Source organism: Camelus dromedarius, chromosome 6 (genome assembly GCF_036321535.1).
Source record: "Camelus dromedarius isolate mCamDro1 chromosome 6, mCamDro1.pat, whole genome shotgun sequence".
Lineage (NCBI taxonomy): Eukaryota > Metazoa > Chordata > Mammalia > Artiodactyla > Camelidae > Camelus > Camelus dromedarius.
In genome coordinates, this window is record NC_087441.1 from 28,211,512 (window position 1) to 28,355,690 (window position 144,179).

Here is a 144,179-nt window from a genome sequence, read left to right on the forward strand (position 1 = left end):
ATAATCTGTTATCCAAAGTGGCACTCTAAGAAACTGTTTTCTTAACATAGAGAATTAAACCCCAGTCTTGTACCAGCTTACGTTTAACAAAATCAATTCAGTCAATCCCGACCATACACAAAACTCTTTTCTCAGGATTTCTTCTCAACAAACCTTCTATCACTTTTTAGATCCATATGATTTTATCCCTTAATTCTCCCATCTAGAAACTACCAACCCTAAGTAACAAAATGTGTTTTTATCTTTTACACCTTCTTTTGCTGAAAACATACACTCTACTTTTCTACTGTATACCAAAAAATGTTATTATTATTATTTGTAGTAGCTTTAATTACATATTTAAATTAGAACACTTAACTTTTAAAATCCTTAATTTCCGATGAAAATTAGGAAATAAGCAATTATGAACTATTTTTTACATTAGCATTTTGCAGATTGACAAACATAAACACCAATAATAATTTCTAAAAGCATGTGCTTTCTTATAAAAAATCTCTTAGGATGGCACCAGACCTATTTATCAATAGTCCCAAATACCTTAGCTTCTCTGCAAAGGGAAGCCTAAGTTTAGTCATTAATGTTTTAATACCTTACTTTGTTTGGGAATGACCTAGTTATTTAATAAACTTCCATCATTAAACTTAATTTGGCACAACTCTAGAATTTTAAGATACCAAATATTTGCAGAGATTGTTTTAAGTATACATTTCTAAAATACACTTATTTTTAAAGAATTTACCCTAAAGCTCTTATCTCATTTGCATTTAATTTACTTATAAGAATTTTATCACACCAAATTACTATTACTATTGTCAACTGAAATAAAATCACACAACGTTAGAGTTGTGGGTTAAGTTTTATTTGGGGGCAAAATGAGGACTTAATAGCCTGGGAGACAGCATCCCAGAAAGCTCTGAGAAGCTGTTCCAAAGAGGCAGGGGAGAACTCAGTATTATATATGATTTCAGTGAAGGGGGTACCATGCAGTCAAGCACACATTTAGGCAGAAGTTGCTGCTAGTCACAAGGAGCAGATGTCACCACTAATGATTTTAGTGAATTTCTAGATATGAAGAGATACAAGAATCGGGGTCATAAAATCTTCTCCTGAAAATATATATCTGAAGGCCTGTTCAGCCAGTTTTCCCAGAGCACAGAGAGCCTCATTCCTGACCTCCATCCTGAACTCCTTTCATGGTGTGTTGGGGTCAGCGGCTACAGCGGCTCATGATTTAATCCAAGCAGAGGTAGATGGCAAGTGCCATTGTCATCCAATCCTTGTAGAGGCACATGGCAAGTGCCAATTTTTAGTTAGCAGGGCCCCCTCATAGTCACAAATTTGACCATAGTTTGGGAAGCATTTCATGACCATTTTGTCCCATAGTGCTGAGAATGCTCGTTCCTAGGTCAGGTGAGGGTTTCGTCGATAGGACACTCAATGTGCTATTAAGGGACTAGACCTTATTAACAGTAGCAAAAACTCTCTGGACCACCAGTCTTACTAGTCTCTTATGGTCCAGGAAAATATTCCCTCTTGTTTCTTCCCATATCTAGAGCTGCACCATTACAATTATTGGTCTTATACAGAAGTATGTACCTGGTCTACTGCTTCAAGTCACCTAGTCATTTTATCAGAAATTCAGTCACACATTAGGTAATGCAAGAAACAACAATTTTGTAAAACAGACAAAGTACAAATAATATAGTTAGTGGTATTAGTAAGGTCATAAGTAAGAATTTAAGCCAAGAACTTCCATTAGATGCAGCTCAGTATATCCCCAGGTCATCTGACTTAGTCTGTTTTGTTCTGATCCTTGCCTTTAAGGAAGATGTTATACAGGCGTTGTTCATAAGGCACCCAGACAAACTTCCTAGTCTTACTGGGTTAGTTATCCTTAGTATAGTTTAATTTTTCCCAACATAAACTTATACTTAAATGACCATAGCCTGGTGTTAACCACGTAAGTCCTTCCCATAATTGAGGGAGGTTTCATATATATGTGTGTGTGAAATTTTGTTTCTTGCCTTGATTGAGCTTAGTGGTCTTGTAAGAAAATTTATATTTTCAGCCAGGCTCCAAGCAGGTGTTACTAGTTGGTCAGGTGAGGGTATCCCACCTTGTAATATCAACAGTGGCCTAAACAGAACTATAATTTCTTTTTTCTAGAACAAATTTTCTAAGGGATTTCTAAGAGCCTTGGAGTGGGGAAACCTCCCAGGATAACCCAGAAGTACTGGGTGTAGGTAATTGATCATAAACCTAACAGTTGGATTAGCTTTACCTCTGCATAAACTTGTGAAATATATTTAGTTCATAAGCAAAGATGTGGGCAATTATCAAAGTAATTAGTGTATCGGCCTGGTCCCATGTCTTGGGCCAGCTGTCTACCTCAGATGTCATCTTCTTCTCATCCTGGTCTGGTAGCTTCTCCTTTGCTTGAGCATTGTTTTAAGGTGATTTTAATGTCAGCAATCCTCTCTATAGGCCAGTCCAGTGCAGATGCCCCTTGTAGGCAGGAATATTAATCCAAAAGTCAGCTCCCTTCAGTCCGTTGTGCATGAGCTACTTAAGAATAACTGACAAAGGTCCTTGCATCTCAGTTGGAGATAGCCCTTAAATTGTGGCCTTTCCAGTGCGCATCATCTCCTGGTTGCAGGTCGTGGGGCACTGGAGCTTCATCCAAAGATAGATTTCTGAGATAAGCTTCAGAAACAAACTTAAGAGTGTCCTTTTAATAATTCAATTAAACTTTGCAATAATATAACAAAATGACAAGGAACAATCTGGGAAGTGAGTCTTAGGTCATAAATACAGAACTCCATTAACAAAATTAGAATTTAATATTCACTGAAACATAATCTTTTTCTCTCTAAAGTTACCCTCATTTTTATCAAATATGGCCAAATCAAGGTTAATTTTGTCAACAAATTAAGTCTGATTATTTGATCATATAGGCTCTTTTAAATTCACTGTGCTGGAGATTTTTATAAGCAGTCTCAAGCTGAAATTTTAATAAGGTCTCCTAAGGCCAGGAAAGCCACGTCAAGGGCTTGTCACAGATTTTGCCTGACAGATTTAGGTAAATTCTTTTCTTTTTGAGGTCCCCAAAATACCTTGAGATTTCTATACCTATGTTAGGAGGAGGTCTTCCTAATTTATCTGCTAAAGCCACTGGGAACCTAAGAGTTTTCAGTCTCTGAAGGGATCAGATAGAGAGAAAAGGTAACTGTTCCAAGTCTGCTTACACAGGTATAATTTATGAAATTGATGTGAGTCATAATTAGCTTAAGGAGAAGGGTTTATTTATATCTAGAAAACACAGATTAAAAGCCAATAATACTTCAGACAGGGACCATAAAAATTATAACCATTACTCGCCAGTTCACTCAGTCCTACTTAACTAATCCTTTTTGTTAACAGTTTCATGGCATCAGAGTTTCCATCAGAATTTTAAAATTTCTTACCCAGTTCAGTTCAGTGCTATAACCTGAAACTTATCAGAAACCAGTAATTCTCCTTGAAGAGAAAGCATTTTGCAAAGGCATCAGAATAAAACAATAACTGTCTATGAATGACAACAAGCTTAAAAACATGGTTGAATACCTAGTTACACTGTAATTGGTAAAGAAATCTGGTTACAATAACCAGAATTATGACTGGTAACATTTCAGACATACCAGATTTTTAGGGATTCCATATAATTTCTAGAATATCTATATTAATAACATTTTCTCATATAATATAACCCAAGAAGATTTATTATTCATTTGACAATGCTTCCCATGTAATTTAACATGCCAAGTAAAACTTACTAGTTTAAAATCTCTCTTTGGGATGTTTCAAGGGCCCTCTGAAGCATCCCAAATTTTTAGCTGAAAGTCAAAAGAACTCTGATTAAAATTTGTATTTGGGAAGCTTGTTAAAAAGTTTCAGAACACTTGGTCAGGTAACAGTATAGGTCACTGTGAAATAATACTTATTCATTAACAATAAAATATTTCAAAGGTAAATACAGAACAGATGACTTAGGGGGTAAAAGAAACTTTACAATCTGTTACTAAAAGGCAGATTAACATTTTAAGAAAACTTTGTCCTCTTAACAGAGAGAGAGAACTACATCTAGTCTTGTACCAGCTTACTTCTAAGATTCATTTACTCAACTAAATTTATTCTGAACTTATCCAATCCTGACCATATACAAAACTCTCTTCTCAGGGTTCCTCTTCCACAAACCTCCCACAACTTTCTGTATCCATATTATTTTGTCCCTTATTTTCTTTTCCATTCAGAAGCAACCAGCTTTAGGACAAAGGCACTCTTTTCCATTAACAAATTATAATACTATTCTTCATACTTTCTTTTACTGAAAACACACATCCTACTTTCATACTGTATACTGAAATGCTTCCTTTATTTTTTCCTAGTAGCTTTAATTAAATCTTTAAAATAGAATCCTCAACTCTTAAAAATCTCAATTTCTAATGAAAACTAAGAAGTAAGCAATTATGAATTGTCTTTTACATTAGTATTCTGTAAATTGGCAAACAAATATCAACAATAATTTCTAAAAACCATGTGCTTTCTTATAGAAAATATCACATTTTGGCACTAAAGATGTTGATCAATAGTCTTAGACACCTTTAGTTTCTCTGCAAAGGGAAGCCAATATTCAGTAACTAATGTTTCAGTATCTTACTGTATTTGGGAGTGACCTAGATATTCAATAAACTTCCACCATTTAACTTATTTTTGCACAACTCTAAAATTTTAAGTTACTGAATATCTGGAGAAATTATTTTAAAGTAGGTATCTCCAAAGTATATCACTCCTCAAGAATTCATCCAAAGATTCCCATCTCATTTTCATTTACTTTACTTTTAAAAATTTCACCAAACCATTTTATTTTTCTTGTTGACAAATCTGCAGCAGATATAATAGGATTTTATTTGACTTCTATTAAACCTAGGTATAGCAAAGGTATTATACTTAATGTTGATGACTATAAAGACGTGTCTATATTGATTAAATCTGTAAACTAACTTTAATATCAGGTATTAATTTAATACTGAATATTTCCCAGTTCACGTGAAACTGAAATTCATTCTAGCCAGTTTCCTTTTGTATTTCTGAGAATTTATATAAGCGCCTAATTTCCTCTAGGCCAATTAAGTAGAGCTCATTTACAAATTAATTTTAATAATACCATCCAAAAATAAAGACACGTATAATACACACATCGACATACAGATAGACACAATCAGAGATCTCATAGTTTCATTTTCTAAACTTGGTCATGAATCAGTTATTACAATATAAAACTCACTAGTTTTAACTGTTGGAACAAGCTAAATTTAAAAAATTTCTACCCCCCCTCTTTTTTTTCCTGCAGTCTCAGGAATTAGAAATGTTCTAGATAAGATAAATGTTCTTGAGAGCCTGGCCTCAAGGCACAGGGAGAGAAAAGCAAGTTCTCCTAGAAGAACTTGTTCCTTCAGCGTCAGAATTCTGAAAAGATTTTCTAGGTCTGCTTTAGTATCTGGGAGAAGTGAGTGGGACTTTCAGTATAGTCCTGAGGCATTACAGTCCACACATCTTGCCTCTCATTCCAAGTAAAGGCAAAAAGACAATGATAATCTGGAAGTACAGGAGTACTTTTTTTTTTTTTCCTAATGTGCTGCAGAGCTCTATCACAGAAAAGAAGTAGCTCTTTTTAGTAATATGGACAGTAAGGTATTGGGGTTTGGCACTACAGAATGACGAGGACTATTTTAATGGGTGACACAGAACGTAATCTTTCAATGTTGGTAGAATCAAGCTTGTTCAATGTCATCTTCATCATGAGTCACAAACATTATATGGCGAAGCCTGATTGGTCCTTCAGATGCGGAAACATTTCTCCCTTAAAAGTAAAGGAAATATGGACTTCATAAGTTTCTAACAGATCTCTGCCTATCAGGTGAATGGGAGTCCTTCCTACTAGAAAAAAAAAGAGTGCCTTCCTTTATGTTAAGTAGAATTCTAAAGGTAACGATTTAAAACCTTAATAAGTGCATTAGAAACCCCTACTATCTTTACTGAGGAATTACTCTGAGGGAGAGGTCCCTTAATTTTGGTAGTGTTCAAAACTGAAAAGGTGGCCCCTGTATCTACCAGGGCTTTGCTTCTCCTTGTATAATCATTTCCACTTCTCCAAAGGCGTTAGCCAAGGAAAGGGGAAAGCACCCCCACGTTTCCCTGGAGCAGCCCTCTTATTGTCTAACTCATAATTCTGGTCTAAAAATCCAGTTTTCCTTCTAGGCTTCTCTTTCTTAACTTACAGTTTATTTTCTGATGCTCTGTTTTTCTGCAGTGAAAGTAAATTTTGCTTTTCTCTATCTGGTTGTGGATTGAATGGGGATTGGTTAACCTTCAGCTGGCATTGGGCACTTAATTGGCACAATTAAAGGCTCATGATTTTTTTGCAGATATCCCCCCCCCCTTTTTTTTTAATAGTCTTAAAAGTTGCTCGGTCAGTGTAAAAAGGGCATTTGTAGGTTATGCAGCCCAACTTAGATTGTTTTTTGACTAGAGTAGTCACTTCCTCATCTAAGCCTTCTAAAAAGGCAGAGTTAACTAAAGCATCATTTTGGTGAATAGAGAATGATTCAGATGTCAAGCCAGAATATTCCTTAAAGGTTTTTTTTCTTTTTAAACCTTTCACCATAGCCCGGAATTTGTTCATCAGGTCTTTGTTTGCACTGCTGAATCTTTGTCCAGTCTACAGTTTTTGGGAAAAGCTCTGAGATAAATTCAAGTAATTTTTGAGCTAATTCCTTGCATTCAGAGTGAGCCTGTGGACTGTGTAATTCAAAGTCCATTAGAGGTTGTTTCCAACCTGCTTTCTCTGGGCATTCCTTTGGTTTGCTTTCAGAAACTAATTGATACAGATCTTAAAACCTGGGTTCATAGGTCCAGATGGTTAACTCAAACCCCTTAGCAAATCCCACTGGATCCTACTTTGGATTTGGGAAATTCCTTAGCCAAAGCTCTAAATTCTCCTGTCCAGGGTGTGTACATAAGCACTGAGGACCATTCACCTCTCCCTGTAATAGGCTTCTCCTTAAAGGAAGCTATAATCACCTCTGATTTTTAATCCTCCTTTACTGGAGAAGGGGGAACAGCAGGAGGTGGAAGAGAGAGAAGAGAAAAAGAGATAGCATCTGGACCAGACAATTCAGATAGAAGAGGATACGTGGGAGGAGCAGAGGGAGAGATCGTGTCAGTGCTAGTGGCTGTTTTTAGTCCTGATATAGTTTCAAGCAATTTGTTGTTGGTTTCCTGCAAAAATGTTATCATTTCCTCTTTTAGAAGCTTCTAAGTACCAATCAAGTAAGCATTCCATTCAGTTTATTTGACCTTACAGCTGGCTTTTTCTAACTGTGCATGCAAAAATATCAATTTGGGAATATCAAAAGAACCCCAATTTGGCCATTTTAGATTGAGGTCTCCTTTAGTATAACTTTCCCAATTAAGTAGGTACTTGCAAGTATGAGCTCCGTACATGAATCTGGTCAGGGTGTTAGTCAGAGGTTGGTTTCCTGACGCCCCTCATTTCTCTGTTTGAAAGACTCTTTCTCATTTTAAAGTTGAATTTATCAGGGATAAAATTTCACTTTTATCCCTGACAAATTATACTGAGGTAGCCAGATGGAGGAAAGGCATCAGCTCAGCCTCTTACCTAACCACTCAGTCCAGACCCTTGTATCTTTCAACCAGATCCCATCCAGCACCTCTCCACTGGGTGGGTATTTCCCCCCAGTATCTCTCAACTGGAGGGCCAGGTACCTGGATACACCACCAAATAAAACTCAGGATCATCAATCAATGATCCAAGTACCAGGAAAGACTGACCCAAATTCATCTGGACTCTCTGAGGAGGTAGATGGACACAAAGGGCTTCTGCTGGTACCAAGGCTCTGGTTCCTTGCAGAGTTCAGGTGAAGGAGAGAAGTCTGCTCTGGGTCCATTCGTAGTGGTCACCAAAACTGTCGATTGAAATAAATGCACAGCCTAAAGTTGAGAGTTATGTTTTATTTGGTAGAAGAAATCGAGCTGGGATGTCAGCCTCTCAGATTGCTCTGAGGGACTGCTCTGAAGAGGTAGGGGAGGGGCTAGGATATATAGGAGCTTTACAACAAAGACCATGTAGTTGGAACATTTAAAGATTACCTATTAACTGGAGAAAACCAGACATCTCAAGTTAAAGAATTTAGTGCTTTTCTATATATGGGAAGAAGCAAACATTTGGGGTCACTGAATTTATTCTTTTGACAAGCACCTAGCTATCCAGGGCCAGTATCCTGTCCTTTCTTATTCTGAGTCCCCTCAGGGTGCACCACTGTGAGTGGCTGCAGAGGCCAGGCTGCAGGCTTGTCTTCACTAGTTTTTTTTTTTTTTTTTTTTAAATTCTGAAGCGCAGGCTCCACATCAGTTGAATTGGAATCTTCTAGAGTTTTGCTGAGGCAGCAATATTTTTAAAGTATCCTTCAGAGTCATTTTTAATTTGGCCAAGTTCTGTCTGAACACTTTGCTTTGAGTCATGCATGCACTTTTGGATTTTCTCCTGTAAACATTCACTCTGGATTCTAATCAAGCTTGCAGATTTTTCAGAGGAGGTTGGAGGAACTAAGGGACTTGATAATTTGCCCAAGATCACCTTGGTGTGTGGTCTCTCAGAGGTGAGATTCCACCAGGTCCTCAGACTCCCACTGCAGGGTGCTGTGTCGTTATTGTGGTGCTATGCCATACTGATTGTACAAAAGAAAGACCAAGACTACATCACAATCTGCCTCAAAACTAGGAGATTCCTAGGACCTATGTTGCCAAAAGATCAGCCCCACCCTTGATGAGCCAAATTGAAACTCAGAGATAGGGTCTTAGAGAATAGAAGAAAAGAAAGGCTTTATTACTTTGCGGGCAAAGGGAACTCACAACAGGCTAGTGCCTTCAAAATTGTGAACCCTCCTTGGGGATGGGATAGGGCGATTATATAGCCATAGCTCAAATAATAAAACATTGGTAACAATCATTTTCTTGTCATAAGACTTAGAGTGGTGTCATGATGTCTCCAGGTGACCAGTTCTCTAAAGGCTAGCGGTTGTCACTTTTTCCATCTCTTTATCTCAAGGCATGGTCTTCTTGGTAATTCAGACTATTTCGTAAGGTTACAGTTCCACAATCTTCTCCCTGGAGAACAACTCAGAAACCAAGCATGATTATTACTTTCAATTACTGGAAGAAAGTAGAAACAGTAAAATTAATAGCTTTACTTTAACAATGGACCTGGAGCTGTGAATAGCAACTGGTCAATCAGGTTAGCTGATCGTTTTAAGGGCAAGCATAAGAATAAGAAATCTGTTAGCCTAAATGCGGCCATTTTATTAATTCTCCTTCACCTATGGCTTTTATATGCTCATTTGACATAAGCTTTCAGCTTTTCTGAGCTTCTGGGTTCTAATTGCCTGTTTGCACTTGTGACAACCTATCTAGTCTGCTTTGACTCTGGTTCACAGTGCTCCTACCTTTATCTTCCTCTCTGTGATGGTTAGTTCTGTTTGCCCACTGAGCTAAGCTGTAGTAACCAATTGTTTAATCTACCACACTGCCAGAACATCCTTCTTCTCTTTGTTCACCCTTGTTCCCCAGCTCCCTTCAACCCTGAGAATGAAACCAACCAAGTCCTGTTAAAACTGAGTTTCTCTGCTGATTAACCTCTCTATCCAAAACATTATCCCTTTGTTTGTCCAATACCTGTTCTCAAGATTGAGGAGTATCAAAGAAAAGGGGGATGCTGAAAGGGGCACCACCCCCCAACTCCTGCCTCTTGTTTATAGAAAAGCTGAAGTTTTCCAAGCCTCCCTGAGTCAAAGAGGAGCAGACTCAAGTAGTTGACTAGGACAAGCCTGCAGGCAACAGGGGATGATGTTTCAGGGCTGTTGCCCCTGGGATCATTCTCTTGCCCATCCCTCAAATAGAGATCAGTTACTCTTGTCTAAGTCCCAGGGGTCAGCTGCAGAAAAGAAATAAGAACAGGTTAGGACCCACCGAGTCCAAGATGGTGGAGGATTTGACTTCCAGGGGACCTTGAGCTTCATTATATATTCATTATATTATATTAACATGTTAAATGACACACCCACCACTTGACAATTGCCATGACAACAACCAGAAAAGCCCATACAAGGACTGAAAAACAAGGATTGATCAGGTCCATCACACCCAGAAGGAGAACATGGTGGCGGAAGCCTCCCAGAAAAGTCCACATGGCTCGACCTGGGCTGGAGCTGTCTCTACTGGCCATCTTGGCTGACAGTGCCACACCTGAGCACCTTTTCCTCACTTGAGTGCTTTTCTTCCATTCTCCCCGCTTGAACACTTTCCTTCCATTTCCCCTTCTGAGCATCAAAGTGGCTGTTCACTTCGTCCCTCTGCTTCTGATTTGGGAATTCTTTCACAATCGGCAGCAAAGACACTTTGGTGAGCTTTCTAATTTAGGGAACCCTCTATCTGCTAACAAGAACACAAGAAAACACTAGATAAGTAAGTCAAGGGGCCTCTGATAAAGTCTTATGTATGTTACAAGTTAATTGACTCTTGACATTGGATCCTGCATTCTCAAAGTTTTCTCAGATTATCTCTATGCTAATAAATGATGGATATTATAATGATGAAATATCTTAGTCCTTCAGGTCCCAAGGGTGGTAAACCTCGGAGAATCTACCCGGGACATGTACAGGTATGCACAGTAGAGATGTTGGTATTGCTCAGTTTCTAGTCATATTTTCTGCTATAGGAATTCCCCTAACTGAACCCTAAGCCCCAACCTCTTGAGTCTCTCAAGTCTTAGAAACTTATTCCTAACAGTTCTCCTAAGCATTGGACACCAGCCAAATCCACACCCTCTCTGTCATTCAGACTTTGGAATAGACTGCCTGTGTCATCTGAACCTGCACTTTCTAAGTTACTTGAACCTTGGGAGCCTCACTCTTCTTTTCCATTTAATTTAATTTAATTTAATTTAATTTAATTTAATTTAATTTAATTTATTGAAGTACCATCAGTTATAATGTGTCAATTTCTTATGTACAGCACAATGTCCCAGTCATGCATTTACATACATATATTGATTTTCATATTTTTTTCCCTTCAATTTTAGAATAGTCTGTACCTTCTGGGTTCTGAAAGATTCATTCTGCATATTCTAATGCTTAGAACACTTGTGCCCTGAAAGATGGCTACTATTATATCCCCTACTAATCATAAATATGTTTTTTACATTCTACAAAGTTCCTGTGTCCACAGACTTCTGGGAACTTTTCTAAAATCACAGAAAGCCCACTTGTTAATGTCTGGGAAAAGCCCCAGGGGTGCCAACTTCAGCTTCGTTAAGTCTTAGAAACCTGCCCTTCCTGGTTCTCACACTAGAGCTTGAGAGGTAGTTGGACAAGCCAGACTGGGAAAGTTCAGAGAAACTACATAGACTGAGGGTGGTGGAGGTGAGGTAGACGTTAGGCTCAGGTCCAGCAACAAAAAAGTCCATCAGGACAGGGAGACCTCACCAACACAGCCAGCTTTATTTGTGAAACGAGGAAATAAAGGCTCAGGTCCAGCAACAAAAAAGTCCATCAGGACAGGGAGACCTCACCAACACAGCCAGCTTTATTTGTGAAACGAGGAAATAAATAAATTCTCTTTAAAAAAAAAAAAAAAAAAAAGATAGGGAGAGCTCAAATAACAAAATAGCAGGGATAGGTAGGCAGGTGACTAACTTCAAGGGAGGGCTTATTATGAGAAAAAGGAAGGAAAAGCTACAGCAAGATTGGCGGGGCTGCTCGGCAAGCAGAAGGCTCACCAGACAGGCAGTTGGTGTGGGAAGTATGGATGCTAGTCCTCAGCACGTGGACATCCAATACTGGAGACAAGGCAGAATCTCGGCATGGACTGGAGGACCCAAGTTCTTGGAACTGAAATATTAGTCAAGTGCCTGGGTTACAAGACACCCAAACAATCACTGATAGAATCAATGTTCATGGATTGATATCCCTATTTTGCAGCACCTGTGTGTAAGAAAAATCATTTTTCCAAGGTGAAACACATCAAATCTCATCACCAATCAGCACAGATGAGCATTTATAATCAACTTGGAGATAGGTAACAATAATTTTGAACCTCAATTAAACAAAATGTTATTCCCCAACACTAAGGGGGAAGAAAAAAAACCTCTACTGTTATACTTTTTAATTTTATCAAAAAATTTGTGAAATGTGTTTCTTCTTTTAATATATAAGTACACACATTTTTTATTTCATACACGTACCTACATAATCTCTTTGGTTATGCCTCTTGGCCCACAAAGCTTAAAGTATTCACCAAGTGGCCCTCTGCAGTATTGCTGATTCCTAATTTACCCCTTGATTCATCCAAGTTTCAAAGGTTGGCACTGATGTACTTAACCAGAGAAATCTGCACCAGCTTATCACTTGAACCAAAGTTCAGAAATAATTTTATTTCCAAAAAATTTCCAAGCTTTACTAAGATCCTTTTGTCTTTAGTGTTTCCAAGTGTTTTAATGTTCTCTTTCTCATCCATGACTCAAAGTCCAGAGACATCTCCAGAAAAGACATCCTAAAACCAGAGTCCCACTGTGCTACTTGAGTTCACCAATGCTTGGGGAGGCAGCCCCACTAGTGTCAGTCCATTGGGCAAGGACTACCTTAGTTCAGGGTTACCATTTTGTTCCATTGTATCTAGCACAATGGCCAACACCTAGAAGACATTAAATGAACATTTGCTGAATAAAGTAATGGTTTCAAAAATAACCTTGGAGATTAATCTACCTTATAAATGTCTAGTGAAACGAATTTTATAGATTATAATAACCTTATAGGTATGTGATCCAACTCTTTATATCAAGCATTTCAGAAATAACTATTACCTCAAAGGAAGCCTCACACATGAAATAATGCCTCTTTGGGTGCTTTTATTCAATCCAGAGTAACAATAATAACTGAGTAACCCCAGTCCCAAATTTTATGTCAGATGTTAGGAGATGCAAGAATGTTCCATTTCTGTACCTATTCTAAAGAGCTTCAGTCGGACAGAAGAAACAGACATTTAACCATAAAATAGTGCTGTCTGTGCTATACTAGTGTTGCTAATGCAGTACCAGTGGAATAGAGGAGGAAATAGTCAACTCTTTCCAGAGGATTCAGAAAGTCATCTACATTCATTTTCTAGGGCTGCCATAACAAGGTTCCCCAGACTAGTTGGCATAAACAACAGAAATTTATTTTCTAAAAATTATGGATGTTAGAAGGTTAAGATCAAGTTGCCTGTAGAGCTGCCTTTTTCTAAAGCCTCTATCCTTGACTCGAAGATGGATGTAAATAATAGATCTAGAGTCAGAACAATATACAGCCTGTAACCTAACCAATAAATTCTGATAGGTGAGTAGGATGAAGAAGGAGTAAACATGAGGAACGTTCAGGAACACTAAATACTCATCTTCCATAGTAAGTTAGTACAGAATACCTAAAACTGAAAAAGCAAGAAATAGTGGGATAAAGCAAGTTATTTAGAAAAAGAATTGAAAGTGGTTACTTCTGAGGAGTAAGAGTTGAAGGTGGGGAGGAGTTTGGTCAGGAACTGTTGTTTGTTAAATATGAGCTTTGGAGAATATCGGCTTTTTTATTGGAGTATTGTTGATGTTCAATATTATATAAAGTTAGTCATCTTTTTAACATTTACATATGGTGCTTTGAAAAATTATAATAGCAAAAAGAAAGTAATAACTATATTAACAATATTAATCAATTGATTTCATGGTAAATAACTAAAAAGCTAAAGTTTAAATTCTAGAGAACACAAAGAGCACTACTGGTATGAGTAAAAGTACTATTTGAATCAAAACTTCTGTAAACAAAATGATACAGGACAATGACGTTTTTATACGGCACAACAGGTTATAAAAATCAGAATTCTTCCATCTGTAAAACCTATGGGGTATATTAAAAGAGTAATAAATTTGGAGTCAAAAGATATTCTGTGGCAGAAGAAAGAAGAAATGAAGAGGATTGAACTGAAGAAATTGAAATGTGAGTCTGCAGGAAATAAGATACTAAGGAAGGATTTAGAGTCAGAGGATAACATGATAAAAGATGTGCTTCAGGAATGTTTTCCTGATTCTAGAGAATGGGATGGACCAGTCTGGGGAGAGGTGAAGGCAGGGAGGCCAGGTGGGTGTGTAGCTGTCACAGCCCTAGCAAGAGGTCGCAAGTCAGGTGAAGGCAGTGGAAACAAAAGAATGTGTTGAGTTTGAGAAATATGAAATCAGTCTCTGAGCTTAGAGAATAATCCTAAACCCAGGTGACTAGGATGAGTGGGGCCATTAGCAGAGGGACGGGCACCAGGAGGGGAGGCTAGTTTCCTGGAAAGAGGACAAGTTAGGCTTTTGACCCAATGAGGCTGAGATATTTCTAGAACACACAAGTTGAAATCGTCAGCATCAAAAATAAAGATAATATTTTTTAAGAAAGAAGTGTAAAAAATGCCTCTACTGTATTTTTTAAAATATTACTTTATAATAAATACAGTGCAACATGTCACATAATTTCTCCCACCCCTCTCAGGTAGCCAATATTGGTATTTAGGCATTTATACTAGTTTTCTGTGGCTGCCGTAGCAAATTACCACAAACTTGGTAGCTTAAAATGACACAAATTTATTATTTTACAGTTCAGCTGATTTAAAGTTTGATACAGGTCTCACTGGGCTAAATTCAAGATGTCAAGTGAGCTGGCTTCCTTTCTGGGACATCTGGGGGAGAATCTACTTTATTGCCTCTTCCAGCTTCTAGAAGCCACCCACGTTCCTTGTAACTCACTTCCTCCATCTTCTAGGCCAGAAACCCTGCATCATCTTTCTGACCATTCTTCCTTAATCATATCTCCTTCTGACTCTCCTCTTTAGCCTCCCGATTCCACTGATAAGGGCCCTTCGGATTACACGACATTCCCACATAATCCAGGATAATCTCCCTATTTTGAGGTCAGTGGATTAGCAATCTTAATTCCACCTGCAAATTTAATTCCCTCTTGGCATGTAATCCAACGTATTTGCAGGTTCTGGGGATTAGGACATGGACATCTTTGGGGGGCAGGGGTATTCTGCCTACCATAGGCAAAAATACTCTCATACTTTCTCCATGCACACAATATGCCTCTACAAATAGACAGTGGTTCACATTTTCTTTCTTTTCTTCCTGCTTCCCTCTTGAGGAAATAAAATTTATATTTTAAGGCAAGACAAGAAAAAATTAAGCATAAAATTCTCCCTGTGTGTTTGTTTGGGGTCCTCCCTCTCTAATGTGCAGGGTGCATCTGCATTACACATTAACCAGAGCTCCTCAAAGATCGGAGTGCTTGCTCAGCTGCAAAGATCTTTTATTTTTTCCTTTTCTTTTCTTCCGATGCCAGCAATGTAACTTCTTAAAGAATAGCATTCTTTCCCAGCTCTGGTGACTTGCCCATTTCTTTGTACATGTTTACCTGGATTATGTATCCTTGGTGAAGTTTACAGAAGATATCAGTATGTCATTTTGACATACAATCCTTTGTTTTCAAAAGGTATGTGACTGTGCCTTTGACTTCTAACAGGCGGAACAGTTCTCAGGGCTTTCTGAGACTGTGCTTCCCAGGTTATAATCCTCAGTTTGGCTCAAATAAAATTCCCTTTTTTTCTTCTTACCTTGATAGTTAATTGAATTTTGATCAACATTTTCTTGGCGTAGTCAGCAGGATATCAGGGACACCCACCAGAGGGGACACCTAGAGTCTACCCCAAACCAGTGCTCAATCCCAGCACGGGCCCTTTGAGCCTCACCCACTTCTTGAAATTCCTCAGGTGCTTTGCTGAGTTATCCCGAAATCCAGACGTCATTGCTTTAAAAATGTCGTGAATTTTATTCAAGCTGTTTTTCCTGGGATTTGGAGTCCTAAGAGGATACTCATTACATTTCCTAGGCAGGGACTTAGGGGGTACTTTGGAGTGAACTGGGTTGGCTGTCCTTTTTAAAAATTTGTCTTAAGTTGGAAAGATATGTATATATGATCTGACCAAACTGTTTGCTAGAGAAATGAGAACCTGAGCCTGCTCAGCTCTGAAGAAAAATGGATATCTGCTCCTTCCACCACAAGGTGTTCTCAGGTGACTGAGAACCTAGCAGAAGTGTCTGAGGATCAGTCCTCCTGGTGTGTAGGGGTCCCACAGAGGACCCCACTACCATCATTAATTCTGCTCACTGGGTGGCATAATAAAGGCTGATCCCATAGTGTCCTGAGCACCTACAGCAGTTTTAGACTGTTGGAGGGAGAACCCAAGACATGTAAGAGGGTCAAACCCACCCAAGCTCCTTGGGGAGCTAGACTTGGAAATAGCGTACATTCGATCCATCACACTGCCCTCCAAGAGCTGTTCAGATCATATCTGAATTAGGCTACCAAATTAATAATTGGAAACTGTGCCTCAAAGGCTGAACAGCTCCTGGACAGGCAGGTGCTCACTGGAACTCTGGCTGGCTTTGTGTACAACTGGAAGGAAGCCAATGCTTGCAAGCATTTATCTTAACTCTTAAGTGGCCAGGGTGGAGTTTTTTTGATATTATTAATACTCATGTTCTAGAAAGCATATGATATAAATATATTAATATAATTGTTCATATGATTTCTAGAACATTTGGTATACACTTTTGATATTCTAGAGAATGTCAACTTAAGAAAACATCTTTTCAAAATTCTGACTCTGAGAGAATAAAAGTATTCCTAGGAGAAAACATGAAGTTATAATTCTTATGTCCTTGAAACGTAAACACAGCCCACATCACCTGAGACTACAGCTTTAGCTCAATTAGTGAAACTTAACATTGAAAGGATTGGGGGAGGGAAGGGAAAGAGGCTTTTTAAAACTCAAGCAGGAAAATTATGAGATCTCTGTCTGTCTTGACATACGTATGTCTGTGTATACGTTATAAATATGTCTTTACCTCCAGATGACGTTAGCACCAAAAGACTTAAAAAGTGTGGTTAAAGACCTGGTTACAATGTAATTATCAAGACAATTTGGCTACTTCTGTGACATACAACATTTTAAGATAATAACTATAATTATGACTGACATACCAGGGCATTTCAAGTTTTAGAAACTTCATATGATTTCTAGAACATTTATATTAGTTGCCTTAACTCCAGCTTGTCAACTAGCTAAAGATCAGGTAACAAATACTTATACTGACCATTGCTATACTTTTGGAGTGGCACACAACTTTGGAATGCTATGAAAATAATGAGGTTTTTAACCTCTTTAGGACAACCTATTAAAAAAAAACCCAACAGATTGCAGAGTTATAGTTACACAACTGCCAAAATAGTTAGCAATTATCAAAACAACAGGGCATTCCAAATCTGACACTATGGAAGCTAAAAGAAATCAGCTTGCTGGTGCTGCAACCAAACAGGCAGCTTTAAATATTTATCTTGTCCAACATTGAGAATGTCCATTGTTCTCCATTAACCCTGCTAACCTAGTGAAAGATTTCTTTCCACGGGCTCAAGAAATCACCACTCAAGAAGAGAAACAGATATGGCAATAAACAGGGGGAACTTTGACCCCATCACATAAATACAGTTTAGACCTGATAAAACAAAACAAAACAAAACAAAACAAAACAAAACAAAACAAAACTTATAGTGTCTATTGAAGCCCAATAGCTGTTACTTCAGCAGGAACATTTCTTAACCCATTGGACATTTGAGAAAATGATTTTATGGGGAAAACACTATTTTGGAAACTTTTATTCATGATAGTTCAGAGGAAATATATTACATTATTGACAGGGTCTTATTGAGACACTTAAAAAAAAATGGTAACTACTTTACAGCGAGCTCCCAGGAGATGAAAAAGATCATGAATTACAACCTAGAGATTTTGCTTGCTGGAAAGGATATCAAATAAAAGATTCTTTGCAGCCATGATGGAAAGAAACTTACTAGGTATTAACTAACTCATACACGACCAAACTGAAAAACATTAATTCATGGATTCACAATTCTCTTTTTTTGTTTCCAGGCAGGCCTGAGCAGTCTTCATTCTGCAGAGAGACAATGACCACAGGTCCACACAACATGTCAAGATCAGGTGAGCCAGGGGCCAGTGCCTTCAGGGGTGGGCAGGTCCGGGCATGGGCAGAGCCTCAGGTTGAGGAGGGACCGATGGGCAGACAGGAAGGGGCCTAAAAAAAGACAAACCACACCAAGCTGGGGTGCTGGGGCTGCTCTCCGTCCTAGTAAGCACCCAGAGGGGCAACTGTAACATGACTGGGCCAGGATCCACCCATGGGAAGAGGAAGGGCAGGTGGTGCTCCCTGGCTAGGAGGCGGCATCCCTGCCCAACGCACCCTGGGCAGAAGCAGCTCCGTTCAGGTGCCAGGAACTCCCTGGGCAGAGCCTGACAGGGACCCCCAACTTCCAAGCCAACCTCCCTTCCCCCTACTGCTGGCTCAGAAGCCAGGTTCCCTGGGAGGTGTAGATCATGTAGCGGAATCCGCTGTCATCGTTGTGCTCATAGATATCCGCGATGGGCGTGGACGCGCTCACCGTGCTGTGCTGCCTCGCCAGCAGGAGGAAGGCCTGCGTGGGGTTCAGCTGCAGGCGGCGCGCGACGATCTTGACCAGCTCGCTCATGTTGACATGGTCTGGGACCAGGAACTTGGTCTTGTCCAGGACTGGCAGCTGCTTCTCATCATTGTAGCGCTCCATGATCACCGGGATCCTGCTGGGGTGCTGGTCGTGGAGCTGCTGCACCTCCTTACAGCTGTCGGGGAAGCTTCACCGCTGCTTGAAAGGCAGGTCCTAGGGTATCGCACGGACCCGGCGGGGTTCCAGGGCGCACGACGCGGGATGCGGCTGCGGTTCGGGGGCTCCGGGGCTCCGCACCTCGCATTCAAGGGTGCTGGGGCTCTCGCTGACCCCTGAGGGAGCAGCTCCGAGAGGTAACTCACTTGGGGTGACCTCTCATTTTAAAAAGATCCCTCCATCTGAATGGACTTTGACCCCTGTTTCTAGACCCTGGCTTCACCTAAGACAAACATCACCAAACTAGGGTGAGGAGACATCAACAGTAGCAGGCAACTGGCGCATCTATTTCCATCCTCTATAGATTCTAAGCTGCTTCATTTCCATCCTCCGCATCTAGGGTTTCCAGCTTTCCATTAAAATTGCTCTATCTCGTTTTCTAGGGAGGTAGGTACATCCCCTGATCCTCAAAACTAGCCCACTATTTCTTCTAAACCAAGTGTTTATTTTATTTTTCTGTCTTTCTCATAGCTCATTTCAGTATTTACACTTCCAGTGATCATCTTATTAGCTGGCTTTCAGGGCTCTCCAATTCTGAGAAGCACTACCCTGGCCTCACTCTCCAGGCTGATCCTAAGACCAGTTTTAATAGCAATGCACATACACCAGCCTTTTTCACAAAGATGTCCTGAGTGCTTTCGCTTTGTCTGAGTCCTGCTGGTCACCTTTACCTCTATTTCTGCCTTTGCTTGTTTCCTGAAATTTTGATATATGTTTTGTTCTCAGCAACAGGCCTTCACTTTGAACCAATTTAATTGAACTGGTTTGAGCACTAGCACACTTCCTTAGGCATGATTTTATGTTCACCATTTTGTTCAATCTGCTTTGAGCTGCTCCACATAATTTTTCATCCTGCTAAAGCCTTGGCTATTCTTTTGGAAAGCTAGGACAGCTGATACTTCAGTCGTTCAAGCATATCTCCAACCAGCCCTTTTCTCATATGCTCCTTTTTCATTCTAGTGAACGGTGTAGTGTTTTGACATTTTATGCTGAGGAAATTATATATAATTTTATAGAAATTCCAAGCTAAAGATTTAGGGGAATATCTGAACTGAGCTGAACAGACTGGTCATTGGTTATGGCATTCAGAATTAACAGAACCACCTCTTGCTTGTTACTGAGGATTGGTTTGAAATGATCCACCTTTTTTACTCAGATATTTGAAGGGAACTGCTGAGTTGCTTTCTTTCTCTCTTTCTTTCTTGCAAACATGGTTTGTTTCTTTATTCTTATTTTATTTTTAGTAATCTTTAAAAATTAACATAATTGTAAACTATCAGAAAAGTTGGAGGTACCAACACAAAGAACAATTTTTTCCCCCAAACTATTTTAGAGTAAGTTGCTGACCTGGTGTTCCATCTTCTCAAAGTACTTCAGTGTGTACATACCCTCTAAATGAGGGCATTTTTCTACATAACCGTCAAAATCAGAGAATTAATGCTGATGCATTTCTACATCTAGTCCTCACAGTCCATTCAGGTTTTGTCAGTTGCCCTTTAAGAGTGAAAGGATTCCACTCAAAATTATGTTTTGCATCTAGTTGTCGTGAAACAGTTTCTTCTGGAAACTTCTGGAAATTTTCAGCTAGTCCTTGACTTTTTTGACCTTGACATTTTTGAATATCACAAGCAAGGTGCTTTATAGAATGCCCCTCAATGTGGTTTTGTCTTATATTTCCTCATGGTTAGATTCAGGTGATAAAACGTTGTCAGGAAAATAACTGAAGTGATGTCAGGCCCTCATATCCTATCAGGGTGGTGCATGATTTCAATGTCCCTTTACTGCGATGTTCACTTTGATCACTTCATTGAAGTGGTAGCTTCAGGCTTCTCTGCTGTGAAGTTACTCTTTGTCCTTTTGTGATGATCAGGTATTGTATGTGAGGTTACATTGAAACTATACAAATATACCATTTCTCACCAAAATTTTAATTTCTTCATCTGTTTATTTACCTTCTTGTGGACCATGGTCTTCAATTTTACTCAGTGAGTTATCTTCCACTATTATCATTATTTATGTTGATGCTCACATTGTCCCTGATTTGGCCAGTGGATATGCCTTCAAGTCCCCATCATTCTTTAAGAACATTCTTGCTTTCTGGTAACACCAGAAGCTTCATGTTCATCCTGTACTTTCCCTGCCTCAGCGTGCGATCAGGCATTATTCAGAAGGTCTCTGACTCCTTTAGGCGGAAAATGGCATTTACATCTGAGCTCTAGGTGTGCTCATTGGAGTGTTGCTGCTCCCAGGTCCTCTCTGCTACTGGAGCTAGGGAATAGATGTATGAGTGTGTGTATTTATGTATGTGTGTATAGACACTTACACCTATCATATGTATTTATTTCTAAAACTACCTATGTATGATATCCATGAGGTCGTATCAAAATATCCAGTTCCAGTCAAGCACCATAGGGTCCGTCCTACTATTCTCTCTTTCCACATTTGTATTTCCCTTCTCCCACCATGTGAAGCCAGACTTTCATTGCACTTACTATTTCTGCTAATTTGATAAACTCCCCTGCATAGAACCAGCCTCGCAACCTCACCATCACTGCCTCCCGTGCTTGGATGTTCACGTCATTCCACTCAGGTGCTTACAACCTCTACCGAGTCCTCGCCCCCATCCTGGAGGACAGAGCATCAAACCAAAGAGGATTAGTCTCAAGCCTCAAAGTCTAGTGGAAATTGCCCAGCTAGATTTCAGAGAGGCTTGAAATTTGTGACCCCTTTATTCTTTTCAATTTCTCCCTTTTGGAATGGAGATGTATATCCTAGGCCCATCCTATCATTGTGCTTTGTAAGAAGATAACCTGTTATCTGGTTTCACAGGTTCGTAGTTGGAGGGGAATTTTGCCTCAGAAAGACTCACACCTCAAGTCTTACCTATACCTGATTTAGATGATATTTAGACAAGACTTTGGACTTGGAGTTGATGATACCGGAATGGGTTAGGATTTGCAGGCTATTGTGATGGGATGAATATATTTTGCATGCCCTGGGCCTCAGTCTTTTTTTCTTTCCGGGGTGCAGAGGCGTTAACAGCAAGCTGGAAGCGATTCCCGCTTCATCTGGAAAGTGGCGGCCTGCCGCCAAAGACGCCTCAGGGTGACTTAGGCTCGAGGCTCCACTTGGGGGCGCTCTCGTATGGCTCGCGGGCGGCACTTTTCTCCACAGGCGGAACCGTCTGGCCGGGTCCTTAGTTTCTACGGGTTTCGTTTTCCGCGCGCACCCAGCGCTCCCCGACTTCCGGGCAGGCTCCGGTTGTTTGCTGGGCCCTGTAGGGAGCCGTCTCAGCTGGTTTTATGAAGAGGAAAGCCCCCCCCCCCCCCCCCGGGCGAGCTGAGGTTTCCTGCGGCCGTCTCCGGCCTTCTGCCCCTGTATTCCAGGAGCTCGAGTCTGACCGGGGCCGCGCGCCTGGCGTCCGAGAAAGTCGGGGGCGATGGTCCAGATGGAGACGCAACTGCAGAGCATTTTTGAGGAGGTGGTGGTGAGTGGAACGGCCAGAGATCCCAGGCGATGGCTGAGCGAGGGGGTGGTTCGGGGGCAATGGCACAAGGAACCTGGCCCGGGCAACCTCTCCCTAAACTCTTCTCTGTTGTGATACCGTGTATGTGTGCAAGAGTTGCGCGGTTCTCAAACTGCTGTCAAATTCAGAGCCTCCTTTGAAATCAACAGCATCCTTTGTTACAAGCCGGGCGGGCAGGTATTGTTTGTTTTTGCGCGTTGCTTATTAAGGTGACTTGCCCTGTGATGTTGCATTATATTATTTTGCTCGTAGAGGCCCTTTCCCCCCTTTTTGAAAAATTTACAATTGTTTGCTTTCTTTTTTAATAGAAAACGGAAATTATAGAAGAGGCTTTCCCTGGGTGAGTATATACGGCAGACTTTTGTGTTTTTATCTGAGTGTATCTTTGTTAAGGTTTTATTTAGGTCTCTCTTGGAGGTTTGAAAGATAAACTATAGTGGTGATGTTGAATTAACTTTTTAAAACTAGTGGCAAATAATGCGGTTATTGTTTTTTAGAATGTTTATGGACACTCCAGAAGATGAAAAAACAAAACTAATTAGCTGTTTGGGGGCCTTCAGACAGTTCTGGAGTGGTCTTTCTCAGGTGAGCACTGCACTTTTAATACATCCAGCTGACCCCTTGTTTTTTTTTTTTAAATTTACTTTGATGCTGCTGTTAAGGTCTTTGTGGAAAAGGAGGAATACAGTTGTTATCATCTTTTATTTGTTTATTCTGGTTTCCATTTGTTTCAATTTGTATTCTTCCAATGGAGAATCTATACTAAAAAATCAGATCGACTGCAACACAGTGCTTCCAAAAATCTCTTGCGTGTTAGATTATATAAAACCATTTTCATCCTCTTCTGATTTATTTGGTACACTTCAAAAGGGCTGGATTAGGGATTGTAATGGATAAAAATTTCATTCACTTACTCAACAAAGGAACTGGCCCAGCATTGATATAAAGATAATATAATGAATATACTATAGTAAAGGTACAAAGATGCTTTAATAAGTATACAAAGATACTATAATAAAATTGAGGAAAGGAAAAGTAAAACTTCATAACAAAGAACATTCACCAGAAAACATAGCCTTGAAAAAGACAAAATATGTGATCCTTAAGCTGCTTTTATTCCATTAGTACATTATCTTCACATGGTGCGTTATAGGTAGAAAAATGAGACCTTTTTGCAGTTGAGTGACTAGTGGTTAATTAACACTTGCTGCTCAGACGTGGGTCACATAGTGGCAATACGTTCATTTAAAAAATTTATTTTACTTTCAATTATTTTTTAATAGATAATATATTCGTATGATCCAAAATGCAAAGGATACCAAAAGTTGGACCCAATGAATAATCTGCCTTCCTTCTCCCTTAGCTTAGCCACATGTTCCTTTTCTGGTCTGCAACCAATATCCCGAGTTTACGTTTCCTTCTAGAAGTGTTTTATGCATAGGATCTTAATAGAATGTTCATATGCTGTGTACAGTTCATTAGCACCTTGCTTTTTTCCTTCTTAATAGTAAATTCTCAAAATAATTCTACATCAATCCATTAAGAATTACTTCTGTCTTCCTTTCTTACTTTCTTATAGCAGCATAATATTCTGTTATAGGGCTGCACCTTCCTTTATTTAACCAGTCTCCTACCAACTGACAGGTTGCTTCTTACCTTTTTCACTTTAAATAATACTATAATGAATAGTTTTACGCACAGGACACAGAATAAATTCCTGAAAGTAATATTGCTAGATTAGAGGATATGTTTATGTGTAACGTTTATGGAAATTGCCTAGTAGCTTTCCCTAAGGGTTTTACTAATTTACGCTCTCACTAGAAATGTATAAGAGTATCTATTCCCTAGAGCCGCACAGTACCATGTTAATGAACTTTTTGATCTTTGCCAATCTAAAATGTGAAAAAGTTTATCTCAGTATGGTTTATTTTTTTGTTTCTCTGAGTGATGTTAAACAGCTTTCCAATATTTTTTTACTAATGCGTTAAACAACAACAAGGACTTACTGTATAGCACAGGGAACTATATACAATATTTTATAATAACCTATAATGGAAAAGAATCTGAAAAAGTAGATAAAGGTATACATGTATAACTGAATCACTTTGCTGAACACCTGAAACATTGTAAATCCTACTTTAATTTTTAAAAATGAAAAAAAAATTTATTAAATAATTTATGAGTTAAGATATGGTTCTTGTCTTCAAGAATTTTATATTCTGGTGGGGGAGCCAGGACAAAATAAATTATTTCTCAATCAGCAGTATATGTTCAACAATAGAAATGTATAAGAGTGACACTGGTAGTGCAGAGGGGCAGGACATCTTGAGAATATTCTAGAAGACAAACTTATACGAGCATCACATTTTGGCATCAAATTTAAAGTTATGCAAGTCTAGAAATTGAATATGTCATTGGATTCATAACTGGGCTCTTAGGGGTTAGAGTCACACTAAATTCTCATGAGTCTGATGTACTAATTCACAATGGACTTTTTCCCCAGTGACAGGAATATTTATATCTGCCATTAAGAGCAGTGCATACAAAACCTTACACAATCTTTGCCAGAGTTTTCTATTAGGCATGAATATGTTAATAAAACTGTACTCATTTTGGAGGTTTTAAGCTTAATATAACTGAAGTACTAAATCTGAACTTTTTCAGTTTATTTTTTAGAGATTGTTCTCCACGAATGTTTACAGTGGAGTATCTCATTCATAGTCTTGATGTGCTCCCCATGTACTATTAGCTATTTGTTAGTTATGAAGTAGAAGTTTAGACCTAAAATATAATCATTTTCTCGTTTTCCAGGAATCTCATGAACAATGCATCCAGTGGATTGTTAAATTTATTCACGGCCAACATAGTCCTAAAAGAATTTCTTTTCTTTACGATTGCTTAGCAATGGCGGTCGAGACTGGTCTCCTTCCACCCAGGTATGTATAATGGTGGATATGAACAATCTAAAGAATTGTCTTTTTTATTAATGTTTAGAGATTGGTCTAACTAATATACATAAAATAGATAAACAACAAGTTTATACTGCATAGCACAGGAAGGTGCATTCAATATCTTGTAGTAACCTATGGTGAAAAAGAATAAGAAAATGAACATATGTATGTTCCTATAAGACTGAAGTATTGTGCTGTACACCAGAAATTGACACAACGTTGTAAACTGACTATACTTCAATAAAAAAAAAAAATAAAAAGAAATTGGTTGAGGTTGTTATAAAAGGATAAGTGAATGAAAAAGGGAATTAGACTCAACAAGAAATCCTTCATAATATTTCAGTTTTAATTTCTAGAATGCAGTAGTCTTAGAATTACTTACTTGAAATGCTTGAAACCAGGCAGGCTGTGCCTTTCAGCACAGGGGCTAAGATCATTTACTTTGACAAGCTTGTTCAATTAACCTTGTTGTTGTTATATTCACTAGTTTGTTTTATTTTCTGGATTCCACATATAAGTGATATCATACAATATTTGTCTTTCTCTGTTTGACTTGTTTCATTTAGCATAATACCCTTTAAGTCCATCCATGTTGTTGCAAATGACAAAATTTCATTCTTTATGACTGAGTAGTATTCGTGTGTGTGCGTGTGTGTGTGTGCGCGTGTGCGAGCGTGTATGTGTGTGAAACATATTCTTTATCCATTCATCTGCTGATGAACACTTGGGTTGCTTCCATATCTTGGCTGTTGTAAATAATGCTGCTGTGAATGTAGGGGTGCATGTATCTTTTCAAATTAGTGTGTTTGTTTTCTTCAGATATGTACCCAGGAGTGGAATTGCTGGGTCAGTTCCAGTTAACTTTTGCTGCATGATGAATTACCTTAACATTTTGTGGCTTAAAACAACAATAATCCTTTTATTATTAACATCCATGACTATGGTGCTTGACTGGGCAAATAGTAGGTAGTCTTTTTCTCAAGTCTCATGATCGCAGTCAGACAGTGGCTAGAACTGGAGTCATGACAAAGGTTTCCCCTTTCATACCTGGAGGACACCTGGCTGTCTGTGGGACGTCAGCTGGTGCTATTGGCCAGAACCTATATATGCCCTCTCCATGTGACTGACTTACTCACACCATGGTGGAGTCCAAGAGCAAGCATTTACAAGAGAGCTAGCAGAAGCTTCATCACCTTGTCTTGAAAAGTCATACAGCATCCCGTTTGCCTGTCTTGGGGCTGCCTGGATTTAGGGATAGAGAATGACATTGATACACTTCATGGGAGGGGTCTCAGTGTCACATTTTAGAGGATTGTGTGGGATCAGAAATCTTGTTGCAGCCATTTTGGAAAAATACACTTGGCCATGAAATGATAGAGGATAAACATTTAACCAATAGCTTTTGGTAGATTTCTTACTAGTAAAAATATAATGTCATTAATATTATTTAATCCTACTTTGTGTTTAGTCTTTCATACAAGTAAAAAATGTGAAATACTATACATAATTTTTTAAAAGTGTGCTTGAGTAATAATGTACCTTTATTACTTACTACGACAAATCGAATATACAAAGTATGCAGATCTTGCCTATTACAGAACTTGCAAAATCTGTCTTGTAACTAGAATGGGTATTACTTTTTTCTAGGATGATTTGTGAATCCCTCATAAACTCTGAAACTCTTGAATGGGAAAGAACACAGCTTTGGGCCTTAACATTTAAACTGGTTCGGAAAATAATTGGAGGAGTGGATTACAAGGTACTTCTTCCTAATTATACAAAGTAATTGCTTTCAGGCATAATTAACTTTTCAGGGTATATATCATAATTTCACATGGGAGAGATGAAGTGGAAGTCTTTACAAAATCTGTCTCCATTTTGTTGCATTTCCTAAAGGGATTTAAAATTGCTCAGTATTTCCCACAGCTTCTCTGCTCCCCTCCCAGCATTCTTAAAAAGGCAGGTGGCTAATAAATTTCTATGACAAGTAGGGAAGTCACCAAGCAGACCCTGGGTGCCTTCATGCCACAGATCTTATGATGTTGGGGCCACTCTCAAATGAAAGAACACAGAGCCGGGGTGTGTGTGGGACTGAGAAGGGATGTAGGCATCAGCTGACGAAGGGAGCAAGTCCTGCTTCACCTCCCCTTGACCACCCGTGGACACGTGTCCTTCCTAGCAAATATCTTCAGCCTGCCCTTGACCGCGAACAGCAGCGTGCCCTCCCTAACTGTGTCTCATCCCACAGCTCAGGAACGCTGTCACTGCACAGGCTTCTGCTTCATTCAAGCTACTTTTATTCTTTTCCTTTTTGAAAGACTTGCCAATACCTGACCCTGTGCTTCCCATCTGTATTTTCTCTAATCTAAAATGACTTAACTGATAATTATTGGCTTGAATCATGATTTAATACAAAATTAATTCTAGGAAGCTTTATCTGGTTATTTTTTCTTTACTAGTTTCTTTAGCAGGTTAATATGTAGTTTTTATCTTCTTATTTGTATGGTGCTTTATCATTGTTTCTGATTTCTCTCATGTATATGTTTTGTCTGCCTTTTTTTTAAACATTTTTTTATTGAGTTATAGTCATTTTACATTGTCTGCCTTCTTGATCACAGTTTATACTATGGAAGGAAAGTTCTTATCTGTATATCAGATTCTGCCCTGCAATAATGCAACTGGTAATAGATATGAGCAGATGACCAGGGAACAGAATAGCATTATTGGATAAGTTTGAAGTACTAAGGTGGGTGATTGCTGATGAGAAGGGAGAATAAAGTTAGACTGTGCCAGTGGGAAGGAGCAGAAAGGGTCATCTGCTAGAAAGTTGACTATTATTGCCCATGTTTTCAGAGTACTTTCAAGTTCTATTCAAATATCTTTCTGTCTGTTAAGCTCAAATTTTTTGACCCTCATAATAATAGAAACTCTTCTAATGTTACAAAGGTCAAAAAAGCTTAGCAGAGTGTGGAAAGTTTAACTTTTATTTATAAGTGACTTTCTTTGTCCATTCATATCACAAGCCATTCTTTAGAATTCTGCCTTGGAACATGACACTTCTCTTGGGTTGATGTTAGGGGCTTGAATGTCAGCTGTGGTTCAGAAAAATTAAGTATGACCTTGAAGGTAACTTTCCAAGTATCTAATCTTGAAACCTTTAGATGTTTTAACTAGCACAGGGGACATTACTTAATTTTAACCTATGACTTCCATTATATCAGGGTGTTCGAGATCTCTTGAAAGTGATTTTGGAGAAAATCTTGACAATTCCCAATACAGTCAGCTCAGCTGTTGTGCAGCAGCTTCTAGCAGCACGAGAGGTAATTTCAACATGTCTCCAGTTTGTTGATCATACCCTAAAAGACGTCCAGTTTTACATAGTTCTGTGCTTTTAAAACGTACAGTAGTTTGTAAAATGTTCCATTCATTTACTTCTAGAAAAATCACTTCTACTTTTAAGGTGCTGTTTTACTTTCATTATATTTCAAAAGGAAATTTTAAATTTTGATTAATTCATGGTTTTTAATTATGAAAATAATATAGATATTAAGGTATTTTCAACTATTACCAGCCATCACCCTATGGACCAATTAAAAGATCTTTGTGCTTCATAACTAACATTGCAAAAATTGTTACTTTGGTCCATTGCCTTCCTGTTGGAGTCTACTAATATTTAAAGCTTTTTCAATGTTATTTACTGTTAGCAATCTGTTCTATTGTTTATTATTCTTAGACATTCTTCACATATAAATGAATATTTTACGCTACAGTTTAAGCCCAATGAATCCATAAAATGATATCTGTACTTTTTAATACCGTTGTTGTTGTCGTTACATTTAAAAGGCTTGTCTGTGGGACTGGTAAAATAATAACAGTGCCCTTTTATTTTTCTTAGGTTATAGCGTATATCTTGGAAAGAAATGCCTGCTTATTGCCAGCATATTTTGCAGTCACTGAGATCAGGAAACTATATCCTGAGGGAAAACTTCCACACTGGGTAAATTTAATATTTTCTAAAATTTTTAATAGAAATTTTTTTAAAAAGTAGTTATATTAATCTTATTTTTTGTATGCTTCTTTTTTAAATGGTCACTTTATCCTTAGGTAATATGTATTTTTATTATGCTAATATATTTCTTTCATTTCTCTGCTGAGACAGTCTATATATCATGTGATAAAATATACACTAAGGGCACGGTGGTATGACTTGGCTTAATTCAGGGGTGGATGAACTGGTAAGGAATTCTTTCAAAGGAAGCAAAAGAGAACTAAACTTTGAGTAATTTTATGTGCAAGTATTGTAGTAAATCTTTACATGTTATCTCATTTTATGTAAACGATCCTTGTATTCCGAGGAATCTTGATTATTATATTTATACTTCTGTTTTGTTTTAGTTACTTGGAAACCTTGTATCAGATTTTGTGGATACCTTCAGGCCCACAGCAAGGATAAACTCCATTTGTGGTAGGGTTATGGTTTACAATATACCAAATATACTAGTACCTGATTTTTAGTGATCTGACTATTGAATAAAGATCTGACTATCTTATACATGTCTTGGTGGCTTGTCATTTTAATATAACACTAGGAGCTTAATAATGATCTTTTACCTGTTTGGGGGCACTTTGTGTGTTGAGTGCAGGGAGGGAGGAGCACCTGTCTGTACTGGGTCTAAGCTTTATGTAGAACTGTTCTAGAAGATGTATTTCCTTGTGATTAGGGGAACTTTTGATAGAGCTAGTGAAGCACCCAGGAGTCATCTGGAAGTGTCAGGAGATCTGCTTCTGTCTGGCCACAGCACACAAGACTCTCAGACTGACTCTCTCAGCCCATTCCAGTTCACACCTTTGCTCAGTTTTTCATTTATTTTGTTTCCTATTTTTTCATTTTTTTAGATTCTCAGAATTTTATTTTAAAGATAAGCACATGATTTGCAATTTTGCAGTGCTCATATATATTACTGGATTATTTCTAGAGAACATGGTGGCCTCAGAACAGTCTGGGAATGTAGACCATTATTTAGTCAGTGGTCAAATTTTGAGTACTTTCTATGAATCGGGTGCTATTCTAGACACTAGAAATACAAAAATAAACTAAACAGACACTAGACAGATTATTCTTAGGCTTCTAGCTTTTGTAACTGAGTGAATACTGACATTTAGTGAATTATAGAAGTACTACAGGCTTGAGAAGGATGATGATGAATTCAATTTATGTTGAACTTGAGGTGCCTGTGGGAAATCCAAGTGATAGTGTTCTTCAGGCAGTTGGATACGTGAACTTATTGATGGTCATATACTGTATCTAAGGCCTTTAGGAACGTTATGCTTACAGTTACTCAGGTTGACCATAGACTAAAGGTCTGTAAACTTTTTCTATAAGTGGTGATATAACAAATATTTTAGGCTTTGTGGGCTATACTGTCTGTTGCAACTACTCAGCTCTGCCATTACAGTACAAAGGCAACAGTATTCCAATAAAACTTTACAAAAACAGGTGGCTAGCTATTGGGATTTGGCCCATGGATTATATATAGCTTGCTGGCCTCTGTCCTAGATATTTGGACAAATGCAACATTTGTGAGTTTGGAAGGCCTGTACAAATTGGTCTTTAACCATCTGAATTAAAAATAATCAAAACAAAATTTCCAAACTTCTAATTAAACCATTTTTTTAAAACAGTCCCTGTTTCAGCATAGCTATTGATTAAATATTTGTAGAGTGAATGAAGGACCTGGCATTGCTATGTTCACATTTATTTAAAAACATTTTTTGTAACACATACAGGCCGCTGCAGCCTTCTGCCAGTTGTAAATAACTCGGGCGCCATTTGTAATTCATGGAAATTGGATCCTGCAACTCTCCGTTTTCCTTTGAAAGGCCTTTTGCCATATGATAAGGTATGTTGTTAAATATAATGAAACTTTTGGTCCATCTGAGAGAGACTTCATCCTGAATTATATTATGTGTAATGTTAAATTGACTCTTCATAGACTGAAGAAATAAATATTTAATGAAACATAGTTTATGGTTTATCGTGTAATTTCAGCCCCCAAGTCTAGCCTGTGGTTTTTGATACTGCAGGTGTGTATGTTCCAGTGATCCGCTTCTGACAAAGCACTTGGGGTTAGAAAGTTGAATTTTTAAACTGATTCCTTGTTTTCACTTTTCCTTTCCAAATCATGGACCAAAAATGAATTTGCAGTGTCCCCAAAACTTGAGTCAGCCTCTTATTTGTTAGATTTCTTTCAAAAGGGGAGGGGTAAGGGAAGACAAAAGTAGGGTCGAAAGTTCTCAAAGGAAAAAAATCCACAAACATCCATAAAAGGAAATAAAAGATATAGACATAAAGCTATAATGGAATTTGATAGAATGGAATTTGACTTGGTATATTAGTCAGCAAAACTTTGGAATGTGAAAAAGGGGTAAGCTAAATGGATTTACAATCATCATGATAGCAATAATAATGAAAACAGATAAATTTATTTTGTGCTTACTGTGTGCCAGGCACTGTTTTAAGAACTTTGCTTTGCAACAACCTTTATTCTTAACTATTATCGTAGTATTTCCATTATCCATATGATGAAACTGAGACACACAGTTGGGTAGTAACTTGACTAAGGCCCCACATTTAGGAAATAGTATAGTCAGGATTTGAACTCAGACAATATAATTCCAGAATCTACACTCTTACCCCTGTGCTATCAAGTCATTTGTCCCCTCCAAATTTGGAAATGGTGTTTATGTTTACACCTGTATGAGAATCTTTAGAAACTGTCTTCATTCTTTCTTGATTAGATTTCTGAGCAAAAAATCCTTTCCTTACAGTGATACGTAAGACTTCCATGTGACTGTAGCTGAAACCACTTCTAAGTTTTCCTCTAGGACCCTGGACGAGTCCCTTCACCTCAGTTACATCTTTTATCAAATGAGGGGTGGGAACAGATTCATTGTAAGCACTAAAATCGTATGATCTTTTCCCACTAGATACTGCCTACTGTGCGAAGGTAACAAGTGCCTTTAGAGGATTTTTTTTATCCCAACTTCAAATTATTTAAATTAACATTTTCTTTGATCTTGAAGCAGTAATTTTCTTTATTTTCTTTAAAGGATCTGTTTGAACCACAGACTGCTTTGTTGAGATATGTTTTGGAGCAGCCTTATTCCAGGGATATGGTCTGCAATATGCTAGGTTTAAATAAGCAGGTACTGTACTGTGCTGGAACCTAGTAAATTCTGCATAGAATCTGCACTGTTCTTCTCTCTTTCCTTTGCTATAGCTAACTGAGCAAAACAGTTAAGAACTATTTGGTGATTTTTTTTTTAATATATGGTTTATTAAACAATGTATTGTTTCTATCATTTATATATTGCTTTAAGAATGTTTAAATTAAAAAGGAGATATTTTAAAAGTTGGTTTATTTTGCATTGCTTTTTTTTCTATAAGGCCAGTTTCAAGTATACCTTTTGCCAGAGAAACCTACACATGACTTAACCATAATTTTTGACTTTTTTTGTTGTTTGGGTGTCTATTTTTAAAACCCTTGGTATCTTCAGCGTGGCCTCATTGCTGATCTGTTTTTTTTTTTTTTCTTTTTTCTTTTTGGTGTATGTTTGTTTTTGGTGGTTTAACATGTGGGAGGGTTTGTGCTGACTCTGGGTTCCTTGAGGCTGGCCTCATAGTCACTGTTTTGTCTTTTCTTTTTTTCTTCCTTTATTTTTGTTCTGTCCTGTCTTGTCCTGCCCATCCTCCAATGCTCTAGACCTTGAACATTGCTCAGGTATGTTCACAACCTTACTGTTGTATTGTGACTAACGATACGCTGGCCGCTTTGTAGCCACTGATTCCATTTAGAGAATACATGTATGGTCGGGGCTTGAAATTGGCAGGACCATGCTGAGACCAAGGCCACTAAAACGAATTTCTTCTTGGGATATGAGAGTTGTTTTTGGTGGATTGTTTTGGTTTTTGGTTTTTGGTGTTTGTTTTTTTTTTAATATTCTTTTTTTATTTTTATTTTTTAAACTAAAAGACAACACCTGGCACATGATAAAGCCTGTCACTTTTTGATGGGTTGTTTTTCCTTCCCACTCCATTTTTCTGTTTTTCATACTTTAGGGCTAAAGCTAGCCTGGTGGAATTTTCAGAGATGGAAAGATTTGTGGTGGCCTTTATCTTTCCAGACTATTAAAACATAAATAAATAACAACATCAATAAAAATACTTACGTTGCTTTGCCCAAAAAACAAAAACAAGTTAAGAACAAACCAAAAAAGAGAAAAAAAGCACTTTAACAGAGATGTGTTACTTTTAAAAGTTGGAGTGGTAAGCTTTACACAGGGAAGGCTTTTTTGGAAACATGGGGATTGACTAAGAAATGTCACACTCTTAGGTGGCCCCACACCTGCTTGACAAACACCCTTCTTTGTCAGTCTTTGCCAGAAGTGTCCTCCTCCTGGAGTGAGCGCCTCTCAGTCGAAGCCCACCTGTGGTGAGAGGAACACGCAATGGCCAAACTTTATAAACCAAACTCTTATGCAGTCCCAAGTCTGCCCCAGGACTTTTCACCTTTGAGATTTTAAGCAAAATAGTGGATCCAATTATTTTTGTTAAACATTTTTGAGACCAATGTATTAAAATAGACCAGCTTTTTGATTTTAAAAAGACGTTCTTGTCTAGGTTATATAAAATAGCGTTACTGTTTGCAATACTATAGTGAAGGTTGTGCCAGTGCTTCCATTTATAAAGCCCTATTTTTAAGGACATATAGCTTGGCCATAAAACTTGCTCAGTGTTGAAACTTTGCATGCCAAACCTCACCCTAGTAGCAGTATCTCTTTTATTATTTTAAGTTTTTTCTTCTGAAAAATTTACCAAGTCTCCTTGTTTGGACAAGCCTTTGTACATGTGAAACTGAAACTGCTTCACCCTACAGTATCTGACAGTTACCTCATATAACCTGTCAATGTAACATCTTAAATACCAAGTCATTAACTCTGATCAACTTTCACTTGAGTTAGAGGTAAGTATTCAGTTAACTTTGAAAAAATGCTTCATGCTATGTCTCAAAACTAATTTTTGCAATGAACTTTAAGTCATACTTGACTCATTTTTTTTTTGCAGTTTGGTGGATCAATGTACCCATGGTCATTTGAGCTGCAAGTACCTTCCCCCAGCTATCCTTAGCCATCCTTAGCTTTTGGCTTTTGGGGGGCAGCTCTTCTCAAACTAGAAATTGGCAATTTTTAGAGAAGAGTATTTCTGATCTGATCCTTTCAATAACTAACAAGTTTCAACCTAAAAAAAGTTTATGACTAAGACATACATCCATAAAAAATGAAGTTTATAATGGAAATGCTGACAGAACATTATTAAGATCCCACTGTAGTGTAAACATTGTCAGAAATTCACAATTCATCAGTAATTGTTTTGGCAGAAAACTGCAGTGAGTGGACTTGTAGATATAAGATATATGCTGAATTGACGTAATATATTATTTTTACCACCTGGAAAGTAGGGTAGAAAATGAGAACACACTGTATAAGAAGCATACAGTTAAAAATAAACAGGTTACCTTGTCACTTCCTTTATCGTTACAGAACTATATTCTGCACTATACTTTCTTGTCCTTTCTCTAGCAATGCAATAATTTACTTAAAGCTTTGAAACCTTTTACCAGCTGTCCATATTGCATTTTCCAGTAGGAATTGGGCTATGGTATTTCACCCTAAAATCGGTTGCATTCAGAAGGTCAAAAATAGCCCAGTTCTGTGACCAGCAAGGTAGAGTGTTCACAGGGGAAGAATCCTGTTTTGTGTGTTTAGGCAAGAGTTTGTGTTCCTTCTGCTGAATAAGAGCATCACAAAACAGATCCTCTCTTCAAGCTCTTATGTGGTGGTATGTGAACTCCGGCTGCCCTGAGACAGTGAAGTACTAGACCAATCATGCAGTCTATCTTTGAAAGGCACCATTGAAAGTGGTATAAACTGGCATAGGGCTCCAGTTCTGATTGGCAGAGAATATGATATATAACACACAAAGGGATTTTTCTTCCCAACTTGCCCTGCATAGGTATTGCTTTAAAATTGATTTCTGGCACTGAAATAATGATTTTAAATTAACTTAATCCCACCTAAGTGCAATATGTTCAAGCTGCACCACAGAAGCAGTACCAAAAGTATTATATGAAAATGTCAGGGGCCACTTAATACAGGATATGATTGCTGAGACTGAAAGTCATTATCATTTGCTATTTGAAATAATGGTGGGAAAGAATCAGGCATGGGTGGAGGTTAATGTTTCTATTAATGCCTTGTGCCTGATTTTCAGCTTTCACCAAAGCTGGAAATTTAAAATAAGTTTCCAATACAGTTTGAGCTATTTATGCAGAAATTGAATTATTAAAATATTGAAAATAGGGTTTAACTAAATGTGCATATATGTATGATGTAAACTGACTAATTCAACTTGTATGCCTATATCTTAAAGACTTAAATTTTAAAAATTTTTAGAAAGAAAGTTTGAATAGCCATAGACATTAGCATCCATTGGCTACCAGAATTATCACAGCCTGGTAATTGCTAATTAACCTTTATTCACAGATTATTAAGCTGCTTTAAAAAAAATTTAACTTGTTCCACTTTGTAAAATAATTTATGTGGTGGAGAGTCTTAATGTTTTATCTTTTAACAATTGAAAATGAAAGCAAAACTTGTTCTAAAGTATTTAGCAGCAGAGATCATTTTATATTCCAGACTTTTTTCTTGTCCCTTTTTCTGTGTGTGTGTATCTTTAAAATTGACAATTAAAAAAGGAACATGTTTGAGCTATCCCTAAACTTGGTTTGAGAAATATCCTTGGCTTTAACCAAAAACACCTGGGAAATATAATAGAGTTAATTCTGGTAGACATTCTGCTACCCTCAAACTAACCAGAGCATTTGGTGCCATAGAAATTCCTGACTGATTTAATTCTTAACAGAAAATTTGAGGGTAATCTAGAGTCATGATATGTATTGAAAGATCATCAGCTTTAACTGTTAATTTCCTATTTGTTCTTACTTTGCCAAAAATCTTTATATGTTTGGTTTTCCTCTTTAAATCACTAACTGTATGACCATCACTACACTGTGAAAAAAATGTAGGTAAAAATCCAGTTCTTTAAAACAAATAGCTAATACTAAAAAGGGAGACTCAAAAATGACTCAGGTGCTAAAAACCAATTTTATTTAGTTTATTCTTTTTTCCTGAAGCAGATTGATGGAAGACCATCATGGATGGAGAAATAGATGACAAATTGGTTAGTTTCCAAACTAGAAGCAAATTCCCGTCACTAATGAAAAATTCCTACTGGAAATCCTGGCTTTACTTCTTTTCACAAATTTTTCTGACTCTTGTATACTTTGAATGATCTCACTCTAAATTTGTGTTGTCTGACACATTCCTTAGGTTGTTGGTGGTTGGCAGAACTAGTGAATTTCAAGCCCTGTACACAGTAGTTTTGCATGCTGACTTAAGAAATAGTTTGTAGTGTTGTCTGTTGCACTTTGCTCTGCTTCATAATGATAACTACATTTGGAGGAAAAGTACCGTAGTCTCAACTGGTGGTGTTACTATTGCTCTTTTTGTAAACCTGTAATGTGGTTGAACTGTGATCATGGCATTGTGTTTTTTGGAAAAAATATGAAACAACCATTGATGCTTACTGTTCTGGATAGATGTTTGTTCTATTTGCATGCTTTAAGAAAGTGCAGCTATATTGGAGCTTTATAAGTTTGGAGCTGGCAAAAAGCATGCAAAAGAGGGGATGCTATTCATTATGTTTTGTTTTTTTCCAAATTCGTCCCCATTTTGCATTTTTTCCCTAAATTTAAAGAAATCATATCCCTTTTTCATGGCAAAAGACTGATAATCACATCTAAAGTTTAGAGGGAAAGCATCTATATTAGTATTTTCACTAGAAGGGCTTCCAACTGCCTGGCTATTAAGTCATATGACATATTTTATTAAAAATATGAAAATGGCTTAAAATATGGCTTAACATATTTCTTTTGGTAAAAGTGTATTTTTTTAAATCACTTTAAAAAGCATAAAAATCTTTTTGCCTCTAGAAAGGGAAGTTGCATTTTCATTTTTAGTGTTTAAACTCAATTATTTTCTTATTTTAGATTTCAAAATAGTCTAATTTAAAATTAAAGCTGCATTATGTTTGTCTTCAGAGGGAAGAGCAGAGATTTAACTTTGAGATCGATTTATTTTTTTTGGTAGAGGAAGTTTCCATTTCAGTGTCAGGTCAATACCACATATTGAAAAATAGACATTGAGTAATCTGGCATTTATTTAGATATACCTCTGTATATAAAGTTAGTGTAGACTTGTGGAGATTACTCTTAAATGAATAGATTCACGCACTGCTTTGTCTGCTCTCCTGTCACAATATTTGATTCCTGGAAATCCAGGATTTTTATATTTTTAATTAGATTGCAAAATCAATACTCTAAGCTCCATTTCATATGCTTTTTACATTATCTTTTTTCAAAAAAAAATAACAAAAGTTTCTACCATGTAGTTCCCTTTGTCAAATTGGAACAATGATGTCTATAGTATAAAGTCAAAAGTTAATGGGAAATCTGTTTTGTGTGAGACCTGAAAAATAATTTTTTATGAAACTCATCCTCTATGATAATGTAACATGATGCAGCTTTAATAGACTAAATCTAACCTTAACTTTCTAAGTTCAACTTCATTCCATGCTTCTCAGCCTCTTGTTACAATTAATGCCCATTAACTGGTAACTTCTGAAACTAACCGGGAGGCTTTTGGAATACTGTATTTAATCTCTGCCCTACAGCACAAACAGCGCTGCCCTGTGCTGGAGGACCAGTTGGTGGATCTGGTGGTTTACGCCATGGAGCGATCCGAGACCGAGGAGAAGTTTGATGATGGGGGAACAAGCCAACTGCTGTGGCAGCATCTCTCGAGTCAGCTCATTTTCTTTGTGCTTTTCCAGTTTGCAAGTTTTCCACATATGGTCCTTTCTCTTCATCAGAAGGTAAGTGCCAAACTCTTTGTCAGAGCCACCTTTCCTGTTGATTATGTTTTAGACTGGCATAGACATTGCCTAGTGAACAGAAGTTCCAAGCTCTGATTTCTGTTTTGTTCAGTGCTTTTATGGTTTCTTAACTTTTCACTTTCTTGTCACTGTGAAAACTGGTTTCAGTTATTCATTTTACATATTCACAGTGCAGGGACCAGGGGATACAAAATGAAAATGCCTTAGTATAGTACCCTCAAAGAGCTCCTTACTAGTGGGAAGATACAGATATAAATAATTTGATTATAATGTAATATTTCACGTAATGGAAGCATGTTTCCTTGCAATAGAAATGAAAGAGAATAGTGCCTATAAAGACATCAGGAGTGGCTTTATCAACAAGTCTTGAAACTAGTATTTGAAAGATAAGTAGAAATTTGCCAAGAGGAAAGGATAGAATGTATTTCCACAGAAGTAAGATCATCATTTGGAAAGGGACAGAAATGTGTGATAACTGGAAAGAAAAATATAAAGGGGAAAGTATTGGTGAGATGAGGAAAGCAGAAAGGCAGGACCAGGCGTGGAGAACTTTATATGGCCACGTGTTTGTTCTAAGGAGTTAAATTTACTTTGAGAGGCAAATGAGGAAGAGAATGACATCATCATATACGAGTTGGAAAAATTACTGTTAATGACGATATACAGGAAGACAGTGAAGTAGAGATGGATGGAGCCAAAATCAGAATCAAGGAAGCTAGTAAGGGAACTACTGCAGTGATCTGGGTGAGAGATGCTGCAGGCCTAAACCAGGACGGAGAGGAGGAGCCAGAAACCAGGTATGCTGAGGGATGAGTAGGACTTGGTGACAGTAGGTGACAGACCAGGAGTCTAGGATCACTCACTGCTTTCTACTTTGGCAGTGAATGAAAGAGTAGGACAATGAATCCAAAACAGGGAATCCAAGTGGAAGAGTAATTTCATGGGGAGGGTTGGTTTTAGGCATAGGACTTTAGACACACTGAAAGGCAGTAAAATAAGTGTTGTTTTGTCTATACCATCTCTGCAGCCTGGATTATTTGGGGAAAATTCTTTCAGAAGAGTTGTTAAAATCCTTTCAACCACCACTTACCACCAGCCCCATCACTATCACTAATTTATGTTATAATCTACAGGAAACCAGGAAAAGCATTTTTGATAACCAGTCCCTGAGAAGTAAAAATATAAAAAAAAAATTAATCCTTTCGGTATGTGTTTTGATGAGATATTTTTAATATTCCCATATTAAACTTGCACACATAATCAACTTAATTATGTTCTAAAACATTTAACTTTTGATATGCATAGTTGTTTTGGAGGTCAAGGAGAAAACATACATAATATTAAAATAATTTAAAAGGCTTTACTTGGTGTGCCTTGAGTAGAGGCTAAGTAATTAGTAAATGCCAAAATTTGATGCTAACTTTCTGAGAGCATGGTTTCTCTCTCTCTCTTTTTTTTCTTTAAACTTTAATATATCTGTTTCTTTAACTGGCTGTGTAGATGTGTATTTAAAGATCTTTTACAGTTAGCAGGGCGAGGACTGATTAAAGGCAGAGATCATCTGATGTGGGTTCTCTTGCAATTCATTTCTGGAAGTATTCAGAAAAATGCACTTGCTGATTTTCTTCCTGTCATGAAGCTCTTTGACCTTCTGTACCCAGAAAAAGAAGTAAGTTTGGTTAAATAGTTAACAGTGTGATTAGAATGTGATTAGAATATGATTAGAATTATGTCCAATTTATGTTTAAGGGTTTTACTGTGGTTTTGTGAAAAGAACCATGAACTTGGAAGCTGGAAGCCTGGTTCTTTCCCCAGTTTTGTGATCATGGGATGGACATTGTCTCTCTTGACATTAGTTTACTCATATGTAAAATGAAGAAATTGAACTAGATTATTTCTGAAGTTTATCTTAAAACACAATTGAGTATCTAATATGGCAAACTATTTCAATACATTCTAAGGAGGTTTATAATTTTAAAAAGCATGAAACTGTTTTTAATCTATACGTGTTGAATGATCAAATAACATCAGTATCTGTTAGTATCTTTTTTTGGTTGTTTGCTAGTTGAGTGTGTCCTCCTAATGTTTTATTATTCAAGGTGTTTGAATAAAATATGGTATATATTGATGATTGACATTTTTTAGAGACATTTTATTATGGAAATTTTAAAATGCACAAAAAATGTAGAGTAAATAGAAAATAAACTCCCATGTACCCATCACCAATAAATATTCTTACTTCATCTTTCTTCCTCGTTTTTTGTTAATGCTGGACAATTTTAAAGCAAATTCCAGATATCCATGTCATTTCACCCATCAATGTACAATATGTTTGGTGCTACTCATTTAGATTGCATATTTCTTAAATTTTATGTTTTTGAAAAGCATATATGTGACTTTTAGAAAATTCTGTATTCATATTTACCATATTCAATAAGATTTCATAATGCTGCATTTAATTTTTAAAGAATAAAAATTTAATGATTGTGAATGCTTTGTGGCAGTAGGAAAAGCTTGACTAAGCACCTGTGGATTTCTGTTATTTTCTTGGCAAGTGAGAACAATCTTGCAATAGTTTCAATATTTGATAGTTGTTAGACCTTCTGATTTATGTTGTTGAATAGTCAAAGAACAATTGGAGTTGAATATTTGAATACAGGATATTTTAAAAAAAGATATATCAGAAATGATTACTAAAATACATATAACTAGTTAATTCTTCTCTTTCTTATAACATGCAAATTGTTGTTTTTTAGTTTATCCCAGTTCCCGACATTAACAAACCCCAGTCAACTCATGCCTTTGCAATGACCTGCATTTGGATTCACCTCAATAGAAAAGCCCAAAATGACAACTCCAAGCTACAGATTCCAATACCTCATTCCCTAAAGCTTCATCATGAGTAAGTTACTTTAGCTTGACTGTTTTTTTAAATTTAATAAACAGTATGGTATAAACTAATATTGGTCTATTTATGTAAAGTATGTAAATCTTCCCACACCCACTAGAGGTAAGGGTAAATAGTTAATGTGTATGTCATAACCAAGAGAAACTGATCAATACCAGCATCAGAAAACAACTAGAAGATTAACCAATCCTGTTTATTAGTACGTGGAGATACATACGTACATATATATATACACACATATATATATGTGTGTATATATATATACTTTTTTTTAAAATTTTCAGGTCTAATCTTTGCTTTTACATGTTTTACTTCAGTTAAAATACTTAATTTCCAAAAGTGTGTGAAAATGTTTCAGAATTTCTTAAGTATTTGGGATTTGCGCATGATCTGACTGAGATGTCATTCACTCCCTGGGCTGCCAGGATTGATTGAGCTGATCTGGCTGGCTTGCTCCCTCACATCATTTCCAAAGCTGTGATTACTCAAAGAAGATTCCCTTTTTTGGATAGGACTGGGTTTCAGTCAGGAGTATTAGGAATAGGTGAACTTCCCACCTAGAACTTCTGAAGTGGACTGCCAGATCTCATCATAGAAGACTGTAGGGTAGTCAGACTTCACGCTTTATTTGGCTTTCGTTTTATGAGACACCTCTAAACTATCTCTTCTTAGCGATATCTGTAGTGAAGATTTAGTGTGTACTTAAGCAAATAGATAATAGAAGCCTAGTTCATGAATCTGTGAGTTATTTCTTCATCATCTGAATCTTAATGCTGTACATGTATGTAGTACATACTTAATGGTTAAATAGCCATTAATTGTTAACTTATACTTACTTAAGTTCTTTCTGAAATGCTTCTCAAACTTTTATATGTGTTAACACTCTATTTTGGGCAGAAACTATAATACCTATAGGAATAAAGATAGTATTAATATATAGTTTCATGAAATTAAACTGTCTTACAGTGCAGTTACCTTTCTGGAAATTATTTGCATTTTTTTCTGTTTATGGAACTTGAAATTTTAGGTTCCTACAGCAGAGTCTTAGAAATAAGAGTTTACAGATGAATGACTATAAGATCGCCCTGCTCTGTAATGCATACTCTACAAATTCAGAATGTTTTACATTACCCATGGGAGCTCTGGTGGAAACTATTTATGGAAATGGAATTATGAGGATACCTCTTCCTGGAACGAGCTGTTTGGCTTCAGGATCTATTACTCCCTTACCGATGAACCTCCTGGATTCACTGACGGTTCATGCCAAAATGAGGTATGTTCTTTCTCTTTATTTGGCCTGATGTCAGGGAATTGATATCAGTGTAGTATAGACTTGATTTGATGATTGTGTGTGTATTTTATGGTCAAGTACATTTTTTTTAATTTAGGTTTATCTTATTACAAAAATGATATCGTTTATTTATAGGTATTCTAGGATAGACAAATAAATCCAAAGAAAATAATTGATATAGTCCCTCCGTGAGAAGTAAGTGTTGTAAAATTGTGTATATATATACATACACACACACACACACACACACACACACACGTTCTGAAACTTTTTTCTATGTATAAATATATGAATTTATAGGGGCTTTTTGGTTTGGTTTTACAAAATGTGTCCTTAGCTACAATACTATTTTATAACCACCTTTTTTTCATGGTAATATATTAAACATCTTTTTATTTATATATTTATCTATGTTAACATCTTAGATTCAGTGCTCTTCAGAAACATCTATTTTAATTAGTACAAAGAAGTCTTTTGTGTGGCTATATATGATTATCTAGCCAGTTCCACATTGTTGAACACTGAGGTTATTTGCAACGTCTCAGTGTTATAAAGATGGCCATGAAGATTGTCTGGCTATCTTGCATCTATCCATGATTTCATTTTTATTAAATAATTCGCCAGAAGTAGAATTGCTGCGTCCCGCGATGCCAGAGCTGTAACACTGGTCCTATATTGCTTCTGGATAGGGGCGCTTTTAGAATTGACATTATGGTTTCTAAAAGACAGAAAAGGCTGTGTTGGGTGTGAGTCTAGAACCTCAAGTTCAAGCCAGGCCTGTAATATGAATGAGCGAGGCTGGTGCTATGCGAAGGCGAGTCAGATTACAGTGTGCATGGAATTTGTATGGTTAGCGGGGCCTGAGGCTGACTGAAGTGTGTGGGGCTCAACGCACGGTGCTGCCCTTTTGGCTAATTTCTGTAATGTGCGAATGCACAGTAGTGTAGCTAATTTGTCTGAGTTTTGGGGGACGGGCTAGAGATCCAGACTTTTATTTCTAGACTTTCAGCTGTTAAATATTGGCTAAAACGTTGAACACTGCATAGTCAAAAAGAATGCCTGTGTGAGCCTCCAGGTGGGGTATTGGTTCTAGAAAATCCATGCTATTTTTCAAATGGTAAACATTGTGATGGAGTTAAACATGCACTTTACTGGCATATGTGACGAAACTGAGGAAAGCCCTGTTAGAACCTAACATTTGGGTCTTAGCAGTGACTTACTAAGTAATTCTGTAGCAAAAGTTAAATAATCTCTTTAATGGTTTTATTTAACATATTTGAAAAAGAAAAAAAGACTAAAACCATTCAAGCACGTTCTTGTGAGTTGTCCCAAAATTTTGCTGTTCTGTGAGCAGAGGGGTCCTGATGCATGTTGAGAGCACCTGGAAACCAGCATCAGTCTCAAGCTGTACAGTGCGTCACTGCTGTGCGTCCTGCACAACCTAAATGGCTAAAACAGAGCTGATTCACTTCGTGTATTTAAGCTCAGATTTGTACCAAATTCTCTGTAAGTAGAGTAATCCTTGTATTTATGTCAAAAATACGGATTTTTATTTTCTTTCCTTTTTGTTTTTTCTTAGCCTTATCCACAGCATTGCTACCAGAGTGATAAAACTTGCTCATGCAAAGTCCAGTGTGGCCTTGGCTCCGGCCCTAGTGGAAACTTACAGCCGTTTATTGGTCTATATGGAAATAGAGTCTTTGGGCATCAAAGGATTTATCAGTAAGACAGGAGTTTCTGGTGTTTATAACCATTAACCCTTTCATTAGTTGGACATGCACTTTTCTAATTGCTAGGGATACAGCAGTGTTCAGAAGTTACTGCCATCGTAGAGATTACCTGCTAATGAGGAAGACAGACAAAAAGATAAATAGATGAAATATGGAATATGTCAGGCAATAAGTCTTAGAGAGGAAAGTAAAGCAAAAAGAAAAATTAAGCAAAAAGGACCCACAGAGGATTCAGGGAGTGGGTTGCATTTTTTTTAGGTAAAGTTATGGTAAAATGAAAAGAGGGAGGGGTGGGTATCAGGCTAGGTGCTTGGGATTCAGTGAACAGGACAGACATGGTCTCTGTACTCATGTAAAAACCCACAGTCCCATTTGCCTCCTTTGCTGAGTTGCCCCTGGGAAAGCAATGAGTACTAAGTCTGACTGGCGATAGCAAAGGAGTTTTTCTATATTGCAGACGATAGTTTATAATGTGTCTTCGTTGTTATGTAGTTCTAAATAATAGATGCTTCCTAATATGGAAGTGCTTTTCTGACTTATGGTAATTCTGACTTTTTACCGATACAGTATAACTTTAATTTTAAGTAACCATGGTTACTCTTCCCAGATAATTCAAAGTCAAATAAAACTTTCTTAGCAGGGGGAGGTAATAAAGCAGGTATGATGCAATTTGTATATTAAACAGTGATCCCCATGCTTCAAAAGGCTGGGAACATTAACTTTATAAAAATAATTTTCAAGATAACTAAATAAATAAGTAAAGAAGGTTAGAGTAATTTTTTTCCCATATCATGGCTCTTATTTTATTTTTCCAGATGAACTTGAGTATCATTTGTCAAATTCCAGAGAAAAAAGCAAATTTGGCACTCTAATTAGGATCCAGATTTTCTTCTTACAATTAAAATAGAAATTATGGAGAAAATTTGGAAAATCTGTCTATATATGTGTGCATATGTATCTGTGTGTGTGTATGTATGTATGTGTGTGTGTTCATGATCAAATTTTTGCCTGGACTTTAATCGATGTGACTTTTCTTCAAATATCTATTAATGTATAGCTCTTACTAATTGGTGCTTTAAACTGTCTTGTTCCTCCAGGTCAGCTTCTGCCAACTGTTTTCAAGTCTCATGCCTGGGGAATCTTGCACACCCTTCTTGAGATGTTCAGCTACCGAATGCACCACATTCAGCCTCATTACAGAGTTCAGCTCCTGAGTCACCTTCATACTTTGGCTGCAGTTGCACAAACAAACCAGAACCAGCTCCATCTCTGGTGAGCTCATTACAGACTGTCTTTCCTTGGATTTATTAGAAACTTTGTTAGAGATGGGGAACCTAATTCTCTGCCTTGTAATATTTGTATTCACTTGTCATAAAACTCCTCTGCTTCTGGAGTATTTTACTCCAAAATAGAAGTAGAGTCCAGCTTTTTAAGTAGAAACCTATTGTAATAGTTGAGTCCTTGCCTGGGGATCTCTGGACTGAGAACACATACTTCTGAGGCCTTTGACGTTATATTCTAACTTAGCCCCTTACTATACTAGATTTATATATTTCAGATTATGGTTAATTTATCATGTCATTTTGATTTTGCTCTAAGTGAAAATACATTTCAGATTTTTTTTAAATGTAATTTTTGAAATGCTGTATATCCAAGTGAAAATTTTCAGTCCTACACACTATAAGCTATCTTTTTTCAAATGTGTAAAATTGTCAGATGGTTTTTGCTGTATAATTTGACACCTCGGGTCCTTAAAACAAATTAAGCAAAACTCATTCTCACACAAAAGATGAGTTCTTTTTTTTTTTTAATCGAGGAAGGGAAATTTATAGTTTGCATATTTTCCCATTGTGATTAACCAAGGATTAGATTTAATTCTGTAATTCTGAGATATTATGTGCAACTTAACTTCTTCATGATTCTTTTTGTTCTCCCTCCTTTCAGTGTTGAGAGCACTGCACTCAGGCTTATAACAGCATTAGGTAGCTCGGAGGTGCAGCCGCAGTTTACACGCTTCCTTAGCGACCCCAAAACGGTGCTCTCAGCGGAATCAGAAGAACTCAACCGCGCCTTGATACTGACCTTAGCTAGAGCAACTCACGTAACAGGTACCGTGAACATACAGCTACCACCAACAAAAACACATGAGCTAGAGTGTGCTGTGCCACTGCTGACTGCTAAGGGGATAACACACTGAAAAGATACTTCTCACTTGTTCCCAGAAAACCAGCTCTTCTGATATCTTCGCTATTCTTCTTGGTAGCTTCACCATTTCAGTCATTAATTTGAGTTCTTCTGTGTGCAATCATTTTAAGTTGAACATCAGTTTTCAGTCATCTGACAACATTTTAAAGTCATGATTCTTGAGCTTTTTGGTCTCAGGACTTTACTTTTACTCTTAAAAAAATTATTGAAATTTCCAATGATTTTCTTTATATAGATTATATCTATGATATTTACTTTGTTACATATTAAAGTAAAAGTTTTTTAAATGTTTGATTCATTTAAAAATAACAGTAATAAACCTGTTACGTTAACATAAATGATGTGCTTTTTATGAAAAATAAACCCTGTTTTCCAAAACAAAACTTTAGTGAGAAGAGGTGCCATTGTTTTACATTTTTTGCATCTTTCCTTAATGTCTGATATAAAGGAACATTGCTGAATTCTCATATTTGCTTCTACATTTCTTCTATTGCAAATGTTATTTTAGCAGAAGTAGGTAAAGAAAGTATGGCCTCACACAGATATGAAGTTGGAAAGGGGAAGAGTATTTTAATAGCTTTTTTAGCCAATTTAAATATTCTTTGATGTTATACAAAACTGGAAAATTGATAGTTTCTGAAATGTTAATTGCAGTGTGGAATCTAAAGTCCTATCAGTGAAGTCTCTACTCCTACATTATAGTTTGTTGGTCTGTTTTGTACCTTTTATGGTTTTGTATTCATACATATTTTATAACTTCATGAAATTGTTTTTTGGAAAACATTGGTTTAATGAGTTATATAGATCTTGTAAATGTTGACATACTTCATCATACAGTATAGAAAATTACATTTTGTAATCTCACTACAAATTTCATTAGAAAAAGTCTTTAAGTATTAGAAAACGATTAGGCTTGTGGTAGAGGATTTAAGTTTCCAAATTTCTAATTTTCACTCAAAAGTTCAAATGGTAAAATGATGCAGTCATGTGTTCTTGAAGTGACAGGCTGTCTTTGCTAATTTTCAAGAAAATGTCTGCTTAATGCCCAGATCTGGATAACTGTAGTTTTCTGTCAGATGTTCTTTCAAGTGAAATTGGAATTTCATGAAAAAAAGAGCTGATTTGACACAATACTCAATCACACAAGTGTTTCTCCTCAAGATACCCATCATGCTTTGGTATTATAGCTAGAAAACCTTTTGCATACTTCCATTTTATTGCACAGAATATTAAAAATCGGTGTACTTAAGGGCTGAGAAAAATAATCCTTTTTCCTGTGTCTTATCAAGGATATTCTGAAGTGAAACTGGCGCTTTTTTTTTCATACTCCAAGTGTGTGATGGTGAGAATTGCAATAGCTATTAGTAGTTTGGTGCCACTGTTTGATTTGTTTTAATGGCCAGTAGTTTTACCCACCATTGCTTTTGCACCATCAGTGCACATACCAACATAGTAAAAAGGCCAGTGATATCTTAGTATTATTGTTTTAACAGCTTTGATCTCATTGAATCTACAAAAGGATGTTGGATACCCACAGAATCTGCAGACCACACTTTGAGATCTACTGTTTTAAAGAAATAGTTAATGTGTTTAGCAACCTCAAATTTATTAATGTAAACTGTCTCATTTTACATAAGTAAACCTCTTTGATTTAGAGAGTTATAGTAGCTGTTTCAACCACCAGAAAAGATATCTGTGGTTCTTTCTTAATTCTGTTTCCTTGGCTCAGTAAAGTGAGTGCTGTACCTCATTATCAGAGTGAATGAATGAACACTCTGGTGGCCTGTACCAGTATTGCATCATTGGTACTCTGTAATCTTATAAAAAAAAGAAAAAGAAAAAGATTCCAGATGTCTTTTGCAGTCTCTTCAGTAGTTATGTTCATATTTACTAATGTAAATCATTCATAAACTAAAGAATTTAGGTCCTAAGTTGACTATAACTAGTAAAGCAATGAATGCAGAGCCATGAAATTCTCTGAGTGTATATATTTGTGACCTTCTCTGTGATATCACTTATGAATTGTGGCCATGATCTCTCATACCTGGGTTACATCTGTTTGTTTATGTTTAGATTTTTTTACAGGCTCTGATTCAATTCAGGGAACTTGGTGTAAAGACATACTTCAGACCATCATGAGTTTTACTCCTCATAATTGGGCTTCGCACACTCTTAGTTGTTTTCCAGGCCCACTGCAGGTAATTTGGTCTTGAATTGCATATTGAATATACAGTATATAAAACCATTCTTCCCATTTACAGTGTAATTCTAGAGCGTTTTGGTGACATCCAAAGAAAATTAGCTTTTATTTCTTTTTTTAAAAAACTTTGCTATTGCTTCTAAAATCTCTTGAGTTATTCTTTGTCTTATTCTAGAACTGGGTATGTTTCTAAAATTTTAATTATTATGGCTTCATCTTATTAGTTAACAGTTTTAGAATCTTAAGAGAATTAACATGTTACCTGAAAAATTCTCTCTCTCATGAACTGGAGTGGGGAGAAATGCAGTTTAATGGAGCTTCACAGAATACACATATGTACATTGACTTTTTTTTTTTTTAAATCACACAGAGAGAAATCCTGTGAAGTTGGCTTTTATAATATGGAGAAAGGAAAACCTCATCTGTCTTCTAATTTTCAGAAAAAAATCTTAGGCATAATGAACAACTTTTTCATAACTTCTAATAGAGCTAGCACAGTAATTCTCAAACTTATCAAAATCACCCAGAGGGCTTGTTTAGCTACAGATTGCTGGGCCCCAGCTGCAGAAACTTCTGATTCAGTAGGTCTGGGATGGGGTCCAAGAATTTGCATTTCTTACAAGTGCCAGGTAATGCTGATAATTGATGGTCTGGGGACCACACTCTAAGAATCACTGGATTTGTATAATGGATTTTCCTCATAGAGACTAAAATATGTAACCAGAGGGTACATACATTTCTCCCCCTGCCCACCAAAGATGAGCAGAAGTATCAACAGATGATTGAAGAAAGTTTGAATTCAAGCTTGTTTGAATTTCTTTTTAGGAAACCTAGGAATGGAATCTTATAGATAATCTAGTATTTTCCCAGTATAGAAATTCTGGCCTTGATTACTGAGTTGCTTGAGGTCACCTAGAATATATTAGTGTCAGAGTCAAGCCCGGAACTGGCTTCCTGACTGAAAGCAGTGCCCTTTTTACTACAATCATTGAAATAAACTTCTGGTCTTCCTTTTAGGCATTCTTTAAACAAAACAATGTGCCTCAGGAAAGTCGTTTTAATCTGAAAAAAAACGTGGAGGAGGAGTATAGGAAGTGGAAGTCAATGACCAATGAAAATGACATCATTACCTACTTTTCTATGCAAAGCTCTCCGCCTCTCTTCCTTTGTCTTCTCTGGAAAATGCTCCTGGAAACAGATCATATTAATCAGATTGGCTACAGGTAAGCCAGAAACCTAAATCTGCATTCCATTTGGCAATCTATTATACCACACAGCAATATAATTTATTTTTGACTCTCTTCTCTTCAGAGTTTTGGAGAGAATTGGAGCCAGGGCCTTGGTAGTCCACGTGAGAACCTTTGCGGACTTCCTGGTATATGAGTTCTCTACATCAGCTGGGGGTCAGCAACTGAATAAATGCATTGAAATTCTTAATGACATGGTATGGAAGTACAACATTGTTACACTGGACAGATTAATTCTCTGCCTGGTAAGAATGCACTTGCTTAACAGATTTCTATGCAAACAGTCCCATTTTCTTTTGGCTCATTGTGCATGACTGCTGGATCTTGTGCTGATCTACTCTGTATTGTTTCTAAGGATTTAATTAATTTATACTATAAATCGAGCATTGCTGTCTGTTCCGTAAAGAACTAGAGATTCCTCAATTTCTTTATTCATTTATTCAGTAAGTTTGTATTAAATATCACTATGTTGTATACACAGAAGGTACAGAAGTAAATAAGACAGATGTGGTCCTGGCCTTGTGATGCTCTGAGCTGATTCTCAGAGGCTCCAGCCAGAAGCAGGAAATAGTAAAAAGTCACTGAATTTCTTTACAGAGTGCTGGTAACCATTTCTGTACACTTTGGTAGCCGTAGTCATAACTGAGTGTTTCTTATAGCCACCCAGTATCACCCTGTGTTTTTTATTCCTGACTTTGATATCTGTTTCTGTCCAAATTTTAAGCACTGAGCCAGGCTGGAAAATGCTACATTTTTTAAAATACTATATTGGTGATATTTGGGGGGCTTAATTGGTTAACATTAGTCTCTTACCTGTAAAGCATAGATATAAATGTCATAGTCTAGTAGGGGAACTAAGGTAAGTCTATAAATCAGTAAAATAAAAGGATAAGTTAGAGATGTAGGAAAAATATTGCCAGGCAGCAATGAGAGATCACATCCACCTAGGTGATGGATCTTGAATGATGGGTTAAATTTCAAAAAATAAAGATGGGTATCTCAGGTGAAAGCCAAAAATAGGCAAGAAAGGGTCAGATATGTTTGGGGAACATTTGAACAGTTGTTTTGGGGTTAGACTAGACACATAATGAAATTCCAATAATGAGATTTTACTGTATTCCAATTTAGAGTCTCAAATTTAGACTCCTTCGAGCCTTGCTTTTGTATGGGTTGAGCATTTTCATATAATGTTTCTGTTCTTCTCCAAAGGCCATGCGTAGTCATGAAGGGAATGAAGCCCAGGTTTGTTATTTCATAATCCAGTTGCTGTTGCTCAAACCAAATGATTTTAGAAATCGAGTAAGTGACTTTGTGAAGGAAAATTCCCCAGAGCACTGGCTACAGAATGACTGGCACACCAAGCACATGAACTACCACAAGGTACTGATGCAAATTAGTGCTTCGGTCAATCCTTTGTAAGGCCATACTTAGGTGTTTGGCTAATTGACTTGGCTGTTTTCTCTGTACCTCTGCTTTTTTCTCTCTGTCTATATAGAAACGAATTAGCTCTCTAAACTTCCTCGGGATTCTAGACTATCTCTAATGTCAAGAACAAATTGAAACTACAGTTTTAGTAGCCATGGATTTTACAATACAAAATAAAAAGTTATAAATTCTTTTGTATGTAAATCTCTTTTGGTGTATCTTTGGGATAATAGAGATTTTTGTCAAGTAAAGGATTCTAGATTTCATTGCATTGCTGGGGAAAACACAGTTTCATATTCTTTGAAAAATGGCATGTTTATGTAGCTCTTTTTTTAAGAAAATAAAAAAAAGATGCCCTAAACATTTACCACTTCCTCACTTCCACAGAAATATCCGGAGAAGCTCTATTTTGAGGGCCTGGCGGAGCAGGTCGATCCTCCTGTGCAGATCCAGTCCCCCTATCTGCCCATCTATTTTGGGAATGTGTGTCTCCGATTCCTTCCAGTGTTTGATATAGTAATCCACAGGTTTTTAGAGTTGCTCCCAGTATCCAAATCGTTGGAGACTCTACTAGATCACCTGGGAGGCTTATATAAATTTCATGGTGAGTTTTTTCAAATTTTAATTCCATATAATAGCTCTATAAACAAAAGTAGGCTGGACGTGACCATTTGGGTAACAGTGGTTCTAAAGGTTTTATTTTAGTAATTTTTAATAAACGTGTTTTGAAGGGAAGTGCTATGTGATGATGTCATGAAGTATGAAATAGATGACATAAAAATGTCAATAGGTAGATCATAGCAAAGAAAAAAGTAACATGCAAGAGATGCCTTATTTTATATATTGTGTGATTAATTACCAAATCTGTACAGAAGGAGAAACGTATGAATTTAGAACAGACTGATGGTCCTGTGGACTAAATGGATCATGGCAGCCTTCTTGAATGAAAAGGATTTGAACCATGATGTATTTGATTTGTATGAACGTAAAGGAAAAGAGAGAATACTAAGCAAAAGGAGTCCTTTGGGAGAATCATGGAGGTGTTAAAAACAAGGCATTTTGAAAACAAATGCCTCACTGGGCTAAATTGAGGATTCGTGTAGTGTACCTGATGGTAGATCACCTTAAATGCCAGGCTGAGAAGTTCTGATTATAACCTGCAGATAATCGAGAGTTAACTAGAAGTTATTGAGTAAAATCATGCCATGGAAGCATTTTTTAGAGAGATAAATCCAGTTGTAGTAGGCAGCATGTCTTGGAAGGAGGAAGCCATTTCAAAGACTTAGGTCAAAATGGTTGGGTATATGATTGACATCTAGACAAGTATGATGGCATGGAAAATGAGAAAGAAGGGACAGATAGTCAAGGAAGCAGGAATTGGGCTTGACTGACCAGTTATGGGGAGAATATGAAAAGAAAGAAATCAAAGACAGCTTTAAAGCGTTAAGCCTGGTTTGCATTTTAGCACTACAGAACAGGAATGAAGTTTGAGGGAACATTCCTTTAAAAACGTTTTTCTTTTGGATTGGGACAGAACAGAATGCAGTGAAAGTAGTTAGTCCCATCCCTGTCCTCCAGCGAGCCACTTTCTTTCTCTGTAGGCAATCACTGTTACTAGTTTCTTGTGTATCCTACCTTAGGTATTCTGGGGTTGGTATTTTTTTTTACAGATATTTATGTAATAGACATATTGTTCTGCACCTTACTTTTTTTTTACCTTTATAATGTATAAAGATTGATTATTTTGTATCAGTACAGCCAGAGCTGCTTCATACATGTCATAAGTGACTTGACCAGTTCCCTGTTTTTCACCATCTAGGCTGTTCTAATCTCTTGCTAGTATAAACAGGGCTGTAGCCACATTCCTTGCGCATATGTCATTTTTGCAGGATAACTTTCTAGAAGTGGAATTGCACTACCTTAGAATATTATGAATATTCCTCAGTATAAGCTGTGTATATTGGTAGAAGCTTTCTGCCTTGTCCTAGAATAAAAATATACATTGTATGCAGCTGTCCAATATGAGAAATAGTTTCATAATCTTCTGAACTGTGTTTTTTGGTAATCTTGGAAATAGAAGATTAGATTTTCACAGTTGTTACTAACCAGATAAACATTGTAATGATCTGTTTTCTTCTTGGCAGATCGTCCAGTGACTTATTTGTATAATACTCTGCACTATTATGAAATGCACCTGAGAAATCGTGAAAGTCTCAAACGAAAACTTGTCCATGCGATCATTGGGTCGCTCAAGGATAATCGACCACAGGGCTGGTGTCTAAGTGACACTTACCTGAAATGTGCTATGAATGCACGAGAAGACAATCCCTGGGTCCCAGATGACACCTACTATTGCAAATTGATTGGCAGACTTGTAGATAATATCCTTTTAATTGTGATTTTTTTCAGACTCTTCAAAAATAACTGTATAGTGATTTACGAGAACATATAGTAGCTTTTTATATATTCCAAAACTTCAGTTTTTTCAAGATTTTTTTTTTAATTTTACTTCTGTAAAAAGGTTTTGAAATCTTAAAATTAGCAGCATTATTCCAGATAGGCAGAAATTTACTTTATTAAAATTTATATTTTAATAAAGACCTTAGAGAAGAGATTCATTTCCAAGAAAAAATCCTATTCCTAAACAAATGCACTATTTTCTGCATCTCTTTGCCCCTGGAGAACATAGACTTTTGTTGCTTTAAATAAATCCTTGAATTTTTTAAAAAACATTAATAGAAATTTTCCTTTTTTTAGTGAAAAAGATTCTATATTGGTATTTTTATTTCTTTTATTTCATTTTAAGTTATTAGCACACTGTACTTAATAAGTCTACACACCATGCCACTATTTACTAGATAGAGCAATTTTACATGAATGGGCATGATTTATTTTCCTACACAAAGGAATTATTTCCTGAAGTAAAAGAACTACTCATTGTAAACTAATTTTCTTATTAACTATCCTTTAGTTATTAAATAGGTCGAGAGAGCCTGGGGATACTGTGGTTGCGTCCACAGCTGTCATGTCACAGTTGTAACACTTCAATAAGAGCAACCGTTTATACCTAGGGTTGATCACATGGTTACTATTGATACATTTCAGTCACGTCAAACTTATTTGTATTTGGTTTGTATTATTTGTCTCTTAAACTCTCTGATAAGTCACTTGGAGGCTCATTATCAGATAAACTGATAATCAGATGAGATGTTTACATGTGAAACATCTTGAAAACTGTAAAGCACTATACAAATGTGAGCCATAAATCTCAAGGTAATCAGATAGTTATTGCTTTAATCATCTGCACCGATGGCTGGCAAATCTCCTGGTCCATTTCCAAACTGTGACTGGAGATTCAATGAGTTTCCCAATCCTGCTGCCCACGCACTGCATGTTACTTGTGTGGAGCTCATGGCCTTGGCTGTTTCAGGCCAAGATGTTGGAAATGCTCTTCTCAATGTTGTCCTAAAAAGGTGTGTATCCTGTTTTATGTCATAAGATTCATTGTTTATTTGTAGAAGATGTTACTTTACTTGGAGCTGTTAGACAAACCTGTTGTCTCAAGGCCAACGCACACTGAATAGTAACTGTCTTTCGGTTCCAGATCTTGTCTTTGTGATAGAGGTGGAATGGAATGATCCCTGAACAGGGTCAGAAGACCTGGGTTTGTTCCCACTCTACTCTATTTGCTGTTTGATGTTAACTTAGGAATAATGTTAACTTCTCACTAAAGACCAACATAAAATAGGGGCTAATGATTGGAGAAGACGTATAAATAAGTGAAATCTTTCAGCCCAGCAACCATTGTTAAAGGAGACAACCAAAAAAAAAAAAAAAAAGCCTTGTTTTTGTGTATATTAAATTTTTACTCAACAAAAATCCATTGTAGTTTTATTTTTTATTGCGGTAAGTCAGTTATCAGCCCCCAAATTATGTGTGTTCTCAAAATAAGATCCATTGTCAACTATATCAAATGTTTTTATAATTTCACATTTTTATTCTTTTTTTCTCACCAACAGTCAGCCTTTAGTGCCAAGAGAGAACATTACATCATGGATGAATGCAATTGGATTGATCATCACTGCCCTACCAGTAAGTTAATCATTGTGATTTGTACATAGTAATAGGATGCACTGTTCTCTTTCAGCCAAAAGAATAAAATGCACATAAGATGCCCTTGTATACGGACATCATGCAGTTAATGAAGTGTTTCATATTTTTTTAAGTTTTCACATTATTATTGCTTCAAAAATCTACAGTGGCTATTTTGTTTGCCTTTTGCATCAGATCTAAATAAATCTACCTGACTTACAAGTTCCTGCATCCTTTGGTCTCACCTCGCTTATTCAACTTTAATTTTCACATTACAATCTGATCTGCCTTTGACTCCTTAACATATTATGTATCTACAGCCTTTGCTTCTGCAAATGATGCTTGTAGAGACATGTTTCAGGTACTTCTGCCATGTAAGAGAATATACCAGAACCTTGTTCCTTCTGTCACCTTCTTTAAAGCCTACTCATTTTTCGCTGGCCTGGGGCTTGCTTCTTCAGTGAAGCCTTCTGTGATTTCTCTGCTCATGTGAAGTCTCCCTTCTGTGACCCCCACAGTGTCTAGTCAGTACCACACAGTTGTCTGCTGCAACATCTTTGAATGTCAGTAATATTGTCTAAACCTGTACTTCCTGAACTTGTTTGATGATGAACCTTTATGAATCATCTTTTTCAAACACACCTCCTATATATATATTTATCAATTATGAATATGTACCAATGTTATCTGTGTAGTAAATATAGGTAAAGCAATTTATTGTATAGTGAATATTAGATACTAAATGAACAGACACGCATATGGAGCCCTCTAACAACGCTTCTCCCCAGGTTGTTACTAACTTAATTTGGACTCATTATGAAGCCACACAAAGACACAAGCTGGATAAGTAGAAAACATTAAAGAATGAGAAAGTGCTATTATTGGGGGCCTTGGAGTAGAATACTGAATATGGGATGGAATACTGGATAAATGATAATTTTCATCAGGGTTTCTTCTGGTTTTAAAGGAGCCATATTGGATTGTCCTTCACGATCGAATTGTGAGTGTTATCAGTAGTCCCAGCTTGACGTCTGAGACAGAGTGGGTCGGCTATCCGTTCCGCCTCTTTGATTTCACCGCTTGCCATCAGTCCTATTCGGAGATGAGCTGTAGCTACACGTTAGCTCTGGCGCACGCCGTATGGCACCATTCTAGCATCGGGCAGCTTTCTCTCATTCCCAAGTAGGTATTATGATTTCTTAAAGACATTTGACTTTTCATTTTGTTTTTGTTTTTTAATCTCATTTACATGTGAGGTATTCATCTCATTCAGCAGAACAACTTACAAAGTAAAAGTGTTAAGTAGTTTCTAGATCATTAGAACGTCTCCTTTATTTTAGAATTATTTGAATAAAATTAATTTGTGTGTATAAATAATAATCTGGTATCTAGTTTTCCATTACCATTTTCGGAGACTTAATCAAATGCTTTTTCCAGAATATATCCCAAAAGTTGCCTTTTGAACTGTATAATCATATTATCCTATTTCCTGATTATTTTTTTGACTGTATAATTGGTACTAATTAGATTCAGATTTCTTGAGAATGACCTTTATATTAGGTTGGTTATTCTCTTTTTATTTCAAATAATTCACGTTCTGTCATTTGGTAATTTTACTATTATGAATGACTCCTAAATCTGAAGTAATTTATTTCAGTAATTAAATAAAAATAAGAACCAGTGAGAGATGTGAGATTAATTAGAAATGTTACCAAAATTAAAAGAAACTTTAAAAAGTTATTACAAATTTTGCAAATACTCAAGTAGGCTGTATTAACAAAATTCAAACAATTCAACTGATTTCAAGTCATAAGAAATTTTTATTTTTATCTTTAAATTACAGGTTTCTTACTGAAGTACTTCTTCCTATAGTGAAAACTGAGTTCCAGTTGCTTTATGTGTACCATCTTGTGGGACCATTTTTACAAAGATTTCAGCAAGAGAGAACTCGATGCATGATAGAGGTAAATACAATCTGGGTTTTCTGTGATAAGATTAAGTTCTAAAATGTATATGTATATAGGTTTCTTCCCCAGTGTTTTTCAAATTCATGTCATTACCATTAGTAGGAACATCAGTTTAATAGGATCTGAGAGTAATTTTTGAGGACTAGTGTCCCCATGACTTAGTATGCCTGTAATGGTTTGGCGCAGGATATGTTAAACTGGAGACTCAGGGGGAAATGCTCATCATCTAGGTTGAGAAGAAAATTAAGGACGGAGAAGTGCATTTGAGAAAGCGCACTATAGTACAGAGGAATTAATTAAAACCATGAGAATGGGTGAAGTCGACCACCTATAACAACAGTGTAGAGAAAAGAGAAGGAGTCAGGAATAGAACCTTAAAGTTGAGCCACAAAGTGGAACTAAGAAGGTACAGTATACAGGATCCCTGAGACTGCAGGTGTCCCAGAAATTGAGAGGTGGTTTCTAGAAAAAGGACTGTCTATCTCTTAATTTTAATAGAAATTGCTAAATTAGGAAGAGAAATTGCATTTAAGCCCTAATAGGGGCACTTTCTAGCACTCTGGATTCTATCATAAATGCAAGCGATATCATATCTCATGTGCATAGAGGTCTGTATGATAGTGACAGTTACTCAGTAAACATGTTATTCTCTGTGCTGCTCTTGTGATGGAGTCCAGCTGCATCATGCTGAATTATTGGACCATTTTTGACCATTTAAATCATTTTGTATTGTTTGTTAAATAGATTGGTGTGGCATTTTATGACATGTTGCTGAATGTAGACCAGTGTAGCACCCACTTAAACTACATGGACCCCATCTGTGATTTCCTGTATCATATGAAGTATATGTTTACTGGTGACAGTGTAAAAGAGCAAGTAAGTTAACTCTATTTTTTAATGATGTTTAGTTTAGAAAACTTGAACATATGATAGACCTTTTTGTTTGGGTAAGTGGGGTTTTTTTTCTTTGTTAGTTATTTTCTTTTAAGGGGATATGGTTAATAGACCTTTCTAGGCAATAAGAATATTATTCTAGATACAGTATTAAAGTAAATGCCTGTTATAATGTCTCTCACTTTTCCCCCTTGGTATTTGCAGCAAAACATCTGAAAAAGACCTGGGGGTTTATTAATAGTAAACTCACGAGGAAGAAACCATACAGTATGGCTACTGAAAAGATCAGAGAGGCCCTGTGTTAGGAGTGCAGGGGGCATAGTTTTCCCACAGTGATTACGGTAGACTGTGGGGACGTCAGACAGATTGCAGCATGACTAGAAGACTAAAGCCGGAGGGTGAAGAGAATAACTAATGAAAGGTATCTGAAGGAACCAGGGATGCTTAACTTGAATGTTTAAAGTCCTAGGAAATTACTTGTGTCTTCACTATTTGGGGGTAGCCATTTGGAATGGGTATTAAATTTGTTCTCTGTTGCATACACAGTCTGGTGGAGTTAAAGGGAGGCACATTCTGACTCAACATATAAAGAGCCACTCCCTGGTATGACTGTCTCTGAGTGGAAAGGACCTCCTTAAATCATAACTGAGTTTCCTGTCTGTGGGAAGGAAACAGAATCTTGGCTGCTTTAGAAGGGTGGAGGGAAAGCGGATAGGTGAGGTTAAGTGATCTCCCCTCCAAACTTTAAAGTTATTGCTCTCTAAAATGAGAAAGGCAGGTAAACTGATATATATAAACATATGAATCCTAGTCTACAGGACCCATTCCTTGGAGCTGGGGCCCTGGGGTGGGGAGCGTCTTGACCTTTCTGCCTCAGCAGGACTGTCAAGGAGAGCTGAGTGGGAACCGATACAAAAATGTTTTATTTAGCATATTCCTTATATTTGGCCCTAAGAACTTTGGGAATACAGAAAGGAAGAATTATTAATGGACTAATCCTTCTTGGTAAGATCAGAGAACATTTGAGTAAAGCTGAGAAAGCAATGGAACTGCTTGATGCATTTATTTCTTTAAAGTATTGTAATTAAGAGTAGATCAAATATTAGATTTAGTTGAATTCTAAGTGTAAATCAAAACAAAAAGTTTTATAGATAAATGTTATGAACATAAGTTATTCAGAGAACTTCAAAATATAAATGTGTTTCATGCTTCTGTGAAGATGGCATTTTAAAAGGATGATCACCCTATTGGATGTGTAGAATTCCCAGTGTGAACTGTACTAGCTACTGGCAGCGGGGTGACTGGCCAGCTAGGTAAGTGGTATGTTGCTGTAAATAGCGCATACATGGAGATATATATATATGCATCGCACACAAATGCATAAAGATAAGGTGTGTGTGAGGGACAGCACTTTTTTTCCCACGTGTAAGAGAGAAATAATTTAATCTGCCTTTGCTAAAACAGGACATGTAGAGAAACTTCTCACCCACCCCATTCTACTCCGTAGCTTATTGTCTCAGGATATGTGTAAATCGCTTCTTTAAAGGTGAGAAACTGAGGTTCTCTGGTTAAAATATTTTTTACTGGGTTTTCTTTTTAGGTAGAAAAGATTATCTGTAATTTAAAACCAGCTTTAAAACTTCGTCTTCGATTCATCACTCACATTAGCAAGATGGAACCGGCTACAGTGCCTCCACAAGCCATAAATAGCGGGTCGCCAGCACCCCAGTCTAACCAGGTGCCAGTGTCTTTACCAGTAACTCAGTGATGTCAGGTGTGCTGGGGAGAAAATGGAAGTGCATCCGTCTTTGAAGGTGGACTCGAGTCTGTTAAACCTGAACATGGCTGTGCTACGTCATGATGCAGTAGAAGATGTTCAGATTGTTTTATTTTGATTCAAAGGGTGAATCTGTTGAGCTCCAATTCCCATCTCCCTGTCTGTGTTTTTGTCCTCCAGAGATCATCAGGCTACGTGTTGTCATATCCGTAACAATGTATTCAAGCTACCCGAGAATGTGGAAGTATCTGATCAAATGACTTTTACTAGACACTCAATCTTTCCCATTTTGGCCATTGTTTTTGTTTTAATTTTTTATTATTAATGACTTATTCAGTCTTCAAATACATTTTTTAAAGGCACCACACATGTAAAATAGTTATTACAAAGCCTTTTATATTTAAATCTGTATCTTTGGGATAACAGATATTTGTCAAGTAAAGGACTCTAGATTTCATTGCATTATAGGAGCAGACAGTTTCATATTCTTTTAAAAATGGCTTAAAATTTTTATCATAGATTTCCAAGTAAAATGGACTCATTTCTATTGAGGTAGATTGGCAAGTTTTTGCCTTTTCTATGGACTTAAACTTACTATATGAAATGAGTTGGAAGCCATGTATGAAAATAACATAGCTAGAAATGCATAAGCTTAATAAAATCATGCTTAAATGGTGATTCTTCAATCTCTGTTTTTAAAAATAAAGTAATTGCTTTTTCAGGGTGACATTCTCACCTGGTAGATTATATGATTCTTTGAATTTTTATAATCTTAAAAGTTTTAAATATTTATATTTTTAAATATCATGTACATTTTTGGTTCTTTAGGGGTTATTAGATTTTGAGAGACATACTGTTAATTGGCGGGGAGGGGCATTAAGATTGTAAAATAATTATTGAAATCTTTTGAATGAATAAACTGATTAATTACTCAATTTGAATGAGCGTTTGCTGTGTGCCAGGCAGTGTACTGGCTGGGTTAGAACAGAGGACTGGGCAACTTCCATGAGTTGTACCCTATAGTTGGTGACTGACATTGACCTAGGCATTAAGAGTTACTGATTTTTCCAGAAAAGAATTAGTGAAGTTTAACCAACTGTACCTCAAATTTTTATTTCCAGATACATTCCTCCTAGACCTTTATCTCTTCATCGCTCCTATTATTATAATCACTAAATCTTTATTTGCCATGCAAGGGCAGTTTAAATTTTATATAATAGTATAAGCAAAAAGCTAATAATATTTTTAAAATTCTCCAGAAATTTTATGCGAGAAATGATTTCAAGTATTACTCTTAACATGGTCTCAATATATTCTTGCTACCTTGAGGAATATATTGCTTTGAGATCCTAAAATGGGAATAATTATGACACTGGTATTATACAAATATAATAAAGGAAATGAAAATCAGTATCACTTTCTCAGGGACATACACATTCCAATTAATTTATTAAAAAATCAATTTTTTTCTCTCTAGCTTAAGGGAATATGGCTTTCCCCATTTAGACTTTAAAGAGATTATTTTAATCAGAGACATTAATAGAAGACAGAAGCTTTTATTTGTGTTTAGAATGCAGCTGAGGTAAAAAATATTTATTACATCCTAAAATTTTTCTTTTTGAAAACTAATCATAACTTTAAGTGGCTCTGTTCAATAGGACTTTCTGCAATGGTGGGAATAATCTGTATCTGTGCAATCCAGTACAGTGGTTAGTAGCTACCTGTGCCTCCTGAACAGCTGAAATGTGGAACTGAAGCTTTTATTTTATTAAGCTTTAATGAATTTAACCATCTGTGGCTACTCTATTGGACAGTGTACTTTAAAGTAAGATACATCATAATTGTTCTTGTCTAAAAGTAATTCAGTAAAATATTTATCCTCCAAAGTCCATAGTGTCAACAGGTTTAGTTCTGGGTTGTAGGTTAAAAAATCAGATGGTCGAGACTCTTTAACATATAAAGCTGTTATAATAAGAACAACAATAAAAATTCTTTTTTGGAGCTGGCTTCATTCACAGCGTCCACTTGAGTTCTGAAAGGTTGGAGGAAAGGGGAAGAGTTTGCTTCCCTTGTTTTTATTACAGCTTATTCTCATTTATTTTTCCACTTTCTTCACTATATGCCAGAGCCAAGATGAGCTTTTAGGATGTTTAAGGGTTCAACTAATAAGACACTGTGATTGCAGTGAGGAAAGGGTGGGGCATTTGGAAGCCACAGATAATTTTAGGTGAAATCCCTATCTGAATTAACAGAAATTGGAAAATTAAATAAGTAGTTTAATTTATTTCCTCTATTTCCCAATAGATTCTCTGAATATTAGATAGCAGCCATATTTAATATGTCAATCAATGTCATGTTTGAGGTTTAGAAAAGGTAGAACGTGATCATCTAACATTAATGAACTTGGAGATTGCCCAGGCCTTATGATTACACATTTTACACATGAAGGAACGAGAACCAGAGAGTTTAAATAGCTTCACCAAGGTCTTACAGTGTTTTGGGGATAATGATTTCACTGTGGCTTTTAAAATATGTATAGTAGTCTTAAGCAAGGTAATGTGTGTGTGTGTGTGTGTGTGTGTGTGTTTTTCATGTATTTAGAAACCTGTGTAGGGATGACAGAACCTTATAAAGAGATAAAGAAGACGTTTTAGGGATTACATCTTTGAACAGCATAGAAATATGGTTTATTTCTTTCAGGTTAGGTAGATTTATCTCCTGCTGTCAAGAGTCCCACTCTATGTGTGGGGGATGATATATATATGTTTGTGTTTATTTTTAATGCCAGCAAGTTTTTATTTGGAAATGAATGTATATTTCTATTTCTAAGGATAAGTTTTTTGCCAAAATGGGATTATAAACTTTTTAATTTCACAAAAGTTAGCTCTTCCATGTCTTGAAGGAGGGAATTGATACAGTTTATACTGATGATACAAATTTTTGCCAAGGCACTTTCCTGAAAGCCCAGATCTTTGGGAGGATAACTCTTAAGTTTAACCGAACAATTAGATTTGCTAATTATGTCATTGGGAGGTTTCCATGCTCCCACACTTACTTAGGGGGGTCAAGGTAGTCAATAGGCTTATGGTTACCCTCCCGAGCAACTCCAAAACAAGCCAAGGTTACTGCTATTGCTGTGTTCACTGTTCGAGTTACTTCTTCTGGTGTCTTTCCCAGAGATGGGTTCACTTCCATGATATCTAGTCCTGAGAGGAGCCCTACAACAAATGGAAATAATGTAATTTATTAAATAGTTGACATTTTTAATTTAGTACAGACTGACTTGAAATATTATCCAGGAATGCAAAGAAGTGGTAACAAATGAAAACACTTTAGTCATTGCATCGTGTGGTAGGCATTCTGGAAGTGCCAGTTGGGACTTGATTTTCAGATCGAAGAGGTTTAAATATTTATCAGCCAGGCGTATACTTTCTTCTTCATTAACTCAGATTGTTACCTACCTGTTTTGTAAATTTCTTCTGTGAGGTAGAGACCTTCTCTATAAGACAGACCCCCCTGGACTGGTGTGCCAGTAGCTGGTGTGAAAGACGGATCCAGTCCATCGACATCAAAGCTCAGATGAATTGGCCTTTTCTTTCTTTTACGAGACAGGAAAGGAATTCAATTTAAAGTTGGCGGTTTAATGTTTAGTAGAAAAATACAGTTCTTACCTTGCTTTATAAAAATAAAAAACCCAGTGAAGTACCGTGATTATACTTACAGACTTTATTAATAACTTAAATTGATTAGTGTCCATAGCAAGTCCTTTTAATAATACTTGTTATACACACACACACACAAAGCATCATACCTTCCTAGTAGATAGCTGAGTGCTTCTTCCATCACCTTGCCAATTCCTAATTTATCCACTTCAGTCATTGAAAAGTATTTAATTCCCAGAGTTTTCAAAATATAGCTATGAAAGAGAAGATAGTAAAATAATCTATAGTTTTTAAGGACGCTAACTATGCTTTCTAATTTTAAAGAAAAGATCAATGTAGCAAGATACAAAAAATAAGTCTGTGAACTTTACATATATATTAATATATTTTTAATAGCAAGTCAAGGTAAAAATCACCTGAATACATTCATATATATGTATGGACATGTATGTGTATAAATATATGTAGATATATATAGAAAGAGACTTAGTGTTAAAAATAATTTTTTCTCATTGACTTGACCAGCATGCCTAGCACAAGAAAGGACAAAAAGGAAGCTAAATCACATCAAGGAATAGACTTACTGTTCTGCAGGGTCCACGTCTCTCAGGCCAATATACACAATATCTTTGGCAGACACGCAGGGAGTCACCCAGGAGAATCCTGGGACATCGGGGATCTAAAATTGCAATGTTTCCATTTGGTTATATATACTTCCCTTGAGCAAATCTTACTTCGAAAGTTAAGGACATTTATTAGATTGTGCGTATCATATTTAGAACATAAATTTTAAGGAAATCATTAAAAAATAATACAAGATTAAGAACGAAGTGCCTGCCCCGCTGTGCTACCCTTGATCACTTTGGCTTTACCCAGCCTCAGTCAGTGGGCCAGACCTAACCAGAGTCGTTTGTCAGCATTTTCCTTTTCCATGCCCCATTTCAGTGGGGCCCCACTTTCCCAGAACTCTTCTATAAAGAAATCAGTATGTTTCCATTACTTTCATAGCTTCCTTTCCTTCTCTTTCTCAATGCTTAAATCAAGAAGATGGCTTAGTGGCTGAAGGGAATTTTTTATCAGAACTTCAGTTTGACCAAATCTTCGAATGTCCTGGAGGCAAGTTTGGCTGTTCCCATAAGCTAGCTACACATTTTGCAAGTGTATAAACCTACCTCTTTGGTCATCTGTTGAGAAAACAACACTTGTGACATTTAGCAGAAGCAGGTTTGGATCCCCAAGTCTCATCACAAAGGCCAACAGACTACAATTGTATCAATAAAAATCATTATGGACCACAATGTTAAATCTTATTCTGGAATTTCATCTTACATCTTTTAGAAAGGAAATTTCCAGGGAGCAAGGAGGTAATTCTTCCTCTTGTGATTTAGATGTATGCTTCTTACAGTAAAAATATTAAATAATAAACCATAATAATCCACATTTAAAAACTCCATTTTTAAAAAGGCCCTGTGATGTGAAGGGGTCACTTGGTAAGAATGAGCAGCAATGGGGCATGTAGGAGAAAGAGGAGGCACTGGGAGACCATTCCGGCCCTTGCCTTGCTACACATTTGGCAAGTTTGTTAACCTCTGAACCTCTGCTAACTTGCTTATAAATGATTACTCTCTGCCCCACCTACTAAAAAGGGTAATTTAAGACTCAAAAGGGAAGCTACAAATGAAGTCAGTTTGCAAACTATCAAGTAAGGTAGAGGTACAGAACTTCACCACCTTTATCCACCACCCATTGCTTACTGGCTGCTGGGAAGATGGTTTGAGAAATTAACCAAGAATAAGGTGGCAGAGGAGTTCTTACTTCCGCTGCAGCTCCTGAGCTTCTGTTAACAATAATTCTTTTGTAACCAAATATCAACCGGCTGTTTACCTTTCCCTTTAGTTCCTTCAGGAGGAAAGACACAGGTTGTCCATGCAGGTTCCCAGTGGTGGTTGTCAGGGGAGTGTTGACGTCAGTGTGGGCATCCACCCAAATGACACAGAGATCCGGGTGGACCCTGGCATGGCCAGAGATGCTGCCAATCGCCAAACTTTAGAGGAAAATTTTTGTGTGAACAGCGAGTTTGCAAATATCATTACATCCACCCTATGGTTAACACAATATTCTCCCCTAGTTTTCCTTTAAGTCAAAATAGTTAATATTTCTGAGAGGTTTTAAACTGGAGATGCCAATTAAACAATTATAATAATAAAGTATAGCTTACACTTAATATTTACTAACAAGTTATATTTATTCACTTCAGTGACATTATTTAAAAAATCGTAATTTTTTTCAAAACCACCTTCTAATAAAATTACAAATTACAGTTTAAATTAAAAATTAAAAATTAAATGTGTGCAAAGACACTAGCCACACAAGAAACTTTTTAGCATGTGACACTATCCACTTCATAGGGTTAAATCAGGCCTGTTTTCTGAACTCTCATCTCTTGATAAACACTTAATTCTCCCAAGTGAATTATGACAGAGTCTATTTTTCTTAAAATCAATTTATTTTACAGTCGGCGAGCACCTTTCAGAAGTCCTTACATCCGCTTTAGCCAGCGTATCCTGGGAGCTCACTCACTCTATTCAAAGCTCAGATTCTCCACCAGAACTTTCTACCCTCCTGCTACGCATTGAAAGACTCAGCCAGGTCCAGAACACTCAAAGTTCATCTCAGACACTCCAGGCTCCAGAAAACTTGTGGGAATGGAAAAGCTAAATAATATCTAACACGAAAGTTACGAGATCAGGATGTGCAATACGATGTTTGCATTCTCCCACTTGTGAATGTCCAAGTACCATCCAGAGAATCGTGCACTTTAAGATTCTCAGAGTGGAAGCAGTCATGCCTCGATGCTTGGCTATTGATGATTCAGCTTGATGTTTGTTTCCCCCTTCAGGTTTCTTTTCTTTTGGCCATCTGCTTCTCTTAAAATTTCCACTTACAAATTTGTACACTTAAAAAAGAAAGTGAGCCCCAGTTTCTCAGTGGCAGTTGTGTCACAAAAGCCCTGGTAAAATTTGGCTTTAGAGGAGAAGATGGAGGGGGCTGAAGTCATTGACTCTTGCAATGAGAGCCATTTGTAATGTTTGTACTTTTTCTTTTTTAACATTGACACATATTTATTGTGATATATAAGCAATAAAGAAAGAAACTAAAAGGAAATCAAGTTTGTCAACTGCACACTAGACATTTTTAAAACGAGTTCATGAAGGTATATATTCAATACCTAGATTAAATAAAACAGAACTGTGTCATATTTAAATAAAATCGTGGATCAATTAAGTTTTACCTACAGCTTCCAAAGTATGAAATATTAATATAAAAGATGGCATTTCTGGAATGGATTACTCAAGGTCCCGTGCATAGAGTGGTTAGGAGCATTGGCACTGGAACCATATAACCTGGCTTCAAATCCCAGCCATGGGCCTTTTTAGGCAGGTGACCTTGGGAAATTTATCTAACTTCTCGGTACCTCAATTTTTTATCATGAGAACAAAGATATTAACAGCAACTACCTTATAGAGTTGTTGTGAGGATTTAAGTTATGATGTTTGTACTTTTGATCTAATCACACTTCTTCTGATAACACATCCTAGGACCCTGAGAGTAAACATGGAAAGAGGCGTGGGCAAAAATCATCTTTGCTATGTTGTTTGTAATGGTGAAAATTTGAAAATGACCTGAATGTCGAACAATATGCATATATATATAGTGATATATCCTTGATGAAAAATTATGCAACAGTAAAAAATGCTTGTCTATATCATGAAGTAACATAAGGAAATTTGTAGTGTAGATTAAGAATAAAACATAGAATAACTTACACACACAATTGTTAAATACAGCCATATACAAGGAAAAAGTTACGAAGGAAGAAACATGCCAGATTTTCAAAATTCTGGTGGAAATGGTTGTTAGAGAACTGAAATTGCCACTTTTTTTCATTTATATATTTTTATTTCAAAATTTTTATAATGATTACTTTTATAGCAGGAAACACACACTTTAAATTTTGAACTAAATTGCTTCTATTATCAATAACCAAGTATAATATGCTGACTATGAATTTCCTCAGTGCTTATTTATTTAGATAGGGAAGCCTGAATATTTTGCTGAAATCCACTCATAGGTCATGTATTTTCTGCTGTAATAGACAAAGATAATGCAAGACTTTAAACAGAGCTAAATCTATGGTTCCAAAATAAAGTGGTAATCAATAAGATCAAAAGAAAAAAGGCAGAAAATTTGGTATAAAATGTTGATCAATGTTTTCCCTTCCTTATTTACTCTCTTCTCATGGTCTTGGTTATACTTCCTTTGTGGTATTTGTGCCAGAGCCCCAAGGAGATAATCAGGAAATCAGACCTGTGGTCTCCACCCAGTACCAGGCTTGTCCGTCCACTTTTCTTAACTTCTGCCACCACGTCAGCCAGCTGTTCATTTGCTCTTCCCACAGACCTTGGGTTCTTCACAATTTTAAAGGGACTGTCATTAGGGACTTCAGCAAAGGACAGGTCCCCATAATCTTTCACATTACATTCTATAATTAAAATTAAAAGTTTCAGGTTACTAAGTAAAAAAAAAAAGATTACAAAACCATCTGTAGGATGATTCCAATTTTATTAAAAAGTATATTTGCCAAAAAAAAAAAAGCTTACAGTCTTCACAGCTGTCAAAACTTGTTGAAGCTTGAATTTGAGTGACATTATCATTCCACCTTTGCTGCGAACAGGTGCCTGCTGTATACCTCATTCTCTGTAAATGCTTCTTGAAATGAGCCAGTTAGGCGAGACACGAAAGTCTAACAGTGGTAACCTTCTCATTTGGGCTTAATGGGTGGCATCACTGTCTTGGTCTCTGTCTCTCTGTTTATGTGCTTTCTACTCATCTACAATAAGCATGTTTTGTATATGTAATAAAAATAATATTTTAAAAGAATATATATGTATGTACATGTATATGACCAGAAGAAAATCCACCAGTATTTTCTAAATTTTCTGACACTATATAAACAGTCCTTGATTTCAGTCCAACCTGTCACCTGCTGAAGCAGAGCTCAGCTCGCTGCTCTGTCCATTGGACCTGCCTCATAGTGGCATTGTCTGAATTAAATAAGAACACATGGTTAGCAACGAGCCTAACACTTCCGGGAGGTCAGGAAATAAAGCCTCTAATATTATACTGTTTTAATAAGGAGAAATTGTAGGTCACCCAAAGTTTCTAAGGACCCAGGTACACTTCCTAAAAGGCCCTGCTTGGGCTTCAAGGTACAGAGCTTCATGTACAACTGTGGTATGGGCTCACTACAGTGTGCTCTAACCTAACTAGTCATCGTACACTATTTATTACATGTCACTATGTGTCTGTGTCTCAGTAACATCTTCGAATGGTTCAATCTGATGTAAAATGTGACCAAATTACGCTTCTTAACTGAGGGACCGGTCTAGGCCATTTACCCAAGGTTTCTGTTCCCTTTTGGGGTTTTTTTTTTTAGCTTTATGAGGTATTATTTTTGTTCACTAAAATTCACTTATTTTACTTATTTATTTTAATTGAAGTACAGTCAGTGACAATGTGTCAATTTCTGGTGTACAGCACAATGTCCCAGTCATGCATGTATACATATATATATATATACCTTTTCCTATTCAAAATTCACTCATTTTAAATGTACAGGTCAACCAGTCTTAGAAACATCTATAGTCTTGCAACCATCACCATAAACAAGAATATGAAAACGAATATATGTATGTATTGTATGACTGAAACATTCTGCTGTACACCAGAAACTGACACAACATTGTACACTGACTATACTTCAATAAAAAAAGAATGGAAATTTGAAAAAAAAATAAGGGCAACAAAAATTAAAAAAAAAAAAAGATTTAGAACATTTTCATTACCTTCCAAAATCCCCTCATGCCCTTTTATGGTCAATCCCGTCTTTTCTGGAATGTCATATGAATGGAATCATACAGTATGTAGGCTTCTGTGTCTGGCCTCTTTCACTCGGCCTGATGTCTTTGAGATTCTTGACGGTGTCTGTAGTCTGTTCCTTTTTATTGCTGGGCACTATCCCATAGTATGAATGTACCACTTTTTACTTCTCCACTCACTGGGTGATGGGCATTTTGTTGTTCCCATTTGTTGGCTTTTATAAATAATGCTGCTACAAACCTTCAAGTAGAAGCATTTTGTAGTGTATGTTTTCACTTCTCTTGGGTAAATATCTAGGAGGAGATTTGCTGGGTCATGCGGCAAATATTGATTTAAGAACCTGGCAAATTGCTTTCCAAAGTGGCTGTATCATTATGCATTCGCACCAGCAATATGTGAGGATTCCAGTTACTCCATATCCTAGCCAACACTTCATCAGGGTTTTATATATAAAGATGATGTTTGCTTTGGACTACACTTTAAAAATGTGTATCACTTTTCACTTGTGTGGTTGTGAATATGTGCCTATATGTATATACGTGTGTGTGTGCATTCACACATACACACTATGCAAACACTAGGCACTATTATTATATTATCATTTTATTTAATTTCCTTTTACAAATTAGGGTCCTCTTGCTGGTAATGCACTTCTTGCTGTCCCTGGCTTTTTGCTTTCAATTCCCCTGACTCCCCACCCACCCCTACCCCCAGTTCTTGCACATACAGATTCTCATACAATAGTCTGGCTGGAAAGACAAAACATCTGAGTGAGACTATTCATCCAACAGTATTTATTAAGCATTCTCCACATTGCAGCTTTTTTAATGGATGTACTTGTAAGGTGATAGGCAGAGCTGAAATTCTGTGCTATAAATGTCACTCCAGACAGACTCTCTTTTAGCAGAAGCCTGCTCCTTCCTTCAGCGTGGGAAGGAAATCAGGCTGATCATTTTTCAACTTAAAAATTACCTTGTTCAAACTAGTGGCTGCCAGTCGGGAGAGGGAGGAGGGGAAAGGTAATATAGGGGTAGGGATTAAGAGGTACAAACTATTATGTATAAAATAAGCTTATATTATACATAATACAGGATACAATATATCCTTATTGTATATAAGGATTATATACAATATATACAATATATTGTATATATATCCTTATATTGTATATAAGCACAGGGAACATAGCCAGCATTTTATAACTATAAGTGGAGTGTAACCTTTAAAAATTGGGCATCACTATATTGTACACCTACAACTTATATAATATTGTACATCAACTATACTTCAATAAAAAATTATTAATTTTTTAAAATTACCTTGCTCTTTAAGTTTCTCAAGCAGACCAGCCTTTCTCAATACTGTAGGGCCTTCTTCCACCCCTCCTCGTGGCTGAACAATTTAAAAATACAGTAATTCAGACAGGATCAGTACCATCAGATGCCCATTAGGAACCCTTTTCATTAACCTTATGAAGAGTAACAATCTTTTTTGAGTACCTACAGAGCCAGGAATTTACATTATCTCTTCTAATCATCACAGCAAGGTAGACTGAAATACTCCTATGTCAAATACGAGGATCGAGAATCAGAAAGGTTACAGCATTTTCCTCCAGGCACACAGCTAACAAGTGGCAGAGCCTTAGTTCACATCCAGGTCCTTTGGATTCTAAAACTTGCATCTCCTCTTCCCATCACACCCTGTCACCAACACAGTGAACACAGATTTTGCACAAATGCACTCTGATAGATAGAAATAATGATTAAAAGGAGAGGGTTTCTGCCTTGCAGTAACTAGCAAGCTAACAGGGGACCTGGGTTTTTAATCCCAGTTAGAGTACTTGGGAGATTTGCTTCAACACAGATACAAGATGTCACAGCCACAAAAACAGGGTGCTCCTAACTCTGCTGGGGCCGAGTGTGTCAGGGAAGACTGCATGGAGCAGACGACATTTCAGCTGAGTCCAGCAACAAGAGTAGGTATTCAGGAAGACAGGATGATGGAGAAACTTTACAAACCAGGAGAACAACCTCAGTAAAAACATCAGGCAAACGACAACAAAAAAAAGGTGTGGCACGAGAGAGACTTCCATGCAAGTCCTCATGGTATTAAGCTAGGGCTCTTGGGGAGAAAGCCGGCAGCAGGGAAAATCATCACCCAGGAGCTGAAATCAAGAAAACCAAGCCAGTATTTCAAGTTTTGACCTGCTTAAGTACAGGTGGCGTAATTCTACCCTTGCTCATTTTACATCAGGGAAGCTCACACACTTCGTTCCTGCAGTGAGTCTTCTCCAGCCTCCTGGCAGAATAGCCATCTAAAGAAGCAGTTCTTTTATGTGTCTCTCTGATTCTAATTTCCAACAGGGCTTTTCAATACAGAAAGTTACTTTTTTGTGTCTGTGTGTGAGATGGGAAGAAATGCCAAAAGGCTGGTGTGTCTATCCCTAGGATTGCACTGTAGCACCAAACTAAACAGATATTTCTTCCTAAATCAAATTGCCAGAGGACCTGCCCTGGCTGCCCAGCAAGTCCTCCATGGCAAATCCCTGTCCCTGGCAGCAGGGGACCGCGCACGCTCAGCCCGACACATTTTGCTCCTTCAGGGGCGCCACTCCCTTTTTAGACAAACTTTTTTTTAGACTCCCACCCCCTCATCAAGTAGATAAATTTCTCTTTAAACTCCACTAGAGTGATGCTTGTCTCAAATTTTGCCTTGGTCTTTTGTTTGTTTTTGTTTCTTCTCCATTGTTAAATTTCAGGCAGTGTCCGTCACCCTCCCAGCATGGTATTTTCTACTGCAGGTCTCACGCTTAGTAAATACTCAAAAGTTGTCAATTTGAGAAAATTCCCTGCCCTTTTTCCTTCTCCCATTCAAACTTTAGAATAAATCTTAGGCACCCCTCTAATTGATCCTAAAGTTGCCCCTCAATATCTGCAGGGAATTTGTTCCAGGATGTCTGCAGATGCTCAAGTCCCTTACATAAAATCACGTTAACGTGGACCCTCCATATGCACAGATGTAACCCGCAGATACAGAACCCACAGATATGGAGGGCCGACTATATAATTATGATAACAGTTGTTCAACTTCCCAGAGCGACACTTTGCAGCATTCTCTTTTGTCTGATTCAAATCGCCTCTCATGATTGGTCTTTTCTCATTGTTTGATTTATCTGCGCATTTTGGAAATCACTTGATTAACCCAACTGACTTTGAAGGTCCTCTCCAATCCCTAGCTGGCACAACTCTAAGATCCACTATAGATTTAATGATGCACCAATGCAGATCAGGAGCACAGGCACTGGTATCAGACAGTCTTGTATGGAATTATACAGTCAAAGCTGTGTGACCTTGAGAAAATTATCAAACCTCTCTGAGCCTTCATTAACAGTAAAATAAATATAATAAATACCTACCCCATTTTTTAATACCACCTCCTTCCTCCAACCATTGCCTTGCAAGGAAATGAGGCAGGGGATGGAGTCTTTTCTCAGACTCAACCTTCTCTCCTTTGCCTGTTTATTAAATTTTTACCTCTTTTATGTGTGGACAGAAGCTTATATACTGGCCATTTTTTCCCCTCTATGCTATGGCTTAGTGTAGTCCCTCTCTCTGAGTTCTTACTATTATGAGACAATAAGCTTCATTCTCATGGGGCCATGTTTTAATAAGGAAGAGCTGCAGGGGGCAGGGGGGAAGAATTATGGAGAACAGAGCATGCATCAGACTATTTTTCAAAATATTATCCCCTAGAGGGGCTGCTATTATCAGCCTAAGGCTTTCTGCTGAGATCCAGGGATCAGGACATGTTTCAGCCCTTTCTTCCGTCCTTCCCTCCATCTCTCTCTCTCTCCCTTCCTTCCTCCCTTCACTCCTTCAGTTATTTCAGTACGATCTTTTGTTAGAATCTGTTCCAAGAACAGGTGAACACATTGTAGATTTTGCAATTAACCCCAGCATTAAAAGTAACACTTCTGTGTCAGCAAAACGTCCCCGTGTTCCAGGAGAGAACTTTGAAAGATTCCAGGGGAAGAGAAGCAGTATTGACTGACGGCCCAAATGCAGTCTGTGTCTCTAACCTCCAACCTGTTCTAATCTGTTTTGCAATTTAAAAAAAAAAAAAAAAAAAAAAGCCAGAGTGCTGAGCAAGAGTTCAAAACTAAGAGAAGCAAAACGTTGCCCAGGTGGGCAAAGAGAAAGTTCTGAGAAACCTAAAAAAACACCATTTAAAGCAACCACAACCACAAAAATCAGCCTGAGGAGTTTCAATTCACACTTCATCTTGTTTGCTTTTGTTTTTGTTCTTTTCTTCCCCCTCTTTTAGTACAGACGCTTGCTGGAGTCAAAGGTGTCTACAGTCTCACTGGATTTGCCAGAATGAATGTGTCTGGGCATAAGAAAAAGATTGTATCTTTACATGTTGCTGGCATGTTTTGGAATCTGGGAGTTTGTTAAATCCATTTGTCCTTTTAACATGGCCAACCTGCAGGCAGGTTTCCTTTTTTTGTTTTTCTTTTTCCCTCGCTCAAAGAGAGGTACCCAAAGGATTCTACCTAGGCCATGAGCTAACACTTTTATAGAATTATTAAAGCCCTAAAACACTATGAATCACTCCCAAAATTGAAAAGGCGATAATATTTAGGTTATCTACATTTTAAAAGAATCTGAAGATTGCTGCCCACCTATAAAATTTTTCTAGGTGTTAGGTAACTAAACTAATGTGTTTTTTAGAAAATTCTCACTCCCCCTACACGTGTACGGCGACACCAAAAGCAATGAGAGCGTGGACATTTAAATAAGTGGCTACAATGCAGAAATAGTCTATTTCCATTCAAATCAGGATATTTTTCTCTGAAAACCTGTGAGAAAAAAATTCAGCAGATTCACGTAGGACTGACTGAGGCAGAGGAGTCACAAGAATAAGTGAGTTTGTAACATAATTTATAGAATGCTGCAAAATGGTGAGAAGCCTTGAAAACAGAGATTTCAGGCCAGGTTGTATCAGGCAGATATTAAGCTTAACACCTTACAAATATCAAAGTTCGAAAGTTTCTAGTAAGTTCTGGTTATTAAAAGCCAGGCTGTTTACTAAAAGCCAGGCTGTTTACTCACCTGGCCCTTTGAAAAAGGAGCTCCGATGATCCCTATGGGTTTTGACTTGGAACTCATGCTCCAGCAGTTCTCACGAGTCCTCCAGCTAGTTGTCACTCTCTACAGCCCTCAGTGGTGGAGGGCATATATTTTTTTTCTATTTATAATTGAGTTGAATCCGTTTACTTTATTCTAATGAGGAAGAGTGGCTCCACCTACTGAACCAATGAGACAGTCAGGTGGACGTCCAGCAAGTTCAGACTTGGAATAACGATGCATTTTCCGAGTCAAGATCTCTAATTGAGGTTATTCATGTGGCCAGCTCACACCCATTTGACAAAACCAGCTGGTGACAATTTTTCCTAAGCACAACCTTGATTTCCTGATCATAATCATCTTTTCTAGTCAAAATCAGTTAATCATAGCAACAGAAGCAGAGCTGTGTAAACTCAGGTCCAGGCACATACCTGCTCCAGGTCGTTGCATCCTCCTGTGTTGAAAGGGCTGGGACTGGCAGGATGCGTGTCTCACATCCCTTCCAGTCTGACAACTTTGCATTCAGTTTTCACACTAAGATTAATGGTTAATCCACAAGACACACCTCATGCACCACTAAAATACAGTCTCAGGGTAGGCGTCTAAATTCCTTTCCTGGTGATTACTCAAAGAAAATATTAATTGCCCAATTAATAACCCAGAGGTGTTACCATACTAATTTTGAAATCTGGTGTGCAAGAAAATAACAATTATTGGGCTCATAATATTATAATGAAGATATAGAAGTAAAAACAGCCCCAAGATTGAGTTTTTCTTGTGTGCCATAGGCTGTTCTGTCTTACATTGTCCCTTTTAATCCTTATACAGATTTTATGACCAGCCTCATTATGGGTGTTATTTTACTGATGAAGAAACTAACGCTCAGAGAGGTTGCCAAATGTCACGTAGAGGAAGAGCCATGATTCAGTCGTAGGCATTCTGGAACCACCTAATCACCGGGCTTCACATTCTAAACTCGGACGAAGTGTCAGCTGTCAGACCAGTGTGCCTCTGGGAAGTTGTTTTTCACAAACATATGGGTTTAGAAGAAATGAGCCTTAAAAAATCCTTCCAACTTTAAAGTAACCTGATTATGATTTAAAAGGAAAGTTTATTTAGTAGAAACTAATTTCTTTTTCCTATTGGTAGGTCAGAACATTGTGGACTGTTCAGATTTCATAAGGGCAGAGAATTTTGTCTGTTGTACCTCCAGTGCCTAGAACAGTGCTGACAGGTGATAGGCACCCGATACTTATTGAATATGTGAATGAGGAAACCAAGGTCCCTCAAGGTTAGGACCGTTTTCCATAGGCTTTCTATCTTTTACTTGTGGATTTCCTTGTAGATCCTAAATAATTACTTGTGGTATTCTGTATAGCTAAACATTAACCTCTTATGGTTTCACATTGCAGATAACTTTTCCTAGCCTGTCAGTAATCTGATAACTTTGTGTATGTCATCACTCAAAATTCTTAATTTTGAAATAGACAATTGAATAATATTTTCCTTACTCTTTGTGCTTTGGAAGTTTCATTAGCGTTCTTTCTACTATGTATGCATATGCATGACTGGGACATTGGGCTGTACACCAGAAACTGACACATTGTAATTGTACTTCAATTAAAAAAAAAAGTTCTTTCTATTCCAAAATCACAAATATATATTTCTATATTTTCACCTATTTGCTTTAGAGTTTATCTTTCACGTTTAGTTCTTTAATTTGTCTGCACCCATCTTTGGATATTGTGTAAGTTTTCCAACTATATTTTCCCCTGTAGAGTCCATCAGTTTCCTCAAGGACATTCACTGAGCAGTCCATCCATTTTGCCTCGTTGATTCGTGCGGTATTTCCTTCATATACCAAGTTCCCATAAACATATGGGTCTGTCACTGAGTTCTTTCTTCTGATCTGTTGGCTTACTTACCTATGGCTGCACCAGGTCCACACACACTATATTATTATCACAGCTTTATGATATAAGATATGATACCATTCTTTGGTCAAAAGTAATGTTTTTGCTCTTCTTTTTCAAAATTGATTTAGCTATTTATGGGCTTCTGTTCTTCTACATATTCAGAGTAAGTTGTTGGATTCCTTAGAAAAAAATCCTACTAGAATTTTTACTAAATTTATAGATTAGTCCATAGAGATTTGCTATCTTTCAAATTTCATTATATATATATATATATATTTTACTCTAACATCTGAAATTTCCTCCTATATCAAGCTGAGATTGTCTTCCTGTTATTGATCCAGTGGTCATAGCCCTTCAATCCAAGTAAAACACACTATATCGTGGTTTCATGTCTTTCTTGGGTCTTCTATTGTTAGAGTGAATATCCCCAAATACCTCACCCATTTCTTGTATTACACGATTGCTGCTTTCCTTCGGATCATCAGCTGGGTCTCTCCCTTCAAAACACCTTCTGGCTTCCCCATCCCCTTCTTAAACATGTGGTTCCATTCAAAACTAAGTGCATACATCCAAGTATAGACGGAGTCATTTGGGTCATCCTTGACTTCTCCAGGTCACTGATAAAAATGCTGAACAGGGCAGCACTTGTGTAAGAGCTCCTTGGCATTCCACTGGAAACCTCAACCCAGATTGCCATGGACCCAGTAATTAATCATCAATTCACAGACATAGCTATTACCTCAGTTCCCAACTCAACCACTCCATCTTGTCCACAAGGACATCACAAGGAAAACTACCAGGTATACATTCTTGCTATACTTTGCCTGCTACCTTTTGTCATCTACCAGTCTGACTTCCCTGTCTAAAGTCATTAGTTGACCCTGACAGACCCTGTTCTTGGTAAATCCATGCTGACTTCTAGTGATCACTGTTTCCTTTTTGTTGTAAACATAAACCATCTTTTCAATCACCAAAGCTGTCGTCTCAGGACTTCTGAGAAGACATCTTATCTATGTCATCCTATCAGAGGTTCACATTTTCCAACTCAATCCTTTCATTTTGGGGCAGGGGGAGGGATTTTTTTAAGCCTTTCTTATAATAATACAAACCTATTAACCAATATCTTTCCCATCTCTCTCTCTTTGAAATCCTATCTAGCATTTCCCTGAAGTTGGGACTACATCTTATTTGACTTTGCTCCAAAGCTACTAGAATGAGACTTGGCACATAGGCCCTTGTATGAATTTCCTAGAGCTTCCATAATAAAACACCACAAACTCAATGACTTAAAACAGCAGAAATCCATTGTCTCATAATTCTGGAGGTTAGAAGTCTGAACTCTAGGTGTCACAGAACCATACTCCCTCTGACACCGATAGGTGACTCCTTCCTTGCCTCTTCCTAGCTTCTGGGGGTTTTCCAGTGACCTTTGGCATTCCTTGGCTTGTAGGTGCATCACTCTAATCCTCCATCTTCACATGGTATTCTCCCTGTGTCTCTGTGTTTCCACGTGGCCATATTCTTATAAGGTCACAGGTCATACTGGATTAGGGCCCACCCTACTCCTGTATGACCTCATCTTTAATTATGCATATATGCAATGACCCTATTTCCAAATACAGCCGCATTCTGAGGTCCTAAGGATAAGAACTTCACCATATCTTTTAGGGAACACTGTGCATCCCCTAAGAGCCCTAAGTTAATGTTTTTGCAATAATAAAGAAAGGATGGATAAATAAGTTATATGATGACAGAAACCAAAAAGTGACATAGCTTCTACTCTCATTTTTCTCTTTCTAAACCTTCAAACTGTGGCCCATTTCTGCATTGTCTTTTCATCATCCAGCTAACAAAAAAGACTCTCTTCAGATGTGGCCCAGGATTCTTAACAATTCTACGAAGAACTGGAAAGTACACCAAGTCCAAAGGACTAAATGTCTAATGAGGGATTCCAGGGAACCATATGTGTGTGCATGGCCCAAACTCTTTAAACCCAATACAGGAAGGCTGGGGCTGCTCCTGGAACACTGAGTTTATAGAAATGTTCAAACTGATGACTCCCTGGTATGTCACCGAGTCATGTCTCTGGGCAGGGACTCTTCTAACACTTTGAGGCAGGCTAGAAGCTTAAGCAGAGTGGGAGGCCATGAAAAAGTTTCCTTATGAGTGTCTGGCTCATGTCTCTTCATGACTATGTGTTTATAGCCTCCTTTTCTTTCTATGCCTTCCTCTCTCTTTATCTAGCCAGACTTGAGGCAGTCCTCCTGAGAGTGTGGGGGCTATGGGAAACAAAATGTCGCAGAGTGGTGTCACTGATCTCTCTATGAGCGTAGGAGCTCAGGGCAACACTGGACCAGGTGACAGTGGGTAACCCAAAGTGGGAGCTCCACTCACTTTGATGCCCTGAAGTCTCCAGAGCTATGACTCAGTTCCCAGTGGGACCCCGAACTATAGCTTTGGCCTGAGGAAGACACTTAAATTTCCTTTGGAAGCTGCAGCTATGGACTCCCAAACAGAATCCAGGAGAGAAGGAAGAAGGCATAAGTCACAGGAAATTAAAATCACTGGGTTCATGAGCATATATGTTTCCTCAGAGCACACTAGAAACAGTGTGGGGACTTGTCCTGCACTAATGGGCAAAAGTTGGAGCCAGGGAACTACTGTGCATGCCCGTTACTGGGGTCTAGATTCACTCCAAGGTAAATGGCTCAGAACAGAGTAGGATGACTGGTGTATAAAATAGCAGTGTCCCCTGAGGTGGAGGAGTCTGTTCAACTTGCACTACTGATTGAGTCTAGAACTGAGAATGGGAGCCCCATTTCTTGGGCCTGCAAGATTTCATTCTTGTAAATGAGACATTCAAACTTTAGCTTTAAGCTGAAAGATTAAAAGGATTTTCAGAATCTTTTAGAAACAAAACCGGGTGAGTAGTGGACCATACACTGAAAAAACTGACAACGAATCTACAGAAAATCCATCAAGTTCTCTACCCAAACCCAGAGAGTCAAATCAAGTTATATTTTATGTGTCAATGCTTGCTTTCTTTCTATTTGTTCTAAACGGTAAGTGCCCTCAAAGTCTAACTTCTTGGGAAATTAAAAGCAAAATTTTATTTTTTGCTAAGGAGTTTTAGTGTGTCTGTATATTAAGGCCTGGATATTGATTTCTGTATGTTAATTTAAGAGATGGCAGGATTCTTTTTTTTAATAAAATATCTTGGCTCATATTCTGGGAATTAACTTATCTAAGTTTCCAATGAGGAATTTCTGGGGGAAAGCAGATTTTTGTCTAGCTGTTTTTAAGATTTCTCTCTTTCTACAGTTTTGGCATGCTACATCTAGCTGTGTATTTTTTATGTATCTTTCTTGGATTGATTAGTCTTCTTGGGTAGATAAATACTGTTTATCAATTTTTTTTAATTGACCAGCCACTTTTATATGTTTAGGGTCTCATATTCCCTACCACATATGCTCTCTCCTCTGCTTCTAGGATTAAAGTTAAAAGTATGTTAGGCATTCTGACTCTTGCTCTTTTTGTCTTTTCATGTTGCCTTCTAGGGAATATCTTTTTTTTGGTCTTTCATTTATTTTATTCTTTTTTTCAAGAGCTAAGTTTTTTTATTTGTTCATTTCTTGCATTTGAAGTAGTCCTCAGTGACGTCCTTGGAGACTCTTTGCCGGAGTCCTTGACCACTACACGACTGCAACAACCACTTTATGGGGTTTTCTCTCTCTGTTGACTTTTACACGAGGCTCACCCATTCCCCTAGTTTCTCGTCATCATCAACTTTAATTAGGTTGATTTGCTGTCAGCACACAGGGCCTTCACCAACTGGACATACGGAGGCCCAGTACAGTTGGATGCAGGCACACAAAGATGGGCTTGGTGATGCTCTAAGGCTTTGGCAGCTGCACCAGTTCTGTGTGCTGGGCTGTCAATGGGTGAGGGTGGTGCCAGAGAAAATCTTCTGACCCGTTTCCTGGTTCAATAATTCTCTCATCCACAACATTTGTTCAATGAATTCTCAGTTTCAGTTATTTATTATTCAATTTTTTTGGTATGGTATTCTTCACCTTGTAGCTATTTCCAAGTTTGTCTTTTATTTCTTTTCTCTTTTTGTATATATATATATATTTTCTTATTGAAGTATAGTCAGTTTACAATGCTGTGTGAATTTCTAGTGTACAGCATAATGCGTCAGTCATACATGAACATACATATATTCATTTTCATATTCTTTTTCACCATTCATTTCTTTAAACATAATAAATATTGTCAAATTGTAGTCTATTCTGATCATTTTAGTGTTTGAAATCTTCGTAGGCCTACTTCTGTTCTTTCTTTTTTTTTTTTCTTTTTTCTTTTTTTTTTTTTTTCTCATGCTGACTTGTTTTTTAATGCTAGGTAGAATATGTAGACACAACCCTTAGTTCAAGAAAAATCTAGGCTCACAGGTTGCATGAACTTGTGTGTTGCCATAGTCTCCTTTAAATGGTACAGTTCCTCAGTTTTTCTTTGTCTTTTATGCGCTTCAGACTTTTGAAGAGTCTCTCAGTTTAGGTTTGTCTGAGGTTTTCTCTGATTAAAATCAAGTTTCACATTTTTGCAGGAATACCACAAACGTAATACTATCTCCTCTCAGTGTCACATTAGAAGGCATGTGATGCTGATTTGTCCCATTACAGTTGAGGTTAACTATGATCACTTAGTTAAAGTAGGATTTGCCACATTCCCCACTGTAAAGTCACTATTTTTCTCTTGTAATTAATAACTACCTTGTGGGGTTAATTAATCTTATGCAATTATCTTGTTTTTCATCATACTTCAACCCACTAAGTTTAGCATTCATTGATGATTCTTGATGAAAACAATTTTTACTGTGATATTTGCCAAATGGTGATTGTTTATTTCCATCATTTTTAATATTTATCAGTTGGAATTCTCTCTAAGGAAGAGCTTTTATTTCTCCCCCATTTATTTATTTATTCAATTATTTATATCACCATGACTCATGAATTCTTATTTCACTCTGTGGGTTATGATCTATTATATGTGGGTTATGAATGTTTGCATTCCCCCAATTGAAATTTTGAACCCCTTACCCTCAGTGGGATGGTATTTGAAAACAGGATCCTTTGGGAGGTAGTTGAGGTTAGCTGAGGTCATGAGGGTGGCGGGCCTGAGGATGGCATTATTGCCGATGTAAGGAGGCACACCAAAAACTTGCTCTCTCTCTCCACGGTCACACAAAGAAGAGATCGTATGAGCACACAGTAAGATGATGACTGCCTACAAGCCAAAAGAAAGAAACCTACCTTACTGGCACCCTGGTCTGGAACTTCAGAACTGTAAGAAATTAAACTTAGTCTATAGCATTTTGTTAGAGCTGTTGAGCTAAAACATTACCATTATTTATTTTGTTCTCAGATTACCCCAGATTTGGCCAGTATTTCAAGTAGACTCTTGCATCTTATCTTCTATGAACCCACATTTACTGGGCGCTTCCTTACTTTCTGGCACGACAAGATATTTCAGGCTTGTCTCGTACTTTCGTCTTGTATTTTCCCCATGACAGCCCTGGGACTAGCCATTTGTCCAAGGAGCCCCAGTTCCTTGCATTTGAGAATCATATATGGAAACCAAGCTCTGGGTGTCAGGCGTGCCCATTGGTCTGGGAAGTCATTGCTTCTATGCTCTTTCAGCAGACTGAGCTAAGAAATAACATATGTACACACACACTCACGCACACACACGCACGCACACGCACACACGCACGCACACACGTGCACGCACGCACACCCCTACTCCTATTACCATCCATCCATCCATCTGAAAAATAGTCTTTCACAGAACCAGACAATCCAGAAACTCCTTGGGAGAGGCAGGACATCCAGAAAGAGAGAAAGGCAATGAAATTCCCAGAGGAGAGGAATGTTTATATGTTTCTATGTTTATATGATTTGGCTCAGCACTCCAGCGGGAATGTCTGAGTCAGAAAGCTCCGAAGGGCAGCAGCAGCTTGGCGCCCACATAACCACAGGGTTTTGAGCTAATTGGCCCCAGTCTGCTGTTTTTTTTTTTTTTCCCAGTTTCATTGAGATATATTTGACATACAGCACTGTATAAGATGAAAATGTACAGCATAATCATTTGACTTACATACATTATGAAATGATTATCCTAGTAAGTTTAGCAAACATTCATCATCTCATGTAGATACACAAATTCAAACATAGAGAAAAAATTTTTTCTTGTGATGAGAACTCTTAGGATCTACTCTCTTAACAATTTTCATATATAACATACAGCGGTGTTAATTACATTCACCATGTTGTGCATTACATCCCTAGCACTTACTCACCTTATTACTGGAAATTTGTAACTTTTGACCATCTTCATCCAACTCTCCCTACACCCACCCCCTACCTCTACTAACCACAAATCTGATCTCATTTTCTATGAGTTCACTTGTTTTTGAAGTGTAATTGGCCTACAACACTATGTTAGTTCCTGTTACAAACATAGTGATTTGGTATTTATATATATTTCAAAATGATCACCATGGTAAGTCAAGTTATGATATGTCACCATACTACTTAGTCACTGACTAGGTTCCTCACACTGCATATACCAACATATATATACATATATATATATATATATACATGCACACACACACACACACACACATATATGATTATTTTAAGTTATTCTCTTAAGTTCAAATGTGTTTTTAACAACCCTGCAATTTTACTCCTCCCCCCACCATGTTTACTGTTTCTGACATCATATTTTACATCTTTTTGTTTTGTGTGTCCCCTATCTACTTATTGTGGATATAGATGATTTTACTACTTTTGTCTTTTAACCTTCCTGTGTGCTTTATACATGGCTGACTTACTGCCTTTACTGTGTATTTGCCTTTAGCCAATGAGATTTTTCCTTTCATAATTCCCATGTTTCTAGTTGTGGCCTTTTTTTTGTTTGTTTGCTTAGAGGAGTCCCTTTCACATTTCTTGTAAAGTTGGTTTGGTGATGTCGAACTCTTTTGGCTTTTGCTTGTCTGTAAATCTTTTGATCTCTCTGTCAAATATGAAAGAAAGCCTTGCTGGGTAGAGTGTTCTTAGTCGTAGTTTCTTCCCTTTCATCACTTTAACTAGACCATGCCACTCCCTTCTGGCCTGAAGAGTTTCTGCTGAAAAATCAGCTGATAATCTTATGGGAGTTCCCTTGTATGTTATTTGTTGCTTTTCTCTTATTGGTTTTAATATTTTCTCTTTAATTTTTGCCATTTTAACATCAGTGCATCTTGGTGTGGTCCTCTTTGAGTCGATCCTGTTTGGGACTCTCTGTGCTTCCTGGACCTGAATGTCTGTTTCCTTTCCAAGGTTAGAGAAGTTTTCAGCTATTATGTCTTCAGATATGTTCTCTGCCATTTTCTTTCTCTCTTTTCTCATCCTGGGACCCCTATAATGTAAGTATTATGCTTGATGTTGTCTCTTAAACTGTTTTCATTTCTTTTTGTTCTCTTTTCCTTTTTCCTGTTCAGCTTCAGTGATTTCTACTATTCCATCTTCCAGTTTGCTGATCCATTCTTCTGTATCATTTAATTTACTAATGATTCCATCTAGTGTCTCTTTCATTTCAATTATTGTATTCTTCATCTCTGTTTGGCTCTTCTCTGTATTTTCTAGCCCTCTGTTAAAGACTCTAACTTCTCACTCTGTTTATCCAGTCTTTTCTCAAGTCCTTGGAACATCTTTACAGTCATTCTGAACTCTCTCTCAGGTAGATTGCCTATCTCCACATCATTTGGTTCTTCTGAGGTTTTATCTTTTTCCTTCATTTTGAACATACTCCTCTGCTGCCTCATTTCACCTAATCTACTGTTTCTATTTCTGTGTATCTGGTAGGTAAGTTATGTTTCCTGGCCTTGAAGAAGTGGCCTTTTGTAGGAGACATCCCATGCATATAGGCAGTGCACTCCTCTCTGGTCACCAGAGCTATATGCTCTAGGGGTGCCTCCTATTTGGGCTGCATGGGTCCTTCTGTCGTGGTGGGCTGACTACTGTGAGTGGTCTGATAGGTGTGGCTGGCCCCCAGTCCAGTTGGTTGCCTGACCCTACCTTGTGCAGAGGCTACCAGTCACTGCTGTGCAGGGCTGGGTCCTGGGCCCCCTACTAGACAGGGCTAGGTCCCAGGGCAGCTGAGTCTTAAGGCAGCAGGTCTGCTGGCAGGTGGGGATATGTCTCATTCTGGCTAGTTGCTTGGCCTGAAGCATCCCAGTAATGGTGCCAAAAGGGCTGGACTGGGTCAAAGCATCAAAAAGCTAGAGGGAAGATTTCAAAATGGTGCTCACCAGCACCAGTGTCCATGTGGTAGAACAAGTTCCCCAAAATGGCTGCTGCCAGTGTCTATGTCCCCAGGGTGAACTTCAGTTGCCTCCTGCCTTTGTGAGAGGCTCTCCAAGATTAGCAGGTGGGTCTGACCCAGGCTCCTTTCAAATTACTGCTTCTGCCCTAGGTTCTGGAACATGTGAAATTTTGTGTGCACCTTTTGAGAATGGAAGTCTCTAGTTCCCACTGTCTTCTGGCTGTCCTGAAGGTAAGCCCCTCTGGCCTTCAAAGCCAAACCTCCTGGGGGCTCACCTTCCTGGTGCAGGACCCCCAGGCCAGGGAACCTGATAGGGGACTCAGACTATTCATCCCTTGAGGAGAATTTCTTCAATTGTAATCATCCTCCCATTTGTGGATTGCCCACATGGTCCTCACCATGCACATCTCTGCCCCTCCACCCCGTCTTGTTGTGGTTACTTCTTTACATTTTTTTATTGTAGATCTTTTCCACTAGTCTTCCTGTTTTTCTCATCAATAGTTGCTTTGCAAAGAGCTGTAGTTTTGGTGTGCCCATGGACGGAGGTGAGCTCAGGGTCTTCCTACTCTGCCGTCTTGGTCACTCCCTTATTTGGCTGATCTTACAGTATTTGGCTGGAACACCCTTCAGTCAATGCCACTTTATACCTACAACTATTAACAGGTGAATGATCTCAAGTGAAGCAATTCACCCATTCTGGTTTTTTAAAATGTAGGTTTTATTCAGGGTTTGAGCCAAAATCTAAGAGATTGATATCCTTGGGCACTGTTTTGATTCATGGCTGACTGATCTTCCCAGGTTGCTTTTTAGTATCATGAAGTTGATCTTTTTAGAAAGACATGATAGGAAGCAGCCTTATGAAATCTATATTTATACTGGCAGTGGGGCTGTTACTGAAGTCCTTGTGTGCCAATTCTTTAAGTCTTCCCTACGCACTGTCCTCTGAGTAATTTCTAACAGGACTGAGTGCTACAAAATGTTGCTTGGCCTGAGAACCTGTAAGTTTTCTTCTTTTGGACAATGAATACTATGCAACTGACCTTTCTTTTGGGCCATGTTTTCCAGGAAGCTCAAAGCCAAATGTGCATCCCATCTGTAGCCAATTATGTTCGACAGCACTATTTGAGTGTGTGTGTATTCATTTTATCTGATCTTGATTTTTAATATATTTTTGATTATTAGATTTTATGTGTTGCCTAAAAGCACCATCAAATTCTTCATGGTCTCAAAGCATGGGAACAATAAATAAGCAATTAAATAGTAAATTTAAAATGTTTTGATATGCTATTTTTTTTTCTTGAAATGCCATAGGCTGATTTATTTGTATCTGTTGAAAAAGTGGCCCTAAATTGTTTGCGAGAGTCAGTGGCAAATAGACTGGGGAACATCCAGGAAGCCCTGAGAATATAAAAATACAACTTTAGTTAAGGATGAGTGGTTTCTCAGTTGTGTGAAACTGGTCACTGCTCTCTTCTCAGATTTAGGACTATCCATTGATTTCCATTCCCACTGAGGTCTACTTTTTGAGTATGGTACTTCCAGAGTTTTGAAATTGTTGCCAACAAAGCTGTTGGAAACAGGGCTATAAGCAATATTTACTGTGTGATGTCCTTGGACTTGGTTGCCAAACTATTACAAGTAAACTCCCAGGAAGGTCTGTGCTACTGGGAGGAGCTTCTAGTGTTTCAAGGCTTTCAGACAATTGTATGCAAGTTTCAGGTTTAATGTTTTCTTGTCTACATCACCAGAAAACAGTCACACCCTTGTTAAGATGCACGTAGTTTTAGTATTAGTCAAATTCATATTGCTGGTATAAGCATATTAAATCTAATTTTCCAAGGGAAGGCTTAGAGAAAATTATGATTAAAATAGGTAACAGGACAATGTTCATAAACATAGTTGCTGGCTGATTCAGAAAAAAATAAAAATCCAAGATTGCAATGGTAAAAGAAAGTCAACAGGCAGTGACCTCTTCACTCATGACAGGCTACGGAGTCATCTCCTGCCCATTCATTCATTCATCCAAAATTCATTCAACAAATATTTATTGAGAACCTACTTTGTTCCAGGCAGCTTCTACTCTATTTCTAGTATGAAAACAATGGATAGATACAAACCAGTATCTTATAATGTCACACTACCAAGTAAAGTGTTAGTAACCTATGGTTTTGTATAAAACAGGTATAGTTTCATAAAAGTTTTACATCCAAACATGAATATATCTAATGAGACTGATTGGGGCCATTTATCATTTCAATTAGGTGACTCTTAATTATTCATTGAATGATTTTTCAGATCCCTCATAATGTTCAATTTTCTTCCTGATGGTAGACCAACATAATATTTTTATTATTAAAAAATGGGTAAGTGTCCATTGTAAAATATTGAAAACTTAAGAAGGAAATGAGCATTACCCACAAACCCATCTTCCATATATAATACTGCTAAAACTCTGCTATGTTGCTTTCTAATATTTTATATATTTTCATAAGTTGTTCATTGGAAACAATTTTGTTCATTGGGAACAATTTTAAATCTTGTCTTATTCTCTTAGAATTATTTTCTGAACATATCCTGTGTTGTTAACAATTTTTGAAGAATGTTTTATTTAAAGAGATAAAGAGATATCAATATTCTAATATACCATAGTTAACTTGAATGATGAATATTTAGATTATTTCACTCTTCATTACTATTAAAAATACTGTGTTAGCCTTTTAAAATTATCCATTCTACAGGTTCTCATACAACTGCTAAAATAAATCCAACATCAAATGAGAGTTTTCCCTGCTTAAAACAGAGGCAGCTCTCATAGGAACTAGAAAGAGAGGTGATGAGCGTTGTGCGGTCAGTTCCTCAAACACTTTAAATTTTCAGCTGCAATGAGTTTGGCTCTGTCGTATGAGTCTTCCCCACAGTGATTTATGAAACATGATATAAATATTAGGATGCTACATGTCAGAATAGGATGGAAGATAGTGCAATATTGTGAAAAGTGCACTGATTCTGAAATCAGAAAGGTCTGACTTTGAATCTTGAGTATTTAACTTTGAGCAACATCTACAAAATAGGGCTAATAAGTTTGAATGATTCTTGTGAAGAATATACTAATTAATGTATTTAATATATCCAACACAGTGTCCAACTATAATAATTGCTCAATAAAATGGAAGCTATTTTTTAAATTATGCACATTTTAAATTAAAATATATATGTATATTTCATTATTTAATAAAAATCACTTTGCTGTGTGAGGCAGTGTCTTTTATCTGACTTTAGTGACCTCGTGCAGATATTCCAGAGGACAGTGACTTGCAAAAATTTCTTCTCATGTGAATCAAAAACCTGAAAACTCTTCTAAATGGATTTCTCCATTAGTTGTGAAATAGATGACTTAACAGAAACCGTTAGCAGAGTGGCTGATCAGTAGCAAAAATTGATCTATTTGTCTCTGAGGTCAGCAATCAAAAGTTAAAAGCCTCCACCCCAGGAATGGATTTTCTGTCCTCTAGCGTCATACAAACCATTCAGAGGTTGTATTTTATCTTTTCCATTAAAACAACTTTAAAAGAGAAATGGTCATTTATTAATGAGCTAGAAAGCAGGACTCGGGGCTCCTGCTTGTAACCAGTAGATTAGTTGGAAGGGGGAGGAGCACTGGAAGTTGGTCTCCAAAGTGCCCTCGTGATTGCAGCAGGACTGCCTGTTCACTCTGGGCACCTTGAAAGCTCCTGGCCTGGCGGCCCCGTGCGTACTGAGAACCACAGATACAATGTTGTGTTGTGAACATTGGATTTTCTTCCTTTTGGGGCTATAATTGTTTATCAGTAAACAGAAAGTGCATTTCCAGTGTTTAAACCAAAGAATCTCAACTCAGCCTTCATAGAGAGGTTTCCTGAAGAGGTTTTAAAAACACTTGATGATTGGCTCCCCACATGAGCCCAGGTAAATCAGAACCGGTGAGGGGCAGGGCCTGAGAGTGGCATGTTTTGGTTTAAGCAAGGGGATACCAAACTTTGGCATGCATCCGAATCACCTAGAGGGCTTGTTAAAACACAGATTGCTTGTGGGTAGGAGTATAGTTCAATGGCAGAGCATGTGTTCTGCGTGGGTGAGGTCCTGGGTTCAATCCCCAGTACCTCCATTAAACACACACAAACACACACACACACACACACACACACACACACACACACACTCCCCATACATCTAACATAGTGCTTCTGCATGGTGTAAGTGCTCCAAAAATATTTGCTAAATAAATAGTGCTAGATTTGCATTTGAAAAAAACAGACTTCTAGAACAAGGTGGACTGGATTTGGTGGTCCTTGAGTTCCTGAAATTGTCTGCAGTGGTTCATGGGCATTTGCACATTCAGAGGACTGCTTCTCTCTCATCAGATTCTTACTAGGGGCGGGGATCCATGATCTAGAAATATTACAGCCACTCTTACATGAATTAGATGTTATTTTCCTTTAGGCTTTTAACTTTGTGAATAGAGGAGAGAAGAAAAGTAATCTTTAAGTTTCAAAAAAATTTCAGTATTGACAAGCACAAAAATCAGTTCATCTTGTTAAAAATAACAAATCAGCCACTACTGACACTAGTCTCTTCATCCAAGAGCCTTTTGCCCATCATTTGAAGAATGCACCTCTGCTGTTTTACTTTCTACAGAATTTACTGAGGACTGAAAAATAAAGGGTAAGATTATTGCTTCTCCAAGTCTGGAATTTGCCTTGTCATCTTTTTTCCCCTGAGACCTGCCCAGAAGAGGGACATAGTGATTGGTTGAAAGTGAGATGACATTAATAATACACATTACTCAATTCTGAAAAAGGATATGTAGATATTAGTAAAATATTATCTTACAATGCTCTGTAGTTACGAGTTGGGAAAGTTCTTTGATTATTTTTCAAACACGGTTTTATTCATTTCCTTCATCCTAGCCAATTCTTGCCCTCCAAGACTCAGTCACTTCCAAGAGAAAATTTTCCTGCTAAATGCATTCCCCTTTGACAATGTATAGCAATTGTTATTATTTTTTAATATTAGGTTTTATTCTTTAGAATGTTTGACTCATAAATTAATACTTTCATTGTATTACAGTGTTGGGTATATACATAAATGTTGCAGTGTGATGTCATATGAAATAGAAGAGTGTAGTAATCACAGTTGAGAACAGAGTTGTGATTCTAAGGAGAGGAACCCCCAACCTATGGCCATCACCCCCAATGCAGTTATTTCTTTGTATACCAAATTCTTCTCAAACTCACATAACAACTGAATTTAGAGAATTATCTCCTGAGCGCTCTGTTTCCGTAGAGGCTCCCGTGAAAGCTCTGTTGATGAGTGTTGGTCCAATGGCACCTGTTCACCAGAGTGGCAAGAAATACAGCAGCTACAGCTCACTCTCTCTTTCTGTAGGAGGAAATGGCCTTTCAGAGTTTTAAACTCATTCCTAATTTTTCTTCCATAAAAGAGATCATTCTTTACATAGAGCTCTATAACTTCTTTTAAAACTTTACAATGCATCATAAACACTTTCCTGTGTCAATAAAAATCTACCTTTTCCTTTAGGAAGACCACAGAATATTCCATTGTATGGATACATAACACATGTGGTTTTGTCTTTAGCCAAGTCCCTGTTTGTGAACATTTAGACTGTTTCCAATTTCCCTACGACAAACATAGCAGCGAACACTGGTGTAAGTATAGCTTTATGCCCTTGTCTTTCAGGGGTTAGAGAACCTGTCATTATAGACTTCCTCCTTCCAGTCGCAGCAGTCAAAAGTGCTGGGTTTTATTCAAGTCTGTCATCTAGAAGCCATAGGAACTTGGGGACATTTCTTGAGTTCTCTTTCTGTATGTGTGAAATGGAAACGCCAATCTCTCCTCTGCCTCTTTCACATAGTTGTCACAGAGAGGAAACAGGATGAGGATGTGTTTTGAAAGCTGCCTGTTTCATCAGTTTTGTATTCTCTTCAAATACACCACACATCTTGTTTTTGTTCACGACTCCCAGTCTTACGATGTGAACTCAGTAAATGTTGTTGTGGGGGGCGGGGTGGGTAGAACTGTGAATGGACTCTCCCGGCGTGTCTCAAATTGTGTTCTGTGCACCACCTGCCAGTGAGTCACCAACTAGTTAAAAAGGCAGAATCCCCAGACCCCCGCCCTGGCCTCAAAATTAGAATCTGTGTGTACAGGGGAAGTGGTGAGTGGAGAGACCCTGGATTCTGACTTTTCTCAAGCTTCTCAAGCGATTTTGAAGCAGCTGAAAATGAGACCCACCGGACCAGGCTGAGATTGGCATTGCAGTCCTCCTTTAAAGCTCCCCAGCAGGAACAGCTTACACCTCCTCTTCCAGTGAAGGAGAAGCAAGTCCAATACAGGAAAACGTCCCCTACACATTCTGCTGACCTGAATCCTATCAGAGGGTCCTTAGAGATCCGTCTCGGAGTAGGCACTCTCCCCAAATAGACAGTAAATTTCCAGCAAATCTACATCCCAAGAGGGGCTTCAGCTTTCTTAGCAAGTTTTAGGGTTGTGTGGAATGCTAGATTTGGCTGAATAAAATATTACCTGCCATGACTGCGAACAGTCACACTGACTGTGGGCCCTGCAAAATGTCCCTGTGGAAATAGAAAACTAGGCCAGAGCTTTCTGGGTAACGAAGGCCATGAATAATGCGCAGAGAATGCAGGGCCTTCTCGTGTTGTTCTTATTGTGCTAATATTTGTGACCACTTTAGAAAGCAGAAAATGCAGGGAAACTCATAGTGTGGTATATGGTTACGGGAGAGAATGATGAATAAGATGATTTCTCTGACAATCAGGTAATAAGGTTAGCGCACCTTGGGAGAGCTTGCTTGCTGTCAAAGCTGTGTGAAGTATTTTACATTATTGTTTTATTCACCCTCATTAGTTTACCAGTCGATATCACTTCTTAAAAATAAAATTCAGTGTGGACCACAGTCAAGAAAACATGAACAAGTGTTCTAGACACTTCAAGCCAACAGGTGAAGCCAGAGATCCTGATCTGTCCTAAAGGTTAGTGGCTTCAGCTTCTATGAGGTCATCTGCCAGACACGTTTACTGGACAAGGTTATGGTTTGGTGAGCCACCAGGGGAAACGGCTTATGGAGGCACAACGTTGTCCTCTTGGGAAAGAAAAACAAACATGTTTGGAACACCTAGTGCTATTTGCTGCTTTCGCCTGTGACGCTGAGGACATCAGCTGTGAGGGCACTAAATGTCAGTCAGTCAACATTTGAAAATCCTCCCCTGTTGGCATAGTACGCAGTATAAGGCATCTTGTAGAACGTGAGTTCCCTGTCTTGAAGGAGTTTACCATCTATTATGGGGGAAGGAGTTTGAATTCCTACATGTTTTTATTTATAAACGTGTGAGAGCACAGGGGAAAATTAAGTCCCTGGTTACCTTGTCCACGTGACATTGTACTTTCCCAGATCTGTCTCTGGGGTTTCCGAGATGTCTTCTCTCTGCACCACGGGTCTCATGGGACCCCTCTTCCTAAGCCCTTTTCCTGGATCTACACAGCCTGACTGTAGCTCCTCCAACACCAGAGCCCGTCAGAAGCACCGGCAAGGGGTGAGGTTCCTGGCCTCCCGGAACCCAATGTTCTGCTTCGTTCCCAGCTCTGACCTGCCCTGGAGGTCTGAGTGTGCCCAGGGCACTGCTGTGCACTGACGTTTTCCCGGGGGTCAGCCAGTCCCTCTTGTCAGTAGCCTACAGTAACTTAATAGTAACTAAATTAAGCAAGTGCTTAATTCCAGCAGTGACCAAGAAATGCTCCAGCTTATTCATAATAATGTGATAACAACAGAACATTATCACCCAGGTCCCATATTCCAGGCAGTGAGCTTAATAGTATTCAGCTAGGATCATGGTATCAGCGGCAGGCAAGGATCTGTCACATGGCCACCCCTCTGTGGATACTTGCTGTCGATGCTAATTGTTCCTTTAAGCATCCTTATTGGATGCTTCTGTGGTGCCCTGCTGCTTTTAGGCAGGCAGATCCATAAAGCTCTCTCCTCTCCTCCTGCATCACCCCACGGTATCCCAGGTCCACTGAGCCACTCAGCCACATCTTTCCTAGAAGTGGGAGAAAACCCAAACCGCCCCTTATGACATCCCCCATTCTTCTCAGTGTGTTTTGGCATAAATGTTAGTGTGTGAGTTTTCCTGGTTTTGCTCTTGATATTCGATGGTTAAGAGTCTCAGATTTCTAAAACCCAAATAATCAAATTTCTTGGTACCTGGCTCTTGAAACTGAAAATCATGTTTTGAAAATTAACATCTCCCTTATTGAGGAAGTTCACAAGAATCCCTGTAGAAAACCCAAAGTCAACAATTGGATTCTCTCTTTACCATTTCCTACTTGACAGCAATCCTCTTCAAAGCCACATTTGCTGCCAGACCAAAGGAAGAAGGATCACCAATACCAAGAAATGCTGGCATTGGGTAGAGGGCTAAGCTTCAGTTTACCGTCTCCCGTTATCATCCTGGTACACAAGAGGGAAGCAAAACATAGAATTCAAAGCTTTTTTTTTTCTTAAGCAGAATAATGAGGATAGTAGAAATATTGAGGACAGGCTGAGAAAGAGTGGGTCAGAGATAATTTATTACAGATGAAGTAAAGACAGATGGTACATTCCTTTTTCTCACTCTATATTTAGTCTTGTTTAATCATTATTTTTTCATAGAGAGTATTTAGGTCAGAGTTCCTAGTTGTAAGCAAGGAACGCACACTCTGGGCAATTAAGCAGAAAAAGGAATTTATTAAATGGATCCCAGACATCTCAGAGAAATGTTGGAAGGGCTGGAAAATCAGGCTCAAAGCTGTTGCTGGGAAGAAGCTCTCAAACATCACTGCAGAGGGGGCCTGACAAGGGGGCCCTCATGGTGACCGCTGCCACAGAGCACCAGATGCTACTGTTGTCCTGACGCCATGAAGCAGACTTTATTGAATCTGCAAATGCCATAGTCACCCATGACACTTCTGCACCAGGAACTGATCTTGGAACCATGCAGAAGCTTCACAATCCTGCTGCCACCAAGGCCATCGAAAGGGCTATGATGCTGAACTGCCTTCCCCAAGAGTTCACTGCCAGTTTAGCCTGATCGGAGAACCCAGAAAATATGAGAATGCTATTTTGCAAGGGCAGGGGTGTGAAAATCAATTTTTCTGGGCTCTGTCTACCCTTGTGAGGCCCTAAACATTCAAAAGATGATGGATTAGGAAACTCAATACATGACATTTAAAAAAAAGTAGAGATAGTACAGCTGTGGAGAGGTTGCCAGGTTAGATAGTTATGCACAAAGTATAAAAATACAATATAATACGCTATCCTTTGTGTAGCAAATGAGGGAAATAAGAAAAAATATTACTTGCAAAAATAAACTTTAGGAGGTTAAAGAAGTCACCATTAAAGGTAATTACCCATGGTGGGGAGAAATGAGGTGGAGGAATAAGGAAGGATGGAAGCAAGAATTCTTATCCGGATCTGATTTCTGAGTCATTACCAGCTAAAGAGTATTATTTCACTTAAATCTCAGTGGCTGCAATCGAAAGCGAAACAAAACAAATAAGCCTGGTTGTATATTAAATTATTAGGGTCACTCCACAGAAGAAAGATGTATTTCAAGTAACTTTAAAACAAATTACCTTGACTCTATACTCTTACTGGGAATAAATTCTAAAGAAAAAAAAAATCTACAACAAAAAAGTTTAGCTTTTTTCAGTTATTGATATTGTTTTTATTTATTTATTTATTCTTATTTTTTATTGAAGTGCAGTCAAGTCACAAAGTTAGTTTCAGGTGTGCAGCAAAGAGATTCAGTTATATATACATACACTTACACACACACACATATATATATTTTTTTCCTATTCTTTTCCATTACAGCTCTTTACAAGAAATTGAATATAGTTCCCTGTGCTGTACAGTAGGTCCTTGTTGAATACTTGTATTGTTTTTAAAAGTAATTTCTTTATTTGGGGAGGGGGGATAATTAGGATTATTTAATTATTTATTTCAATTTTGTTTTTTAGTGGAGGTACTGGCAATTAAACCCAGGACCTCATGCATTCTATGTACGCACTCTACCACTGAGCTATACTCTCCCCCCAGAAGTAGTTTATTTATATTGTAGGATAAAATATAAGGGAAATGATATAAAATTATAAAATTAAAGAAATTAAGTAAAAATACTGTAATGACAAGATTGAATTAGAGATATCCATATGAACTCATATTAAAAAAAAAAAACCAACAAAACCCAAGGCCCAACCCTAAGCATACCCGTTAAGCTTTCTAGAACTATCTTCTTTGCTGTCAGGAAAATTCCAATAAAAGATCCTAGTCATCTAAATGTTCTAAGAGTGGCCTTGCTTTAAGAACCCCAGTCAGTTTTATGTTAAGAAATTATGGTCCCTCTTCATGTGCATGGACCAGTCTTACTGAGGACAAGCTAGAGTTACAGTGGCCTTATGAGGAATGTTCTAATTAGACAATATTGTTAAGAAGTGCATTGGAAAGCAAGGACTCCCAAATCAAGCAAAGAGAAAGGGGTACCTCTTTTAATTGAAGCCTAAAGGCTTCAAAATTCCAAAATAACTTTATTGAAAGATTCATTGAAAAAGGCTAATGAAAAATTAAAGATATAAGAAATACCTAAAACAAAAGACTGTAAGACTCACATAACACCTACGGCTTCCCTCTCCCCTTTACTTGAGTACTCATCCTAGTAATCTTCTGTCTGAATTGTCTTTCCACTCTGAAGAGAATACACTGTCATTTAAAAAAGAAGTCCACCAAGTCTGTGGCCCTACAGACACCCCGATATCTACCCTCAAAGAAGTTCTCCCTATGGGGCCCTTTCAAGGTTGACAGGACTCTGAGGAATTCCCCCGTTTCCACTACCAGTTACTCCCTTAAACAGCCATCAGGAAACTAAAATTAAAATTAATGGAAAACCTAATTAAGTTTAAGATGTAGCTTTTTGACATAAGAGAAGCCATTTTGGGACTAAGCCAGGCTGTGACTGAAGCCTGGCCACAATGCTTCCTTGAACAGGTCTCAGGAATAACGATCTTAAGGGAACAGAAGAAGAAACGACTGTTTACTGGGCAAGAGAAGTAACAATAGCAAAGACAGTAAATCAGCTGTGAAGACTCTGTCTCAGTGGCAAAGCTTAGCCCCAAGCACTTTCTTGAGCTGTTTTGCAGTTTAAACCTCCTCTCAAGTGCTCCACCACCAGATCAGCTGAAACCTAACAGATGGTGATTTTGACATTTTCTGACTCTCATGATTTCAATCAACTAAAGCTTGGACTCTGTCAACCTCTGCTCCAATTCTATGCTGAATTCTCTTCTATTCAAACCCCTTCATGAATATGCATATATACCCTTACGTTGAAAACTTCTCCATTTTGCTATTTAGAGAGACACAGCTTTGGGAAAAACCTCCAGTGTTCTTACTTGCTGCAAGTAATAAATCCTTCTTTCTCCTGATCTTTCACTTGACTGTGTCTTTTGGTTCCATACCCTCCAAGAGGTGAATCCAGTTTTGGGGTAATGCTTCTAGAAGTTATGAAATATGCTCTGGCCTGGAAAGATGATGCCACTGTTTGAGTATCTCAGTTCACGGCAAAGAGGGAAATCCAACCTCCAGAAGACTCTCGGATTTACAACAATACTGTCAATCCTATAGCCTCAGTTTCTCTGGAAAAAAACTCAGCCTCCTCTCTGTTATGTCAGATTCCCTAACCCCTGGGGGCCACTTCTCTGTCTCTGGTTAACAACCCCAAACCTGGGAATTCTATATCCAGGCACCATACAAAGGAAGGAACACAGGGCAAGGATAATCAAAATAAAACCACCTGTGTAACCTATAGACCCTTAAATTTTACTGCCCTCCACGGTTGCCACCTTTCTTCCCTATCTTCAGTCACAGACTCAAATGGGGATTACCAGGAGGCATTCGTGATTCAAATTCATTTCCTTTGGCAGATCCATACTTCCCTGGCTGGGAGAAAGTGCAGATGAGGCTGTGATCAGGGATATCTCTTCAGCTCTTGAAGATGGTGCACAATCAGCCTAAAACTTAAATCTGTGTTGACTGTGCTGAGCTGGGCAGCAGGAGCAACCCACAGCCCCACAGACAGCCGATGTGAGGGCATTGGCTTGCTAGGTCTGCCATAACCACACCAGGGGGCTTAAACACCAGAAATTTACCCTTTCACAGTTCTGGAGGCTGGAAGTCCAAGATGCAGGTGTCATCAGGGCTGGTTCTTTCCAAGGGCTGTGAGAGAGAACCTGTTCCAGGCTTCTCCCAGCTTCTGGTGATTTACAAGCAATTTTTGATGTTCCTTGACTTATAGAAGCATCACCTCGATCTTTGCCTTCATCTTCACAAATTTCCCCTTTTTATAAGGACACCAGTCATGTTGGATTACTGCTCACTCTAATGACCGCATATTAACGTGATTACCTCTGTAAAGACCCTATCTTCAAATAATGTCACATTCTGAGGTCCTGGGGGTTGGGACTTCAACACCTGAATTTGAGGGGAGAGGACACCATTCAATCCTCTACAGTGGGGAAGAGTAAAGTCTGATTGAGGTGTGAAACCACAGTCTTCAGGAGCCTAAGGATTCACGGACTACAGAAGCCCGAGCATCTCCCAAGAGGAGGGTGACAGGGCACCACCTCCCCTGCCTTAAATCAGCACAGCGCTGCTCCTACCTCGTCACGTACTGGTGCTCATGTGGGATTTCCTAGAAAAAGAGAGACAGTCAGGAAGGGGGAAGGGGTGTTGTTGTTCAGTGGGTATAGGATATTGGTTTTACAACATAAGAGAGTTCTAGTGTTCTGGTGCACAACAGTGCATACAGCTCACAGTACTGTGCTGTACACTTACAAGTGGTTAAGAGGGAAAATTTTGTGCTGTATGATTTTTACTACAATTTTCTGAAAAAGATAAACTTGTCATAAAACCATGCTCCAGACGAAGGACTAACAATGCCCTTTAGTCTGTGCCTGCCCACTTGGTGACAGCAGTATTTGCACAGGAAAAACCAGTGCCGACCACATCCTGCCTCTCACTAGATCCGCATGTGTTCTTCTTGCCCTAAAATTCCAAGAATCCATGAGAACTACTTCTCGTGTTTTGCATAATTATTTTTTCCTTTACCTCCTGAGAGTGAATGTGATTTTCCTAAGAAATGTTCTGTTGCAGAAGTGTTTTCTGTTCAATGACAGCCATAGGCATAGTATGAAACCTGAAAATTTCCATTTTTTTCCTATGTGCTTTATGTTTGCCTTTGGAAATACACAGATGCACACACACACAAAAGAAGATAAAATAATACCATGACCCAATGACTATAATCCTTTAGAAACTAGAAATCAAAACATAGTATATAAGCAATCCTATTCAGTGTGACTTTCTACCTCATTATGGATTTGATTTGCTTTTCCCTAAGGACTAATAATGTGAGCATATCTTTATGTGCTTATTGGCCATTTGTAAATCTTCTTAGAGAAATGTATATTCGAATTTATTATTCATTTTTTAACTGGACATTTTGTTGTTGAGTTATAAGAATCTGTTATATATTATGGATACCAGAACTTTATCAGATACATGATTTACAAAAAACAAACATAATATATAAATACTGACTCCTGAAGCTCTAATTTGAAAAGATACGCACACCGCAATATTCATAGCAGCACTGTTTACAATAGCCAAGACATGAAAGCAATCTAAGTGTCCATCGACAGATGATTAGATAAAGAAGTTATGGTACATATACATAATGGAATACTACTCAGCCATAAAAAAGAATAAAATAATGCCATTTGCAGCAACATGGATGGACCTGGAGATTGTCATTCTAAGTGAAGTCAGAAAGAGAAAGAAAAATACTGTATGATATCACTTACATGTGGAATTTAAAAAATGACAAATGAACTTATTTACAAAGCAGAAACAGACTCACAGACATAGAAAACAGACTTGTGGTCACCAGGAGCAGGGGAAGAGGGGTGGAGGGATAAACTAGGAGTTTGGGATTTGCAGATACTACTACATATAAAATAAATAAACAAAGTCCTACTGTATAGCACAGGGAAACATATTCAATACCTTGTAATAGCCTATAATGAAAAGGGATATGAAAAGGAATATATACATATATAACAGAATCACTATGCTGTGCACTAGAAACTGACACAACGTTGTACATAATACATTATAATAAAAAAAAAATACGTACTCCCAATCTTTGTTATTAAAAGCTGTTACACAAGGGGGCGCTAGATCATCATATAATAGCTTGCCTCACAAAGGAACTGACATTTACGTTAACTTTAGGCTATAACTTAACCTAAAATAAATTTTAGCCATTGTTTTTTCACAGCTGAGACTTGTCAGTATTCACTAATTGAAGAGTCTTTTCACATTCCATATGGAATTTAATCTCTTTTTACATTTGAGATTTCTAAAATTTCTTTGAATGAATCCTCCCAGTAAACACACATAAACACACACACACAAATGCCTGGCAATTCCACGCACACACCTCTCATTTGATCTGAAATAGCAATAAGATCTCATATTATTAAGCATCTTCCTTACCCATGTAATATGTTATATTAAGTAATTAGAAGCAGTTGTCAAAATAAATTAAGTAAACTCTATTGGTAATGCAGCATGTCCTTAAAAGGTTATTCATCTACATGGATTCTTAGTTTAAATCTTTAAGGATATTACGTATTGTCATGAATCACAGTTCATTCTGGCAGTCTTGTTCCTCCTAACTTTACACTTCCTCATCCCACAGAGTTATTTATAGGAACTATCAGGCCAAATCAGCAAAATTTTCAGGAGTGGGAAGAAATATCCGGAAACGTTCATGTCCATATTTCAAATTGGCCCAGTAAGCATCCGAAGTATAAAGATTAAAATTTCTGTACAGGAAAAAAGTCAGCAAACTCTAATCAAAGTCCAAGGAGGAAAATGCTCACAATTCTAAGTTTCATTCTACAGGCTGGGAATTCAATAACTTTGTAGAGATAACCCAAGATTTTACTGTCTCTCTCTACCTCCTTCACACTACACTAAATTAAAAACAATGTGAGTCCTTGGGATAGATGGACATGGATTTAAATCCAGACTCTGAGCCTCAGTTTACTCATCTTTAAAACAGGATCAATACTCTAAACATATTTGTATATCGTGATGACATTTTAAATAAGATAACGTTTGTACATCACACAGGTTCAAATAGTATCCATAAATTGTTAGATATTCTTCCTTTTCTGTTGTTTTCCTTTTCTTTTTTCTTCCCTTCTTCCTTCTCTCTTCTCATTTCTCCCTTCTCAAATTTTCTGATTTCATAAGGTATCAGGCTTCAAAGAATGGCAAGATTTATATGTTGCTATTATAGCCGTGTCTAACATTTGATTGTTTTTATCTGTCAGCTTCTCCTTGCCCCACTTCCTGGCCACCCCAGTCCCCATACCCATGTTCAAAACTCCTCATTGGGAGCTCCTTGGGGGTTGTAATTCCAAGCACTTTGCTTTGTGTCTGGTGCAGACTAAGTGAATCAATGCTGTTTCAAAGGTCACATACTTCTCCTATTATTGTTAATTTCAGCTCTACTGAGGATGCAGTGATACACTATAACCATGTCTTGGGAAAGGTTTTTAGTGGAGGGCAACAGAATCCACTCCACCAGTGTAAGATTTTTTTTTTAGGGATAGAGACAACTCCCCAAATTGTTGGGATGACTACAAAAATGAGCTGAACTTCCAGGAGATCTGCCTCTTCCACCAGAGGAAGCTGTCGAGTCAGAAAGCCACCACTGCCGACACCAACGTGCCACCAGTGCCACGACCCCTACTGGCCAGATGGATGCCCCAAACTCTGCCTTCCCTCCACATAACTCAGAGTGAGAGCCTCTTTGAATGTTGGACCCTGAGTTTTGCCTGGAACTCTACCTTTAAGAGAGACTGGGGAATGTAATTGCTAGTCTTACAGCACAGGAAGGGACAGAATTGGTGTTGGGGAGGCTTTTAAATGAGTCCAGAGAATCTCCATATTCTTTGTTTTCTTTTTGGCTCATTTTCATATATTATTAGAGCTTCTAAATACATTATTAAGCAGAAGTCTTTGTTCTAACATTACTGGAGAGGAAGGTGGAATATGCAGAGATTCAATACTGTGACACTATATTTAGGACTGCTTGTTTTGAAACTATGTATCTCAAATATTTTTGCAAGTAATCAAACCCACTAATATCATATTATTTATTTTTCTAAACAGGACTCTATAGCATACCTGTGTAGATTAAATACAGAATTTTAAACACCAAGGAAGAGATTGGTCAGTGGATTATTGTTTTCAAGAATCCCTTTTTTTCAAGAAGTACTTGTTTAACCTTGGAAAAAGCTTGAAAGCTGTAGTATCTAATACCTTGGATTTTAAAATTCACCTGGAATTTCTTTTTATCCTAGAATAATTCAAAATATACTATAAGCAAGAATGTCATCAGATGAAGGACTGGGACAATTTTCTCACTGGGATGATTCTTAAACAATTTTCCAGTTCCAGCTTAACCTCTGCTGGGCCCACTGTGTTGGTCTATGACTTTTTACAAAGCTATGGAAGACATGCCAAAACGAGAAAGATTGTCCGCATAACCAAGAGGAAAATTAGAGTAAACGTGTGCTCCTTTTGATATGTTAAATCATTTCCCATATCTTTGCTTTCCAGATCTAACTGGTGCTCTGTAATTTCCATTATAATATCACAAATCGGAGGTAATATTGGGTTTGCAGAGCACAGTGAGCTTGACAATTATTAAAATGGCTCAAGTTTCTACTCCTGAAGCCTTTCCCAACACCCTTTCTCTCTTTCTTTTAAACAAAACAAATGTTAGAGAGCCTTTAAAATGCATTGTGTGAGGCATTGTGTGAGGCTCTTTATACACATTGCTTATTACACTCTGACTTGAAAGCTACAAGTAGTTCCAATCAGTGACAGTAGAGAAAACAGTTTGACACCGTCAGAGGTAATAATTATTAATTCAATCGTTTAAATCACTCAGGACAATGAATAGATGTTCCACTAAACAGAAACAGTTCATTTAAAACTCATCCATTTCCACATTCAGGTTATAGTGGGATGGAATGAACAATTTATTTATTTCTCTCTGTATTCATCAGGTTCATAGGATGAAGCACAGGCACTCAAACCAAATTACTAGAGGACAGTTATGTAAAGGGACATTTTACAAAAGAGTGAGCAGAGAGTAAGGAAACCAATACGAATAGAGGAGGACTCAAGAGTCTGGTAAATGCAGGTGGGCTTGGAAAGTTGTATTTCCTCTGGGCTCAGAAAGGCGGGAGATGACGTGGTTAACCGGATCTGGATTGGGCAGCTCTGCGGAGGAGCTGAGCTCTCTATAGAGGGATGCGGGTAATCTGGTGTGGTCTGCCAAGGAGATGGCTGGTGGAATAAACACTCCATTCACCCTCTTCCAATACTTCATTAGCCTGCTGCCACCTCCCACTGGCTGAACTTAACCAAAGATAGAAACAAAGGAGCTTTAATCATTAATGCCGTCCTAGGGCACAGAGCCAGAGCAGAGAATGGATCTGGTAGGGCAAAACGAAGACATGGGTGTGGCCGTTATTTTGTGCCTACCTGGCAGTTCTTCATTGATGCTGTCTAATTTAATCCTCACCAAACCAAATGAAGTATTTTCTCAATCTGCAAATGAGAAAAACTGAGGCTTGAAATCTATTACTGTAATTTACCACATCCAATAATGTAAGTCATCACAATAATAGCTTGGAGGGAAAAAAATCAAATCACACGCAGAAAAAAAGCACTAGAAAAAAATTTAGTTTCCACTGATGTTAAAACGTTGGAGCAATCTTTGCATAGAAGGAATTTCTTAACCCAGTGTAGTGTATGTATATGTATTTTACATCTACAGTAAATATCATACTTGATGGTGGAAATGTAAAAACATTGCTTTAAAACCAAGAACAAATCAAGAATGTCTACTGTACTGCTGATATTTAATATTTTAATGCATGTCCAAGCTACCACTGGAGGTCTTAGCTATTGCAGGAAGAAAAAAATGAGTAAAAATTAAGAAAGAAAAAGTCTGAAAAATCAAATATATAAGGGAAAAGAACAAGTCAGTCAATCAAACAAAACACTAAAAGATGGGCTAATGAAGAGGCAGCACAATTGAGTGGTGAAAGAACCCAGGTTGTGAAGTACAACAGGTCTGGCCTTGAACCCCAGCTTCCCTGTCCTCAAATCATGTGACCTTGGCCAAATGACAACATTATAGACCCTCATGTGATAAATACGGATATTGGCATAGGAGGATTGTCATTATGATTGTCTACATAGAAAACCCAAGAAAATCTACAGACAACTTATGAGATCTAAGCAGAGCTCAGCCAGACTGTTGGCTCTAAGAGAGATATACAAACATCAACTGCATTTCTGCGCCAGCAACAGTTAGAAAATGTAATTTTTAAAAACAAGTGTATTAACAAAATAAGGATATTAACAGTACCTGTGCCACGTGGCATGAACCCACTCCATGCCATCCTACAGGGAAATTGGTGGCAGAGTGTGTGGCCTATGACGGACTTGCTTTCTGTGGCTCAGCCACACTGGTCTTTCAGATTGCCTGAAGCTTTCTCCAACCACAGGATCTGTTGATATGCTAATACCCCGCACTTTACTTAACAGCAGCTGTCTGACTGGGTAATTACGCACTTACTTGAGTAGTAGCTTGATTAATTTCCATCTCATCCCCAGGCTATAGGTTCCATGAAATCAGAGTCAATATTATTTTGCTCAGTATCATATCCACAGGACCCAGTAGATTTCCTGGCCCCTTCGGTACCTTCTGGTTGAAAAGTGAATGCATAAGCCCTTAATAAATAATAACAGCTGATATATTATTATTTTGTGACTTGACCCAGGCCACATAGCTAGTAAGTGAAAGAGCTGGGACTCAAAGCCACCTAAAGGAGTGCAGAAGTCCTCATCCGCGGGTTAAGCCTATGTAGCGAGGTCTCCTGAAGAAGGCTCACACGTAACAGGAGCTTGAAAAAAGAAATGTCTAAGCCATTGGTTCTCAACTGGAGTTGATTTTGCTCCCTATGGGACACTTGGCAGTGTCTAGAGACATTTTTGATTGTCATGACTGAGGGAAGGGGATTATGTTCCCAGGATCTAGTGGGCAGAGGTCAGGGATGCTGCTAAACATCCCACCATGCAGGAGACGTGCGCCACCGCGGAGTTACCTGGCCCACACGTCAGTGGTGCTGAGGCTGAGAAACCTTGGGCTAGGCCAACCAACCATGCATCTTGGGATTAGGACCATATATTAATCACCCCTGGAAGACACGAGTCTTGCAGAGCAGCCTCTGTTGTCCTCAGTCATCATAGATTGCAGTGATTAGTCTGTTCCCTGCTGAAGTCTCAGACTTCTTGATGTTCATCTAACTTGTGTTCAAGTGGCCAGCGCTCTGCAGGTTTACCCATTAACTCTGAAATCCTGAAGAACTCTACTTTTCCTTCCCTTCTTTCTTTTCTTTTTCTTTTTTTTTTTTTTTAACTCTGATATTTCTTCTTGGCTCATTTACAGGACTCTGGGTAAACAAATTCTTTCCATTAACGTTTAGATTTTAGTTTCAGTTGTTTTTTCCCTTCTGTTTTCAACACTGAGAAATACTTCTCAGTCATAGAAAGATGAGAATAAAATATTTTAATGAGCTGGTCACAGTATGGGGTCCCTAAGGGAACAATAACTGTGCCTTTCACAGCTGTGCTCCAAGTCCTTTCTGGGGCTTCAGTGTGCAGTGCGCATTTTTATTTCACCCAGAACTGAGAGATGTTTTCTCTTCCACCCACAATAGTACTGACTGCTAATGGGCTTATTAACTAAGGCGTGTTGCATCATTGCCACCAGAGCCATTAGCATGTGCTGTGAGTCAGGGATGCAGAACAGGGCTCCAATGGAAATATCAACATCACAGTGACCTCAGGGTATTGTTCTGGATTCCAGAGTCTAGCTGGAGATATTCTGGTACTACAGAGTGACAGGAAGTAGGTGTTACTCATAACAAGAGAGTGTTATAAGCCAAAATATATGGCAAAAGACTAGAAATGTCTTGGGTTAATAAAATATTCCTTTGTAGTAAAAATTCTGCTGCAAATGGTCTATGTGATAGTTACCTTGAGAACAAATGAAGATGGACCTTTTACTAATGAAGATGAGTATGAATAAGATCGAAAATTTCCTCCTCTTCACCTCCACTATTTAGATGAACAATTTACTTAATCTCTTTAAGTCCCAGATTCCTCATTTTTTAAATGGGGCTGAAGACGGTACACACTTCACTAAATTAAAAATTTCCTCCTCTTCACCTCCACTATTTAGATGAACAATTTACTTAATCTCTTTAAGTCCCAGATTCCTCATTTTTTAAATGGGGCTGAAGACGGTACACACTTCACTAAATTAAAAATTTCCTCCTCTTCACCTCCACTATTTAGATGAACAATTTACTTAATCTCTTTAAGTCCCAGATTCCTCATTTTTTAAATGGGGCTGATGACGGTACACACTTCACTAAATTATAAGGATTTAACGAGGTATTGAATGTAAATAGGCAGATCACCATGCCTAACACATACGAAGTGCTCAATAATGACTATTATTATCATTATTCTTACCAGTCAGTTCTTTACACACTTCCTATCTAAAAAATCTGAAAGATAATCTTTAAGATTAAATATAAAATATAATTAAATAGGGTGAAACTTTTTTCTTTTCTGAAAACTTTCCTGGAGCACATTTTATTACATGAGGTAAAGGAAAATGCTTCTTTACCAAAATGTATTTTAAAATAAAATAGGAAGACAGCCCACTGATTGGAATTAATGAGCTGTCTCTTTTCCCTTTTTTCCTTAATTTTGCTGCCTTGTCATTTGACGAGTTATAAACCCTTCAGTGTTAGGATCATCTGAGATGCTCAGAGTAAAATCTAAAACTGCAGATGTAAGAGGACATTGACAATTGGTTGCATTTGTGTCAGAAGAAATGAGGGAAACATTTATGACCATATTATCTTTAATTTTAAACTTACAGATTCATGCATGATACACACAAATATATTAGGTGTTTTATTGTTAGTGTCCCAAAGGAAGAAAAGGCATTTTTGCTTATCTTTGTGTTTCTGGCACCTAATTTTACACCTACCAGGCTACTTGCTATGGGAACAAAATAAATAGTTTCTAAATGTTAAATGCTCATAACAAGTCTCACATGACCTATATGAACTGTTAAATAAAAACCTCATGAAAGCACGATGTTTTAAAGCAAAAACTTAATACGTTGTTTAGTATCACTGGTTTTATGACCAAAAAATTAAGGCAAAATTGGATAGCACGAAACTGAATATTCTATTTATAAAGTGTGTCTAATGGTCTGAATGGGACTAAGGACAGTGCGTTGTCATGGTAACAGGATGTGGGGTTGTTAAGCACAAAGACAGTGTCAGTGTATAAAAGAGATTATTTGGAGAAATATTCAGTTATTCTTTTCTTATTCAAAGGTTCTAACAATCATCATCCAAGGATGATGATACTGTAGCAAAGTAACCAGGGATTTAAACTGGAGGCTATGCACTATGAACTCCAATGTAACAATCAAAAAGGATTGAATCATTCACTCAAAAGGCATTTAATGAGTGCCCTTGTGTGCCAGGCACTTCTAGTTTGGGGACTAGGTAGCTAGGACTCACTACTAATGTAGGCTTACTGGTATTGGTAAGGGAGTGTCTTAGGCCATTTGACAAGCAGGCTAGGTGGCTTACAAAGAAGAGAAATTTATTGGTCACAGTTTTGGAAGCTGGAAACCTAAGATCAGGGCTCCTGCATGGTCAGGTGAGGGCCCTTTTCCATATTGCAGATTTATTGTTGTACACTCACATGCAGAAGAGTGGGCAAAGGATCTCACTGGAGCCTCTTTCTTAAGGGCACTAATCCCATCCATGAGGGCTCCATCATGACTAATCACCTCCCAAAGTCTTCACCTCCTAAGACCATCACCTTAAGGGTTAAGATATCAACATATGAATTTTGGGGGCACACAAACGTTCAGATCATAACAGGGGATAACATCAGAAAACTACTTCGTTTCTTTGAACCCCAGTTTCCTCATTTGTTATATCATTATACCTAGAACATAACATATGGTCAGAATCTGTTCAGGGCCTGCCCAGGCTCCCTTTGTCTCTGGACTCCAATTGTCTTTGGACTCTATGCCATTCATTTGGCATGTGTTCCCTGTGGCCTTGTACATTACAATAATCACATGGTCCCTATCTTGTTTAATTCTTTTGTGAACAACTTTGCCTTTCATTTAAAATTTTTATTTATTTTTAATGAAGGCACTGGGGCTTGAACCCAGGACCTTGTGCACACTAATCATGCGCTCTACCACTGGGCTATAACCACACTCCCCTCTCTTGTTTAATTATTATGACCAAGAAGTTAAACATATAGAGATGAGGGAGAAGAAAGATGGGAGGACCCACAAAAGCACAGGACTGCTCATATGGAAGCACAAGGAAGAAGACGGGGGAGGTAAAGCAGGAAGGTAGAAGGAAGTAATTTGAATATAGCAGTGGCTGATCTAAAGCAATGAGGTGGAGAAGAGCCATTCTCCAACACAGCCTATGTTTGTGTTTCTGCACTGACCCTCTGTGTTCTACAACTCTTCCTCTTCTTTCTTCTCATCCTTTTTTACTTTGATGAGCTTCTTATTTAAAAATAATTGTGAATTTACAGAAAGGCGGCAAAGGTAGTGCAGAGAGCTCTGACATACCAGCACTAACCTCCTGGGACTGCCACAGCAAGATGCCACAGACTGGGTGGCATCAACAGCCAACATTTGTTTTCTCACAGTTCTGCAGGCTAGAAGTCCAAGATCAAGGTGCCGTCAGGCTTGGTTTCTGGTGAGGCCTCTCCCTGGCTTGTGGACAGCTGCTTTCTCCCTGTGTCCTCATTGGCCTTTCTGTGTGCAGAGAGAGAGACAGAGACAGAGACAGAGATCTGGTGTCTTAATAGAAAAGAAAGCTTTTCTAATAAGGACACCAGTCCCATCAGATTAGGATGCCACCCTTATGACCCCATTTCACCGTAATGATTTTCCTGAAGACCCTATCTCCAAATGTGGTCACTTTGGGGGTTAGGGCTTCAACAGATAAATTGGGAGCAGAGGACATAATTCAGTCCATAGTAATACCTCTCACCCAGTTTCCTATTGTTCTTGCCTAAAGGTTACAGTTCACTGACCCATGACCCCTCTTTTGGGGAGCTGGGCAAAGAAAGAGTAGAAGAAAAGCCCGCACACACCCTTTTAAGATGATTTCCTTTCATCTGAGCAGCTATGTGTCCAGCTTAGAACCAGGATTTTCTTAGTAAAGGAAAAGGAAGAATAAATACTGTGAAGTAGCTAATGTCTGCCACAACGTCCAACACAGGGTGGATGTTTGGTGACTCATTCCTCTGTCTCTGAGAGCAAGAACAAGTCTGAACTACATGAGTGGAGGGAATTAAAAAGGCATGGGAGCTAGAATTAATGATGAGTGAGTCATTGTAAAGGGAAAGTTGGAGTGGGCAAAAAATTCAAAGATGGTTGAGTTCAGAGTAGGCAAAGCTGGCAGGTTCGAGACCCAAGAGGAGATAATAATAGGATGGAAGAGAACCATGCAAAAAATTTGTTTGAGAGGTTTATGGGATATCCAGTTTCCTGGGGCCAGGGAATTAAAGATTGTGGGTGTAATTAAAATTGTTGGACATGGCGGAGGGCAGTACATATAAATGCTTCATTATCCAGTTTGCATGAAATATTGGGAAAAGTTTCATTTGCTCTGCTTTAAATTCAGTAAGGCATTCGATCCCAGAGGAATCTGAAGCCAAGGAATTGCTTCTCTATAGTAGTCCATTAGTTGTTGAAGCCTGAGACAGAGCCCTACGCTCCTAATTCAATCTCAATTTTTCTCCCTGAGTTATGAAAATGGCAGAAGGATCGTTTGCTTTCCCAGTGGCACAGAAACCTCTTCCTGCTCATTAGGAATCTGCCTTTGTTGTTTCAAGAAGGGAGAGATTCTACAGCCTCATGTGGGAAGTTCATAGCTCTAGACGGAAGAAAAAGTATGACTGAGTAGCAGGATATTTCATAAATTTGAATTCAGAAGCATAACTTTCTGAGTAATTTTTTTTTCCCTAGAAGTCATTAAACTCTTGATTGCTGTAAAATTATTTGACAGCAGTCAGGGCAGGTAGATCTACCTAAGCACCTTTAAATGTGCTCATTTTATTTCCTTTCTGTCCTTTATGCTCTACTTACTCTAAACGTCTTTGAATTATTCATTACACTGCAGGGAAATCATTCAAAAGAACTATCTTTGGCTATCACTCATAATAAACGGAAGTGTTCCCTCCTCTCCCAACTTCATTCATGACCATTCAGAAGCCTCTACCACATCCAAGAGCCTTCCTCTCCACCATGTGCCCCACCGCCAATTTGGGCAACCTTCATACCTGTGTTGAAATTTTACCACTCAGTTATCTCAGTTCCTGTACCTTATCAGTAACCTGAGAGTAATCACAAAACCAAAGAAATTAATAATGGTAATGAATTAGAAAGCAAACAGGAAAGTAGAATTAGTAAATAAAATCACAGATTTTTAATCCAAAAAGATGATAATAAAGAAAAAGGATCACTAAGATTAATCAAGGAAAAGAGGTAATACAAATACGTACAACTTATCGATGAAAAAGATGTTTAAACCACAGATTAGGACACATTTGGAAGCTCATAACAGAGTACCATGTGTAGCTTTTTGTCAACAAATTTGAGGGTCCAAGTGAAATTGCTGATTTTCTAGAAAAATAAATTTTAAAAATTGACTCAAGAATAAACGAAAAACTTGAATAGACCAATAGTCACTGAAAAAAAATTTATCAAAGGTCTACTAAGAAATGTGTCTTAATCAAAGAACAGATGGCTCCTGTATTATTTAGATTTTTGCTAAACATACAAAGACAGAAAACCTTCCAGTGTGGGTTCGTCACCAGTTGTGGGTTCCGGCCAGCAGAAGTCCCACCGAGACGGAATGAATTACTCAAGACTCTGGGGAAAAGTCAAGAGAGCAAGAGGGAGTCGGGAGCCAACAACTCCGAGCCTCTCAAATCTCTCATATTTTTTGAGTACAGTCAAAGCAGGAATTTAGGGCAGGACAGGGTGGGATCACAATGAGTACAAAGCCTTTGTTTATCGTTGGTGTTTGGCTCAAGGTCAGAAGACCCTTTTTGGTGAATCATGATTGTGTTGAGCCTTTCAGCTTATCAGGGTGGAACATAATGAGAATCAGCTGCTTGACAAGATTTTCCTGGACTCAGGGGACTGTTCCTGTCTTAGGTTGCCCCCTCAGGGGGTCTTACCCTTCATTGGCTAACCAGCCTTCTCACCTCTGAGTCTGCAGCTTTTTATAAGTTGTTTACCATTCCAGCCCAAGGCTGTTTTGGGGATAGAAGACTAACAGCAGGCACCCCAGCGTTTATAGCGGGGGGGGGGGGGGGGGCTGGGTCATTGCTAAAACCTCAAGGCAGTTACTAAGCACATCTTCTTTAAGGAGATAAGTGGCTGGAATCTGTTACAATTTGTTAACCCAATCATGGGCTCCCACATTCCAGTTCATTTTGGAAAACTAGCATGTCTCTTATACTAAATCTAAGTAAATAACTTAACTAACTAAATCTAAGTAAAACAACTAAATCTAAATCTAATACAGATAGTGCAAAAAGTAAAACATAGATCAATTTCATTTATGACTATGGTGCTTTCTTAAACAATGATGTTTTGGATAGAATTTCCTTGCCAAATAATCCCAGATTTCTTCCTCTTTCCTCATAAATCCGCTATTTCCATGCTGGGGCATGAAGATTAAAGGAGCAGAAAGTGGAATTTGGAACTTCAGGAAAGACCAAGGCAGATCCTAAAATGTAGTTTCAATAAATTCTGAGGTGTTTACAAATGACTCGCAAATTATCGCAGCCAAGCTTTCAAATCTATTAGCTCACAAAGCAAATACTGATGATTAGACATTCACCTGGATTCTAGAGGTTGCAACCTAGAGACCCAGGCCTTTCAGGAAAAAAAAACACTCTACTTTAGCTCACACACCGTTTGCATGTGATGGATTTCCATGTCTGAGTCCCAGTCTTGGGCTCAGCACATCACAGTAGTCAAGTCAGTGGCTGCTTCCTAGTTTTACTTAAGACAACCTACTTTTTTCTGGATCATGTTCAGAAAACGTGATCCAAGGAGGAATGGACAGAAATATGAACACAGAAGTACTTCTCAATAGCTGGTTCAAAAGTTAAAGAGGAAGGTTGACAAATGCAGGTGAGAAAGCATTAGAAATCAAACACGCATGCACACACACACACACACGCCACGCTGTGGCTAAAATGTTCTGAACAGAGCTTAGAAGCTCACTATGTTGCTACAACAACTTCTCCCATCTGACGTGCTCTCTTGTAATATAACCTGTCATTGCCCCATCAAAAAGTGGAGTCTCTTTCTCCTCCCTTTAAATCTGAGCTGACCCTGTGACTTATTTCTTTGTAAACTTTTCATTTTAAAATAATTTTAATTTGTAGAAGAGTTGCAAACATACTTATAGTGGGTTCCTGTGTAACCGTCACCCAGCTTCCCATCTTGCATAACCAGGATACATTTCTCGGATAGATTCTGATCAGTGGAATTCAATGGTTTGTGTGTAACTTCTTACACTAGGTTTGGAGTGCTCTTTCTTAGAGCCCAGCATCCATGCAGTAAAAAGCCCAGGCAGCTGTGTGAAAGACCCACTTAGAGAAGAACCAAGGCCCTGGTCAGTAATCTAAACTGAGTTCCCAACTGACCCCTGACACCAACAGCCAGCAACATGAGTGAGGCCATTCTGGCCCTTCCAGCCATCCCAGCGCCCCAGCTGACACCGCAGAATGCAGGGGGACCATCTGGTCAACCCACAGAATTCTAAGCTGTAATAAATTGTTACTGCTTTAAGTTTCTACATTTGGGGATGGTTTATTATGTACACCAAATTTAACTAGTTTGACATTTGTACTGAGTACTAAATAAAGCTAATCCAAGCAAGTTGGATCCAAGAAAGAAGAGAAAATGATACAAATAAAAAACAGTTTGGATAAGCAATATTCTAGCCGTCTAGTTCAAGCATGTTAGTCTTTTTTTTTTTATTATCAGACTAAATATAAAGCCAAGGTGTTTTTAAGTGATAAACCTCAGCTTTGGCAAACAGAGGCTCAAAGATCAACCTGACTAGTGGAGAAAGGCTGATAAGAAGCCTTTAAAATTCTGATTTGAATTAAATAATGTACATATTTGCCTATTCAAAAATTGTATTTAAAAAAAGAATCTGCAGACAGTTTAACCACAATTCAACTCATAACAAGGATCTACAACTCACAATTTGGCTGTGTTTATTCAACACAACTGTGGGAAAACATGCCTCTTCTGGGTGTCCCAAAATGTTAGCAAACCAGGCTTCATTTAGGCGTAGGTCCGCCTTTTAAAGACATGGCTCAGTGGGGATGGGTTATGTGGTGACAGAAGCGTAGGGCTGACTGGCTGTGTACGTGGCACCTACCGACCTCACCTCCCTACACTGTGGACTCTGAGACGTGTGCCAATTCGACTGCTCTCTCGGCTTGAAAGAACTGCCACTTTTAAGGAAGGGTCTGTACTGCCAGGCGTTGTTTCCTGCTGGCATGCGAAAACTAATGGTCATGATGGTAAGTTTATTGTTGTTTGTGTGGTTTTGTTTTTGTTTTCGCCTTTTAGGTTTTGCAGTCTGTTGTTTTTTTCTCTGACGCTAAATGGATGATGTCTTTTTCAACACAAATTCTCCAGTTCTGTGCTCCCCAATGTGCTCACTGCATTCGCTCCAACTTCTCCTGGTATAAACTCACCCCAGCAACATAGACCAAGGGTATAGACACTTACAGTTTGATCTCACACCAATTGTGTTAAACGTTTACAAGGACTGGAGGACTAAAGCCAGTTTCTGAAGGAAATAGAGAATATATTTGGAGGGAAAACAAACAAACAAAACACTATGTACCTGAGTTAACATCAGATCCCACAAATTAAGGGGCATCCCATGACCCCCCCTGCACACACTCAGGTTTGATAATTTGCCAGAATGACTCACAGAACTCAGGAAAACACTTTACTTACAATTACGAGTTTACTATAAAAGATACAGCTCAGAAAGAGTCAAATGGAAGAGATGCACAGAACAAGGTATGGGGGGAGTGCCGAGCTGATCTGCCTTATCCAGGGGCACCACCCTCCCAGAACTTCTACCTGTTCCCCAGCCCAGAAGTTCTCCAAACCTCATTGTTCAAGAACTTTTATAACCTAATCTCCAGCCCACCTCCCCTCCTTCGTGGTCTAGGGGTGGAGCTGAGAGTTCCCACCCTCTAATCTTATGTTTAGTCTCTTTGCTGAGCAGCCCCCATCCTGGGGGCCTGTCTAGGAGCCCCACCCTGAGTTATCTCAAGAGCGTAGGCTCGGGTGTGCTCCAAAGGGCTTCATTATGAGTAACGCAAGGCACTTCTATCACTCAGGACATTCCAAGCACTTTAGGAGATATGTACCAGGAACTAGAGACAAAGACTAACTATATATATAGTTACAATACATACTTTTTATTTTTATTATAGCCCACACAGTCTTGAGTTATGTGTTCATTTAAAAAACCTTCTGACAATATGTACTAGGCTCATGATAAATATTTGTGGAATGAATACAAAAGAGACATGGTAAATCCATTTTATATAAGCCATCCTGGAAGGGTGAGTCTGAAGCGAAAACTGTGAAAGGGGCCAAGGCGGCTGCATCACCCATCCTTCATCTCCCATCCCCAACCCCAAACTCCCCAGGCGGTTGTGACAGGTGCTCTTCCCCAGCTTCTGCTCAGCCCCATTCACACTGCTCCTCTCTTCTCTTAAACTCTCTCTCCTTGACTCACATTCCAGTTTGCTGACCCCAGCTCCAACCTCTTTCCCCCAACATCTTCCAGCCAGGACTGGCTTCACGATACAGTTTGACCAACAAGTGGATGAGTGTTGAGTGTTGCATCTAGAAAACTGCTTATCTAATAAAAAAGACAGACTCAACTGACACACCCCTTGCCCATTCCTAGAGGTTCAGTGCAGATGCAAACTTAGTAGAAAGAATTCTCATTCTTTAAATGAGTGCAATGTTAACCCTAGTGCATGACTGGTGAGACTGCAAATCAGTACACTCACTATGGAAAACAGCATGAAGGTTCCTTGGCAGGTTGAAGATAATGAACCTATCATAGTCCTTGGCACCATAGTGCTTGTTGAGTAGATTAGTTAGTATAGGCATACTTTTTAAATCATTTATTGTTTCATTTTTTAGGTTGGATAGTCCAGCAAATTTAAGTTTTTTGATTTAAGAACCGGCACCTCACTGGAAAAAGACAATGGTTTTCTTTGTGTATATGTTTTTATTTTTAGTATGTGCACACTAGGGATTGGCATTGGAAATTTTGTACTTCTTTCCATATTGTGATTATAAATTGGGAGTTACTGAGTTAAGAGGTCATGTAACAATTTAGTGCAGGGAGCAAATGTGCTGGCCACTTCTCAAGACTTGAAGAGGAAGTTCAGGAAAATTAATCAGTGCCAAAGGACAGGGTAGAGAGAAATAACCTAGGAGTTCTCCAGGAAAAGGGTATAAATATCAGACCAAACCATCCCTCCTACGTTAGGCTGCTTAAGGGTGATGGTGTGCGCCCGCAATCCTATCTGATAAAAGACTCCACAATTTTTGGTGAATCAGTGCCTTTTTTTTTTTTTTTTTACAAGTTTTTCTGTGTAAATCTTTGTTTACAAGATAAAAAAACAACATTGCATCCAGGCAGGCACTGGCAGGAAAACATGTGGGGCTCTGACACCTGGAAATATCGGGAACCTTAGAAAAATACCACTCTTATTAGGCTGCTGTGCTATTAAGGAAGGGAACTGGCAATTTTTATTCCAAAATGTGCTGTTTTTATTCTAATTTCAAGTGGCAATTTAGGATACCTGATGCTATTATTCACTATGGTATAAATTTTTCCAACTTATGAATATTTTGTTATTGTTTTACAAAAATTTTATTCTTTTGGGGAAAAAGATACATATTCATTGCACGTCGTAAATTCAACTATAGAAAAGTACAAAGAAGAAAGCAAAAATCATGCAAATTCTATCACCTGGAGAGAGATTACTACGAATAATAGTTGATACCTATATTACTTCCAAGCATCTCTCTAGGGGTGAGTGTGTAAACGTATGTGTGGGGGTGTATACATCTCTCCTCTTTCTAAGTGTACCTAAACATATATACACATGCAGACATACACATATAGACATATACATATATAAGCAATTTTGTATGACATGTGATGTCAGCATATTTTTGTGTAAATAAATTTGAAAGCACATTCTGGTTTAATCAAGAAACATGTCTAAAGTATAACAAGCGTCTTTAGAAAGAAAAATACCGTATGATATCACTTATACGTGGAATCTAAAAAAAAAGCAAACGAACTTGTTTACAAAACAGAAACACACTCACAGACATAGAAAACAAACTTATGGTTACCATGGGGGAAGGGAATGGGAAGGGATAAATTCAGAGTTCTAGATTTGCAGATACTAACTAATATACATAAAATAGATAAACAAGTTTATACCGCATAGCACAGGGAACTATATTCAATATCTTGTAGTAACCTATGGTGAAAAAGAATATGAAAATGAATATATGTATGTTCCTATATGACTGAAGTATTGTGCTGTACCAGAAATTGACACATTGTAAACTGAATATACTTGAATAAAAATACATATTAAAAAAAGGATAATAAGCAGCTTTAGCAAAAAAAATTCATCCAAATAAATTCTTGAAAAATTTTTCTTCAATTACTAACAGAAATTGTCTTACTATCTATATGTGTTCATGTATATATATTTATTTGTTTGTTTATTTGGGTTTTTTAAATTGTGCTTATTTATTTTTCAAAATATATTTGTGTTTAAATTCAAAAAGTACAAATCTCTTCTGATACCTGCCTTCAGCCACCTGGCTTCCCTTTCTAAAGGCAAAAAATGTCATCATTTACTTATGTATCCTCCTAGAGATAGTTTACAAAGAGTTGAGCAAGTTCATATATTGCACAAACATATATATATGTACATATAAATGCATATAAATTCCAAAACACATTATTTTCTCCTTCTTATATAATTGGTAGTACATTACATACACTGCTCTGTACTTAACTTTTTTGCTTAAACGATATGTCTTGGGTATCACTTTGTCTCTTCCTAGATTTTTCTCCTTTTTTAAAAGTACTTCCATGGTATTACATTATGTAGGACGCCATAATTTAGTCAACTAGTTTGTTATAGATTGTTTCCAATCTTTTGCTATAGCAAACAAAACTGAAAGTAATAAACTTGTGAAAATGTAATTTCACATGAGTATAAATATATTTGTAAGTTTCTATAAGTGAAATTGCTAGATCAAAAAAGGTGGTGACAAATGACCCTTCCTAAAAGTTGACAATTAAATGACCATGAGTAACGTATGACGATGCTGTTTCTCCACACTTGGCAGCAAAGTGTGTTATCACATATGTTTGTCTTTGCAATCTGATGGAAGGAAAATAGTGCAGACTAGTGTAATTTTGGTTTTCATTTATCTTGTTATGAGTGGAGCTCAGCATCTTTTATACTTAAGATTTATTTTTATTTCCTTTTCTGTGACTTGCCTGTGGCTTTTGCTTATTTTTCCATTTAACTGTTATATGTGTATTGATTTGTAGAGCTTCTTTTTTATTAAGAAAAATAGCCCTTTGTGATATGAATGATAAACATTGGTTTTTAAATAATAAAATAAAAAGTATAAAAAATATTCAAACAAGGTATGCAAAGATGGGTGTTTATTTTGTCATGCTTAATAGTACAAGTGAAATAATTTATTGGAATTTAAAGATTAAAGTTAAGTGAGTACAACTCTAGTTTTGCTCTACTCATATTCAAACTAGTTTAAGCAAAAAAAAAAAAAAAAAAAAATTCATGTAAGAAAGATTCCAGAGGTGGGCAGCTTCAAGGTAATTCATTCTCATCAGGACCCAGGATCTTTCTGTCTAATATTCTTGTCCATGCATCATAGTAAATCTGGTTCCTTTCACAATTATGAGATGGCCACTAGTAGCAACCATGGTTATGTTCCTCCTAGTTCAAGCCCACTGGGAAAATGAGATTGTCTTTTCAAGCAAGTTAAGACCTTCCTCTAAAGATTCCATCAAACTTTTCCTCATGGCACGCCTCATGTCAGAATTGGGTCATTAACCCATTTTGAATCAATCACTGGTAAAATTAATTAAATTAACTTTGACTCAGAATCACCACTTTATCCAAGGTCAATACTCCCCAAATCATTACTCCACTCACTGGAGAGGTAAAGTAGATGTTAAATAGATGCTCTCTGCATTGCTCAAGCAGCACAACTTCTCTGTGCCTTGTTTTCCCTCTTCATTCAATAGGAATAATAATAAAACTTAACTCAGAAAGATTTTGTGCAGCCCCTTGCACTAAGTAAAAGCCCAATAAATGTTTCCCCTTTCTCTTTGCCTTCCCCTCATTCCTAGCATTGCTGTTGTTTTTTGTCATATTATTACTTAGTGAATCACTGCCTAAGGAGCACAGTTTTGAAGAAAAGTAGTTGAAAACTCTTTTTAGAAGATATATTATTGTTGTTGCCAGAACATACTTATTCTGTTTCTGACTGACCAGTTCTGTCTGTACTGATTGTCCATCATGTTAGTATCTGAAGGGCATCAATGAGAAATCCTGTCATTCACAGTCAGCTCTTCCTGATTTACTAGTGAGGTGAGCTTTTTCATCCTAAACTTACCACAGAAATATCCAACCGTGGCAATTAAAAATTAATTTTTCCATTCAGATAACTTTTCTTTGGCTTTTTGGTAGACACAGTACTATACTTTCTCCAATTGTCTCAAAAAAGAATTAACTGACACACACTGGAGGAAAGCAAAGAAGATCGAGTGATGACCAGAGGAAGAGAACATCACTTACAAAATGTTTCCCCTACTCCTGGATACGCAAGTCTTTTATGAATGTTTTCTCCTCTAGGCTATGCTTTGATTGATATTCTAATGTATCTGTGTTGCTCTCTCCTCAACCACATACACATGCATCTAGACAAGTCAATATAAATTATCCAAACTAAAAAGAGAAGAAAAAATAGCACCAAATGAAAGACACATATGATAATATTAAGTTGTTTAACATACAAAAAAAGTTCCAGATGGAGAGGAGAAAGTGACAAATATTTTTAAATATAATGGCTGAGAACTTTCAAAAATTGATGAGAGATATAAACATACATGTTCAATAAGTTCAGCTGATCTCAAAAGTGTAAGTACAAAGAACCACATTTCAGCGTGTCTTAGTTAAACCACTGAAAACCAAAAACAAATCCAAACAGAAGGTGAGAGAATCTGAAGCCAGCAGAAGAAGACAACGTGAACTACTAATGGCAGTTCTTCAGGATGGGGAGAAATAATCACAAACCAAGGAAGGAATTAAAAGCACAGGAAAGAGAAATATGTGGGTACATTTTAAAACATTATTTTTACTAAAATTTTAAAAAGGCTACCACCTAAAGCAAAAATAAGCAAAAAACTGTGGGATTTATAACATATATACAAGTCAAATAAATGACAATATTAGAACAAAAGGCTAGATGGTGGATAAATGGAAATATACTGTTGTATGCTTCTTACACTATCTGTAAAGTGGTAGAATATGAACTCAAGGTAGACAGAAATAAGTTAGGGATATATATTTTAATCTGTAAAGTAGTTCTGTCCAATAGAATTTTCTGAAATGGTGGAAATGTTCTGTACTCTGTACTCTCAAATACAGCAGCCACTAGCCACATGTGGCTACAGAGCACTTGAAATGTGACTAGTACAAATGAAGAACTCAATTTTAAATTTTCTTTCATTTTAATTTAAATATAAATAGTAACATATGGGTAGTGGCTATCATATTGAACAGAACAACCCTAGAGTCACCACTAATAAAAGCAAAAAGGTGTAGTTAAAAAGCCAACAGATGGGGATAAAAGAATAATGAAAATAACTAGTTAATCGAAAAGAGACAAGTGAAACAAAGAACAGGTGAAATAAATAGAAAACAAACAGCAAGATGATAGGCTAAAGCCCAACATATTAGTATTTATGTTGAATATAACTAAACCAAAATCTTCAAGTACAAAACAGATGATCTACTGTTGAAAGGGAGTTAAAATAGCAGAGCCAACTATATTCTTCTGTTTACAAGAAACACACTATTCTTTTTAAATATTTTCAAACTTACAGAAAAGTTGTAAGAATACACTAAGTACTTTATCCAGAATCATTAGCGTTTTCCATTTTGTCCCATTTGCTATCTTACTGATTCTTCTGAACGATCTGAGAGTAGGTTTCATAAGACTATTCTCTTATATAACCTCAGTATAGTTACCAACGTTGACACAATATTTGCATTTAACATACAGCCCATATTCCAATGTTAACAATTGTCCCAAAAATATCCTTTATAGAAACTTCCCCAGTACAGAATCTAGTCCAGGATCACAAACTGTATCTAGTTGTCATGTCTCCTCAGACTTTTAAAATTTGAAACAGTTCCTCAGCCTTTCTCTGTTTTTAATGGCACTTTCAAAGAATATAGGTCAATTATTTTATGGTATTTCCCTTCATTTGATTTTTTCTGATTTGTCCTTACGACTGGATTCATATTATGCATTATTGGTGAAATACTACATAAATAATATTTCAATATCCTCACAGATGTCTCCTGCATCTATTTAACATGCTCCTAATTTTATTTTAAGTGTATCCTTAATTTCTGGGGCAACAAAATAGTCTAAGCTATTTTGTTTGTTTGTTTCTCTTGTCATGAACTGAATCATTATCTAAAGATATCTGCTTTCTTTTAGTGAGGAGAAGTTTAGAAACCAACATCTAGGCAAAAAGTCACACATTAAATATAAAGACACAAATAGGATAAAAGGTAAGACTGAAAAGTTATAACATCTAATTAGTAATTATTAGAAAGCTGGCATGATTACATTAATATCAGATAAAATAAACTTCAAGATAAAGGATATTACCCAGAGATGAAGTAGGATATTTCATAATAATAAATGGGTCAATCCATTAGAAACATGTAACAATCCTAATTATGTATGCATTTAATGTTACTTCAAAAGAAATTAAGCAAAAAATAGGCAAGAATAAATAAGAAATGGATAAACAGATCCACAGTCATCAGAGTTTTTAGCATACAGCTCTCAATAATTGATGTTATACTATAAAATACTGGATGCCTTTACCCTAAGATAAAGAAGAGAGCAAAGATATCCACTCTCACTACTTCCATTCAACACTGTAACAAAAGTCCTGGCTCATGTAATAAAAACAAGTAAGTCATAAAGTTGGAACGTCTAGGTAGAACTATCACTGTTTGCAGATGACAGGAATATGTAAGTAGAAAATCTAAAAGAATTGACGTAGTACTACAACTAATCAGTGAATTTAGCAAAGTCATCTAATATAAGGTCAATATTTTAAAATGCCAGTGGCATGTCCCTATACATGCAGTAAACTATTGCATAAGTAAATTTAAAAACAACTCATTTATAATAGCTTTTAAACGGCAAATACCAGAAGTAAATTTAACAAAAAAATGCAAATTCTCCTACACTGAAAGCTACAAGAGAAAACTACAAGAAAACAAGTGCTGAGAAAACATGAAGGAAGTCCTAAGTAAGTGGAAAGACAGATCATGCTCATGGAGCAAAACTAATATTGTTAAGTCATTGATTACAGTCCCAAACAAAATACCAACAGCTGTTTTTATAGATGTTGATAAATTGATGTTAATATGCATATGAAGAAAAAAACCTGAAATAGTCAAAATAATCTCAATTAAAAAAGACAAAGTTGGAAGAGATATATTAGAATATTTCAAAACTTAACAAAAAGCCATATTCATTAAAACAATAAATTTCTTATTGGCATAAGTATAAGCCCATAAATTAATTGATCAGCCTAGAGAGCTCACTTGCTGTTAATAGATTTAAGATGTTAATAAAATTTAATATGAGAAAGAAAGATCTCTTCAATTAATGGTGCTGAAGAAATCAGATATCCATAGAGGAAAAAATTTTGATCTGAACTCCTTCTTCACATCACAAAAGATTAACTCATAAAGGGTCATTGATCTTAATGTGAAAACTAAAACTATAAATTTTCTAGAAGAAAATAGAAGAATATTTCTTTGATTCTGGGATAAGCAAAAAATTCTTAGATAAGGCACAAAAAAAACTATTAAGGTATCCAATTATAAAATAGATTTCAGAGACATACCTTTCTGTAAGGATTTCCTAACACTAGTCTAATTTTTCAGGTCTTAAAAAAGAATGCTTTAGGTCCCATCTTTGATTGTCTCTGCTCTATGTCTTCGTGGCTTTTGCTGTGGTTCAGTGAGAAACAGCTTCATCACCCAACCTACATTGTCTAGATTCTCTTTGTTTACTTTCAATTCTGCTTGCAAACTGGCCAAATTTTTTTTTCCCTGAGATTATTTCTTTCTTACAACAACCTGCTTATGCTATCAACATTCTGCCTTGAAGTAACTTTCTAATTCCATATTTCATTAAGCATATTTTCTGCCCCCATGGGGATCCCAAATGTTTTGTCAGTACATAACACAGACTGTAAGTTTTCCAGCTTTCTACACTAGTTTTCATACCACCTGCTCCCCTAGTCCCAAAGACAAAAATATCATATATATTGAATTTTTGTAAAGACAACAACCACTTCTAGAGTGAAGGTCTGTATTAGTCCACTTTTGCTACAATACTGACAAACTCAGAATTTCAGTGACTTGCAACAATAAATAATTATTTTCATTCTCACAGGTGTGCACGTTGCAGTGGTTTGGCTGATCTAGTCTGGGCTTTGCAATGCCACACTGAACTCCAGGCTTCAGGTCCAGTTTATTTTTTTTTAAAAGTGTCTTCATTCTCAGACCTCTACAAAGGAGTACCAGCTACCTGGGGCAGTTCAAAGGAACACCTTTGAAGACTTGGATTGAGAGATATACATTAATAGGCCAATGGCCATATCAGGTCACGTGGCCAAGCCCAACTTCAATGTAGGCAGAGAAGTACACTCTACCACCATGACACAGTGGGGAGGTGTAACCAGGATGGAAAGAAACACTGGGGAACCTTGGGCAATTCACTCTCCAAACTAAAGGAAATATCAATTTATGTAAAAACCTACTAAATTCATTTTCACTGAAATCAGAAATAAGACTGATCACTGCTATCAACAACATTAGCAAATAAATGCAACATAATAAAATATAGTCAAATTTAAAAAAATGTATTATTGCATTACCTGAGTAAAAATCATTTGGCAAAATTAGCTGAATCAGACAAATTCATGTTCCATGGAAAAAGAGGCCAAATCAGCATTAGAATCTTTGTACACGAAAAATTATTTTACTAATTTTTATTTAGTTAGTTAGTTTTTTACAATTTTAGGCATACTAGATCAGCAATCCTCCTTTCTCAACCTCAATTTTTTAAGGGAGAAAAACCTTCTTTTTTCCCTCCAAAGACTACTTAGTAAAACCTCATGGACCAGTTTGGAAAAGAAGCTAATGTTCATGATCAGCTGTTGGCACCATCTCATCACTGTACAGTGTACGAAGATGAAGTTCTAAGAAATAGAAGGTAGCAGAGGCCTTGGTGTTTCTTGATGGCCGCACTTGGTTCGTCTTCATGCTGAAGTGACGCTGTTTATTCATACGCATGAGTCATCATTGTAGAGCTCCTGCTATTCCCTGCCCATCTTCATTTCTTGTTCTTGTTAATTTCTAGTGTCTGAAAATTAGGTAGTAAATCAAAAATAGTTAGAGGCCCTCCTACCAGGAAGCCTTTTTGTTTTTGAAAAATAGCAAAACCCTGACACCCCAGTCACTTCGCTGCAACAGCATCAGGAGAAAAACAGCCACTCTCCCATGTCACACTCCCTCGAATTTTTTCCCATGGTGACACAGCTCAGCCTGCCAAGGTACAAGACTAGGAAACTCATTTCACATTTCATTCCTCCCCTCTGTTCAGCTCTCCCTTCAGATTCTTGAAAGCAAGAAACCTGTCACAACTGATCCCAATCTAAACACTTTTTTCCAGCAAGTAGACTCTATATTTAGAGAGTATTTGAGAATTGAAATCGTCACCCTAAATCACAGGAATAGCTTTTCCTCTCGGACCCCCTTAACTAAGTAGGTTATTTTCAAGAGTGTCACAAGGCATGTAAGACAAAGCAAAGAGAACATGGCATTTGGAGGGGAAAGAGGAGATTAATGTGGAGTTAGAACTAACCAATGAAATGCGAAAGGTAGGGCAATCCTGCAACTAAACCTGCAGCAGATCAAGCAAATCTCTCTCCAGACCCACACTGTAGGACACAACTGAGTGAGATCAAAACCAGCTGAATGTAGGGGAGGGCGATTCTGTAATATTATCTTGCCTTTCCTACACATCAAACATCGTGCATCCTTCAGAGCATTTCACGGGAACCAAACCAAGACTTTATTCCCAAGGATGTTTTGCAGCAACCACCGAGAAGAGCTGGTGGTGGCTGGTGTATCCGTGAGCTCGCTCTGAATTCTTACCATACTGATTTTCTATCTTCTTATTTAGATAGAAAAAAACAGAGAGAAACATAGTACGTGCCTCTTTATATAGAATCAAAATACTCGGAGAAGCAAAATAAGTTGAATGGCAAAAACAATAAGAACTGATTATTTACTGATGAAAAAAGGCACAAGTGAGAACCTAAAATGCCTCCTGATCTCTGAAAAATTAAATTAGGAGCAGTATAATTTTAGTGTGAAGAGCTGATTTATTATCTTCAAATTCTTTAAAATTGGTCATTCATTTATTCAGTCAACAAACACTTATTCAAAATCTACCAATTCTTTTTTAATAACAGGCAATGGACACAATCACCCAAAAAGCAGAATCAAGATTAAGATCCCTGGAGGAATTAACCAGATAAAATGAGACAAACAAAAGGAACTTGGTCCCCAAGCCTTACTGAATGAAGCAGTTTGCAGATGTGTGTGTATCTTTTCTTAGCACACTGTCCTCAAAGATGTCTTACCTCGCTTGCTCATCTTGTCCCATTCATTTTTTTTTTAATTGAAGTATAGTCAGTTTATAGCATTGTGCCAATTTCTGATGTACAGCATGATGTTTCAATGTTTTAGTCATACATACACATGCATATATTCCTTTTCATATCTTTTTCATTATAGGTTACTATAAGATATTGAATATAGTTCCCTGTGCTCTACAATAGGACCTTGTTGTTTATCTATTTTATATATAGTAGTTGGTATCTGCAAATCTCAAATTCCCAATTGATCTCTTCCCACCTCCTTTCCCCCTAGGTAACCATAAGTTTGTTTTCTATGTCTGTGAGTCTGTTTCTGTTTTGTAAATAAGTTCATTTGTGTCATTTTTTTAGATTCCACATTTAAGTGGTATCATATGGTATTTTTCTTTCCCTTTCTGGCTTACTTCACTTAGAATGATGGTCTCCAGGTCCATCCATGTTGCTGTAAATGGCATTATTATATTATTTTTTATGGCTGGGTAATATTCCTATATTATAATATATATATATATATATATATATATATATATATATATATATATATATATATATATATATCACAACTTCTTTAGCCAGTCATCTGTTGATGGATATTTAGGTTGTTTCCATGTCTTAGCTATTGTAAGTAGTGCTTCTCTGAACATTGGGGGTGTATGTATCTTTTTGAATTAGAATTCCCTCTGGATATATGCCTAGGAGTGGGATTGCTGGATCATATGGTAAGTCTATTTTTAGTTTTTTAAGGCATCTCCATATGGTTTTCCATAATGACTGCACCAAATTACATTCCCACCAACAGTGTAGGAGGGTTCCTTTTACTCCACACCCTTTCCAGCATTTATTATTTGTGGACTTTTAAATGATGGCCATTCTGACTGGTATGAACTGACACCTCATTGTAGTTTTGATTTGCATTTCTCTGATAATTAGCAATATTGAGCATTTTTTCATGTGCCTATTTGCCATTTGTATGTCTTTTTTTTTACATTTTTTTTATTGAGTAATAGTCATTTTACAATGTTGTGTCAAATTCCAGTGTAGAGCACAATACATGAACATATATATATTCATTGTCACATTTTTTTTTCGCTGTGAGCTACCACAAGATCTTGTATATATTTCCCTGTGCTATACAGTATAATCTTGTTTATCTATTCTACATTTAAAAATCCCAGTCTGTCCTTTCCCACCCCTCTCCTCCTTGGCAACCACAAGTTTGTATTCTATGTCTATGAGTCTGTTTCTATTTTGTATTTATTTATTTATTTATTTATTTATTTATTTATTTATTTATTTATTTATTTTTTAGATTCCACATATGAGTGATCTCATATGGTATTTTTCTTTCTCTTTCTGGCTTGCTTCACTTAGAATGACATTCTCCAGGAACATCCATGTTGCTGCAAATGGCATTATGTTGTCAGTTTTTATGGCTGAATAGCATTCCATTGTATAAATATACCACATTTTCTTTATCCAATCATCTGTTGATGGACATTTAGGCTGTTTCCATGTCTTGACAATTGTAAATAGTGCTGCTATGAACATTGTGGTGCAGGTGTCATTTTAAAGTAGGATTCCTTCTGGATATATGCCCAGGAGCAGGATTCCTGGGTCATATGGTAAATCTATTCCTAGTCTTTTGAGGAATCTCCATACTGTTTTCCACAGTGGCTGCACCAAACTGCATTCCCACCAGCAGTGTAAGAGGGTTCCCTTTTCTCCACAGCCTCTCCAGCATTTTGTCATTTGTGGACTTTTGAATGATGGCCATTCTGACTGGTGTGAGGTGATACCTCATTGTAGTTTTGATTTGCCTTTCTCTGATAATTAGTGATATTGAGCATTCTTTACATGTACCTGTTGATCATTTGTATTTCTTCCTTGGAGAATTGCTTGTTTAGATCTTCTGTCCATTTTCGGATTGGGTTATTTTTTGTTGTTGTTGTTAAGTTGTTGCCCATTCATTTTAAATGACTTTCTAACCATCTACACTTGCTAAAATCCAAGTCTTTCTTTAATATGTGCTTCACTTACAGAAGATACACATTTTATATTTGTTGAATTGAATATATAGGAACATAAAATATTTTTCATAGCACATTTATTAGGCAGGAAAATTCAAAAAATCATTAATGTAAGACCAGGACATTTTGCCTCTGAGTTCATTTCAAGAGATGGCAACTGTGACTCATTAGCAAACAAAGGACAGAAATGTCCTTATACATGATTTAATCAAGTAGAATGACCTTTCAACGTCATTTTACCAAAAAGAATGATCTTTCAAAGTCATGACCAAACTGTGAGACAATGAAATGCAATATAATTAGAATTTAATCAGATGTTGTCTTAATATCTATAAGTTATATTTTTGTAAAATACAGAATGTATTTCAAAAGAGTGCACATCAAAGTCAAAGACCTTTTGAGTAAATAGAGAAGAGCTTTAATTATCTTAATAGCTTTGTGGCAGTTTTAAAATGTGGTCACATATTCATTGAAAGGGGGACTCTCTGTCCCCTCCTCTTGAATATAAATGGGGCATGTGACTCTTCAACCTATCAAGTCTAGGGGCAGGTGAACCCTATGTGGCTTCTGAGGGTAGATCACAAAAGCTCATGAAGCTTCCACCTTGTTTACAGGAACACTTGCTCTTAGTGCCCTCAGAGTCCATGTCAGAAGTCTGACCACCCTGAGGTCACATTGCTAGAGACACCACATGTAAGCTTTCTAATTGACAGTCCCAGCTAAGTCCAGCCTTCCAGCCATTCTCCCAAAGTATGAGACATGAGAATGAAACCATCTTGGACTTTTCAGACCATTTTATTATATCTCACATTTTTTTGTGGGTCCGCAATGCTGTAGGATTCACTGGGTGATCCTTGTCTGTGGGTTAATGGAGATCACTTGGTGGAACAGAATAACGACCAGCTGATTTCTGCCCAAATTTCTGACCCACAAAATTGTGTGATATAATAAAATGGAGATTTTTTTTTAAAGCCACTAAGTTTTGAAGTAGTTTTTTTTATGTAGAAATATGTAGCTGGAACAAGATCCCTCTGCCAGCACCCACTGAAAGAACAAAAAGAATATAAGAGAATAATTTATGTAGCTGCTGTGGGAGTCTCATACTCGGTGAGTAGTTAAAAGAATTGGGTAACATACAACCTAATCACAGGAATATGGACCAAGAGGGCCATTCGACCATCCTATTTAGAGGGTTATAATATAATAGGTCAAAACATGCCCCATCGATGTTATCCTCAAGAATCTAGCATCCCAGCTGAAATCCTCCACTCTTCCAGAATTTCAAATGGCAGAGAAGATATATTTGTAAATTGTTTGCAAAGGCATAATAATTTCCTCAATAGTTAAGCATCTTTCAATTCTGTAAAGATTTAGAATTAAATATAGAAATTTGTAAGTAATCAAAATCACAACATTAATATTTGTATTAATGAATCTGTGTATTTTTTTAATATTTTTGTACTTGTTATGTTTGTAAGAATTTAGACAATTAGAGGACACAGCAGCCTTGTAATTCCAATTTAAAATATATTAATTGAATAATTAATTCAGACTTGTGATTGCAAAGTGAAATCTTATTATGTTTACGCACAGTTTGAAGACATTTAAGAAAATTCAAGTTTCTCCAATCTTGTAAGTTTAATTTTTATGTTTTTAGAGTACTCAGGAAAGTTTCTTTTAGGTAAGTCACATATTGTATGTACCAAATGAATTTAAATGAACCTAAAATATTTGAACACATTTCACTAAGTTTTCAAAATGGGACAAATATTATTTAAAGTCAATATATTTCCTAATTTAAACTCCTTACAAAAGAATTTCCTCTTGCCATAAATTTGCTGAGAGCTATTCTTACCCTGTCTCTCCTGGGGATTTCACTAAGCTGTCGAAGAAGTATGACTGGTCACTGCCAGGGGCAAGGGAAAAAAAGGAAATTCTCCCTGCACAAGGGTGAAGAAGAGCCTGTTAATTATCAGCAACAGAGGCGAACTCAGCAGTCCCTGCACAAAAGAAAGCTCTGCCTTGAGAACCAGCCGTCTCCTGTCAGTGCTCTGAGCTGCTCCTGGTGCTTCTCCAGCTTCCCCGTGGGGTTCAGATAAGATGAGCACCTTTAAAGGAGGGACACTGCAAACACTGCTCAGGGGGAGCACCTGAAGTGAGAAAGGGACTTGTTACCTGTTACCAGGTCTTCCCCTGTAAGTGACAATAGCAATATAAACCTTTGTTCCTAGAACGCAGAAGCATTCTTCCCATTCCACCTCCAGAGACAAAGAAGGAAAGAAATGAAATACATATGAAAGAATTAGAATAAGGCAATAAAGATATTCTTAAAATCATCGGGTCTCGCTGGTGAACCTAGTCTACCCTTCTTATATGCTTCTAGAAATTTGCACGTATACTATTGTGAGCAACGGCACTATCTCTGGCGTTTGTCTAAGTTACGCCTCTATCCTTATATTTTTCCTAGGTTCTTCAACCCACTTGTCTCTGTACTTCAGCTCTCAATGTTTAGCTCAGGGCACTTTGTTCTAATGAGCCATTTAGATATACTCTATTCTCTTTGGCTTAGAAAGCCAGAGATACCCACTCTCAGGTTCGTGGGCCACTGCTACTTCCAGATGCGAAGACTCTTGTTGCCTGGGTAAGAGCTCAAAGCTTTCTCTGACCCAGCAGAGCCACAGATGTCCCTTAACTCACCAGCTTCCTTTTTCTATGAGTCTTAAATATGAATATCCTTACGGCTCTTTTTACTTTATACAAACCACTATCAATGTTGTGGACCTACTATATCGTCTGATCAGATCCCTTTCCTGTTCCTGGGAAATCACCCGGACCCTACTGTGCATCTATGGGAGGACTGGACTCTTCTTACCCAAGCTGACCTGGCCCCAGCTGACTTGCCCAAGGACAGAGCCTAATCTCCAGCTGGGCCATTAGTCATTTTCCAGTGTTCTAACTGGACTTGAGGAAAAAAACCCAACAATTCTTGTTATGGGTTGAATTGTGTTTAGAGTTTATTGTTTGATTTCTTCAAATTTGGGAATTTCTCAGTGTTCCTTCTGGTACTGATTTCTATTTTTATTCCATTGTGATCAGAGAAGATACTTTGGATGATTTCAAACTTTAAAATTTTATTGAGACTTGTTTTGTATTCTAACATACGGTCTATCCTGGAGAATTCCCAAATGCTCTTGAGATAAATGTATATTCTGCTTGTTTGGTTGGAGTGTTTTATATATGTCAATCAGGTCTAGTTTGTTTACAGTGCTGTTCAATCCTCAATTTCCTTATTGATCTTCTGTTTAGTTGTTCAGTCCATTATAGAAAGTAGGGTATGGAAGTACTCAACTGTTATAGCAGAACTAGTTCTCCCTTTAATTCTGTCAATTTTTGCTTCATGTATTTTGGGACTGTGCTATCAGGTGTGCATTTGTTTATAAGTGTTATATCTGCTTCATAATGAAGCCTCTCTATACTCATTCAGAAACTTAAAGAGACAATAAATAGCTTTTTTCCAAGGTGCCCAGGAAATCTCATAGTAGATTGGGTAGCTCTATTTTTGCAGTTTAACTTTTAACATATTATTTAGGATATATATAGTAGTTGCCATAATGCAGAGTCTAGAAACTTTTGTATAGTTAATTCATTTACATACAGGATTTTTTTAAACAGGAAGAGAGAAAGATTAAGACAATGAAATGGATTTCTAATCAAATTTGAAATGAAAAATCAATTATAGAAAACTATGCAGAACTTCTTTGTGAAAATGCTATACTATGCAATATATATATGATATATAATATATATATGTATGATTCTTTGTAAGAGGCACCACCCACAGTAGATGAAATTTATGTATGTAAATGCCTGTCATGATGTCCTTAGTAATTTTGTAATCCAGAAAGTGTATCTTCTATAAAGTATAAAAAAGTGCATTTTCTAGTAAAAGTAATTTGATCTAGTTCCAGGCCCAAAGGAAAAACAAACCTGCTTCACTGTTCTTTTGCTGCTTCTTTATACTGTCCTCCTGTGTAACTGATCCTGGTGCCAGATGTGAGGGCTGCTGTTTCTTCAAAACTTTAAAGAATATGGAAGATTAACTCCCTGTGCTTTTGATGCCTGTCAGAAATTTTCAGTGAGTTAAGAAGCCTGAATGAGTCAGAGACTCTTTAAATAAGAAGATAACCAAAGTTAGAAGGTATAAAACAGATTAAATAAATAAATAAATAAATAAATAAATATGTATTTTATAATATATAAATATTAAAAGTCCTGTTTGATGTTTAAGTATGGATCGTATTCTGCTGCTGCAAATAGGTGGGAATAATCCCCAGGCTCACAAAGGGCATATATGATCCACAAAGGCTCACTGGTTTGACGTGCTTTTCCTGACAATCTGCTCAGTGCATTATCCCTCCATTTGGAAATGCACTGTCCCCTCCCTGTAATAACAAGGGAATGAGGGAGGGCCAGATAGAGTGAGCAGCCTGAGTTCTCCCTTGCCTTTCACCACCTCTCCCAATACACACACACACACACACCCACACGCAGAGGTCATTTCTAATTAGGTCTCATGGGTGTGAGAAATTGCTCCAGAAATGCGCTGGGGCTGGGGCTGGGGCTGGGGCTTCCATCACCAGATTTGGGGCTGGACAAGGAAGTGGGAGTGGGCTGCTCTACAAAGGAGCAAGTAAGTCGATCTGAAGAGGGTACAGGTGGCCTGAATCCTCCAGGGTCCCGCTGAGCTGCAGCTGCCCTACACTGCCAAAAAGCAGGGAGATGTAGAGGGCAAGATCAGAGAGAGTACCAGCTGAGATAGTCTGATGCGGGAAAGAGGAGGCGGGGACTGGCCAAGCCTGTGTAGGTAACATGGACATTTATATAATGCTTTACAGCTTATGAGTGCTCTTCATCTTCACTATGCCGTTTATTTTTCAGCAACTGAATTATGTAAGAGGCAGATAATATTATTTTTCCCAGATAATAAAATTATCCCTATTTGTTTTCATAAATGAAGAAATTGAGTATTGCCTAAGATCACAATTTTAGTAAGGTCACAGCTATAATTCAAACCTACATCATTTCCTGCCTTGTTAGCTTGTGCTTAGAAAATCAGCCCCAAACAGACTTACTAGGTCAGCTGTGGATCAAAGCACAGTGCAGCAATTCAAGGCTTCCAGTGTGGCTGGAACTGAGTTTTGTGATAAAGGTGGACAGTAAGAGGTCTGGATTGGCTCACACGCTGTTTTCAAGAACTTGTCATTGATTCTGAAGGCAGTGGAAAGAACATGTTCAAGTTTATGCTTCAAAACAGGGATCGGCAGTCTTTGTATCATAAGCCAAATCTGGTCCACTGCCTGTTCTGTAATTAATTTTTTTGACGCACATCCATACCTATTTATTTACATATTGTTTATGGCTGATGCTGTGCTACAAAAGTAGATTTAAGTAGCTGCAACAGAGACCATCTCAAAGCCTAAACTAATTACTATTGGCCCCTAACAGAAAATGTTGGCTGATGTGTTTCAGAGACATCTCTCGGGCTGTGATGATCATTAGAGGGAACCAAGATGGGATACAATAAGCCCCGCCTGAAGTCCCCTTCAGAAGTTTCCGTGAGAAATGATGAGTCTGAAGTGGGTTTGGGACAATGGCAAGGATCTAAAAGATGCTGATGCAAAGACTTGAAAAGACTTGGAGCCTGGACATGTGAGTTGAGGAACTGGAAAGGTAAGAATGATTCCAATTATACTCTTAGATTTTTTTCTTAAGATAGTAATTGAAGGCACAGGATTAGATGCTTCACCAGAGAGAGGATAAAGAGTGAGAGAAAAGAGCCCAGGCAGAACCTCGAAGAATGTAGATGTATAAACACTGGGTAAATAGAGAAGTGCTTGGGGAAGATTTAGAAGGAGCTCCCAGACAGGTGAGAGGACGGCTGAGGGTCAGCAGTGTCAGACACCGGTGGATGGAGGGGAAAATTCAAAACTTGTCATTGGATTTGTCAAGAAAGAGCAATTGCTGTGGAAAGACAAGAAGCATACCCCAGACCCCGGTGGACCAAGGAATGACAGAGGTGAGGGAGTAGGGATGTAGACACAACCTTTAAAAATGCTTGATTTGGAAGTGAAAGGTAGAGATAGCCCGGCAGCTGGAGGGAGCCTAAGACTGAGCAGCAGTTTCATTTCTGTGTTCTTTGTGTTTTAATAAAGGAACTCTGTGAGCAACCTTAGATAATGAGGAGGAGGAGCCATTAAAGAAAGAAGCTGAAGATACAGGGGCGAGTGAGGCTAAACAACGGAGGATGCTGCCAAGGAGGCAGGAGGGAAGAATCTAGAGAAGCAGAAAACAAGATCATCTGTTGAAAGTGAGGGAGGATGCCCAAGACTCGGTGGTTGGAGCAGTCATCATAGACAATGGCCAAGAGAAAGAAAACGAGGGAAGCCCAGACCGAAAGTCCAGGCAAAACTGAAAGTCCAGCTGAAGATCTGTGAGTCGTGTGATTTTCTCCACCAGCATGAAGGGTTTAAGTAGAAAACTAAACACAAAATTTCAGCAGTGAGGAGTTGCAACAACTCCGAAGTCCAGCTGGGAGAAGTGTTATCTAAAGTCTTTAGTATACAGAATGCATTCTTATCCTTCCACTTCTGTGAATATTCCACTTCTTGAATCAGAGTCAAAGGACTACACATGTGGACCACAAGACCTCACTCCCTATGTTTCAATTAGATTTTCTGGCCTTTCGAGCTACCCAGAGAAGGGTCCATGTGGCATTGCCCCCAGTTCCTGTTGTGGCTTACAGGAAAACTTTCACAATGTCTGGAGCCCTTGATGTCCTGTAAATGACGGAGAATAATGTCCCTGAGCTCCTTGCAGCAGGAGCCCACTTACATGGCACTAACCTTGACTTCAAAACGGCATGGTACATCTGCAAAAGGAAAAATGATGGCATCTACACGGAAAGTTTGAAGAGAACCTGAGAGAAGCTTCTGCTGGTAGCTCATGCCAGTGTGGCCCTTTGAAAACCCGGCTGACATCAGTGTCATATCCTTCGGGAATATCAACCAGCAGACTGTGCTGAAGTTTGCTGCTGCCACTGCAGTTACTCCTGTTGCTGGTTGCTTCACTCCTCAAACCCTCACTAACCAGATCCAGGCAGCTTTCCAGACTCCGGACTTCCGGTGGTTACTGATCCCAGGGCTGCCCACCAGCCTCTCCCGGAGGCTCTTTCATTAACCTGCCTGCCATTGCTATGTGTAACAGTCTCTCCTCCATGCAATGTGGACACGGCCAACACGTACTACAACAACAAGGGAGGGGTGGCAGATGTCAGCCAGGGAAGTTCTGCATGTGTGTGATGCCACCTCCCGGGATCAAGTCATACCTGATCTCTACTTCTACAGAGTTCCTGAAGTGATTGCAGTAGAAGAGTAGGCCTCTAATTAAAAGGCTGTGACCAAGGAGGAATTTCAGGGTCAACAGACTGCTCCAGTTCCCTAATGTACTGGTACACAACCGGGGGTGCAGACTGATCTGAAGGTGTGCAGGTCCCCTCCATGCCTATCTAGCCATTCCCTACTGAAGCTTGGAGCAGCCAGCCTGCCACTGAAGACTGGTCTGCAGTTCCCACTGAGCAGGCCACCGAATATGTAGGAACAACCATTGACTGGTCTTAAGATGTTCTGCCACAGACTCTTAAACAGGAAATGAAACTTGGGTTGACAAGAAACAAAGTTTCCAAAAAGAAATTTCTGATTTCTTCTGGCCTATCAATTGAAGCCCAAACTCATAGGAATTTATAACAAAGACCTGAGCCTCATCCTAAACGTGTTAAACCAAAATTCAAGTGAGTCTGAGGATGTCTGGGACCCTAGTCTGATAGGGGAGACTCTAGGAATATCTTTATATGAGGACAAGAGGAGCCACAAGATAGGGAACACATCTTAAGGGATGAGAGAATCAATGTATTGACATCTTCAATATTCATACAAGCAAAGTGCACAATTAATATTTCACCAAATCCACTGTAAGGCAATGAGCACAGGTATCAGCGTTACTGGTACCAAGAGTTACAATCTGAGGACATTACTTATTTGGAGTCAAGCATCATTCCAAGTCCTTGTCCGACATGGTCTCATTTAATATAGCAATCTTCTGAGGAAGTATTACCATTGTTTCCCTTTAATGGTGGAAGAAACCGAGGCTTGAGATGCTAAGTGACTTTCCTGAGATCACACAGCAGGTTATTAGCAGCACCAAGATCCAAACTAACCTGGACACCTCCCTGATGACAGGAGTATCATCAGCCCACCAAGTCAAGTGCACAGGAAACAATTGAAAATTTCTTTAACTCCGTTTTATTTCCACTTTAAGCCTCATCCTGAAACTTCTATGAGTATTAACCTGGGTCATGTTAAGATTTCACCTCTCCCATTCCACTCTGAGCTAACAAAAATATTTGGGGCTGATGTGGCACCAAGGCACAGGGTGAGCCCTGGACCTTGGTAATCTGCTCACACTAGACACTAAGACAACCATCGTCCCATTCAATGTGGCCCCTGGACCACGGGCCAGAGTTCTGTATGAGCCCTTCTAGTCTCCTCCACTCATACAGCCTCAAAGCTCATGTTTCTGTTACTCACCAGGAACCTGGACACATTGAGCTTATGAGCCTGGTTAGAGACCCACAAAGCCTCCGTCTCCATGGTCTTGCTTGCTTTAGTCCCTTCTGCTTTTGGGACCCAACACTCTGAAAGCACAATCAGGAACTAGAGCATAAACTCGTTCATCTCTTTCTCCACAGCCCTGGGCCCTGGGCAATATTCCTCAGCTTGTGGAATCCTTTACCCACCAAGTTTATTATTAAGGTCACTTTCTCTGGGCCCACAAATTTTCTCCTCCCTCAAGGGCTTAGGATTTGGAAAATAAAAGTCAGAATTTCCAAGTTTATCCTGTCCCTTCCTCTCTGGAGGGAAGGAGGGCCAGGCTTATGAAAGCTGTTTTAACAAAGAAAATACAAGGAAAGAAAAATGAGATAATACCAAAATAGTATCTTGCCACTTTGAGTTCTTTAGAAGAAAAATACCGCTTGACTGTAAGGAACAAAGAATAGGATAAAGGTCCTTGGATGATTTGGGTGGGAGTTCCACCAACTTAGCTTCTGGCACCAACCCAGCAACCACACAGAAGGGCAAAATATGCAAAACACAGCACAGTGCATTTCATGTCCAAGAAAGTTAGGAGCTGGAAAAGCTGTGCTTTCACAGCATCTTCACATGAGAGCAATTGTACAGACCTCTCCTCAGCACAGATCCGGGAGCCTTCTGAGAGCACGGTGAAGTGCTTTCTGGTGGCCTGAGTGCACCGAGCATTGACACCACTTCGTTCGTTGTCCCATTTCTGGTATGTGCTGTCGACACCATCAGGGCTCTCGTGAGTGGAGTCATCCTCTTTTTAAATTACAGGTCAATTTTCTATGTCCTCTTTGCTTTTCTGCTTCTCCTGAGATGGCAGCTGGGAAAAAAATATATTAAAAAATGATGAAGAGCCAAATACATGGAGAATGTAACAGAGCATTTATGGGGTTTTGTCTGCTTTGATCTAAGCGTGGCTCTTCAAGGAGGAGTTTCATTAGTCCATCTACTATCAAGTCCTTTATATGAGACTTTTCTCCTGGAAAAAAGTGAAAATTGCTCTTCCTCCAGGATTCTGGCACTTTCTAAAAGCCTCGATTAGCTTTTGCCTTAAGACAATGCTACTTGTACCAAGTTGTACAAAAAAACAATGTGTTCCAGCCTGGGTTTAGAATGATAGAACACAGGGATCAAAAAGTTCCCTGAGCAGCTGAGTGTGGCGGTTGGTGCAGGTAGGGGCATGGCAGGCAGGAGGTGGGGCAGAGATGGTGAGGGTCCGGGTAGGCAGGCAGAGTTTGGCATCCTGGAAATGCAGCGTTGGGGACCTGAAAGGATATGGAAGGACTGAACACAGAACTGTCTTAGGCAACAAAAGACAGATGACAGAGGAGGCCGGCCCCACCACCCTGAGCAGTGGCAGGGCTAGACGTCAGTCACGTGGTTGAGGGGGCCTGAGCAATGCTGAAAGCCACGGGGCAGTCAGACCTCACAAATGCTGTTCTATTTATTCTGAGTACTTTCCCTTGTGCTGAAATGAGGGAATTAAATGTTAGAGGACTTAAATGAATTGCCTGGTCATACATTTAATCAAATGATTCAGACCAGATTTTACCCCAAGTCACTTCAAAAGCCTGAATGTTCGATGTTACCATGACTGACCAGGTAGAGACCTGAGGCCCTCTCTGGCAGCATCCTGCCCCAGCCAGCATTTCTCCAAACATGAGCTGTGGACCCCTCAGTCAGAATTACTCTAGCAGCCTATAAAAAAATAACAACTTCTGGGATGCTGACCCAGATACTCTGATTTAGAAGGTCTGAAGTGGGTTTCAAGAATTTTAATTTTTCTTAGAAATCCTGATCCAGGATGTCCAATGAGTTTGCTCCATTATCCTGGCCACTGCAGTTGAATTATGCTTAGGCATAAGACCTAGGCAGGGCCAACTGGTGTCTTCTCTAAGATTAATGTATATTTGTGTATATACACTTACACACACACACTCTTGAAGAGAGCAATATCCTTTCCACTGATACTGCTAAGCTTTGAGGGTGTGAGCTGGGTGGCTGGGCTTCATCTTGTCTGTCACGGAGGAGGAGATTCTCTACAGAAGTTTACAAATCAGAAATGAGGTTTGAACTTCTTAAACTGGTTTGAGTTGGGTCTCTGCCACTTGTAACCAGGTGACCTCCCTAGAGTTTGTGTGAAACATATCAGAAGGTTTGCATGAGTGTGGTATGAGTCACCAGTGCAATGGGACCTCTACCTTCACCAAGGTTATCCTTAGGCTTTAGAGCAAAGGGTCTAAGTCACCTGTTGTTTTTCCTGGACTTCTTGATCCTCACACTAGCTTTGGCTGGTTCTGTCCACTTCCATGCCTTCAATTATAATGATTCAAAAACTGAGCTCTCCATTTACATCACTCATCTGTGGTTTTGATCTTCTTTGGTTGTGATTCAGTTGTCTTTTGAACATTTCCACTGGGGTGTCCCCAGGCACAAATCCAACATACTCAAAAGTGCCTTAAAGATCTTTCCCCACTCAGGCATGATTCATCTCTTGTTCTCCTTGTCTCTGTGAAAAGCACAGCCATTCTCCCAGGTCTATACCATTGGGCCTGGGAGGTGGTGGACTGAATGACTTCTGAGGCCTCTAGGATCTTAAGATAAACTAAAAGTAGACATTTGTCTTCCAAATTCTTATTGAAATGCCTGATTTTGCAAGTTGTTAATGTTTCATTTCTTTGGGACTAAAATGAGTAATTCATGCCCTTAGACCATGACAAAGCCTTCAAATGGTTGAACTGTAGATCCAAAAATACCCCAGGCTATTTGTCATCCCTCACCTTCCAGTCATCCTACACTGAGTAGGGTCATCATTCCTCACTTCCCATGGCCCTTCACACAGTATTAGCAAGACAGTTTCAATTATAATCATTTGCTACTCACGCCCAAACTCTCTTGATAGGAGGCTGATATCATTCTCACCTTAAAAGCAAGCGGAGGCACAGACACTTGAAGTCATTTTCACAAGGTCGCTGAAATTTCAATGAAGCCTCCAAGAGCTGAGCCCAGTGCTTCATTCCCTGAGTCACACGGCCCCCCCACTGCTGCTCTGCAGGAGGCCTGGGCTGAGAGCCTCAAGAAAACATGGCGGTGGCTTTCGTTCTGTTTTTCTGTTCAGGCTTTTGAATGGATAAAGCAATAATTGTATTTTTCCAAAACAAAAAGAAAAATTTTTTTTTTTCACAAATGAAGAAACTCAGAACCTGCCTAGTTTGCAGTACGATGCCTGGAGTCAAAATACTCCGTCCTTGTTCTGTAAGATTCCAGGGACGTACAGCTTCGCAAGGAAGGGTTTTAGTAAATATGGTGTAAACGTGGTACTTCAGTGGAGAAGCTGATCTCGTTAATTCCTCCCGAGTACTGCTGTAACCATGATGGAACTGGAGAGGGACATTTGACAGAAGGGTGCGTATTTGAAGGGAGACTCAGTTTGTAGCTATATGTGTACTTCCATCTGCCCATTTGTGAATTATTCAACCAACATGAAACAGCACTGTTTGGGGATGGGTTTTTTTCCAAATGGTGAAATTTAAATAAGCTCTATTCCCTGAAATAACTTTTTAAAAAAGCCCCTACATCAGCACCTCCAACACTCCAACACAGGCAAAGCTGGCCAAGTGCTGTATTTATCATCACCAGCTCTGCAGGGTTTTAAAATTTTTCCAAGAGAACTGAAGGAAGTTGGTTTTCAAAGAAAAAGAACATTTTTAAAAAAATCCATTCAATTCTTAAATGTATTTACCCAACATTCATATCTTGATGTTGAAATAATTTTCTTGGGAGGAAGATAAACAATAGATTTGCTCCTTGTAGGTGTTTAACTCTTCCTGACTCAGCTAAATGACTCTGGAGAGAGTTGTGTACAGAGAGAGGAACAAAGAAAAGGAAAGGTTAGTACAGATCTCTGCCTGCCTGGAGGAGGCATCACATAAGGGCAACAGCAACTGTGTCGGTAAGACTTGCCTCTTGTCTCAAAAATTATTTTTAAATGTTTTGGGGTTGGAGTGTGAGTGTTACATAAAGGTGAAAACCTTTCTGGATAACCCCAATTTTTAAAAATCAGAATGATATATGCCTTGAGAACCACACACAATACAATCCAAACACTATCTTTAAAAAAAATATTTGTTGGTGGTGGGTAATTAGGTTTATTTATTTTTATGTTGGAGGTACTGGGGATTGAACCCACGACCTCATGCATGCTAAGCACACACTCTACCACTGAGCTATACCCTCCCCCTCAAACAGTATCTTCTCTTACCCTTTTCAAAGACTCAATGACACAGTTTCATAAAGTGCAACATTTAACTGCTCAGAGTATGGAGAACACCTTGTAAGATTAAGAAAAGCAGAGTTCAACCACAAGCATCCATATGTTGAAGGGCAGTTCATTAAGATACTAATTTTGTGGGGCTTTTTGTTTGTTTTCTGTGCTACTTTTGCTTGCTTTCTCTTTTATTTGTGTGCCTGTGGGAGAACGAGAAAGAGTGAGGAGTATCTGTCCTTTCCCCATTACTCAACCTTGGAGATGAGCAAGGGTTTAAGTCTAGAAGGTCTATAGTTTCCTGTCCTCTCAGCTCAAAATTTAAAGATTTTGAAAATATCTGCCTTGTGGCGGTGGTGGGTGAGGAAGAAAGGTCTGTGGGGTTGGAAGTGGGTACAGAGTAAGTGCTGGCTTTGACCAGGAAAGCAGATGGGGGCCTGAGGGGGGACAGGGATCCTCCCCACCTGGGCAGGTGGCAGTGGGCGGTGGCAGGACAGAGAGAAAACAGCTGCCTCAGCATTCTGGGAAGATGGCAGGACCCCTGGGGAGGGAATTCTGTCTGTCTGGTACATCTAGACAGGCTAGACTTGGGGAAGGGAACCTCAATATTGGCAAAGATTTATCTGCCCCTTGGTTGATAAGACATCTGCCCTCTATGTGCTATCACTACGATCAGCAGTGACCACGAAAGACCAGAGGGCCCTTCACATAAGACCTGGCTGAATAAGACACCTTGGACCTTTGAATAACCCTGGTGGAAGTAGGGGGATGGAACTCTAATAATGAGTGAGACTGAATTTCCAAACATTAAAGCAAGATGCAGGTTTGGAAAATATTACAGTCTATGTACAGGGTGAAAGAAAATGAGACATTTTCATCTTCATATTGAAGTAAAATGTTTATTTGGTTGGTGGGGGGGAGGGGTGTGTGTGTGTGTGTGTGTGTGTGTTTGTGTATTTTTTCTTCCAAATTATCAGGAGATTGCAAACCAAAAGTCAATTCTAATAATATTTTAGTAGCTTGGAACTATGAACACATTTATCCGTAGAAACAATGTCATGCATAGAAAGTAGATCAGCAGACCGGTCTTCAAAGATTTAACTTAATTTCATTTAAAATGTTGCATGTTTACAATGGAAAATATTATAACAATATGGTAATTAAATAAAAGAAGGAAAAATCAGAACAAAATTTTGAATTGTTGGGAGCTGGGTTTTGTTATGTCTAATTTGCTTGAGACAGCAGAAACAACTTTCAGGTTAGATGGTTTGCAGCACTAGTCACCAGATGGTGATCCTGACCCAACACTGCTTGGCTGCTACTTCAGGAAGGTCATGGAAACATCATGTGTGGGGAGTACAGTGGAGCACTGGTCTCAGGGGCAGAAGGCAGCCGTCATCCGGTGTCCTGCATAAGGCAAGTTGGACCCGTACTCCTCTCGGGGATTTTGTATGACCCTTCTCACTCTGCGAGCTGGGATGCCACATTCTGCCTGACCATCAGAGTTTGCACACCGAGCTGCACTTTCATTTTGCCAAGCTTTCAGGATAACTTTATACAAAGACACTGTGGGTGGCCATCTTGCTGTGCACTTTGAGACAGCTTGGGCAGGACCCCTGCCAAAAAGATCCACCCTCCCCAGCCCTACAGGGCGTAAGAGAGGCAGATGTTAATATCTTTGGATCAGGCTCCCTGATAAAATGCACGTATCTTCTAGGAAGGTAATCCCTTTTCTAAGAATTTGAATTAGTATCTTATTTTCACATAGAGTGGAAATAAGAACACATACATTTGTTAGAGAACTAAATACCAGTGATGGCTATGTTATAGAGAACCTTTTATTCTCAGTTAAAAATAGAATTTTAAAAATTACGTTTCGTGGCGATATCTTTTCCCATCTAATTTTCCCGATATTAAAATGGTGAGGACAACCCATAATAGTACCAACCACTGGAAGCACCTTCTTCAGCTAGAGACACAGGCAGCCTTCAGACACCCCAGGACAGAGCCCAGCCTGCTGCAGCATCCTTGGGAACAGCAGTGGCGCCTTGCGCTCCCAGCCCCTGGAGATGGGGCGTGCCACACCTGCAGGAGCAAAGATGGTGCCCTGCTGGGAAGCTAGGGGTGCACCAACAGAGAAGAAAGAAGGTGAGAGGGACTAGGGGAAAATTCTTACTTTCATATTTCATAAATTCATATGACATCATGACTCCAGACTTAGCCCAAGGTCCAATTATTCTCACAACAGGATGTCTGTCTTCTTAAATTATCTTATATCTCAAATTGTGTTAAATAATTATGCAGCTTTTTATCTGAGCTAACATATTCACTAGCCAATTTGAGATTATATAAATAAGCCCTTATCTTGAATATTACACATGCCTTCACTTGCCTCCAACTTTGAAATAATGCTCCTAAAGACTGCTCTGGAGCTTCAAACAAATGATTATCCTTTCACTTCCTTATTCTAAGTCTCAACAAGGTACTGAGATGGAAACCCAGATAGCGATTAGGAGGGGAGTAACAGGAGGAGCCTGAATTCTGTGTGCTTGGGGAAGCAGAACAGCATGGTTCAGGGCTTGTATTAATTTGCAGGGGCTGCCATTAAAAAGTATCAGAAACTAGGTGGCTTGAAATAACAAACATCTATTGTCTCACAGTTCTGGAGGCTGGAAGGCTGAAATCACAGTGTTGGCAGGGCCACGTTCCCCCGCAACCTGTAGGGGAGGGTCCTTCCTACCTCTTCCTAGTTAACGGCAGTTGTCATCAGTCCTCAGCTGGTGGAGGCATCGCTCCAATCCTCCCTTTTCCCAGGGCTGTCTCCCCTCTGACATGTCTGTCTCTGAGTCCCGCTTTCCCCTTTTTATACAGACACTAGTCAGATTGAATAATCCCCTTGAATTGAATCAGCCCATTTAAAAACCTCATTTTAACTCGATTACCTCTCTGAAGGCCCTATTTCCAAATAAGATCAAATTCTGATACTGGGGGTTAGGACTTCGATACATCTTTTTGGGAGAACACAATTCAACCCATAGCAGGGGTGTCAATGAGTACAAAGCAAAAAAAATCTGAATTGCAAACAAAAAGTATCAAGAACCAGCCATACTACTTCAAAAACACTAGGGAAAGAAAATGAAAGCAGACAATTTCTAAATGGATGTGGATGACAAGGTTAAAAACATGAAATTGTGTTTTAAGAGCTGCCAGTAGATTAATACCATATAGAATAGGGAAAGGTTAGCTGCTAAAAAAATAAATAGGGTAACACAAGGGAAGAAAGAGAGCGGCAAAGGTGAAATTCACCTGCCTCACACCTTTACATGGGGCTGGTCTGGGTGATTGCTTAGTACGTGTAGTGAAAAGTCAGTTTAAGTTTACCCTCAGTTGGTTAAATATCAAATTACGTTTGTGCCACGTGTTATAGGTTGACACTTTACATTTCCTTTTGAAAGGAGGTTTGAGATATTGACATCTAAATGGAAATCATAGACCTGAGTCCCAGAATGAGTATGGCCCTGCCAACACCTTGAATTTGGACTTCCAGCCTCCAGAACTGTGAGGGAATACATTTCTGTGGTGTTAAGTCACCTACTTTGTGGTGATTTGTGCAGCAGCCGCAGGAAACTGATACACAGTCATGTCCTTATGTGGTTTTGAGGGAAGTCAAGGTGCCACTCTTACTATGTCAGTTCTGATGGCCCAAGGTTGGGTTGTAAGACTTCCTCACAATTTAGCTTGTAGTCACACTGTTGGACCTCTGTGCATATGAGATACCTGATACAAACAGACAAAAAAGAAAGCAAATCAGGTAACAGTCATGAACTCGAGGAATATTCATGGAGCACCTACTAGGTGTTCGAGGTCCTGGGGAACAGCCATGGATAAAGTGGTTAAAGTCCCTGCCCTCAGGAAGCTTACTCTCAAAGGAAGGGCCCAGAAAATTAGCAAATAGACAGATGGAAAATGAATACACCAGGCAGGAATAGGTGCATCACAGTACAGCAAGACGAGGGAGGGATAGGGCGGGAGGGCTGGGAGCTGTTTGAAGTAAGACGGTCAGCGAAGGCCTCTTTGAAGAAATGATCTTAGAGCAGAGACCTGAAAGAAGTGAGAGTGAGCCATGCACAGATCTGTGGAAAGTCATTTCCAGGAGGAGAGAAATGCAGGTGACAAGATCTTGTTTGAGTCACACCAAGAAGGCCAGTGTGGCTGGAGGCCCGAGCCCAGGAGGGAAGTCAGAGGTGATGATGATACAGACTCAGATGCAGTAAGGGCTTTGGCTCCATTCTGAGTGTGGCAGGCAGGGAATCAGCTCTGTCTCTCTAGCAAGAGTCGTTTGCAGGTAACTGCTCCCCCTTCTCTGGCAGATCACCTCCTCCCGACTGCGGAAACAGAGGTTAGTTACCACTCCT

General features: G+C 38.1%; 3 protein-coding genes and 1 pseudogene across 4 annotated transcripts; 2 read left to right on the forward strand and 2 right to left on the reverse strand.

Moving 5' to 3' along the window:
- Window positions 1-18,578: 18,578 nt before the first annotated feature.
- LOC135321455 (microtubule-associated proteins 1A/1B light chain 3A-like) lies at window positions 18,579-20,954 on the reverse strand. The gene is given in 2 exon segments (XM_064486425.1): window positions 18,579-19,060; window positions 20,897-20,954. Coding segments are annotated over 2 exon segments (540 nt in total).
- A 1,287-nt stretch (window positions 20,955-22,241) lies between these two features.
- Window positions 22,242-61,170, forward strand: MED23 (mediator complex subunit 23). 2 transcript variants are annotated; one of them, XM_010988663.3, is made up of 30 exons: window positions 22,242-22,431; window positions 22,779-22,810; window positions 22,968-23,055; window positions 25,282-25,406; window positions 27,069-27,180; window positions 28,643-28,741; window positions 29,317-29,418; window positions 29,817-29,886; window positions 31,209-31,321; window positions 32,532-32,627; window positions 33,185-33,202; window positions 38,272-38,472; window positions 40,019-40,162; window positions 41,250-41,395; window positions 42,429-42,674; window positions 44,272-44,414; window positions 45,520-45,694; window positions 46,367-46,530; window positions 48,701-48,825; window positions 49,845-50,050; window positions 50,139-50,319; window positions 51,284-51,454; window positions 51,887-52,103; window positions 53,644-53,880; window positions 54,807-54,972; window positions 55,519-55,591; window positions 56,559-56,773; window positions 57,435-57,555; window positions 58,303-58,434; window positions 60,053-61,170. In XM_010988663.3, the coding sequence occupies exons 1-30, from the start codon at window positions 22,384-22,386 to the stop codon at window positions 60,218-60,220; spliced, it is 4,134 nt and encodes a 1,377-aa protein (XP_010986965.1). In that variant the 5' UTR covers window positions 22,242-22,383; the 3' UTR covers window positions 60,221-61,170. The 2 variants fall into 2 exon arrangements, with proteins under 2 accessions (XP_010986965.1, XP_010986966.1); XM_010988664.3 differs by lacking the exon at window positions 33,185-33,202.
- A 1,909-nt stretch (window positions 61,171-63,079) lies between these two features.
- On the reverse strand, window positions 63,080-75,254 carry ARG1 (arginase 1). Its single transcript, XM_010988662.3, has 8 exons — window positions 74,943-75,254; window positions 71,151-71,223; window positions 68,260-68,434; window positions 65,776-65,935; window positions 64,476-64,570; window positions 64,041-64,145; window positions 63,691-63,827; window positions 63,080-63,447 (listed from the first exon to the last, which is right to left on the reverse strand). The coding sequence occupies exons 1-8, from the start codon at window positions 74,997-74,999 to the stop codon at window positions 63,281-63,283; spliced, it is 969 nt and encodes a 322-aa protein (XP_010986964.1). The 5' UTR covers window positions 75,000-75,254; the 3' UTR covers window positions 63,080-63,280.
- Window positions 75,255-133,622: 58,368 nt separating this feature from the next.
- Window positions 133,623-134,483, forward strand: LOC135321582 (small ribosomal subunit protein uS2-like; annotated as a pseudogene).
- The last annotated feature ends 9,696 nt before the right edge of the window (window positions 134,484-144,179 follow it).

Bases quoted from the DNA above. Each gene is read 5' to 3' on its own strand.
- MED23 (XM_010988663.3), top strand. From the start codon at position 22,384: ATGGTCCAGATGGAGACGCAACTGCAGAGCATTTTTGAGGAGGTGGTG. The intron at 38,473-40,018 runs GTAAGTGCCAAA...GATCTTTTACAG, and splicing joins TCCTTTCTCTTCATCAGAAG to TTAGCAGGGCGAGGACTGAT. The intron at 42,675-44,271 runs GTATGTTCTTTC...GTTTTTTCTTAG, and splicing joins ACGGTTCATGCCAAAATGAG to CCTTATCCACAGCATTGCTA.
- ARG1 (XM_010988662.3), bottom strand. From the start codon at position 74,999: ATGAGTTCCAAGTCAAAACCCATAGGGATCATCGGAGCTCCTTTTTCA. The intron at 68,435-71,150 runs GTAATTTTAAAA...TTTTAATTATAG, and splicing joins TGAGAAACTTAAAGAGCAAG to AATGTAATGTGAAAGATTAT. The intron at 64,571-65,775 runs GTAAACAGCCGG...TTGCAATTTTAG, and splicing joins TGAAGGAACTAAAGGGAAAG to ATCCCCGATGTCCCAGGATT.